Source organism: Pezoporus flaviventris, unplaced genomic scaffold (genome assembly GCF_033815535.1).
Source record: "Pezoporus flaviventris isolate CSIRO_AGI_PZ_B2104156 unplaced genomic scaffold, CSIRO_AGI_Pfla_v1 ptg000036l, whole genome shotgun sequence".
Classification (NCBI taxonomy): domain Eukaryota; kingdom Metazoa; phylum Chordata; class Aves; order Psittaciformes; family Psittacidae; genus Pezoporus; species Pezoporus flaviventris.
Genome location: NW_026892584.1, coordinates 59,947 through 204,125, shown reverse-complemented (window position 1 = coordinate 204,125; position 144,179 = coordinate 59,947). Strand labels below are relative to the sequence as shown.

The window sequence follows — 144,179 nt, the reverse complement described above, 5'->3', positions numbered from 1 at the left end:
AACATTGTCTGTCGGAGGGTATGCTTCATTTAGAAAAGACAGAAGTTAAAGTGATTGATAGGTGATTTTCTGTGCTAATGAATCTTTAAAGTGATACAAAAGAATAGAAAGGCTAAACCAAGGGGTTTGGAACTAAAATGCTTCAGTTGTTGGTTGAACAGTAACCTAAAGGAAAAGTATCAGCACGCTAAGTTTTGTTAGTAAGTAAAGAACTTTGTTACGTGGCTTGACAGAGCACTGTGAGAGTTGTGTTGTGGTGAAAAGGTTTAACGTTCCACATAAAAATGGGTGAAAAACTGAGAAACAGGTGGTAGGGCCCAGTTTTAGTTGCATGAGAATGATGAGGTTTTTTAATCAATTTGTTGCAGAAGAAATAACAGGTGATACTTGCTATGGTAAGCAGTGAGTACATATAAGAAGCTGTTCACAGAGAAAGGCCTTTGCTTGGGTCATCCTTTGATTAATTTCAAATCGAATAGAAATATATCTCAGATTGGTTTTGAAGAAATGTCTTAAAGAAATCAAAAATAATAGCTATTCAGTGGAGTCACTTGGACTGTAGAACTAAGGATCTGGAATTCCTTTCTACTTCTGTTTTAAAAAAATGTTTGAAATTTGCACCTGAAGCAAGAGGGAATAAACTTGTACAGAAGGTTTTGAAGCCCATTTTTTTGTGACATTAAGGTGGGTAACCTTCTAAAAGATTATGAAGAGTGAAAATCTTGCTAGAAGGTAGGAAAGAAGCCAGTGAACAGAGGAAGAGATCTCTCATGGGTAAGAAAACCGTCTACTAATTATGACAAGACAAGTGCCAAAGTCAAGATGTCTTAGACTTGGGAAAGAAATTGAATGTCAATCAATTATAAGTAGTTCATTATCTATATTTTTAAAGAAAAGAAGGTGGTGAGAGAACACGGGACTTGCAATTCATGTAAATGAAATGTAGACTGAGGATAACCTTGTTTTGGCCAAACCAGTTGGAATGGGGGGGGGGGGTGTCGTAAAAAGCAAGACACTTCCTAATGAGGATAGATAGTATGAAAATACAATCTTAGTAAAGCCAAAATAAAATGAAAACTTGGAAAGCATAACCTCAAATTTGGGAGGAAGAAAGAAGGAGAGAAAAAACCCCAATAACTGAATAACTCTTAAAAAAAAAAAAGTATGTGAGGCTATGGTTCCTGTAGTTCCTTTTACTTTTTAAAAGATTAGTAAATTGTATATGGTGCCAAAACCCAGGAGAATAAAAGTTGTATGCATGGAATTGAGGATGGTCCTAGGTAACTGTCTGTTGTGCTAGCTTTAATAGTATTCAGAACTTTAGAGAAGAAGTCAAAAGAAGATATTTAGAATAAATAAACAAAAAGTTCTAGAGACTGATTTAAACTTCATTTACCAAAGATCAATTATACCACATCTCTTTTTGATAAATTAAATTCCCCATGTAAATGATTATTTTGTTTAATCCTGACTTCAGTAAACCGTTCTGTATGGGTCATGTGGGAAAAAACACATGGATGGGGTACAGGGAAATAAGAGAAAATATGTAAAGAAGCTGAAGAATTCAACAAAAATCTGGTGTAAAAGTTGAAAACTTTGATTTGAAGTAGATTAAACAGACGGTTTTTTAAAGGCCACCTTTGAATAATTGTCATACAATAACACTGGAACGAAAAGCAGGTACAGCATAATGAAATCACTGCAAAGCCCAAATCATGAAGTCATTGTTATTAAGAAATGCACTTCATAAAGGAAGCATTTGGTGACTGAGGATAATTGAAATGGGAAGGCATTTAATAGTACAAAGGATGATGCGGTGCTTTTAAAACCTAGTCATAAGGATTTTTTTTTCTGCAAGATCTGAGCTAATCAGTTGGAAATGACAACAAAAGAAGACTAGATTAGCAAATTACAGCATGAGGGTGAGCTACCACTGTCATGTGGGTTTGTTGAAAAAAGCAATAGTTTGATGCCCCTGGAGAAGTATTCCCAAAAGGGACAGCAAACTGCTACAGTCATATATGTGACAGTGCTACATGTCATTTAAATTATTGCATGCTGTTCTTGCCCTTGTTTCAATAACATAGTTCTAATTGAAAGAGGTCTAGGAAAAGGCCACAAGGGTTATCAATGGAATGGAGAATCTCTCTGCTGAGAGAAGACCCAAATAGCTTGGTTTGTTTAGCCTAGCAAAGTAGAGCTGCAAAAAGATTGCTTGCTTGCTCTTTACAAGTTAAAAAAGCAAATACCAGCTAAAACAGCTGTTTAAGAAGAGGGAAAATACTGGCACAAGAACAAATTGTACATCACCTGGTCTTAGATGCATATATTTGGGCTGGAAATGAGGAGATCTCTAAGGATTGGAGAGGGGAGATGCCAGAAATGCTGTCTGACAGTAGAAATAGGAGAGAGATGCCAAGGTACTGTTAAGATGAAGTATGACTAATTTATAAACCCGATTGTATGATAATGTGGCTTATGATAGCAGGCAATTAATTTTGATTTAGAAGGTTCCCTCCTGCCCTGTGTCTGGGATTCATTAAATGGTCTTCCCACCTGCCTCAGAGTGCATGTTGACTGCGATAGCATGCCACTGAGGTAACACCAGTGATTTCATTTTCAACCATGTCATAAAATAGGGGGCCATACCAGTTGAGTTTGTTAAAGATCCTGTGACTGTTTCTTGAGTTCTTTCATACTGCATATGACTGTGTTAGCTTGGTGGTTTTATGCATACCTTCTGGCTCTTGCAGTTTTGCTGTGTCACTATGGGTCAGAATATTTTGCCAATTCTAGCCTTCCTTCTAGAGCACTGAAAGGCAATGCAGAAACCAGACTTCCTCAGCCAAGGAGCAGTTTTGAATTCCCTGACTCTATTCAGGTTCTGGGGTTGCATCCTACAGCTCCACTTCTGGCACTGCAGGAATGGATGTGGGAGTCAGAGAGCGATGACTACAGTGCTCTTGAGCTTCATCGGTCAACCTAAAGTGGGCATCCCTTTTGGCAACCACAGATGGGCAGTTCTGTGGCTCCATCTGAGACATGCTCAGACTCAAGCCTTGTGCCAGGATCAAAAAGCTGTTGTGTTGCCAATTTCTCTTCACAGTTTTCTTCTGGTAAGCCTTCCATTTTTCTGCAATCATTGGGTGGTAGGACCCTGGATAAGCATTAATTCACTTTGTTGTTGTACATTAGTAAGCAGTGGCTGCATCCCTTTCCTGAAATATATATGCCTTAATGAATGAAATTACATTTACACATAAACTGAAAAAAGTATGAGTGAATATATCTTACACAAGTGACAACTTTTTCATTGCATTTAGTAAATTAACAATCTGTATACTGTTGGTAGGGTATTAACACAGATGCTTCAGCCTCAAATACAAAATACCCATGCAGAAATGAGTTATGAAGGTTTGGGTATTTGGTTTTTTTTTAGGAGGTCAAATATTAATCATGAGAACTGGATCTATGCTGTATGGTAGGGTAAGAGATCCTGCCTGCAAAACCCCATGCAGCTGGATTGTGTACCAGCATATCTTTGTAAGAAATTTCTCAAATAAGGAACCTATCCACCAGAAAGTCTTTTAATGTTTCTTTCTCTAAAATTGTCATGAAGCTTTGTCTCTAGATAAGAGAATTGTAATGAAATAAAGGAAACATTGTTTAGTTGTCAAAACAAATTTGAAGTGTGACGTGTGGGAAGAAAGAAACCACAGAAAATTGGATACTGGCTCCTTGAAATTTATGTATGTAATGTGATGACTGTGGATTGTCTAAAGGAATCTAGCACTTCATTGTTGGTAGAATCAACTATTTTATTGACCTTTCTGTTACATTTTAAAGAGGATTAATATTATTTACACATAAACAAATACTGCAGAGAAACTCAAGAAGTTTTTATTTGTAATCAACTTGATATTCCCTGGTTCTGCTTTGTTCAAGTATTTTTACCATGTTTGCTCAAACCTAGTAAGTGAAATAGTAGATTTGAACTGCATGTTGTGGAGCTCCCATGAAACGAAACACTTCTTGCATCATAAACAAAATATCTGGTTTACTTACATGTTTAAAATTCTCTTTTACACAAATAAGAACTAGTCACAAGCCCTGCCTGTGAAACAAATATCAAATGTTTTGCTGTAAGAAAGACTAATACTATTTATCCTAATTACTGCCTAATAAACACCAAAAGGCTCAGTATGCAATGTTCAAGTGTAAAGGAACATACAGAAATATATACTCCCACATAGACAGATTTTTATATGAGAAGAGTCAAATGGTGATTGAGCACATTTTAAAATATAAATACAAATTTAAGACATTGTGCTTACCTTCTTTAAGCATTTTCATCATCAAGATCACATCAACTTCACAAGAAATTAATCATGTTCATATGAACGTCACAAGCAACATATGGAATCCTGACATCAGCTTTGACAGCTATAGCACAGGTAGCTACCTCAGTCTTTGGGGTTTGATATGCATTTATAGTGCATACTAGAGTATGTGATAATGATAGTGCAAATGAGTTCTGTAAGTTCTCTCTGAGAACTTGTTCTCTCAATAATATTGTTCAATTCTGTGTAAACCGTCAGTAGATTTTTAAGTTTCCTTTGAATTATCTGAGGTCTTTATAAAATGGTCCAGGAATATGCATATATGTTTATGTTGACAAGGTTAAGAATCTGAAGTGAGGTGGTGAGGATCTATGTTATCACAGCACAGTGACAAAGATGGCACTGTAAAGCCTAAGACAATATTAGCTGATGCTTGAGGTTTTGCCATTTTGTGCTCAAAAATTACTCTTGAAAACTAGGAATAGTACAATTTTCCTTCTCCAAAAGGGTTCAGAGGGGAAATTTACTTATAGCCACTGATCAATACTGGGGGGGAAGAGCTGACTAGTTGGTGATAAGCAATGTGTCACTGGTTAGAAACTGCTGGAAGCTGGTGGCACCTGAAGTAGTCATTCTTTGACAGCTGTTTGGTAGCTGTGTAAACCAAGTTCATGCTTCATTCAACTTGTAGCTGACATATACCTCGAATTTCAGAAACTAGTGTGGTTGTCACCAACTGCAGCGCCTTCTTCAGTAATTTTGCACTGAAATTCAAGAATGAATGAATTAGAGATTTAGAAGTTTCTTTGCTACTAAAGTTGTAGCTGCAGCTCTTTACAAGTGAAATTATCCGTATGGATTTATACAGATGCATGGAATTTGATCCTTAGCTCTATTACACTTATGGCAGAGTCTCTCATTTTATGCTTCTTTCTGCAATTTTCTTTCTAGCGTTTTCTTAACATGGGCTTTCTGGCCAAAAGGAGATAGATGCTCCCTGAGACTCCGTGTAGTTGCAGGAGCAGCACCCAAGTGAGCTATGGGTCAGGCTGACAGAAGGTCCAAAGGAGAAACGTCTTTCTTTCCCTCATGAGGGAAAATAATCTGCTGCCTCCTTAGTAATTACAGGACCCATGACACACACACCTTCTTCCCATACTTTTAGGTGCCTGAAATGTTGAGGAAAAGCTTCAACTCATTTCTTTCAACCATCCCTGTGCCTTATCTGTGTGAGAAAATGTGAAACTGTGGCTGTAATCCCCTCTCTCCAGATGTGCATTCATAGGAAATGAAATGATGCTATGCAAGTGCATGGCCTCCACAGGGGAAATGCAGGAAACCAACTAGACAGACAACCCAAGGCACTCAGAAATAACAGAGAACTTGTACTAATCCTGTACGAAATGCTTCAGCAGCAGCAATATTTATGTTTAAACAGCAGTTTACTAAGTCAGTTTAGGAAATCAAAACTGTATTATTTTTTGTTAATACATGATATTTTGAGACAATGCAAATGAATTCAGAACAGAACATGTTGTCAGTGAATGAGGCTTGTGCAAGTTGGAGTTAGCCTATGGGGGTACTTCCCCACATGGCCTGTCATACTGCCCAGCTCTCTCTTCCCTGTGCCTGGATGCAAGAATTGATTGCAGCCCAGGCTGTGGCAGGCAGAGGCCCTGCTTCTTCTCCTAAAAGCTAAAGTAGTTCCACATATTTTAATGTCGTCAATCCTGATTTACTGTGGTACAGCTGAGCTTGTAATCTGGCTCTAAAACAATAAATTGATATAACTTGATGCACACTTGAGGAGAAAGAGGTCTTATGTAGAATCAGGAAAATGCTTTTGTTAAAGAAGGACTGTAAGATTTTTACTTTCTTGTTTCATATTTTTAATCTCTGGTAAAAAAATTTATTTTTTTTTTTCTCAGCTCTGTCACATCAGATTAAAATAAAGAGGTTGTATAGTAAATAATCTTTTGGGCTTTGTGGAACTAAATATAAACAGTGTGTTGTTTGTCTCGGTGAAATGCCTGCCTTTTTACATGTCAGGGCACTTCTGATACTCTTGTGTTGGCATCCTTACACTGTGGTAGGGGGAAGTCATTTATTTATTCCCTTTTGGCATCCATAGGATTTAGAGATGAGACATTGCCCTCTGGATACATAATCCAGTTCCGATGGTTTAGGTTTTTTCCAGTAAAACATCAATAATTTGATATGTTTCTATTGTCTACAGCGGTTTTGTCTTAATGAAAGACATTTTCATGTGGGCAGTGTTTCAGAGCAAAATTTCTCTTATGTAGCTTGTCATTATGTGCATAACACGTAAGTCAATCTTATCTATTAAATTAATGAGAATGTGGGGAGAAGGAAATATTTTTGATCAGTGGTAACCAAACTCTGCGAAAGGGGAGGAAGAAAGATGGGCAAAAAGCTTCAAAATACAGCACCGCATTGTTTGCAAAAAGCCTGCTGTTCCTTTATGTCTAACTGATCCGTGCCAGAAGCCCTCTTGAATTTCTACAAGAATAGAGCTTCAGATCATCTGCATTCAGTGCCAGAGTCATGGCCCTGGAACCGATAATTGCCTCTGACAGGATTTAATTACCTTCTCCAGGACCTTTTCTCTGTTTGATTGGAGACCACCCCCTGCCTCCGATCAAATCAGACAGTAATAACACGCCGCGGCGCCGGAGCCAATCCCGAGCGCGGCCGGCGCGGTGACCTTGCCGAGCTGGAGCCCATTGGCGGTGTCGGCCGTGGCGGCGGTGGCAGCAGCCGTCAGCGCCCGGCCACCGGGAGATAAGAGAGCAGCGCTCACGCTAATGGAGCCTGTCAGCGCGCCGGGCCCCGGCCTGGCAGTTGGGCAGGCACAAGGGCCCTGGTGCCCAGGCCCACGGTGGGGGTTGGTTCAGCTGGCCTCAGCGTGAACAAGTCATCTTCAGGAGAGAGTCTTCCTTCCGAAACGAGTCAGGGGTGAATTTCTTGTGGTGACACTGACCAGTGTTTTGTTATGTAGATGGAGAGCGTCGCTACTTGGTATGCATCACACAGACCCTGTTTTTAATATTAGCTTGACACGTGCAGTCACTATATTATTTATTGCAGTTCTAACATGAAGTCTAAATGTACCCTTGGCTTTAAGAAAGAAAACTGTATTTCCAACATAAATGATTCTATGATTCTATTCCCTTCGCAGTCAATTTTGGAGAACTAATGCAGAATTTAGGGTGCGATGGGTTTTAGCAAATATTTTCTCATTCTCAGAAATTAAGCAAAATCTTTTGCCCACACCTCATTTAGCAGCTGGATGTCTTGACAGCGTTACGGCTTTAACTGGCCTGATTTCAGCCATAAGGTGTGTGTAGCAGCCAAGAGGCAGCAGATACCCTTTTGGTTTTGTTCAAAGTTTTATTGATCTCGGTGCAGGTAAAGGGCTTGTCCCTGCTCCAGTGAATCCAATGGCTGAGTTGCAGGTGGAGCAGGGGCAGGTCCAGGCTTATTTCATGCTGGATAATAGCTTTATCTGTTTTCACCTTGAAGGGAGATGTAAATGCCATGGAGTGAAATGGAAGGAGGGGGTGATTTGATGTCATGGTAACTTCTCCAACTATCTGTACAGCTGTACATAGAAATCCAGTGCTGCAGGAGGCAATGCGTCTCATAGCACCTCAGATAGCAGAGGGCAGATGCAGATGTGAGTCTTTTCCTTGCAGTTCCACTGAGAAATGAAGCAGCTACCCTGGTGAATGCCTTGCATCACGGTATTTCCCCTTCCAATTTGAAAGGCCTGTCAGTACAAACAGGGAAAAGGATCACAACCAGTGCTGCAGGAGCGGCACTGCTCAGAGAAACAAAAGCACAGAAGGGGGGAGGAGGGATGGCCTTATGGGGGTGAGGAGTTTGGTCAGTTCTGATTATATAATCTAGCCCTTGGTGCAAATGCCTTGTGTTCATTTTGCCACTTGCCCTGTTTTTTCCTTTTCCTAAGTTGCCACATAACAGAGGATCCAAGATGTTTTCATATGCTCTATAACAGGAGTTATAGTGACATAGGACTCTCTTATTTCAAGGCTGGGAAGCTTCCTTGAGGAAGCATTGTTTGGTGAAAGCAAGTTGTGTTCCTACAAAGCAGCAGATAACCATGTGTGACTCTGGCTTAACCAAAGACCAATTAACTTGAGAGTTATTTCTGTGGATGGTCTAACAACACATCTCTCCCGAGATAAAGAGATGTTAGAAAGGAGAAGGTGGATGTGTGAATTTTCTCTTTTTCTTTCAAACCCTGCTAGCATATAGCAAAGCATGCAGACTGCTTATATGGGCTGCGACACTGCACAGATGCTCTTTGCTGCAGTGCAAAAGCTCTTCCCTTTTCTCAAAGAAAGATCAAATAGACAGCAAAACATTCTGAGAGCAGGTCCCTTCAGAAACATGGAGGGAAAAATCCACTAACCCTGATTTGCTAAAGGTTTTAATTTCTGGAATGGACAAAACCACTGATTTTTTTTCTTATGTCAAGTAGTAACAGGATAAAATGGGGGGGGGGGGGGGGGAGGGCAGATGGAATCTAGGGAAATTGCGTTTTATTTATTTATTTTTTTCATTTGCCCAGACAGATTCCACTGTGAACATGTAATGGTGTTCACTGAGGCACTGTGTTATTTTAAGGTAAATCTGCTGACTTCAGAATGCATAATCAGTTTCATGATTGCAATAAATTATATCACAGGCATCTCTGGTGGGGAAAATGGAAGGAAATGCACAGAACAAGAATGCTAGAACAGTTTGTTCATTAGGATACTTGCCTAGAACCTGTTTCTTTATTGCTTGTTTAAGCAGGTAGTTTAAAAAGGGTCTAGGTCAATTAAAAGCTCATTTTGAAAGCATTGTGGGCACTCAGCATCTAAGTGTCTCTGAAAGATATTTTTGAAAATGTTCCTGCAGTTCAGTTCCATATCTGTAAATTTGTAAACGCAGCACTTCTTGCAAAGGTGACGTGTGAATAAATAGATTTGAAAGAAATTGGAACAAAATAGAAGCTGTCTGAGGACCTAGGATAGACAGGCTACACAGCCTGTGGTACTGAGAGCATTTACTCCCTAGCAGTCATAGCTGAAGCAGCTCGGGCATCTATCCCCTCCCCTGGTGGGTTCTTCCCAGCTCTTGTGTCTCCTGCCACACTGTTTGCACAGCGGCACAGTGAACTTGATCAAGGAATAGATCCAGCTGGTAAAAGATAAAATATATGCTGACTACATGGCAACACAAATGTCTGTGCCAGCCAAAACACTGGTTGGCACATGGGGTGGAATACAGGCCAGGAGGAAGGAGAATGTGAGCTACTTAAGCAACCTACTGCTGAATGCAAAATCAGTCTGTTCTTATTTGCCAAGTACCTTAAATGTTAACCTAGAACAGAAAAGGTTTTCTTCTCACGTGCAAAAAGGACTGACCATGGTCTGACTGAGAAAACTTGGAAATTTTTGACACTGATTTCTATCCAAGCAAAACTGGCTCTCTGATTTATTTATTAAAAAAAAAAAGATGTAAAATAAAGATAATTTTGTTAACAATGGCAGTAGCCCATGAAAGAGATTACTTAGGAGTCATATTGACAAGTGTTACATTTTGATTTTTCTGAAGAATTTAATAGAAAACATACAACTGGAATGCTGCCTTTAAAAAAAAAACAAACCAAACAAGCTATAATTTTCTTTTTTTTCCACTTTTCTTCGAAGCTTGTATTGTATGTCTGCTACAGTATTACTTTTTTAATTACCGCTGCCTAATTGTGAGATGAATCATTGTTGCATTACCCTTTTGCATTTGAGATGCAAACACTCATACTTCAGGTTCGTCTTTCCAGGCTTCACTGGTGGTACACTAAAGATGAATTTCATCTATTCCATGTGACACAGGTTGTTTAACAGGAAAATGTTTTTATTAGAAGAGCTGGGTTAAGGGTCCATCTGGAACCAACAGAATTCTCTAATGGCCTAACCTTCTATTTCTAGAGGGGTAGAGGAGAAAAAGCAGGGAGGAAATGCAGGCTAACAGTGTAGCTCTGTAATGTGAATTTAAGAACTCTCCCCTCTGCTCCCTCCAGACTCTTGTTCCTGCTCTCTTGCTGTAATTTGCCACGTTCTCAGCTTTGTATATACAGCTACTTCTATAGCTTGGTCTAAATTAGACTGTTCAAATAACTGCTGTTAAGAGTCATCATGCAAAAAGGATGGAGGGAGTATTTAAATAGGACAAACAAGGGAAGAGTAAATTGTGCTATTTCAGAGAAATGAGAGTGAGTCTATGAGGGGAAGACCTGGACCTCCTCAAGACATTATCACTTGAGCTAGTCATCACTAAAGCCTGTATGTCACATAATTACAGACTCAGTCATATGACTCCAATGATCAGCAGCCCTCTTTAGATTACCAGAGTATTGCTGTGTACCTCCTAGGACTGCATGCGAAGGCTTTAGCAATAGATGACATACTATAAAAATGGAAGGCTACATATTGCAGCCTGATTCAAAGTCTAGTGACAATCCCAGATGTCTTTTCACTGTTTCAAGTGGCTTTGGACAGAACCTGTGTGTAGCACTTGCACATCAGATGGGAGGAATTTGTCCCATTTTGTGCTACTCAACATGCTGAGCTAGAAAAAAAAAGAGATTTGCAGTACCATGTCTTTAAGGGACTTTTCCGTATCAAAAAGACATTGAGACAGCACTTGTCCTGATATTGTGTTGTTTATAGACCTAGAACTTACTGAGCTCCCCATTTTGTAAACCTATTCTCGTATTCAGGCACAATGTTAAGCAATTTCTTTCCCAAATGCAGAAAACAGCAAATGATTGCTATTTGTCCAGGACAAAAAGGGCTACAGTACATACATTAATCTATGTCATGGGATTCTGAACTTTTTTGATTGCACTGCTGGTTTAGTTTCAAAGTAGAGTGTAAGAATCATTATGGATATATCACTGTATTTATCTCTGCTGTTTCAGCAACATAAAAAAAGGTCTCTGCTCCAGCCACCTTAAAATTTTGTTAGGAAGCAATACAGAAGAAAGTTCTCCAAAAAGAAAATGCTTTTCCTATTTGAAGTTGACCACTGAAAGTATTTTATTTCTAAGTCATGTTGTAGTATTAAGTCATATCAGGGTCAAAGTGGTAGCAAAATGTCAAAAAAGAATATTGTGTTGTTAATAGAAATAAAGAGCTGTGGAGTCTGAAGTGGTGAATTTTGTGTAGCTTGTGTTTCTTAGCACCACATCCCTGGCAGAAACTTCATAGGGTAGAGCATAGCTAGAGGAAATTAATGTAAAAAGTGTTGATTGTAAAATATCGGTGAATGTATTTGTGGATGTGTCCGGGGAGGAGATAACTGTGCAGTTTACTCCTAAACCAACTGCTTAGAGTGCACTGCAGTTATTTGAAAAACCTTACAACAAAGGTAAAATCCTGAGTGCAAAGAGCCTAAAAATGCATCTATATTGAGAAACTGTAGCCAATTGATTATTCAGCTGGCAAAATGGAAATTTCAAGTTGCATAGACAGCTAATTGTGGCCTGCCTCTGGAATGACAGGTCTATAATTTTTAGTTTTGTGCACATTCAAAGCCAGTCACCTTGACACTTAACAGTCCATTATCTGCCGGCCACCGACCATATGATGATATTCAAAGAGTGACAGGTCTTTTCCATTACCAAATGATAAAATGCACTGTGCTTTATTTGTACAAAGCTGTCTTCAGACAGAACAAACCAAGTGCTTATCTGATCCTTGCATGCAACAATGACATTGGGACACCTTTTACTCCACAGGGCTAACCTTTTTTCTTGTCATCATTGGTTTTTTGGGATAAAAATGAGAGAAATGAGTGAAATTGGTATCCCCAGTATTGTTTTCTAGAAGAACAGGTAAGCTGGCATACGTATCTTATCATTTCTTTCAGTGTTAAGTAAGATAGATGGCAGGAAGCATTGGGACCCAGGTCATGAAACTACATGAGTCATAATCTAGGGAGCAATGTTTATTTTTTTTATAAAAAGATTGTTGTGTTTTCAGCATGAATGCAAAACAAGGTCAAGAAACAGGTCCCAGGATACTTGCTATCAAATAGTAGGAAAGAAAAGACTGCCACAAGTCAGGCTAAGACCTAGCATTTAGTTCAGACTTAAACAAGGGGCTGGATTCAGCCAGGGACTCTGCTGCACGTTCCCTGGCTGCAGTAAGTGGGTCTGTGGCTCTGTCCCTGACCTGCATCAAGAATGTAAAACTGGTGACCACCTCTCTTTATAGGAAAAGCATAGCTTGAAGAACAGCCGGTGCTTGGAGCTGGTTCTTTAGGTTAGGACATTCCCTGTCTGGGTGTCTCTTTGGCGGGGGGGGGGGGGTGTGCATAATCCAGAGTGGGCAGAGAAGCAGTGCTTCTGTAGCAAGAGTTTAAGCCACAGCAGGCAGGAGTCTTTTCTTTGTACCTTGCTGCGCAGGGAAAGCCATTACCTTCCAACACTACAAACAGTCTGAGTGCAGGAACTTACGGTTTTCAGGAACCTAATGGGAAATGGGCCCACATGAAAGTCATAAGCCCTGGTTTGGCCTCAGCACTATTTTCTATGCCAAACTGTTCTCAAATAATTTAATTTATTTATTTCTAAATGTCAGGTTTTCATTGGAACTCTGAATGCACCTTTAGAATAGCTATTTTTAAACTGTTTCTGAAATTTTAACAGGAGTCAGTATTGTTTTTCTTTGCCGGCAGGGCCTGTTTCTTCTGCCAGTGACACAAAGACACCAATTCATTGTGTGCTGTGAGTAACCGTGCAGAACTTGGCAAGAGATAAGTTTTATCAACAGTTCCTTTTGAAATGATCTTAAACTGATAAAATCCTGTGAATTACAGATTTACAAAGCAATTTTCTGGAGCATTTAGAGTTAGCAATAGTAACCTTTGCCTCTGGAAAAGATGTTTTGCGGGTTTTCCAAATGATACACAGCTGCCATTTCTGTATTGAATATTATTTGTTTAGCTCCTTGCTTATTAAGGAGTGATGATAAATCTACCATACTTTTGTGATTTTTTTTTCCTATTAAAAATGCACTTCATATTCAGAGGTTCAGTCTCCTGATGTCTGATATGTACAGTATATATAGTTACAGCTCTACAGAAAAGGCTAATGAAGAGAGCATACCCTGAAGAGAACAGTTGTGAGACTTCATTTGTTCCCTACATGCTGCAATAATACTAATACACCTTTTACTCTACAGAATGGCTTATACTTGGGGAATTGTGTTTCATCCAATTTTCTTGCAAATAATGAACAAGTTCCCCCAGGTTTATTGGCACTATCTTGTGCACACTTTTTTGGTGTAAATTATTTATTCTACTAATTTAACAGCAAACAATCCTGGATAGTGAGCTTAGTGAGGCAATTTCATACATATTGGTTGTAGGTTAATTATTTAGGGATTGAGATATCTCTGGTAATGCCAAATAAGTACAGACCTAATCAGAGAAAGCAATTGAATGTGTCGAGGTTTTCCAAATCTCAGAACATGCAACCATTATTTGATGGTCATTAAGTTTGGTGGTATATTGCAAACGAGCCCAAATGTTCTCTGAGGTAACCCACAAGTTAACCCTTACAGTTCCTGTCTTTTCCCAGGCAATCAACACTTTGGTCACCATGAGCCAGATAACCAGAATGTTCAGATGCACCTATTCCGTTGTTCTGGAAATAGAGATGGTTAAGCTTAATATTTTGGAGGCTGTTCAAATAGGAAAGCTAAAGAAGCAACAAATAAATCATATTTAGGTCTAAAATAAACATCTCCTGCTGCTTGGTTTTGTTTTTTTTTTTATTTAAAAGTTGTTGTACAGCCACACAAAGGAGATAGCTTAACTGTCAGAATCGTCACAGCTTTATTTTCACAGAGAGGTTTTGATGCTAATCATTTGAAAAACATGAAACAACTCAGGTCCTATGTAGCATTGCTATCTAGGTTCCATTTAATGGATATTGTGTATTTTTAAAAACTCAATGAGGAGAATATTGTACTTAATTGGCATGAGTTTTTTTTTCAGGTGATGTAAAATAAGCTGGTCAATAAACTGGGGAAAAGCGTAAACTCTGAGTAGAGCATGGGAAGATGATGAATGAAAAGCAGTGCAATGAGAAATGTGTGAGCAGTGCTTGGTGTGGATAAAATGTTGATGTTAAGGCATGGTTTTTACCATTCTGTTACTTTTATTTCTACATCAGAATTACTGACTCAATGTAGTCCTTCAGAAGGGTGAGAAACTCTTTGTCTTATGTCTATATTCTAGCATCTCTTCAGTAGCAGCTGGGGGGCAGGGGGGGGTGGGGTGTTATATGTATTAAGATCCCCAGTAGAGTAATCTGCTCTGTAGGCTGGTTGGTTTTATTTTCTCTGTATTTTGGTTTGTTTGGTTGGGGGGGGGGGTTGAGGTTTGTTTTTTTTTTGGGGGGGGGTGTTAGTGGGGAGGGTTGTTTGTGGCTTTTTGTTTGTTGGGGTTTGGTTTGGATATTTTAAATACACATGTGGATTACCTTTTAATGTTAAACTTAAAGCAAGTTCCTAACATATGCCTTGAAGTTGGAGCAGATGGTGGGGAAGATTTGAGACAATCCCTTTTTTCCTAAGGCAGTTCATTCATTCATTCCACAGTTTTAGGTCAGCCTTCATGGAAGTGCTTGCTCTCTTCCAGATGAGCCCTAGGAATCTGTTCTGCTGGAGAAGTGAGTAGTTCTTGCAAAGCTTTAGGATTCACAGGTTTTTCAGTGTAGACAGGAGACAATATAATGGTGAAGGCATGATAGTTTGTATTGTCAAAGGGATGTACTGAAGCATTCTGCACTAATTGGATTTTCTTTAGCTTGAAATTCTTTGTTCCACATGTGTTGCACTGATAAGAGAAATTAATAACTGCAGCCAGATCTTTAACAAGCAGGATAGGATGTAGTCACTTAGTAGCAGATTGAAGGAAGCCCCGTTCATTGCCACATAAGGGCATGCTGCTAGCAAAGATCTCAAAAGTTACAACATTTCACATTCAAGCTGATCTGAGATGTGCCCTAACAATATGGTGTTTTCCTCTATTTTGCTATGTAAAAATAAATACAGTCCTTCAAGGAGGATGAAAAGCTCCGATGCATCAGCTGTTGTCTGGTAGGAAGACACACTCATCAGCTAAATTTTCCAGTTGCTGTAGGATTTTTGCATTGCTATGGAGAGAGCTAATAAAACTCATGTTTGTGGAAGAAGTGGACCCTGGATAGTGCTTTAATGATGGAGCGTTTCAGGGAAGCAAAGAGGAGACCTGCAGCTACAGTCTAATGGACAGCTTCTGAAAAGGAGCCCAAAAAGATGGGTGTTAAGGTCTGTCCAAGGTTCTATGTAGCTGTGGGGTGGAATAAAGAGATACTTCCAGCCATGAGCTTAGAGATCATTCAGGAACTTGTATTTTATGGAACCGTGGAAACTAAAAATTAAACACATGAAAGGAAGACTGTAGTATTTGGCAGAGTGTCTGAGGCATCTTGGCAAAAGTATGAAATAAAACATATACAGCTGTGTTAAGAAAAATATTTAACTCTATTCTAAATGCTGTGAGTCATTAGGCTGTGTTAAAAGGCAAAAAGCAGCACAGTATGGCTTTCCAGCAAAAACAAAGAAGGAAAGCTGCATCTCACCTTACGGTAAAATGTTTTAATTACAGGTGTATGCTGCACCTCTACTTAGGTGCGGTCCCTGTGCTCTTAAATCCACCAGCTCAGAACTGTGCAATTACATGTGGAAATGGAAACACGGGTAATCAAAGGCTTCAGAGTTACACAGAGTGATTATAAGATCACTCTTACAGGGTCACGTGGAGGCTTTGGAGCGACTGGACAAGCGTGCTAGCTCTTGTTATTTTAGAATCTTATTTTGTTAAAATAATGTGCCAATGACAAGCAAGAAAAATGTCTTTTTCATAATTCAAGAATTCTATGACCTTGTAGGCTGAAAGAAAAGAAGGGATGTCTTCATATTTGGTTTCTGTGGACTATTCATGCAGAATTGAGGGACAGTGCATCTGATTTTGTGATACTAGTCTGGCCAGTGAGAACAATAAATGAACAGCACAACTTCATAAGTCAAATGATTTTCTGACTGGGGTAAAACCACTTGTTCATACAGTGTGAGGAAGAAAAATGAAGAGCTATGATGGCTCAGTCTTTTAAAGCCTCCTAGTTTGGGGAAAACTTTGAAATATTTATTTTACTAACGTAGATGGGAGCAGTTTAGCTAGTCCAGTGTTTAAAGTTATGCCTGTATCGTACATTTTAGAGTTCTGTAAAGAGCAACCTGAAAAAGAGGTAAATGACTAAGCCAAGTACTGGAAACAATCTGTTTTCTAATAGTATGGAATCTGACAAGCCCTAATTTATCCCCTTTAAGAAAACACTGTGCTTGAATCCCTTGTTTTTTCTTTCCTGCTTATACATTTTAAATCACCAGATAGGATGCAATGACATTAATGGGTTATTAAGGTGTAATTTTGTTGGTTGTAATGCTGCTCTGGGTGAGTGTTCAGTAAGAAACCCCTGGATCCCATTCTGCCAACTTCTTGCTTCTGCTTTGCTGATCTGAGAACCACTTGCTGTAATACGACATGAGATTCAGCACTGTATTTCTACTGATAAACTTCAAGTTTCCCCTGCTCTTAGTGGCATTAACTTGAATTTTGCAGAGAGGATATGGCAGACAGGCACATCAGTAAGGATTTTTAATCCTTCCCATAACAAAACTCAATGAAAACCTTCAGAAACTCCACATACCATGTCTGCTGGGCTTTGTGCAGTAGTCGCTTTTTTATTTCTGCTGAGAAGCAGTTCTTAAACCAAGTGCAAACAGTGGGAATGACTGTAGAAAAGGTGTGATGCTTTCCATTGTATCACTTGAGCTGTTTCCCAGTTTACTTCTTGGTATTTCTAGTGCCATGGAGACAAAGCACACAGCCTATTTACATGAAAAGGAGGAAACAGGGCTGATTTGGATCCAGCCAAATGTATCAGGGAAACTGGAAATAAGAGCACCTGACAGATTCGGGGGTTTCTGGGTGGGATGTAGCCTTTAAAAGTCTCGAGAGAATAACACGTCTTTCAGTGACATGTCTTTCAATGAGTCCTCTCGTTTTCACATTGTTCTTTAGTATGAAATGTTAAGCGGAGATTCCACCTGCCTGTTTCAGAAGTAGGTCACCATTTGATAACTGCATTAAAATTGGCCTTTCCTAAATCCTCTATCTCACTGTAATCCTTCCTGTCCCTCTCAGTTTTCCTATGTTCTAATGATGCATTATGGAGAAAATGTTGGATCTTTTTTCAGATTATTTCCAAACTGTCACCCACAATGGAGCTGTTTTGGTTTTGTCTTGGATCATGGTTCTTCCCCCAAAGCTTCTGAAGATAGACAGATACAATGCCATCTGGGAAAGATGAAAGATATTTTTTTAATGCTTATGCACAATTCTGTGTCTTTATTATTCTGGGGGGTGAACAAAAGAAAAAAAAACTGTTTTGGGGTTCTGAAAGTGTCTTAAAGAATATATTCAGAATATTTAAATATATTTGGTAATTTAATTCTCAAGCCTAACATCCAGTTCATGTTCAATGTGGCCTATCACTTCTGGTGTGACATTGCTGAAAACCTGATTAAAGGCAGCTCTCCTATGCATACTTTACCTCTGTGACCTATGAGTAGCTTGAAACCATTTGAACTCTGTCTAAATTGGATCCCCCTGGTTGTAAGTGTTACTGCATGTCAGTTCTATGTCAGTTGGATGGAAATCTTGCTGCAGAGGATGAAAGTTCACAGCTCAGTATTAATCTGCTGGGCAAACTACATCTAATGCCTTCAGTTTTCTTGAAATACAGCTTCTGATGACCTCTGACAGGTAAAATACAATATAGGATTTTCTAGTATTCGTTTTTAGTGTGGATATTTAAAGTATAGCAAGTATCACCCTTCTGTACCATATAAACGCTATGAGACACAAATTAAGAATAGTGACAGACGGGTTATTGGACATGGAGTTAATAACACATGTCTAGGTCCACTACTGCACAATTGTCTTGTTTTCAAAACAGAATATTCAAATCCTGGCTTCAGTAAGGGAGACTGTGCACTGATGAACTGCTGACTGGGATTCCCTTCGTATCTGTTGGATGAGACTCCTTCAAACAGGTATGTGAAGAGGAGTTTAAAAAAGTGAATTCCTGCAGAGCTTCTGGAGTGGGCAGCATAAATCACAGGGTGCTGGTGGAGTCTGCCCTTAGCTCACAAATAAGAACTTCAGCACCTGCTGCTGTTTGAAAGAGAATCTGTGCAGAGTTGTGCAGCTCAGATGCCACCTTTATCAACATCCTCTTTTACAAAGTGACATCTTTTCTCTGTGTGTTAAACTGCAAGTAAATTGCATTTGGGTTTCCTTTGAAGAGACCTATTTGTATATAAAATTCCAAGCTAAAAAAAAAAAAGGCTGATAGGTGCAGGTTTGTAAGTCTGCAACGTCAATTCCCTTCTGCTTAACAGGAAAACACATATCTCTTTCAATAGGAGCAAGATTGACTTTGAAATATATAGTAAATGTCTGAAAGGAAAATGATCCTCTGTTCCTTGCAAATCCCACATTGTCTCTGGAAATAGTGGGATTTGGTAGAAGGAAAGAAATCTGAGATTGAAAAAAAGAAATTAAAAATAAAAGAAATCTGAGAAATCTGGTGATGGGGTGATGCTGATGCTGGGAGGGATGCTTTTTAGGCACTAGCCATTAATCAAATTCCTCTTTCTTGAAACCCTGCTCCCATCCTGCTGAGAACTGGAAAAGTGTGCTTGTGCTCAGCCTGGATGGAGCCTTTGGCTCCTTGATGAGCCTGTGCTTCAGCCCTGTATTTAAAAGAGAAACTTTATAGAGGGTGTACCTAGTAGATAGTATCTTCTGAGCCCTTCCAACTCCTCTTGCTCTGTAATGACAGACTGTAGTTATAAAACATTGTAATTTGATAAGTCAGATAAAATATCTCATCTGGTGACTCTCATCCTGCCGTTCCTATTAGGGAAGTACAAAACAATAGTAATAAATCAGTATTGGTACGGCCAGAGTTATTTTGACAGTGGCTATTGAATCAGTTCTTGGACAGTTTAGGAGCATTATTTTCCTGTTGTTTCCGTTTTTAAACCCAGACTTTTAAAATCCTGAGAATCTCTTTTTCCTGTGAGTCACCCAAATAAAATAACGTTTTTGATTACATGTGCAGAGCTCAGAGTCCAAAACCATGGAGTTCTCTTCCATCAGAGGCTCTAACACCTGCTCTCAAGAGATAGATAACAAAAGTCAGTGGAGCTCCTTGTGAGTGCAGTATTTGGGTCACACTGATCTCTGGGAAACCACAGCTCATTCAGCTGCAATGCCAAAGAATTCTTCTGTCATACACATGCTGTATATACATGTGTACATGTACGAATAGCACATATTATATTATTATTATTAAATTATACACATCCTAATATAAATGTAGAATAACAGCACAGGGTCTCTTACAGCGATGCAACAAGAGCAAAGTATTGGGGGGAAAAGAAAGGGAAATTAAGCAGCTTGCAGACTATGGCAATTGTGTGGCTTGTAAGCTTTAATCATTGATTTTTGCTTTGTTAATTTGGCAGTATTGAACATAGGTAACTGTAGCATTCTGATTCACAAATATGTGGAAAAGAATAGACTGATGAAAATCCATCAGGAGATAAGTGAACGTTTCAAAGTAACATGAGTGTGCATAGTCAGATTCTGAACTGAAAAAATTAAAGCTGGACTGACAGCAGTGATTTCTTCCTTTACTGTTCATTGGCTCACACTAGTCATTTTAAGAGAGACTCACAGATATGAAGAAGTAACTCAGCTTTTGTAGAACTCCCATGTGTGGTAAATTTTGGTTTTAAGCTTACAGAGTGCTTTATCATAGGCTAAACTTGAAAGAATAGAAAGAAACAACAGTGGATGAAATACTACGGTTTCTTTTTTTTTTTTTTTTCATATGAAATATATGAAATAGCTGGCTAAAAAACATATATATTTAAAAAAAAAAAAAAAAGCTTGTATATCAACAGCTAATGTCTCATCTTAAATACAAGGGTCTGATCTCAAGGCAGGGCAGAACACCTGCTCTTTTCAATTTCATTAATTTAGCTAGAAGTGAAGCCAAGGATTTCAGTGGGATGATGGTGATTCTGTAACTTCTGCTTTCTGACCCAACAGAAAATACAGCCTTTAGTCTGAAGCTTGGGCAGAAGCTTAAATATACATTTGTTGAGTTTTATTCTAGATTGCGACCTTCTTAAGGTTAACAGCCTGTTCTAAATGGGAAGGAGTCATTGTCAGACTATTAGTTTATCTTGCATCTAGGTAGAGACATCACCTAATCTGGGGAAGCTTTGTGAACGGGTTTGTTTTATAAGCTATAGAGTTTTGTCGGCTTGGTCCCATCCTGGATAAACCAGAGAGTTTGTGGAAAGTTGGGATCTGAACCCCTAATTTTTCCTTTGTCCTTGGCATTGTCATTTTCATATTTTTAATTTTTTTCCCTTTCCACTTCTGCTTTCTAGAGGTGAAACATCTCAGTGGATGGGTCACCGCGAAAATGAGGGTGCTGCAAACAGGCACTGTGACTGCTTCTCCCAGCTACTGTCAAAGGCTGTGCTGCATGAAGATGGGAACACACAGCAGGAATCCACCCTAGGCAGACAGAAATGTACCCTAGTTAAATTTTAACTGAGATTTATAAACGGATGTTATAAACTGGTTTTCCTTTAGAAGGCATTTTTTTACAGTAAGACCACAGTTTTGAATTCACAGTAATAACATCACAAAAGACAGAACTGTGCTCAACATGTCTAGGGGAGGAGGGGGGGAACTCTGACAGAAGGCTCCTCACATACATAGTTTGGGTTAACAGTAACTGACAGAGAAAATGACTTTTTAACACATAGGTTTTGAGATCATCTCCTGGGAAAAGATGGTATCAAAACCCATGGAAATCACGCCTAGATTAGTTTAGAAACTTGAATGTATTACCAGAAAATCCTTTCAAGATTCCACTTAGTTTCTATTAAGCCCTTTATATGTATATTCCCTAGTGGAAAGAAGTCGTCTAGATATTTAGTAGCACAACTTTTTAATTAGACTTACTGATAATTAAACTGGATAAATCCATGTGCAGAAACTTCTCATTACCATCCGTTTAAAGAATGATATAGGACCTTTGAGAGATGTTTGTTCATAGATATTTTCCCTATCATGCTTTCTGCTATGTATATGTCATGGTGAGGCTGTGGGTACAGTTTAGTTAAATTTCCAAATCAGACTACATGTTAGAGAAACCATCGTTTGGTATCCACCGCTTCATTTTGATGATTGCCTTTTGTACAGGAAAATGTTGATGTGACTGCAATAAATGTTCTGACAGAAATACTTTCATTTACAAGAGCACACTTTCTGTCATTTCTGGGTCTTTTGCTCTGTTGTTTGTTTGGGTTTTTTTATTTTTTTTAACTTCCCAGTTCTTGTTCAGCTCCACAAGCCCACTGCTAAGCGGCAGGAGGAGTAACTTATAGCTTGCAGTTCATCATCTGCATTCCCTTTGCATTAGGTGTAACACTGGCATGAAAATCAGAGACCCTGCTCCAATTTTCCAGCTGTCTCTGCCTCCCTGTGATCTTTCTGTACAAATTTTTTGGCAAGTCTTTGAATATGCAAGTTTATATCCCTTTCTTGAGAATACAAGCACACGTTGCTATCTCAAAACATGGTACAACTGAATAGAATCATTGTTCTTTTCAGTAATTTGAGTGTGTTTACTGATGTAGGCAAACCCTCAAAACACACAGTGTCTTCTGCCTTTGTCCTCTTGCTTTCAGATTTCTGTGTAGGTTTGTTTCATTTTCATTCAAAATGTAAGAATAAAGCAATATCACGATCTTTTCACTGCCATCTTCAGGTTGTATTTATAGAGTACTTTTACAGCTTCAGGAATTGTTAACTTTTAGGCAATAAATGTCATTTTACTTTGGAGGTTACATTTATTTTCCTTAGCAATATTATTGCCTTACAACTGTAATATGTTTTCTATGTTGGTCTTTCTCTATTGCCCCAAGGGACTTGAGCTATAACTAGGATTTGCATGGGCCACAGTGCTCTTCTTATTCTGCACATGGTTACGCGTAGACAGGCAAGAGTGCCAGGGCCAAACGTGTGGTATTCTATTGGAAGAGCTTGTGCCAAGATTTTGGCTCGAACAGTTTGGAGGAAACATGATGTCACTGTCTCCGTCAAGTGAATTTGAACAGGGAAGTCGTACTGTATTTTGTGCATGTGTTTCAAAACTAACAATTAAAAGGATATCTTGTGTGCTTCCTTAATCTGTGTATTTACTCTCTGGTTTCACAGTCCTCGCCCTGCATTTCTCATGCCCTAGTGGTATTTCTGTTTCATTATTTTTCAAGCAGAGTTTGATGACACTGATTTAGCAGTTTCTCACAGTTCACTGCTTCAGTTTTCATCAAATTATACTTCTAGTTATACTAGACACTTTCATCATCAATTTCCATATGCCCCAAAGACATGCAGGGACCAGTTTGCCAACACTGAACACAAATGCTAGGCAATAACTAGAATACATGATTTTCTTTCCTAGGGTGTCTGAGACAAAGAGTATAGAATCTCTCAGTTCTTCGCAAGTGTTATCAGCCTGAATACATTAAAAATCTAGACGGTAACTGCTATGGAATATTGATTCTAAAACATCCAGTCAAGGAATAAAAATTATCATTAACCAGAGATTAAACCATAACACCGTATCTAGTTCTTTCCAGAAGCCTGTCTTTTATCAGACAGCACTGAATGCGAATGCAAGCTTCGCTCTTTCATCACAGAATGGGAGGATTCATAAGCATCCCAAACTGTATTTTCTGTTCAGCAGAGTCTGATAACTATGACAGTTAGCACGTAATAAAGATTTTGGCTTCAGACTCTAGGTTTAACTGTTCCTTCAGATCAGCAGTGTTACTGGGGACATTCAAAGTGACTACACTCGTGAGAATGACTGTGAAAATCTTTTCCTTCCTTTATGGAGTCTTATTCTTAACTTCATGTCAGATTGGAAAGAACTCCATGTTGGAATGCCTGACCCCTTTAAAAGCTTTCCATTTTGTTCATCCTACAATTCCCAACAATTTTCTATAAAGGGACCACACTCCTGACCCAAAGGTAATTTGTAGTCCATAAACTGGAACTAGATGTGCATGTGCTCGGAGACCATGTCAGAAGTGTGAGGTTAGTTGAGCAAGACATGAAGTGAAGCTTTATTTGTTTAGATGTAAAGAGGTTAACTCTGAGTAACTGTTGATAAACAGTCATCCTCATCAGATGAATATGCCATTAAATCTGTAGTTTTAAAATAAAACAATCTTCAAGATAACATAGGAGTAATATTCTCTGTACTACACCACCATGCAAACTGCTTTACTTGTACTGTGAGCTAAGATCTATTTCAGTTTTACAATTTGCTTTCCTTACAGATTTTTTTTCCGTGCAATAGGGATCTTCTCTTAGGAACAGAGAATATTTTTCTCTGTCTGCAGGAATTTCAGTTCATGGAGTCTGCCATTTGCAGAAAGAATGCACTCAATGTGATATAAACCCACTTCACTGAAAAGTCTCTCTAAAGTTGGAAGGACATGGGTAGAGCGTAGACAGGAACCTGTCTGATATCACTGTGACTGCTCAAAACTCACAGGGACACAGTTCATCTTACACCCCAGGAACAGAACTGTGGTGTGGACAGTGTCTGCCACAGGGTGAGATAATCTAAGTGATGAAGAGGGAAGGGAGCTGTTGAATAAGTTAAAGGTCAAGAGAGGTTTGTAATACTCTTTACTGTTTCAGTAAATGCCTGTTTCCTGACAGAACTTCAAGCTTTGGACTTATTTGGTGCAATGAGCTTCCAGTGCCTGAACTGCAGCTGAATTAAACTGAAGTTTTTCTCATGCACTGGCTTTGACTTGATGCAGCGTAAGCCACTTAAGTGATACAACGATCACTTGAGGGAAAAAAGGCATCCACCTTCTCCTACACAGGTAAATTGATATGCCATAAATAGGATGTTTGAGCTCCTCACACTACTCCCACGGATGTGTATTCCCTGCCAGGGCTCACTGACCAGAAGGTGACCACCAAAAACCTTTTGTTGTAGTGTGCCCTGGCCTTCAGTATGCAGGAGGTCCTGCAGTAATGCCTTTGCAATAAATGCTGTGCACCAAACAGTACTTACATCTTTATGTACATACAAAACTGAAGTCACTGCGTGCTCTGTTTTGAAGAAATAACATAGCCCTTACATCCTTCTCAATTTTGAAAAAAGAATGTTTGATGGAATGTTCAAACCAAAACTAAATAATAGGAATGATTTCTTCTCTAGGTATCTTGACTAGCAGTTACACTGGGAAGTTTTAGAAGGACAAATGATTCACCTACAGCTTTTTTGCATCACTTTTCTATTCTTACAGAGGGCAAGTAGGAAAGTTCCAATCAAATATTTAATTTAGTTTAATAGGGGAAAGGCAGCAGACAACCATTATCCCGTGACCATGTTCTGGTCCGTCGAATATAAAAAGAGTGCCCAGAGGGCAACTAGTGATATTGCTTTCAGTAGTCCTATCTGATGCTCCATCAGCATTATAATGAGGTGTTCCTCTCTGTCTGCAGATTCTGACAGAAGGCTCATGTTCCTTTTGAGAACTGTCATTTTTCTCCAAAAGCTGGGGCACTTCCATGGAGAGGCCATGGATTCTACCTGAAGATGGAGTGTTTGCTGGAGTGTTGAACAAGTTAGTGTATGGGCCCAGGTTTGAGAGAGGAGAAGTCAGATGAAAATTCCTAATGGTAGAGATTACAAAAATCAAAAGCCAAGAGGCAGTATTTTATCATTTTAATTCAGTTTTTAGGATTTAATTAGCTGCTAGTTCTGGTTGTAATTTTCTTAAGGGAAAGAAGCTCCAAGAGCTAAAAAGTCAGTGTGTATTTTCAAAATTGGAATCCTGTTTTTTTTTCAGTTTGTTCTTTACAGCTAATACTATGTTTTCCTGTGGTTTCCCTGTTGTTGGCCAGCATGCACACTACATGCTCTATGACTTATGGGCTACAAATGGGGGAAGAGAGCAATGGAGAACCTTTAATCTACCCAACTATATTCTGCAAATTTGGAATGTAGTATCTGCTCAGTGGGGCATGAAGCCTAAACCAGTTTTCTCCTGTTGTCTTCTGCTCCACAGTTACTGAAGAATTTCTGCTTGGATGAGGGGAATAAGCCCATTAAGACACAGTTTCTGGCAGAATCACAGTGGTCTATATTGAAATATGGCGGGTCCAGTGACTTTCAGTGTGACGTGCTACTGCCTGCTAGATCAAACTCTACTTTCTTAAAATGTTAACAAATCAAAATAGGTATTGCCTAGTACTGTACCAGCATGCCCCAGTCTCTGCAGGCTGAAATGCTGCATCCAGACTAAAAGATAGAGTGAAACACTGGCCTTGCTTTCTCTGAAATTGCAGCATGCCCTGTGCTGGTCCTGGTCCCATGCTGCAGGCTATGGCACTCGCTGCTATGCCACCATAAGCATTCAAGAGACCGCTGCAGAGCAGACTGGGGAAGTGATATGCCTTCAAACCCTTTTTTTGCCTTTTTGGAAGGAGACTGTTTTCAAAAACCTAATTTGTTCTTCTTGTGGTTTGTATCCCTGAAGTATGGGAGCAGAAGTAAGTGGCAGAGGAGTGGGGCTGGTGTGGCAACACCCTTGAAGTAGCATTGTTGATCATCTTACGCAGTGAGACGTGGCCTTGTAATCGGGTCTTCCCTCCTTTGGTCAGGCAATAGAATATGCTTGATCTTATTCTGAGAGTACTCTCAACAAGCAACATGCAGCAAATTGTGGAGCACAGTCATGCACTGCATGACATGGTACATCCTGACCAGACAGGATCTGCATCAGGGCAGTACTATGACCACAGACCAATGTCATGATACACACTTTGAAAGGGGTTTAGAGAATATTTTTTTTTAAATTCCTTGTTGTGTAAAAGGTCACTCAAGACCCCCCTTATTATTTAAGGAATAAGTTCTCAGAGTAGAATTTAAATAATACTTTCTTGTATTGCTTAGGGAGACTTTTCCAAAAGTAAAGAGCAAAGTGAGATAGGTGTCCATGATCCATTCAGGACTCCCTTGAATGTGTCTCAGAAGCTGTTAGCTCTGCCTTGTGCTAGGAAGTGTATTAGAGACGGTATAACAGATCATGAAGAATCTGTATGCTTTCCATGACACTGTAGTGCTTTATAATATTTAATGTGCATCTGCTGTGTCTGTATCTTTGATGATACTTACTTTGGATTTGTAAAAGTGAAAAAAAAAACCACAAAATCGAGCACAAACTCTGAACGTGACTCAGGTTTCACGTATAACCTATGTTTTTAACAGTAAGAATAGGAAGCATTAAAGTAAACAAAAGCTGCTTGTTCACTGCTTTGAATTTCACCCAACTAGAAAAATCAGTCCTGTGACACTCGCCATAAACAGCTTGTTTTAGTTTTCAAATTTATTCCTGAGATCCTCGTCAAGTGTGTATTAATAAATACACGTACCAGCCAAAATGAAGACCTTTTCTCTTCCTGTACTTAGACTTGCACTTTGATGCTGCTCTCGTGAATTAGAGAAGAAGGGCAACAAAATGCAACTCTCTTCCAGAGGAAAGTCTCTAATCAATTTAAGGAAAATATTTTTCCTTCTTTTAGCAACTCCAGGGCTAGCACATTTTTAAAGTGGGTACGTCGTTGGAAAGCATACTGTTGTGGGGGAAAGGGAAAACAAGCAGTTTGTAAAATGCAAGAGTTTTGTTCTCTGCTCTTGACAGAAAATGCTTCAGAGTTTGTTGAGTAATATATTAAAACCAGTGCTCCCAAATGCTGTATTACAGCTTGGTGTTGCTGCTGGACATTTAGTATTGTGACAAAGATGTGATCTGAGAATCAGGTCCCACTCTGGGTTCATACAGGCAAACACCAAGTACCCCAGGCCATGTACCCCACTTTATATAAGGACTAGTGAATTAGGTAAATGCTTATTTCAGTACCAGGGCACTGAGACACTGGGGTAGTGTCTGATTCATGTCTCACCACACAAGGTATTGGACAGAAGGTCTTTGAGCTTTCTAATTCCCAGTCCAGTCACCCACCCAGGCTTTTACCCCGTTCCCCCCTCTGTGCTAGCAGCTCATTTTTGTAGTGCTGGGGGTTCTAGATGTGTCAGGACAAGAGTACAGGAGGCGTCCTTCCTGACCACACCAGGCTGCTTTTCCCCAGTGCTCACTGGGTCAGTTTCCCCAGTGGAGTTCCCTGTTCTCACACAAGGGATGAATGCCGGGTTGCTTGTTTTACAGCAGCGTCGGAGTAAGTCAGCTAAACCTATTTGTGAAACTACGGCCTCAGACTTCATTCCAGGCAAAGATTTCCCTGGAAATATTGCTTTGATTTGGTGCGAGGATGACTCATCTGTGGGCCTTTTTGTCTGAAACAGGAATTTTCCTTTGGTGGTTCACAGTCCTTGCTTCTATTGAAACGGAAAATGGCAACAGTAAGAAAAAAAAATAAACAACCAAAAACCGGTCAGGAAAGGTCTAATAGCAAATTTGGAAAAAAATAGGCCATTTAATCTTTTTTTTCAGGTTGATTTTTCTTGGTTTGTCATGCTTCTAAATAGGACAATCCATCCTAGTGGGTTTCTCCCTGGCAATACTGGGGACCCTTATTGTTTTCAACAACAAAGAAAAACCTGTCTAGTTGCCATGCATAGTCTAAGGTTGGCCTGAGTCAAAATTGCTTATTTAAAATACCTAGGACACTACTTACTCTTAGGGGCCTGTTAGGAGCTTTTATTTTCCGTCAGCCTGATTACTATGAATTATTTAGATTTTTTTCCCTTTTTTTTTCCCTCCCCATTGTGTGACTGTGGAAGTCCCCCCTTCAGTTTGCTGTCTTGAAAGTAAAGAACAAACACCCTCATCTTTACTTCGCTACTGTTGTGGCTGTTGACACAATTGCTGTGGATTGTGAAACAAAAACGACAAAAAGAAGTATACACCAGCAACCTCACCGATTCTTCCTTTCCATATATAAAGCCCTAATTGCCCTAAGACAAGTCTCAGCCTCAAAGGCTAACCTCGATAGTAGCGTTTCTTCATGTTTTTTTTCTGGTTGCTGAGGGGAGTTTATCTACGGAAGGAGCAGAGCACCCAACGGTGAAAGGTGCGGGAGACGAGAAAACCTGTTTGGAGGGTTTATTTTTCTAAATAGTTGTTTTTTATTTAGTGTATTGTGTATTTTGGGAAAGGAAGAGCTGAGCAGCGCTGCGCTGCGCGGAGCCGGCCGTGGGTACCGGGTGCGAGCCCGGAGATGGAGGGAGGAAGACAAGAAAGGAGAAGAGGTCTCGGCCCGGCCCTCCCCGCGGCCTCAGGGCTGTGGCAGCCGGTTCCCCCCCTGACCCGGGTTGGCTCCCGCCGGCCTCTCCACTGAGGCTGTGCCGCACTTGGGAAATGCAGCAGCGATTCCTCCCTCCCTGCCCGGGGGTGAAGTGCGAAGCGGCGGGAGGAGCTGTGTGGTGCGTGTGTCTGCGTGTGTGTGTGTGTGTCTGTGTGTGTGTGTGTGTGTGTGTGTGTGTGTGTGTGTGCGTGCGAGCAGCGCTCCGTGGCCGCCGCGTTTCCTGGTGCCTGCTCCCTGACCCCAGTGGCAGCCCCGCTCACTGCACCGCGCCCGCCTTCACCGCCTCCCCGCACCCAGACCCGGCCCCGGCCCCGCACCCAGGCCGCCGACGGGCACCTCCGCGGGGTCGGGCGCAGGCTCTGCCCCGGCAGCCCCATGGAGCGGCCCCGCCGCCCGCGCTGAAGGCATCCCCGACCCGCCCGCCGGCGGAGGGAAGGTGAGCGGCCGAGGGTCGGTGTGGGTGAGCCGGGGGGGATCGGCGGGGGCAGCGGCGCACAAAGCGGCGGGTTAGAGGTGCCGTGTCATGGGCGAGAGCGGGGAAGGGGAGAGGCGGGCAGCAGCTCCGGCGGCGGGGCCAGCCTTCTGCAAACAATAATAAGGATAAAACCGGCCGCCCGTTCTCTGTGACCGCCCCGAGCCCGCTGGGTCGGGTCGGGTCGGGTCGGGTCGGTGCGGCGGTGCTTCTCCGCAGCCGAGGCGGCGATGTCGCCGGCACTGAGCCTTGCCCCGCGCTGCCCTCCGCCCCCCGGCCGTGCCCCGCTGCCCTCCGCCGCTGTCTCCTCGCTCCTGGAGCGGGGGGGGGGTTGCGGCGCTGGAAGCGTGCCGGGGGCGGGCGGCGGTGTGCGGCGGTGGCCGGGGGTCGGGGCCGGCAGGGTAGGCCGGGCAGCTTTGTGCTGGCTGGGGCCGGCGGGCGGGCGCTGCGCCGAACAGCCGGCGGCGGACCGGGGTCCCGGCCGGGGGGGTGGGGGGGGTGGGGGGTGAGGACGACACGCTTCCAAAGTACGGAGGTGCCGTTCCGCGGCGGAGTTCCCCCCCCATCTCCTTTTCGCCGGCGGGAGCACCCGCTTTGAAACCGTGATCCCTGAGGCCTCAAGACTTGGAGACCTTCCGGGGGTTGGGGCGAGGTGCAGGGCACGGCGCGGCTGCCACCGCCGGAATAAACCCGTGTCCCGGTTCCCCGCCGCGGAGTTTATTGCTTCCCTCCCCCGAGCATCACCCCCCGGCTCCCCCCCTCCCCCGCCATACAATATCGGTTGTGTAGCCATGGGGGGCTGCGGTATGAACTTTGTTCGCCGCGGCACGTACGGCACAAACCCGCCGCTCTGCCCCCGAGGGCGGGGGAAGCCCGGGCTCGTTCGGGGGCTGCGGCACACGCCGGGACGGGGCCGCGGCGGAGCCATTGGCCACCCAGCGCCATCAGTCACCGGGGGGGGCGAGCCCGGCGCCCGGCGGGGCCGCGGACGGAGCATAGGTACTGGGGGGATCAAGGTTTGCCCGCAAACTGCAGCGCGGCAGGGATGGAGGACAGTGGGGTGACAAGCTGTGAGACACCGGGGTGCGGGATGCGGGGGGGTTGCGGCGGGGTAGGGTGATGCGACGGGGCTGGGAGTGGGGATGTGTGTCCGGAATTAATCCTTCCCGCCAGCCTGCAGCTCCACATCCCCTTCCACAGCCCGAAGGCCAGTGTTAAATTCAGGGGAAGACGGCGATATATTATTGGGTGGGGGGAAAGAGGGGAGAAACGCTTTTTTCGCGGTTCCGTGTGCCCGTGCACACGCGTGTGTAGTAGCGCTGGTGTGCGTAGCGCTCTGTGGAATGCGATGCCACGTTGTACAATTACTTCTCGGGGCCCGTTTTGGTGTGTTTTTTTTTCGTGGCAGTGGTGCGCTGTTTTAAAGTGGGCTGCGCCCAAGTTGGTACCAGCCCTTTGGTGGAGAACACGGGTTGTACCTGTGGAACGGAGCAGATGTGGACAGATGTGCCCTGCCTGTCTCACCGGCCGTGCGCATCCACGCTGGGAAAGGTTCGCTGCTCCCAGGATAACAGCAGCATGCTACAGAAATAATCTTCATTTAGCTTATTAATATAATGGCTTAAAATTGCCACATAAGGCGCAGAAGATACGAAGATTCTTGTGTCTGTCTTGACAGATATGAAAAATAATGCAACTTTTATTGTTTTGTGCTCATCTCCTGTACGTAATCTTCAAAGTGTGGTTGCAGTTGGAGAAAGAACGGTAGAGATTCAAACTGTCTTTTACTTCTTTATTCTTTTTTGAACCTTGGGCCTAAATTAAATTTGGTTTTAAAATTTTGAAGGGTTCAGTTCCTTCTTGATATCTTTCTACTAAGAAGTTCACAATAAAGCGGGTAATAATGAGGTACTTCTGGTAGGTGAGCTGAAGTACTGGGCACTAAACGGGAAATTAGAGTATTGGCACAGAAGCCAGGTTAATTTAACTTTTTTTATTCCCCCCGCCCCACATTTGTTGTTTAATTTCACTTTAAAAGGATGCTTTGTTGGGCTTTGTCTTAATTTAAGTATAGGGATTTTAAGATTAAAGATTGGAACAATGAGAAGTAATAGCAATATAATCTTACCGAAAGTCAACTTTAAAGTCCTCAATACAGCTATTCAAGTAGCCTGTTATCGTTTGTTTTATGCCAGTTGTAATTTCTTTCTGAAACGTGGATTGTTATAAACCTTATAAAATATGCTTGTTATCTTTATGTATAATTCACTCTCATGAACAAATTGGATTTTTCTTCCATGAGTGAACTATAATATCGAATTTAATGTTCTGACCTTTCTTATGCTAGATTAGTGAAAATAACGTGGTTTAGCTTTTCTAAAAGCCCAGGCGTATTTTTGTTGTTTGTTTAATGGGTGATTTTGTATTGTGGCTTTTAATTGCAAAAGAGAAAAGGCTATAACGTTAGAAATGTAATTTTCACACTACTTTTTAATATATGCAAACGCTGAAGTTCTTGCTGTGTAAAAGAAAAACTTGGGGCTTTTTCCCTGAGAGGTTCCATGGCTAGCATTCTGGTTAATGACAGTAATTTCTCTAACAGGAAGATGTTTTCATTTGTATTTACTTTTCAGTGCAGGGTGATTATGCTGCTCTGTGTTGCACACTCTTGCTAGTTTCTGTCTCAGAAGAATTACAATCCTTGGAACCGGACTGCAGTTCGAAGCAGGTGTTGGGTTTTATGTTATGCAAAATAACACTAAAATATAATTGTAAGGGAAATTAAGGAAACAGCTGCAAACTTGGTATGAGAGCCACTGTGTTACAATTCGTGAGCAGTTGCACGCATTTTACATCAGACAGCAAAGATTTGGTTTAGTAAAGCTCACCTTGCTTAATTTTACTCCTGAAACTATTTGTGCTTAGTCTTTTGAGATGGGGTTATCATAGCACAAAGACCAGACCACAGCCTTAATTATGGACATGTGCTGTCTCACAAGTGACTCAGTTTTTAAATGGCTTCATCTTATTTTTTTTTTTCTCCCCCAATGCTAAAGAAGATAAAGGATAGAACCCAATTACTGGAATGAAGGTTGCAGAGTGTCTTAACCCAACTAACATATGGAAGCCTTCGTAGGCCTGAGGTTGTAAAATAGTAAAATAAATGGCCTATAGCAGGCCATCTGCCATTTGCAGGGCATTTTTATTGTGCTTCGTGCCAAACTGGAAATTAGTCTTTGCATTAAAAATATATTTTGAATACAAATCAAAGATTCTGAATGTTTAATGTTACACATGGCAAACACATTTCTATCTGGGAGCTAAGAGAAGTCCAGGAAAATCACGCTGGAAAAATACTGCTTAGTTTGATGCTCAGGGCTCAAGTCATTCTCTTCTCTGTCCTGTCTTCCCTGCAAGCAATGATTTACTTATGTAAATTACACACCAGACAGGAAAAATCCACTGTTGCGTGTGGCAACTGAAGGGGGTGTGTGTGTGTGTGTGTGTGATCAACTCATGTAAAGTGCCATGATTTCATGCAAGTCCTTGCAGCTGGGATAGCATGCCCCAGCTGAGGATCTGCCTCCTAAACTGGGCTTTTAAAGAGTCGCTAACCTTGAAAGTATTCTTCAAACATCAGCTGATCAGTTCCACAAAGTCCCTCTGAAAGGAAGGTGGCTGAGGTATCCTGAGTTTGACTGAAGAAATGAAAGCTTGGATTCTGTGAAAGGAACTCAACTGAGATCAGCTTTGGGAATTTTCTGGCTGCTGGCCTCACGCTTGTATTATAGAACACTTCCAGTCTTAATGCGAAGCGTGTTTAAGAGCACTTTGAAGAAGTGAAAGAGGGCTGTATAGAGAGGGAAGAGCATGTTTTTTTCTTCTTCTGCAGAAATATTTATGTGTAAAATTGCACTTAAATCTGTCAGATAAATCATTACTGCTTGGTGATGAATCCAAATCAGTTTCATTGCCAGTGCACCATAGATATTTTCTTAACATTGTCTAGATGCTAGCCTTTCGCTGGCCACAGAAATACTTTGATTCAGAGGTGTTTGGGTGTACCTGTTGCCACTGTAAAATCTTAGGCTTTGCATCAGCTTTTTTAAGTCTTTCGGATGTAACTTACTTTGTAAAGCTGAAACAGGGCCTCGAAAACAAAGCGTGCATTTGTGGAAAGCCATTTGTCCTTAGGGAAACTGGGTCCACTTGTTAATGCCCATAGTTGAAATTAGCACAAGATGTTTAGAATAAAGAGTAGTAGATGTGGAGAGCTTTCAGCATAGATTCTCTCTCCCCCTGCTCCTCTCCTCTCCTACTTCTTTTCCCCCAAGATAAAGCCTTACTTTAAGCATTCATCTTTTGGGTGCATTTAATGATGATGGAGTTAAATGATGTAATTGGAAAAAATGAATAGTAATGCTTAGGGAGCTGGGTGATGGGTACATCAGAAATACAGAAAAAGTTCTTTGAAACTAAATTGGGAAAGGATAAAGTGATATGTCTGTGTACATTTACATCTCCTTGGAGTTCATATAGCAGTGTGTGCCATCTTTCTCTCCTGGCAGAGGTCTGTGGAGTTGATGAGCTGCTGGGAGTTGGGATCTGCCTGGAACACGATGCCCTACCCCGCCCCTGGCCTTGGGAAGTTGTGAGCTGCTCATGTCCATAAGGAGAAAGGATGGCTCATGGAATTCCTTCACAAGGGAAAGTTACCATAACGGTGGATGAATACAGCTCCAACCCAACGCAGGCGTTCACACACTACAACATCAACCAGAGCAGGTTCCAGCCGCCGCATGTGCATATGTGAGTATTTGTTGGTGGCATTGCCTTGGTGTGTGTCTGTGTGTGTGTCTGGGTCGAACACACTGCTGAAGGAGCAGGCTGAGAACTGGGAAAACTGGTTATTATTACATTGGCCAATAGGCGAAATGGTTATCATATTTCTCCTGTGGTGTGATTGAGGAGCACCACTCCATCATCTCCTGGAGATAACTTACCTAACTGTGACTAGTACGGCACATTCCCTGAAACTTGTACCTGATGTCACTTCAACTTGCCTGAGGGACCCATTGCTTGAAAATTTAAACTCCCTTCTCCCAGCCCTTACACTCAGCTGCGAAATAGGCCTAATTGGGACTAATTGTCGTCGTTCCCCCATTACTGAATCCTTTTTCCTCCTGGTTGCCAGTGGAATGTGTGCCCCATGCTGCATTCCACCCAATGCACCTCGCAGCACAAAACAGTCTTTCCTCCCAAGAAATACAAATAACCTCCTTAAAACAAGGTCCCTGGCCCCAGCTTAAACAACAACAGCATGGGAACTGGGGGGCTGAGGGCTTCTTAGCTCACCTTGTTTTTCCTGGGCATTGTGGGATCACTCTGCTGCACAGTCCGTAGGCACAATGGTTTGTGTTAAGGGCTAAGTACCAGTTTTAACTCTGAATTTCCTTCCCATTGTTCAGTCAGAGTTGATCTTTATCGGCTACTTCTGTGAATGTTCTTTTTCTTTTAGCGTTAATAGAGTGAAAAGCACATGGAACTAAAACAAAGACATCTCTTGACCTCCTCCATGCCATTGTTAGTCAGAATTGTGAAGGATGTCATTCTATTGAATTTGATGAGGATTTTGCACAATAAGGGGAGGAAAGTAGTATGGTACTTCGTTGCATTCTTGTTATGTAGAAGCCTTGGAAGAGTCACAATGTGGGAGTTCAGCACCTTCTAATAGGATTTCATGTGGTTGCAATCTCCCTAAAGGCAACTTTGTGAGGGATGCTGGAGAGGGCTGCCATGCATGTGGCTTTTCAAGGTGGAAAAAGTTTTCAAATTGTGTTTGATTTATTAGTAAAATGATGGTGTAACCCTTCTAGAAACATTTCGGTTTCTTGATTCACTTTTCAGAATTTCTGTTTCTTGATTTACTTTTCAGACCTTTTGTCAGCTAATCTCTGTTGCAGGTTTTGCACTCCAGACTGACAATAAGTACAAATGTTTTGTAGAGAATGAATTCAGAACAAACAAAAGAAATGGAGAAAGCAGCTTTAAAGAACCCCTTGTTATTGACATTGATTTGAGTGGGAGCTGATTTTAGGACCAGCCAAGTGTGATGCTCAACATTGTAAAAATAGCTCATGCTTGTTTTCAAAAACTCACAAACATTCAGCTACTTCTGTAGCAATTTGTGTACCTCTTACATGCAACTGACTTGACATGTCTTAAAAGGTATTTTACGTGTTTGGAGAAGCTGTGTAATTCTGGTAAGTACTGAAACTATGAAGTACAGTACAGCGACAGTATTTTAAGGAATTTTTAACTGAAATATTGCAGCTTTCTTAGAATCAGCCATTTGGTTTCACAGAATGATACGGTATACTAAAAAGAAGATAAAAATTTAGAAAAATGGTGAAGGGGTTAGTCTCAGATTTGCAATGGAAGCAAAGAAGAAGGCGGCTGAATGGAGATACAGGGATGCTGGGGAGGGACTCTTTCATTAGGGACTGTAGTGATGGGACAAGGGGTAAGGGGTTAAAACTTAAACAGGGAAGTTTAGATTGGATATGAGGAAGAAGTTCTTTACTGTAAGGGTGGTGAGGCACTGGAATGGGTTGCCCAGGGAAGTTGTGGATGCTCCATCCCTGGCTGTGTTCAAGGCCAGGTTGGACAGAGCCTTGGGTGTCATGGTTTAGTGTGAGGTGTCCCTGCCCATGGCAGGGGTGTTGGAACTAGATGATCTTAAGGTCCTTTCCAGCCCTAACTATTCTATGATTCTATGGTGTGGTAGCTTCAGAAAGGGCCTTATTTGTCTTCTCAATACTTTGTTAGAGAAGCATTTGCATGTTTCTGAAAGAGGGTGCCATCAAGCCAGAAACCTCAACAGAAAATAAGTAAAAGCAGTATTAACACAAAAACCATCATCTTTTTACGCTGTTGTATCTTTACTACTACCACATTGCTGCAGCTCCTAGGATTGCTTAATTTGATTTGCTTTACAGTCAGCTATTCTTTTTTGTTATCTTAAAGTAAGGCATTTATTTATTTAGTTTGTTTGTGGACGTTTCATTCTTTTTTTAGTAAAAAACTTACTTTATATAGGATGATGGGAAACAAATAAAGCAACATGGGAACTGAGTGTGGTAACATGTATGTAACTAGCAGGGCAATATGTTGTTACTGGGTCCTGCTGCATACCGTAAATCAGTAGCTGGGTGCAGCTCAAGGACAATGTTCTTTCCTGAAGGAAATAATTTTTTCAAAAGTAATTTCCTTATGGATATGCATCTTCGTGTGCAAGGGTGAGAATGGGATTCTTGGCGTATACTGAGCCATTTCTGGTTCTAGCACAGCAGTTTTGTTAGTTCCTTAAGCTCTGGTATAGTATGATTTTTATATCAGTTTGCCCAATCTTGTATTTTATTTCTCTACTAATTAATGTTTGAGCAGGTGTTCTAAAGGCAGATTTTACTGTACAATTTCTGTAGGTAAAGGGATATCGTGTTAAATATTTTGTTATCTTGAAGCAGTGCTCCCACCCACAGGTTTCACTTACTTCCTGAAGATGTTACTGAATGTTTGTATTCGAATGCTTTGTACAAGTCATGTTTACGTTCAGTTTTAATTAACTGCTTCACCTCAGTTCCCTGCTTTAAAGGGCAGCTGCAAAATAATAACAATTATAATATGCCTGCCTTTGCTTCTTGATGATCGTTATTCTTATGCCATTATTCTTGTGCTTTCCTGTTTCTTGTCAGGATTTGTGACTTCAAGAGGCAAATGCTTCTTGCCCCTTCAGTGTAGTGCTGCCAAATATTATGTTTACTCATTTACTTATTTATTAAAAGAAGGGAAAGGAAAATATTTTTAGCCTGTTCAGACCCTTGAGATGTTCTTTATGGGGTCAGTGGTGCCACCAATGCCAGTGAGCAGCAGTAGGATGCAGCTTCAGTGTCCTACCACGGTGGGTCTTTAAACCACTTTAATTAACATGAATTACTAAAGCTCTGTTTTGTGGAACCTTCTCACCCATTTTTGTCCTCAGATCAATGGAAAAGAGCTGAGATGAAAATGTGACAAATCCAAGTGGAAAATTACTTACTTAGGTTTTAACCAGAGGGAAAAATCTTCCTGTTTCGGTACAAAACCCCATTTACTTTTGGGGGCGGTGGGGACAGGAGGGATAGAGTGAAATGAACTTTGTGTATCTGTCATGGAATATACCTATTTGGACATGCCCAGCTGGTGAGGATGAGGGAGTTTTGTGGACGTGAAATAGCTGTAGCCTGTGCTGCTGCAGGCTGAGCCTTGGAGGGGGGGTCATTAGCTTTCCTCTGGTCTCACCAGAATGGCTTGGTGGTTTGTTCTTAGGATACTTGGAGTACATGTTCAAATGCTGGTATGGTTTAAATTCAGTAGCAGGGGAGTAAGAAAGATATAGAGGTTTCTGTGCCAGGCAAAAGGCTTCTAAATGATTTTATTCATACATGGAGATACACTGAGCAATCTATAACTATATAATTTTACTGCCTTTTCTGTTCTGGATAATTCCCCATGTGAATATTCTTATTTTAAAACAAAGAGTATAAACAGAGTTTTATATTAGTAGAAATACCTGTGTATTGTTGAATAAAGTATTTAAATATACGTGTGTGTAAATGTGTATAATACTGACGGTAATATAAAAATACAGCTTTATAATCACAGAAGAGAAAACCTTCAACTGTGACGAAGCCTTAAATTGATAAAACCCAGAGATCTTGTTAGACTACTAACCTTGTGAAACAGGATCTTGCATATCTTTTTTGGGGGAGAGAAACCATCCTGTGTTTAATGGGCTTTATAAACGCCCACTGAGATTAGCAGGAAGTCATGCATTTGATTTGTAATACTCTCAACTTTTGTTTCATGTAAGGTGTGTTTGATATTTAGGAGGAGGGGGAAAGAACTAGCATTCATAGATTATGGGCTTGCTTGACATTTCCCTCACTGGTCTGTCAGTGGCATGGGTGGCTGCTGAAGCTCAGCAGTCTACAACCTGGTGTAAAACCTAGTTACTCACTTTGCAAAAATAAAATAAAATCTAAGCATAAGCTGTAAACATAAATTTTACATGTAAAATGAGAGTAAAAACTTCTTCATGAGGGTACACTTACATTTAAAGCCTTTTGAGATGCTGGAGTGGAGAGTGCTGAAAGTGTTCATACGGTGGGGATATAATGGTTAGGAATCAGAGTTTTGTAATTAAACCTCAAATTTAGTCCCCTTGTGTTGTTCTTATGTAGTGTAGTCACACTATGCTAAACTCGCTTGAAAAATTCAAGTTTCTGACCTCTCTTTGTCATGGTGAAAAAGAATAATACCAACCCACCTTTAAAAACATGTTCTGATGTCCCTGGGAGGTTGATGCTGTGAAAATGGAAAGTGTATTATTATTATTATTATTATTATTATTACTATTACTATTATTATTACTATTATTATTTATCTATTGCTATTGACAACAACAACGACATAGGATGGGTTTAAAACAACTTTTTGTTGCTATTAACCTATTAGTTACTATATTTCCACATTGTCTTAAGATAGAAGTCATGTCTGGTTTAACTTGGTGATAAAACCCTGTATCTCTAGTATTCCTGGTAAGAGGCTGCCAGAAATTTTCATTACATGATTTCATTCTTTTTATAAGAGCAAGTAATAAACAAAGGGCAATGGCTTTAAATTGAAAGAGCAGAGATTTAGGTTACATACTGGGAAGAAATTCTTACCTGTGAAGGTGGTGAGGCGCTGGCACAGGTTGCCCAGAGAAGCTGTGGATGCCCCATCCTTGGCAGTGTTCAAGGCCAGGTCAAATGGGACTTAGAGCAACCTGGTCTAGTGGAAGGTGTCCCTGCCCATAGCAGTGGGTCGGAGCTGAATGAGCTTTAAGGTAGGTCCCTTCCATCCCAAACCATTCTGTGATGCCATATTAATACTGTTGCTTTGTAGTTCATTTAGTGGTCAGTCATACTGAGTGACAGCTGACTTAGGGTTTCACATCTTGGTACAATATACAGTGTGTTCTTACCTTATGGGACATGTGTGATGGGATCTGACGAAGGAATGCTTTTTGCAGCCCTGGTCCCTACTACAGTACCTTGTGCCGGAGCAAGATTGCTCACCAAGTTAGTTCTTTGCTGTGAAGTAGTTAGACCAGAAAGATGAATAAACTTTACAATCAAGTTGTTGTATTGTCACTGGAAGCTTGCAATTTCTTCATTTAAAATGCCAGAGCACTAGGGATATTGCTGTGGAAGCAGAAGATTCTTGCTTTTGTTTAGTGCTTGAAGGGTGAGAGTGCAGTCCATCCTGTGAAACAACTTCTAGAGCATACATTTCCAAGCAGGGAGTTAATACTCTACAAAATTTAATACTTTACAAAATTTGCAGGCCCCAAAATTTTCAGGCCCTCTCTCACATCACTGAATTTTTGTCTCCTGGTTTTCTCGCTGTGGCAGAATGAGGCTGGTCTTCCCTCCTAGTGGTGATACCTGTGACCTATGGCTATTCCAAGGCCAAGGAAAGTGCTGCACCTTCCTACCACACATCTTGTTACTTTATTTTACAAATCCTTGTTTGAATATATTGTTGGACAAATAGGCAAAAGGAAAACCCCATAAACTGTGGATTTAGATGTCTGTTGTATGTTAAATTACTATATTCAGCTTACTTACGTTTGAATCAGGACTATTTCAGAAGTGATTGAATGTTGGTGGTGATACTCGGTGTTGCACAGTGACTTTGAGTCGACGTTTCAGAGGTGGTTTATTACCAAGTTGGTTGCCTGGCATGGGTATCTATGGAAAAATTCAGAAATGGAAAGGCAGTGTGTTTCCTTCACAGAAGAACACTCAAAGAGTTTTGGGTCTGAATTCTGTAAAATGTCATGGCATAACTTGAGAAAATAAATATGCTTATGCATAACAAATGCAGTGTGGCAGGGAGATTACTTTCAAACATGCATCTCTTAACAGTGAGATGTAACTTGTAAAGCTACTTCTTTGAAGATAAAGTTATTTCAGAAGGTGCAAAGAGCTTGTTTGTTGGGATTTGAGAATTCAGGTCTTGCCCATTTGCTTTCAGTTTTGATGTAGGCCACTAGGATTGCAATTTTTAGGTGTTATATTGTAGAGGGCAAATTTTGTGATACTGTATGTGGTTTTAATTATGAGAAAACTGTAGCCAAAACATAGGATTAGAGAATTGTTAAATTTGGAAAAGACATCTGAGATTGAGTGCAATTGTTAACTCAGCACTGCCAGGTCCACCACAACATAAGCAAATACATGAACTGCAAAAAGTAATATAAAAAAATCAGTTCTGCAGACTAAGATGACATAAACCGAAACTGCTAATGTGTGTGTTTAAAAACACTGAAGTCAAACCAGTTCTAGTCTGTAGTAAATGTGACTCTTTGTCATTTAACAATTTTCATTTTGATGCCTTTTTCAAATAAAAAGACAGCCTATGATAATTTGGTACCCAGTAACATGCACAGTGGCTGGTAGCATGTCCAGAGCAGTACCAAGTGGTTGGAGCAGTAAACTGAAAGTCCGGATTCCAAGCAATAACCTTTAGTTACCTGGAGTTGAGTCATTTTATTTATCTCCTGAAGAGTTGACCATAAAGTTTGATCTTAACCTCCATAAACTTGGAGATTCTCCCAGCATACCAGCTGTATGTGTCCTGCAGGATCTGCTGCGGGAAAGGCTGGCTGAGACAAAGTGCTAGTGGATGAGCATTGCTGTTGCATGCAGCTGCTGCTGAGCCTTCTTGGGGGGGGGGGGGGGTGCAGAGAGGATGACTGGAGAGCAAGTTAACACGTAATCCCCAAATACAGTCGTCGTCTTTGTCACTCTGATGGATCAAGCCCATGTTATTACTTGTAGATCTCAATGCTGCCAAGAGTTCACCTGCGTACTCCCCACTGTTTTATAATGGGCACATCTTCTGGATTTAAATCATGATGTTGAGGGGAGATACAAATAAGAAAATCCCAACTCCCCTGTTTTTACCAAATGATTATTTAAATGATTGTGCTGTGTGCAAGATTTGTTTTTGTGACATTAAAGATTCCCAGACCCTCTCTTCCTTGCATGCTGCTTGACATTAGGGCTGCAGAGATTCCACTGGATGTTGACAAGGGAAAAACAGTACTGGATGCTTCCTTGCAGCAGAGTCCTCTCTTACTGTACTGGGCATTAACTTATATCCAGCACATAAGACTCAAAAGCACACAGCCATTAAGTGTAGCACTCCCTTCCCAGGAGGGCAGCAGATGGAGAGGGAATGGGGGAGGGAAGGAGAAAGGAGTATGATAGAGGGACTTCATCTGATGTATTTGTAAGCCAGGAAACTGGCTATTTACCACGTTTACAATTTCTCTGGTATAAGGAATTGAGTGTAGTGACTGGGAGCATCAGGGTCAGCACATTACTCCTGGATGTTTAGCTATTGTATCAGTTTATGGGAAGGAAAAGGTGCTACTCCAGTATATCTTTCCCTATGCTCCTTCTATAAAGAGAACACGAAGAAAAAAGTCATTACTTTTTAATTACTCCAGGCTTCTTTGTTTCTTAAAGCACATTCACTTTTAGCCAGCAGTGAGAATTACCAAAGGGTTATTTTCTTTCCTGTGAATGGTAAAATGGTAGTTTCGGGGAAAATAATTGTTCAGAATGAAAATTTAATGGGGCCCAGCATATTTAATAAAAAGGAGCCATGTCCTGTACTTGTTAAATGCAGTGATTAGTGACACTCTTATTGCTTCCAGTGGGACAGGACCAGTCACTCAGAGATGCCAGCTGAAGTGGTTCCCTTAATTTTAGGCTATGATTCTTTCAGGGACATCTTTTCTCTGGCTGTTAACAAGGTACATATAACGATTATGATAATTAACATATATTAAGAGGGAAAATTCATCTTTATGGTTTATTGATTTTGTAAATTTCAAGTCAGCCAGGCATTCACTTTTCCTCCTGGTAGAAAGGAGTGAATAAATGAAAACTAAATAAATATATAATTATACATTTAAAAAAATTAAATCAAAGCCTCAGGTGTAATCTTTGAAATGTCTTGAAATTTTTTAAATAAATTGTTTTCATTTTGATTGTCTTTCTCTTGACATTAGTTTGATTTTCCATCACTTTTGTTTGTTAAACAGGGATGTTTGCAGATCTGCAAGGAAGGCATGTTTACAAGAGACAGATTTTTTCTGCTAACGTTATTCTGTAGCTTTAAAGTTTCCACTTAGGAGACCCTCTTTGGGTTACTGAGGGAGAGTTATAACTCATTGCAACTTCTTGGGTATTTTGAGGGTATTTTGACTGTTTGCAAAATTTCTTAAGGCAGTTTTTCTGGTAGAAATGTCAGTATAATGAGGCTGCACAGATCAAATACTGTAATACAAGTTTCAGACACTCTCTGAGAATTAAAATGGTTATGATGATAATCCTCTACAGTTGGTATATGGGTTTCTTTACCTCTTTTTTGTATTTCATTTTGACCTTTGGTGGTCTGCTTGGCTACTTTGCATGGCTGCTTTGCGTGAGTGCTGCTGTGTTAATGGAGGATCACACATACTGTTTCTCTCAAACCTGGTACATCCTCTCAGCAACAAAATGAAGACCTTTGACTCCTTTGACTCTTGAAGTTTTTTATCATTTGTTGTTAGTTATCCATTACCATAAATACTATGCCTTCAAGAAAACAGGCTGTTTTTCTGTTTTTTAAATGTATCTGAGTAGAGCCTTTATTTTCTCAGAGGAAGAGGAGAAGGGAAATCTTCGGTATTGGTTTCAAGGAATTTAAATGGTCTGTGTTTAGTAGGATTTTGTTTTCAGGCTCATTCATCTTAGGTATCATTAATATATAGAGCACATTTTCCTGAAAAGAATCCTTGCATTCAGTCTATATCCTCCAGAGGAATATTAATGTAAGTTGAAAATTAACTTTGGATCATGTGGCTTCCTTGATAGTCTGTTCATACCATCATTTAATACTGTGATATGCAAGAGTGACTGTTTTCAGTCAGTATTTCTCTTAGAAAGTTTTAAAGGCATCATTCTACAGAAAGACCTTTTATGAATCATTTTATTCAGTGCAGAATTAAAAGGTATAATCTGAAGCACATAGCCCAGAAGTTGGTGGAGTTTTTTTTTTAATCAATTAGTTAAAGTAAATTAAATAAGGGTCTAAAGATTTGGTACAAGAAGTAGCAGTTTTTTGGATATCTGTTTATAAAGAGGCAGTGCAATTTCATTAGGGTCCAGACACTTGTCCAATAAAATGCAAGAGGAATGGACTAGAGGTGACTAATACAGAGTAAATGGAAGATGAGAAGTGGATAAATAATCTCAAATAACCGGAGAGAAGATGTTGGCCTAAAGTACAGTTCTTAGCACACCTTGCACGTGCAGCTGTATTTCATTTGTTAGAATTTTACTGTCTGCATATGTGTTTAAAGGCAATCTTGCTCTAACATGAAACGTAGCAGTAATATATAGCCCATTACTGCTGCAGCCATAGTATCAGAGTCTGTCTTTCAGGTTTGTATGTGTTTTATTATTTTCCTAACAAAAGCTATTTTAGATTTTGAGCTTCCAGACTTAATGCCTTGTAGTTGTTCACAAGGGAATCTGGCAGTGCTGACCAAGAGGTTGTACATTCACAAACTGAGGCAAGGTCATTTGAACCTTTTAGTGCTGTGCCCAGAACCTGGCAGCCTTAAAGGCACGCTTTTTTTTTTAATATATATTCTTTACAATTTTTCCTCTGTTGGTCTTGGTGTGCTTGTGAGCAGTGTCAATGCACTGGGAACACATTCTTTTTCTCCACATATGCACACAGAGCTATTGTAGTTACTGTTAGAGCTTCCCTCATAAGTTCCTTACAAATGACTATCATCTCTTACCTGTAGGGACTTCATGTGGAACCGGGAGGGCAGATTAGTCTCTGCCTCCATTCAAACTAGAGTTTCTTACCAGTTGCCGTGGAGGGCTTTGTTACATGAATGTCTTTATAGGAAATAAAGCACAGTCCTTTGTGTTGGTTTTTTTTTTAGGGCACCAAACAGCTGTCAGGGGGTAGAATTTCCATTTGTTTAGGGTCAGATTAGACAACGAGCTCTAAATGAAAAAATCAGGTATCCTGCTATCTATCCCCTGAGTCATCTAATCTTAAACAATATACTGTGCATTCATAGGGCATCACCAGTGCTGACAAGTATGTTCAAAGAGTTCATGGATTTAGTTTTCCTCTCTAGTTTCCTACCAGAAAAAGGCAAAAAGCTAAGAATTAAAATGTTTCCCTGATGGTATAACTTAAGTGTATTATATATCAGCTCCGTGGGTGGCTGCTGGAGTTGCTACCCCCCAGTGTTCTGATTTTAGTACCCTCCTAAAGGCTGTTACCCCGCAGAAGGAACAGTTGGATGGAGCATGAAAAAGTTTCCTGAACAGCCTTAATTTGTGCTTGAGTGTATTACTGTAAATGAAAGTCAGCTTTATTTTACTTGAATACTTTGACTGGAAACAGTGATAATCAAGAACCATGGTATAAGAGTGGCTGTATCTGGGAGAAGTATGGAAGATAGAGTAAAACCTAGGCTGTCCTTATTTAATTTGTTGACAAGCATGGGTCAATACGCTAGCTTTGAGAGGGCAGTGACGCTTGTTAGCAGCATTGCTCCAAGTACTCTCATAGAAAAGTTACATTAGGCAGCATTTAAACAAATGTTTTTAGATGTTTATCTAACTTTTGCAGTAATTTTTGGTGCAATACTGTAGAAGGGCTGTGTTACTATATATATAGTTATATATAACTGTGTTCTTTGAGCATGGAGCGTGAACATTACATGTTTTCACCCACTGCCAATTTTTGGTGGTCGCACCATAGTATCTCCTAGTTGTAGGAGGTGGCATGGCTATTGGCATTAGTTGCAACGTGAGATTTTAGTGATAATGGTTCAGTGGTTCTTGCAGATCTTGTAACCGAAAGCATTTAAGAACAGGTGGGGGTAGTATTAAAGCAGTGACTACATAGGGCATAGTGAAAAATGTTTTCTGTTTGCCCGATGCTGCTGCTTGTGTTCTTGAAATAAAGCGTTCAGAAGCATTGCACAGCTACACTTCAGTTTGCTCTGAGGAGCCTTATGACTCTGTTTTGGACATGTCTTCTGCAGTGCGTGATTACAACTGCCAGTGACCCGGCAGCTTAATGAAGTTAGGAGTTCATCTGTACAAAGGAAAAAGAACCCTTATTCATTAACCCCCATGTATCTTTGGGCAATCAGTAAAGATGGTAGGGTAGTTACAAAAAAGACTTGAAGGTAAATTGAGACGTTTTAGTAGGTATTTTCCCCACTGTGAGAATCTGATTTTGCGACGGCATGGGGGGACACCAGTCCACATGTGCAATTTCAGTAGGTCTGGATCCTGCATTATAAATATGCACCGGATGCAGGGGAGAAAACCAGCACAGTCTGTCAGGATGCTGTTAGGGCCAGGCAGAATCTCATTAGGGACAACTTCAAAGATCAGTTCCTCATGTCCATAAAAACAAGTGTAAATTATCTTCTGTGAGCCTGCTGTTAGCAGTTGCACTGATGCATTATGCATGATTCTAGATTGCACATGGTATGAACAAACTGCGCTATGTTTCATTAGTGTGCTTCATTTTTATGTTAAGCCTGACGACTTCTCTGTTTATTGGTGTTGTTTTGGTTAATGTGATACTTGACTTAAAATTTTCAGTTATATTAGCTATTAGTAGTTACACATTACCTGAAAAGGACTGCTAAGGTTCTACAATGCTTAATGTTTTTACAAAGGAATAGCATATAGACAATTCCCTGTATTGACAGCTTTACTTGCTTATTCTTCTGCTTCCTGCACTTAGTAAGTAGGTGGCTGCTCCTGACTCTCTTGGAGTGGATCTTAAAGGAGTTTTCTGTGATGTTGATCTGCAGCACTTGATCTGAATGTTGGTGAAAATAATAAAGAGGGTAGAGCTTCAGTAATTGTGCTTTTACTGAGATACATACCCCATCATATACATTTGAAAGGCTGGTTTGTAATTGCTTCTGGGAAAATGGTTTGAAGTACAACCTCTGTGCATGGCAGTTTTGCCACAAGTTTCAGTGGAATCAAAAATTTTTTAAGTCTTCATTATCCTTGCAGAAACAGTAAGATGCAGTGGAATGTTTTCCTAAGCTAACTACGTTGCTAAAAGGGGCAATTTATGTGTAATTTTTTTTTCTCCATTGTGGTATTTCTGGCTTATTTATATGGCTTAATACATGATGAAACCAAACTAGGACAGCATTCATTTGCACACCCAGTCAAGGCTCACCACTGTCTTCAGATGCTATATTAAACTCCTCAACAGGTCAGCAATCTGATTTGCTCTGTGGTTTCATGAAGACCTGCAACCTGAGGCTCCTTTAAGCTGCTCAAACTGACATCCCTTGTAACATCCACTGTGGTCTGGGAGCTGGTTCAAGCCACTGCTTGTTAAATTCATGATGACAGTGAGTGTGTGAAGCCATGGTTTTGTGATTGCTTTTTTGGGGGGGATGGTGGTACTACCAGCTTGAATAGCCCTCACTCCTTTGCCCTGCTGCTCTGTTCTCTCAGGTGTCTGTGTTGGATGTGTAACATAACTGGGGTGAGAGGATGAGATTACTCTAGGGTAACATAATCCCCTGGAGTGAGAGGGTGAGAAAGTCAGGGGAGCCCAGTTGAGTTCCCCCGTCCTGCTCACCATCTGTCTCTGCAGGCAGTTGTACTGGCACAACAGGAGCCTGCAGAAGCAGGAACCAGCCATAGCAAGGTGGAATTGGTGGCTTCAGAGGCTGGCACTGCTGCTGAAAGGCAAGGTTATCTGTCTGCATACCTGCACGGATGAGTAGGAGCCTTGTGTTCAGTGGATGGCTGACTTTGTAGTTTGTTTGCAGAAGTACTTCATGTGGCATAGCTGTGAAACTGTTGGCTTATGTGTCTTGTGGTACTGGATGGCTTAAAGTTCACTGTGTAGAACAAGGTGCACGGCACATCTGGTTGGTGCCAGGATTCCAAAGAAGGACCCCGTTTTGAGCGGTAGGATAGCACCTCTAACCTTCCCTGGTACAGCTGTGTCTGGAGACCTGCAGCAAGTCAGCATCATCCCTCTTAAAATTGTGTGGATGGGATGAGTAAAGAATGAATGGTCTTCATCACGTGGAGTCCTGGACAGGATGTTCTCTCCTTGAAAATCTTTAATCCTCATTTAGAGCTTCTACCTGAGGCTCCCCTGGAAGAAGGGGCAGTTAGTCTGAGCAGAGGCCAAATCTATTTTGGTGAGGTTTGATGATATAGTTCTAATGCTAATCGTGTTAACAGATCCACTTAATGAGGACATAGACTATGCTTACACTCTTCACAGAAAGCAGCTAGATGGAGGAAAAGCTATGGAAGCAAAAGTCTTGCTCCTTCCTGGGTTTAGTCTTTTTATTTTGTTTCATATAGATCAGATCTTTAACTGTTATAAAAAAACGGCAGAAATAGTTTTCTCTAACTGACATCACCTTCTAGTGCAGAACTGTCTGAATTTTAATGAAATTAAAAAACTCTTAGTTCTTTACTCTGGAAAACTCCAGCCACTTCAGCTGCGTTTTAAAGTCTAATGAGCAAAAAAAAGCCTCCTTTAGTTTAGTTGACTGAGGGGTTTTTTTTTCTTTCTTATTTTTTTTCCTGTGATTAAAAGAAAGAATAAAAAAACAAAACCCACCACATGGTGTATATTTGTTTCTATGTGTGTGTATGTATGCTGAAGGCCAGGTTGGAAAGGGCTTAGAGCAAACTGGCCTAGTGAAAGGTATCCCTGCGCATGGCAGTGTTCTGGAAATAGGTGGCCTTTAAGGTCGCTTCCAAACCAAACCATTCTATGATTCCGTGTACATGTGCATGTAGTTGATGCTTACCTGTTGCCAAGAGAATGTTCACATATAGTAATAGCTTTGCCATTCTCTGGAAGCTTGCTTTCTTTTGGCATTCTCTTGACTTGGATTTTAAAGCCTGAAACCCCCCCATTATAGTTTGTTATCTTGCTAAGGAGTGGTAAGTTTCATTAGAAGTTCAAGATTGCTCTGGGAGGAAGTCTTCATTTAACATCATTGTTTAGGTCTGGCTCTTTGTCTGACCATAGCAGACAGTGTTTGAAATGGCGATAAGATAAGAAGTGGCAGTGATAGCCATGCTGCAGGGTTACTGGAAGGGCATGAAACAGTGTCTGGCCATTGGACTTCAGTGGTCTGATTCTTAGTTGTAATGAGTGATTGAAATGTTCTTCTCATGGAGTTGGCAGTTAATGTGGCATGCACTTCAGTGTGTCCCTCAGGAAAAAAAAAATGAAATGGTTGCAGAAAAATAAATAAAGAAAAAAGCAAAGTCTGTGAAACAGCAGACCATAACTCTGTTTTTCATATGCAGCATGGTCAGTTCAAAATAATATACCTAAGACCATGTAAAGAAGGTTTTGTTCAAGAAAAATGTAAGAAGATGGAGTAAGAAAAACCTCAAACCAGCAACACCCGTGTGGATGGTTAGGACTGAGGTGTTGGGAAATCAAGGTGTGAAGAAGGTTGTGAAATACAGTCCCTTGGCACATTAAAGAAACTCCAGTCAGGGCTCTTGTTATCTCAGTATGTTCAAGTTAATTGATTTGCTGGTGGTTTTTTTTTGTTTGTTTTTTTTGTGTTGTTTTTTTTTTTTTTTTATTCTTTCATTTTGTTTGTTTGCTTTTAATTTGTCTGTGTAGGAAGTCGGTTTCATGTCCAAGCCTCATTGTCTATAACAAAAGGATTCACCTAGAAGCTAAACATATGATGCAAGATCGAACTGTCTGGATGTGGAGAAAGCTCTCATTAGACCAAGGAGGTTCTTATTTTTGTCTTGGTAGGAAGGAAAAAAACCCACTTAACATTTAGGAAAATTGCTGTTGATTCATCATGCAGCTTCTGCTGAAAGGAGCAGCTCACTGCCTCTGCTGCCATGCTCCAGTGCTCTTGTTGCTTCACTTTGGGCTCATACTCACCTTCCCATCCAAGTCAGCAGTAGTGCCATGAGAAGTGACAAGGTGGGCACAGGAGAACAGCTAGGTCTAGGTCTTCATGGCTGTCCTGTGAGTAATCCCTTCTATGCTGTGATGTCTGAAATCTTGACTTGTTGGCTCAAGGCAGTTGTTAGTGCAGCTGCACTGTGAATAGGATTAGGAAGAGGTTTGACTGAATACACGCCTGTCTCTACATTAGGTTCTGGGTTAGTGGAAGAGGAAGAAGGCCTTTTTTCCCTTTTTTCTGTCAAGTACCCAGTGACAAACCTTTTTACACTGACTTTTAAGGAAGAATAAGTCTGTGCTTGTGTATTTTACTTAGTCTTGCAAATAGTGGCCATTACCAGATCGTTGAATGGCTTGGATAGTAAAGGCAATTGGCCCCTACTACAGGCTGTTCTCTGCCATGAGTCAGAGGTTGGTGGGGCACTCTTGAAATAAAGAAATCAGAGGCTGGGAACCATCAGGGAAAATCCAGGAGACAACAGGTCTGCACAGTTAACACTTTCCTCTGTTTTGCTTATTGGTGTGAAAAATTCCAGCGTAGTTTATGCAGTCAACAGCACTTCCCTGCACTTACTTCAAAACATAAAATCATAGAATTGCAGAACAGTTTGGGTGCAAAGGACCTTAAAGCAGTTCCAGACCCTTGCCATGGACAGGGACACTTTCCACTAGACCAGGCTGCTCCAAGCCCTGTCCAGCCTGGCCTTGAACACTGCCAGGGATGGGGCAGCCACAGCTTCTCTGGGCAACCTGTGGGAGGGCCATACCACACTCACAGGGAAGAGCTACTGCCTAAGATCTCATCTCAATCTCTCCTCTGTCAGGTTAAAGCCATTCCCCCTTTTCCTGTTCCAACAGGCCCTTGCCAAAAGCCAGATTTCCTATCTGCCCCTTTAGGCACTGGAAGCAGCTCTAAGGTGTCCCTGGAGCCTTCTCTTCTCCAGGCTGAACAAGCCCAGTGCTCTCAGCCTGTCTCTGTTGCAGAGGTGCTCCTTTTAATGTGCAGCTCAGGACACGGTTTCTGTGGTGCAGGTGCACGCTGCTGTGTCCTGGTGAACCTCTCGTCTGATAAAGTGGTTGCACACTGTATTCTTAGTGTGCAGCCCTAACACCTAGTTAAACTGGTGGCAGGAAATGCTTAATGTCCCAGGGCTGAATTCCCTTTGTGCCATACTGCAGTTGTCCTTTTGCATACAAGCATGTTCACATCGCTCTTGGACTGGAATTGCATTTTTGCCATCAGGCTGGGAGCTGAAAAGTGAGTAGCACATGCCATGAGTCGGAGACCTTGTTAAATTCCCGAGAGGTTAGATTCCCTTCGGGTAGTTGGCTTGTCCGAGTCCAGCGCAGCTAGGCATAGCCCTGCTTATTGATGTCTTGGGGCTGATGGTATGGACACTTGGCAGGTCACCTCAGCCTGAGAAATAGTTCAGTGGCAAGTCTGTAATTCAGACTATTCTCTGGGCATGGGTTTTTAGCAAAGGTCAAGAGCAGAGTGACTTACTGGATCATGGAGGTGTCCCTGCCCGTGGTGGGGGGTTTTGGAACCAGGTGATCTTTAAAGGTCCCTTCCAACCCAAACCATTCTATGATTCTGTGTTTCGTGTGCGGGAGGGAGAGCAGTGTGTAAGGAAGGTGCCACAGTGAATGTCATCAATCAACATGGTCGTGAATGTCAGCCACATTAATTAGCTGTTCTACAGAAAATATGCACCTGTGCTTGTTGAACTAAGTTGTACTTGCTGCTATCCTGGTGACACGCTGTAAAGGGCATTCAGGTATCAGATCATAGCAACAGCAAGGTATTTCTTCAGTGAGAAATAGTCTTTGGGGAGATTGTGATGTTTCAGAGAAGAAAATGTCATTTGTGTGGGTGAGACAAGCATAGCTCTTTGGAACTGTGTGATACTCTCTTAATCAGTTAAAGATAATTATTTAAAATAAAAAATCTAACATGTTACTTGGCAAGGAGAAAAATAGATGTGATCCTTGTTGCTATAGGTAATACCAGTGGAAAAAAGCAAGTGGTGGAGGTGGTTTCTTAATGCACAAGTAGCTGCTGCTGGAAATCCTCTGCACGTTAAGGTTTGGTTTCTACAGCAGCGCTGCAGACAAAGCCAGTCTTGAGGAAAAGCTTGGAGCAGACAGTTTTCCAGAAGCAGATTGACCAGAGCCTCTTAATTCCAGAAAGGACACGGTTTTGCTTTTCAGGGGTATGGTTTGTCTCAAGTGCTCACAGTCTGCAGAAGATGAAGGAGCTCAAGATTTTATAGGCCAAAGTAAACCAGTAGAGTAAAACTAGATGAAATAATCAATTCCAGAAGGGGTTTCTGGAACAGACTGAAGTCTCTTGCCGGTTTTGCCCTTAAGGGCAGTATTCATTATGAAACAGTTTGTTTGTTCTTGATTGCCAAAAAGTTTGGAGGGAGGAAAAAGGAGAAAGGTTGCAAGAAATTAGTCACTTCAGTCAAAGAACTAACAGTCTTAACTGCTAATTTTGTTTAATACAGATGCCCATTAAAGTATTGATGTGAACAAAATAGTGCAGCAAACAATAACGAACAAAACAGTTATGCAACTTACTGAATTAGCTTGTTTCCTTGCTCAGAAAATACCCTAATAGTTATAAGCCTGTCAAAGATGCTGGGAAGTTCTAGTTAATATCTTACAGAATGATTAGTAATGATTTCGGGTTTTTTCTTGAAAACTCATATAAACATATATGTTTTAAAAATTTGCAATTCCCCGCAGCCTTGCAGAACTGTTGTGGAATTCTCTTATTGTCTATCCCTGGAAGGTATCTTTTCCTGCTCCATAACGACAGGGAAAGAACTGGCATTTTGTTTGCAACCTGAGGAAAATTACTGTGGATGGGTAGGTGGGTTCAATTTTACACATATACTTAGGCAAAGCAAAAATGGTTTTGATTGTTTAAAAATAAAAGAAGCCACCCAAATTAGTATAGCTGATGGTGAGTGCACCCTGATAATTCCATATGTTTATGTATTTTGGTTTTGCCAGTTTGCCCTTTTTACTGTGAATTTATAAGTAGCTGAAGCTTTCCTTAAGTTTTTATTATTTGAGTACATATTAAACCCATTTAAGTTTCTTTTCCTTTTAAGCACCGAGTATGAAGATGAAAACCAAGACTGAAGTATATTATCCATACAGGGAAACTGATTCGAGATAGTTCTGACAGAAAAGGCTGTTTGCAGCTGGTACTCTCAAATTCCTCTTGGTGTAGACACACATATTGTCTAAGAAAAGTGCTTTAAGCTAAATCAGAAAACAGGACTATGCCTAATAAATAGGCTCCCTGGAGAGTCATACAGAAAAAGCTATGGTACTTCTAGTTCACACAGCCTGTCTTATTTCAGAGAAACCTCCTTGTATTCTCAAGCTTCAAGAGACCAGCAGATAAATAAAAAAAAATGAAAAAGATGCATTTGCATTTAAAAAAAAAAAAAAAGCATGGGGTTGGTGTTTTGTTCAGTGGGTTTTTATTTTTACTTTATTGGGATTTTGATTTCCTTTAGGCTTATTAAGACAAGTTTGGTGGAATTAATCTCTGTGAATGAGACCTTCAGTTTATGCCTTCCCAGCAGCTACCACAGTAGGATGAATTTCACCCACCTTGGTTGTTCCCATCTAAATGTGAAATGATGGTTTCTATTTGTTATGCTGCAGCTAGGATGTTTCATAATTTCTACACGTCTAACGCATTGGTTGAAGTAATGGAATTCCGCTTTTTGTTTGGAAGTGTAATCAGTGGGATTGCATTTGCATCACTTATAACTGAACCACATAAGTGAAATCGCATGGCCCATATCTCATTTTGTATTGTAAAATGTTATGTGGCGCAGCTTGTTTCCCTCCTTCCTGGAGCTTTTTGTGGTGATATTCTTTTCTCTAAATTTCAAACTATGAAGCATTTGCTTTTTGTATTTGGCATAGAAATTACTTTCGGCAGTGCAGTTTTACATCTGCCACGTGAACCAAAATGTTGATAGTATGCAGTGTATGGATGGGAAAGCAGCTGGTTTTCAAAGCTTTCAGGGTCTTGCTTTCTGTTACATATTAACTGATTACTAAGTAGGTTTGTACAATTGGCAACAACCTCTGAGTCACACATGGTAATACCTTACTACTGTGCACATAGAGAAGCTGCATATTGAGGGGTTTCAGCTTCTTTGGCTTTGGAATTGAGTTGTGGATAATACTGAAATCCAAATGATTCTGTTTTTCTTCCCTCTCTTCTCCTGCCTTTGTTACTGGCATTGAAGCAAAAGTAAATGCATTTTTAAATTGAGTTTTCCAAAAGTATCCCTCAGGTAGATTTCAGTCTTGACTCTAATTCATTTTTGGATTTATTTGATTTTGGGGTATCCATCTTTGGAAATAAATGGTTTAATCCAGAATAATTGCTAACTGCAGAAGTCAGTAACAATTCTGATAAATATGAATTCCCCACATATTCCCACTGAGGACTCTTAAGTCATTAATTTTTATGATCAAAATGTAAGCAAACCAAAAATGTTCTTAGATAACCTATAACATTGTGGTTGCCCACAAACCCTCTGCCTATTTAACTGCATTATTGATAAAACCTCCTGATCATATATGCAGCAGTGCTTCTCATAATACTGTCTTAACGTGATGTCTGTCAAATAAATGCCATGGATAAGTTATAGTTATGGTGCAACAAAAATACTCAGTGCTGGGTTTTATCCATAAGATTTTTTACTTATTTTCTAGAAGAAGGTGCTGAGTTCAGCAGCCTCTATCACATAAGTAACTCATTGCCTAGGAGAAAGTGTATGAGAACACTAAATAATGAGTGAGATTTGTAAAAGAACATAAAGGGGGAAAGAAAATGAGTCAGAATGAACTGTGCATTTCTAAGGGGTATCTCCAGCTGAAGCTACGTTTGTGCAGTGTTTCTGCTAGTGCAGACATGAGATTTTATTTCTCCACACACACAGACCATAGCTTTATCTTTTAAGCTTTTTCTCCCTCTAACTAATGTTTGTATCTTGAAATACTGTGGAATGTGTACTATTTGACCTGCAGTTTCCATGTCTTAATTTGTTTAATACCGGAGAGAGAGAAAAAAGAGGGAGAAAGATATCTGGTGTAATCTTTTTAGCTGGGAATGTATTTGGCACAATCTTTTACAAATAAAAGAACCTGCATTTAGTATCTACAGTGCAGCACGCTACAGCCCTCTCCAATCAAGTAACCAAGGATTTGCAGCATTTTGTTGATTGAATTCAGTTCAGCTGGGTTTCATGTCAGACGTGTATGTCAGAGAAATGATACTAGTTGTAATGAAGGCAATTGCACTAGAAAGATAATGAGTAGAAAGATAAATGTGAAAAATTCTATCCATTAGAATTTACATTTCTCTGCCTCTAATGAAGTTACTGCGAAGGACTGAGAGTATATAGAAGAGCAGAACTTGATTCTGGTATTTCACAGAAAATGATACAAAGTAAATTCATATTTTTTCTGTAGACCCTGAGACTAATTGAGATCTCTCACCAATCTAAATCTAGAATTCAGGCTGAGTTTAAGATGACTGGTATCAAAATTTGTCGTCATGGAGTTACTAGGAGTATGGCAATATGAGGCCAACTGTGTGACTATATGACGTGAAAGCTGACATGATTTCAGGGAACTGTTTTAACGTAGTACTGAGCTTTTTAATAACCTGGATGCTGAGTAAGAGCCTGTATTTTGGTGTTGGTAGAAGCTAGTTAATAATCTCCTCTGTTTCTATTAAAAACAAGGACTTAACTATTGAAGGAAAGCTAAATTGCTGTCTGTATTTTATCATCTTCCCTGCAGAAAGCTTCTTAAACCTTAAGAGGAGCTAGAGCTGAAAGCTCTGACAAGGGCTGAGATAATTCATATACATGAGGCTGAGCAGCAAAAGGCCTTTTAAGATAGCAGGGCTATTATGAAGGGTTTTATTTAGTAGAAAAATAGTGTTAGATGCCTGCATTGTGATGGGAAGCATTTTATTACTAATATCTCTAAAAAGTTTGATGGAGCTTGGAGAGAATGCAGGAGAGAATGTACTTTCTAACAGAGACAGATTTTTGTCCTAGTTCAGATCCATGAATTATTTTTGTAGGTAACATAGTCTGCCAAATTATTTCTTAAAAATAATATCTCCTGCTGCATGAATACTAGGAAATTTCTTTGACTTACATGTTCTGCTCTGTTTGTTCACCAATATCCTACTAACATCAGTAACAATTTCATAGGATTCTGATGGCACTCTATGCCCTTAGTAACTTAAAAATGGGAACTGGTGGTGTTTGCTCAGCATGAATTGTCTTTCCTTTGAACAGAATTTTGGACCCAGTTCCATCACCCATGTGGAAGTCAAATCATAAGGCAGCACAGCAGAGAGAGTCATATTTATTAGCACTCTCGTTCAGGAGAGAAGTAGCACTTTGCTTGCATGGAGATGGAATTGCATCTCATCCCTGGAGAGAGTGATACCTCCAGGTACGTAAAATGATTGAGAAGGCTAAGTGCAGAGGTTCTTGCTTGCACTGTATACTTGGATTAAAGACCACCACTTGTATTTCCCGAGCTGAAAGTCAATGAAATTTCAAGTAGAAATAAGACTAAATATATACTGGGGGTAGGGGAAATCAGAAGCAACCTCAAGTGGTTTTGTGCAAACACTAGGCTTAATCCTGTGGGTGTCTAAACACTATTTGTCTCTGAAACATAAAGATAAGATTTTAGATTTGGTAGCAAATTCTGAAATGGTAATCAGTTTTCCTCAAAACTCTTTCAAGTCCAGTTGTTTTATTACATAAGAGTTATTGCCTATTTGCTGAATTTATCATCTCCGAGAAAACAGTATTGAGTTATATTTATGAATTCTGTACGGTTTAGGAAACTCCAGGTTTCTTTCTTAACAAAATGGGCATCGAAAATGGAGTATACGCTGCAATACATGCTTATATAATTGTTTTTTGACAGAACTGTGTAACTCATCTGTTTTCTGCATTTGTCCCTGAGACCAAAATTGTCCTAATTGCTGAGAAAGATGGTATTTTTGATCTGTCAGGTTAGACTAAAAATAAATTGAATCTGTCCTGGAGGTCTGCTTTTATTTTTTTGGGGATGGAGTTTTTTTGCATTACAGTTTGAAAAATTGTTATACTGTTGAAGCAAGAGCTCTAAAGCCTTCACTGTAGTTTTCACCCTAGAAATAAGTCCCCCTCATTTTTCTGACTTGTGCAATTGAAATGATTGGAGGGAGACCACAAATTAATGTAGCATCGTTCTTACTGAGATAGAAAAGTGTGTATTTTTCAGATCTCATTGTCCTTAAATTAAAATTTGATCTAAAAGCACTTCTCTTTGGGTTTGGTACACCAAATTATACTTTCTGAGTATATAACATATATATGTTATATATATGTTTATATATATGTTATATATATGTTTATATATATATAACATATATATGTTATATATATGTTATATAATATAATATGTTTTAATATACATTTTATATGCTGAGTCAGTGTTTGTAGATCTTACAGTAGGGAAATGGAAATCTGTTTCTGGTGTAGAGAGAGCTTACTGACCTACTTTCCTAGTAGGTGCATTCTTATCAGCAAATGAGTTCTTTGGGGCAAGGGGAAGGCATAATTTATAGCAGTTCCCAACAACCACAACACAAGAATGTGGGAAAAGTGTTTCTTAATGACTTTTAATTGAAACCATACCAGCATAAAACCTGCAATTTACTGTTTTATTTAAAGGAAACATTTACCTGGGCCTTAGGGTGATGCTTTTACTGGCGTTGATACTGTTTCAGTTCTGTTTTGCTTCTCTAATTTTTCAAAAGCCACTTACAAATTTTAGAAGGTATTTCATTGACTAAAAAGAAATTTCATCTGCAACGGTATGATTAATAGGATTTTCAAAAGCACTCAAGCAATTCCCATTAATTTCGAGGGTGGTTAGGTACTTCAGAAGAAAGACCAGCTGACTACTTGCCCCCAAAGAACACCATAGAAAAACTGGATTTTAGCTCTTTCTGTTTTTATAACTGACCAGCATCTGGGATTAACAGAGTTTGGACTCCTTATTGGTTGAGGTATATATTGGGCTGAGAAGATGTATTATTATAAATTCCTTATAAAGGAGGGTTTTCTTAAGTTTGTCCAAATGGTGACAGTGGATAATATAGGTCTTTTCTGTTTAATCTCATAAATCTCACTGGAAGTAAACCAGCTCCAAAACCTGTAATAAAAAGATCCATCATTTCCCTGCAACTATAATTGTTGGAAATGCTAGGAGTGAGCTGCTGAGTGGTGCATTGAATCCTCCTGTGGGTTTGTAAATGTAATTTATTTTTTTTTCTTTCCACATTGCACCGAGGCACAATTAATGCCATTTCTGAAACAAATCTCAGACCTCTGGTTTACGGTTTCCAGAACTCTCTCTAAGCTTTTGATGGGTGACACATGTACATGGAGGTTTCCAGAAGAGGCGTGGCTTTCTTAGATATATGTGCTTGTACAAATAAGATCTACCAGTGAGAGTGTTGAGAGGTATTTGAATCCCTTTCTTTTTAGTCAGAGCAGACGCCAGATGTTTTCTTGGTGTTTGACCATACTGGAAGATAAGAGTCAAGTTAACAAAAGCACTAATATCTATGATTTGAACAATTAATGGTTGACAGTGGCCAGCTAAATCACTGCTATATTTTGGCATTCATTGTGTTTACTGAGAGGTAATGAGTATTTGGCTTTGTGTCATTCAGCATGTGTTGTATCACTAAATCAGCTCTGTGACTGTGCATGTATATATTTTCTGTCTGGGTATCTCTATCATGGGCTGAATTTATGCTGTAAGAATTTGCGTACTGTCCACCTTTCACTGGGTGGTACAATGTGATCGGATAATATGCCTGTCCCATTCACCACAGTTTTTGTAGTTTCCCTTTTAAAATCAGGAGGTCAGGTATAAATATAGAGAATTTAATCTGTTTGCCAAACCACTTTATAAAAGTCACTACAGCTTCAGAAATACTTGTGAAAGGCCTGTTTTGTTTGGAATTTTAAAATCCAAGTTACGGATTGACAGTAACTCTTGACTGAATGCAGTGAATTTTCAGGACCAGGGATCTTTATGCAGTGTGCCTGGATGGATGCCTCCTGTGGGACAGCCAGGAGTGACAGATGCTTGCTGAGCTTTCTGGTTCCCAGCATTAGCTGTGGATGGGCAACCAGTGAGTTCTCTAATGCAAGGTGGCTGTGGGAAAGGAGCTCCTGGAAGCGGAGGCAGAGGTGCAGGGTGGCCCTGGTGAGGTGACTTGCAGACGTTTTCTTATGTGGTGTGTTGGCTTCTGTATCACCTCTGATGGTTAGGCTGAAGCAACCAGTGCTGCCTCTGTGGTGTGCTGTTACTAGTCACTCTGATGGGTTTCCTGCCAGAACTTTATCTCCAGTTTGTTTGCTCCCCTGTTGGCTGAGGAAAGCTGCGGTAACCTGTGGTGGCTGTTGTCACCCAGGGTACAAGGGTCTTAAGCGCAAAAATTGAAGTGGTTATTGTCAGCTGGATGTGGTATTCTCCATCTCGTTTTCCAGGCATGTACGTTTTACTGCTTTTAATCAGTTCCTGTGACTGTGCCCTCATTATACAGAGTCTCATTGAAGGTTGGGGTCGAAAGCTGTGCCTGGGAAACCAGCGTCTGCCCTGGTAGTCATGGTAGGATGACTCGAGGAAATGAATCATAGAATAGTTTGGGTTGGAAAGGATCTTCAAAGCTCATCCAGTCCAGCACCCCTGCAATGAGCAGGGACGTCTTCAACTAGATCAGATTACTCAGAACCACATCCAGCCTGGCCTTGAATGTGTCCAGGGATGCTGCATCCACCAACGTCTCTGGGCAACCTGTGCCAGTGTTTTACCACCCTCACTGTAAAGAATTTTTTCGTCACCTCCAGCCTGAATCTCCCCTCTTTCAGTTTAAAACCATCACCCCTCATCCTATTGCAACAGGCTCTGCTAAAAAGTCTCTCCCCATCTTTCTGGTAGGACCCTTTTACGTATCGGAAGGCCACACTAAGGTCTCCCCAGAGTCACCATGCCAACAGTCTAATAGCCTCCCTTAGCACAATTTGACTTTTTCTGGATTTTTGTCATCTAAGAGCTTTGGTCTTGACCTGTTGGCTCTGGTGTATGCCCAGCGGCGGCCCTCTCACTGGTGTTTTCATTGTGGTGGGCAAGGGGCTGCCCTTTTCCTGCCTGCCTGGCTATGGGGTGTTGAAGATGGGCAGCGTGTGTGTGTGGGGAGTGTAAGAGTGCTTCAGTAAAGGAAAAAGTAAAATACCTGGATCTTCCAAGATGCCTTACAAATTTGGGGAACCACATCCAGAGCAGCAGCCTTCCAGTATCTGAAGGGTGCCTACAAGTTTTCTGGAGAGGAACTCTTCATTAGGGACTGTAGTGGTAGGACAATAGGGAATGGGTTTAAACTTAAACAGGGGAGATTTTGGTTGGATATAAGGAGGAAGTTCTTCCCTGTGAGGGTGGTGAGGCCCTAGCACAGGTTGCCCAGAGAAGCTGTGGCTGCCCCATCCCTGGCAGTGTTCAAGGCCAGGTTGGACAGGTCTAGTGGAAGGTGTCCCTGCCCATGGCAGGAGGTTGGAACTGAATGAGCTTTAAGGTCCCTTCCAACCCAAACCAGTCTGGGATTCTGTGCAACTGCAGAGCAACCTAGGCATGGAAGGCTTGCTTGCTTGTAGCTTTGGGAGAGTGAAGCAGCTCAAGAGATTTTGTCTAAGTTCTAATGAAGAACACGGCACTGTGTCTGCTCCACACTTGATGCTGGAGTTTTCGTTTTTTAATCTGATAGTGTGTAAAGCCTTTAGTAATGTGTTCATGTTCATATCGGCTTGATCAGCTTACGCTAAATGACACTCCAGATCATGTGAAGACTCATGTTAATGTTGTGAACTGAAGATTTTAAATTAAGATACCAAAGTTTTTGTTTAAAAATGTAGACACAATTACAGTTTGATTTTGATATAGTCCTTCTGGTATGTGGCATTAAAAATGGGTTCTAAAATCATGAACTTGGCCTGGTAGTTCTCAGATCTTTCTACAAATAAGAACAATTAGACATCTTTTATTTTCATTCCGTTTCTTAACTGTCTGGAGGGCATACAGATGCATTTCATGCTTTTACTTCAGCTGACAGACTTACTGACATATTTTAGCGAAAATAATTTAGGCACAGGTCTCGCGTCGTCATCCAATTCCAGGGCTTCAGGACTTGGGACTGACTGTAACAAAGATCACAATATAACAAAGCTGTGAGATGTGGCTACTGGGAGTACATTGCAAGGAGTTTTCACAGAAATTCTCCTGAACTTCCCATGCCAGAGGGAGCATGCGTTGACAGAGGTATGAATTCAAAGAGAGAAAAGCTGAAGATGTAGAAAATATATTGCTTTTGTTTTCCAGTTTCAACAAAATTCTTTTGTTGCCCTAGCTGAGGAGGATGAACTAGCAGCACTTAGAAACAGGCTTTTAAGAGTGGTTTTGCAGCAAATGTTTGTATTTTAATCCTAAACTAAATATACCAATCTAACTGGCTGTTTGAAAAAGTATTTGGTTTACAAATTTTGAAAATAGGTGTAGCAGGAAGAGTAAAAGATTTTGCAAGAGGAAGCTGAACTGTAACCTGACTATTCATAGCAAGTGTGAGTAGGAGGGTTTTTTAAAGCTAATATGATACGGTTTTAATACAGAAAAGCTAGATAGATTGGGTTTTAATATGGAATAGTTACTAGATAGCATGTTGCCAAATGACTCCCAAACCAGTAGAGGAAGGGCAAAACACACACAGATTTTTAGGTGGTACACAGGCCTGAAGTCTGTGCTTTAAGTGAGTCTGTAATGAATACTGATTCAGATGTCATAAAAATCCAAACCCACAAGTTCAGTCATAGGTACAATCCAATGGAGAAATGAAAAAGAGATGAAAAGTCAGCATATGATGTGGCACAGCCAAGGGAGGATTGTGGGCCTCTGTGTCATGGGAATATTCGTGCATCTGGTGAGCCTGGGAAAGATTAAAATCACAGAATCGTAGAATCCCTTCTGACCCAATCCATTTGAATTGGAAAGGACCTTAAAGCTCATCCAGTTCCAACCCCCTGTTATGGGCAGGGAGACACGTTCCACTAGGCCAGGTTACTTCAAGCCCCATCCAGCCTGGCCTTGAACACTGAGAGGGATGGGGCATGGCAAGTAACTAAATGTTAGATATTCAAGTCTAGGCTGGTCAGCATCTGCTACTTCTAGTCTGTGGCTGTGTAATTTTCTGAGGATTCCTGTTGTATCTGCTGCAAAACAGACAAAAATACAGCATTATGAGCTGTGCTGGTTTTGGCTGGGATACAGTTGATTTTAAATTACGTGGTTTTCTGCATCAACTGGTGACTTGTTCATCTGTAGCAAAGCCAACAGAACCAGCTTACAAGTAGTGGGCTGTAAGCAGCAGTGCTGGTTTGAGTTGTAGGGTTTGGGGTAGGGAGGAGGGTTTTTCAGCATCTGTAAATGTTTTGTCTGGCATAGGGCTGCATTCATCTAAGTGATTTATTCAGCGTAAGGAACTGGAAATTCTTCCTGCCTTAATGTTTAAGATTTTTATTCCATCTTCACAGATGAATTGGTTTCTTGGGAATTGTTGTGTAAGAGGGGATTTGGGGTTTGCATATCTCAAAACCCAAGAGAGCAGGGAAGTGAAAAGGCTGGGGGTTCAGGTCTCTTAGCACAGGCATTCCCGAGGACCGGCTAACCAAGCCAGAGCTCTGTATTTTCAGCATTCAGACTCACCCATGCAGAATTATCCTTTGAAACCAAAACTTTCTAATCCTTTCAGGAAAATGCTGTTTGTGTCTTACCTAATTTTTCTGTTGCATAGTGTGACATCCTTCTGTGTTGTTCATTGTTGCTTATTTTACTTCATCTCTGCTTTTAAAGCATAAAGCCATGACAAAATTTGCTGTCTGATGGATGAGGACAGTGTACAGCTCCAAAGGCATGTGTTCCCTGGAAGCAGTATTCCCTGGGAGCAGCTGTAAACTGTAAATGTGAGGTTTGTGCCTGAGGGACTCTCCCTCTTTATGAGAACAACTGGTGGTAAGGGCAGTTTAGTAAAGCCAAGTAATTAATTACCTGATAAACAAAGCCCTTATGGAAGTGTATGATGATTATATAGTCCCTTCTGATACCTAAACCCTTACCATAAACGCGTTAAATGTGGCAGATCTTCTTTGCTGCCATGATCTTATAAAGCAGTCATTGATCAACTGCCTTATGGATTTTCATTCTGGGCCTTATATAACCTTCTGAAAAAATGCCCAAGTGCCTGGTTTTCTAAGGTGCAAGAGATCTTAGGATAAGTAACTACCTATTAGAAGCTGTCTGTACAGGAAGTTAGGTGCCCAAAATCATTACTAACTTAAGGCAAAAAAAAAAAATCTTCATTCATTTTGATACGTGGCTGTTTTCTCAGGTTGTTTTTCATTTCCTGATTTTCTGTGTTAATCCCAATGTATGAACATTTAAATTATTCAGGAGTAACATTTATTGCATCTTTTCATGAGCATGCTTTCCCAAATGCAGTCATCAAGTAATCTGTAAAGTGTTTTGGTCTGATGGCTTAAGAAGACTGAAAAATGAAGTATTTGTGGTGATGGAGAGTGTCAGAATTAGCTGGATGCACTGTGTTTGAGCAAATGGGAAAGAGTATGTTGGATTTCTTGGGTATGTGCTCTGATTCAGCAGACTGGTGGAGGGCAAGGCTGAAATAATTATTTTACCTCCTTTGTCACCAAAGCCTGACAAAAACTGGGGGGGGGGGAAAAGCTGTGCTTGCTGCAGTTCAGAGTCCAGTCCTCTCGTGATGTAGTGAAACAGAAAATCTTGCATTACTGTTTGCCATACTGTAGCTGTGGATAAAAAGAAAACTTGAGCCTTTAGGACCGGCAATAACACCACTTTTATTAAGTTTCTATTGAAGGACTATTTTCAGTAAGATAAATTGATGGGCTGAGCACAATAGCATTCAGTATCTCACTTTCAAATACATAGTGTGCAAGTGCTACTGAATAAGAGAAGAAATTGAGCTAAGAGGTAGGAAAAAGGTTACTTGGCAACATCATAGTGTTTGTAAAGAGGAGAAAGAAGGGTCAGGAACTTAATGAATTTTGATGATAGAATTTTCTGTAAGGCAGTCATTGGATGAATAGAAAACTCCTAAACCAGATTTTGGTGTTACACTGTAGTAGGGATTGCCTAAAGCAAAACAGGGTTTGTCTGGAAACAAACTGCAGAGACTAGCAAAAGCATAGCTGCTGCGTACAAACAAACTTGAGCTCCCCAGAGGCAAGCAGTGCTGAGGCAGAGACGAGCTGAACAAGGCATGTGAGGAGAGCTGGTGTTCATTTTTTGTATTGTCTGGAGTAAAGGTACTTGGAAGTGTGGAAGTGATTGGGAGAGACCCACGTTTACTCTGTTTCGGCTTACCGTCAGTGTCTGGGAGGAAGACACCAAATAGAAAAGCACTGTGGCCTATAATTACAGTTCTGTTCAGCTTGCCAGCATGATTTCAATGGTTGAATGAATTTTCCTCTGTAATAATAACTTAGTAATTTCTGACCCTTGCAGAAAAGAATCCATTGATTGTCAGAGTTGTAGTGGCAACCAGTTGTATGGCTCAACTAATTGTACCTGGTGCTTTGGGTAGAATAGGAGGTGCAATGCCAAAACAAAGTACCTACCAAACTCCCCCTTCTCATCCACTCCAGCCTGCAGTAAAATGATCTTGTAGAGTCTTAATTTTGTAAATTAATTCATTGGATCATGGCAACCAAATGTGGTACATTTATGGTAAATACACTTTGATTTGAAATACTAATTATGGTACCTAGAAGAATGCAGTCTAACAAATAACTTCCCCCCCCCCCCCCCATGCTAAAATTTTAGCTGTTAGTAATCATTCTACCAAATACAAAAGGCTCAGTAAAATCTTATTCAGTGCATTCATGTGGGGTTTTTTTTTTTTCCACTGGAGACCAGTACATATCCATATGGAGTTTGACTTTTTGAACCACTAAAACACTGCTGAGTATATATGCTGAATTGCTCCTTGGAGAATGTTTTGGTTTTTCTCACCTAAGGGGGGGAGATTAAGTTAAAGACACTGTTGGAAGTTTTCACACGGTTCGGTGTGTAGTAAACACTAAATACTAATTTACTTTACTAAAAATAGTAAATACTGTTCAAGTAAATAATGGAATACTTCAACATCTCATTACAAATACACGGATTTAACAAAAACATTTGCATTGATGTGTGCTAGTTACTCAGTGTGGAGAGTAAAACTAATAAAACGTATTTCATCTTTTCACTTTCAAGCACCAATTTTTTAGTATCTGTTATGCCAGTTTGTCCCAATAACTCTTAGAAGAGCATTATTTTAGGTGTTTTAAAGCACTTAGAGATTGGTTTCACTGCTGTCATGATTTGAGACTATTATTGATGGACTATTATTTTGACCCTAAATACCTCAAAATTTCTAGCTGAAGCTAAGCTCTAACCATGATTAAAGTGGCACATCAACGGAATGGGTTGAAGTTTTGTGAAGCTGGGATGAGGTTTTCTGTGGCAATCTAGATGCTGTGCTATTCAGATGACAGTAACTCTGCAGAGAAATAATTGCTATTCTAAAGTAGGCAGTGTGTTGGCTTGTGTATTTTAAGTTATTCTGTTAAAAATTGCAATGTCTAACCACAAAGTATGCATAAAGCTCTTCTCTTTTATTGTTCCCTATACTCCTTATATTTAAAAAAAACACAGAACCAGAACACCTTAAAAGAAAACTTCTGTGATGGGTCATGTATAGTTGATAAGATCAAATTAACTGCTGTAGCTTGGAAATTACCAGTAGAAATAAATTTTTAACATCACTTGGTTTAGGAAAAAAAACAACAAATGTTTAATCTGTGACTGCTTAATCTCTACCACATCAGTTCCTGACTTTACAGATTTTGGAAATACGAGCTCAGAATTTTGTACGAGTGTAAGAAGTTATTGTTAGACTCAGTTCTGCAATTTCTGTCTTCATCAAAGCACTCCTGAATATACCTGATTTTGTGTAAATCAGTATTCCTGCTGGAATCGGCAGGAGTGCCTGTGCTGTTGGACAAAATCAGGTGATAAGCTGATCACCTCAAATGAGAGGTGATCATTGTGAGAGGTGATCACATTGCTGGCTCACCTGTGAGACCTGTTATTTCATGGCCCATGCTTGTCCATAAGGCAAGTGATGGAAAAAATATAGCTGAATTAGAAGTCTCTTGAACCTGTTTTTATTCCAGTGCTTAAGTTAACTTTAGTATCAGAAACTGGCCACATCTTGTGTTTTTTTTTAATCTCCCTGTTTTACCAGGTGAGTATTTAAGGAGCACTGTGGTCCTTCTGGATTTTTGGCAGTGTTGCATTACAGTCATTTCCTTCAGCATGGTGTGTGTAAATGGATGTGTGTCTGTGTGCATGCACACTTACGTAGAGATGAAATAATAGATGCTAGGGTTTTAACCTTGTAACTGTTACGAGATCTTTATGTGTCTGCTTTAGGGTCGACCCTATCCCATATGACACTCCAAAACCAGCGGGCCACACGCGATTTGTCTGCGTCTCAGACACACACTCCAGAACAGATGGCATCCAGATGCCTTATGGGGACATCCTTCTCCACACGGGCGATTTCACCGAGCTGGGACTGCCCTCAGAGGTTAAGAAGTTTAATGACTGGTTAGGTAAGGAATTACTGCCTTTTGGTGACCCCAATTAACCTCTCCTGTCCAAGTGTCAGTCACTGCCTCCTAATTGAATTAGAGCGCTTCAAAATCCCCCCACCCACCTTTGCTCCACTTGTCCTCCTGTGATGTGCTGTTTCTAGGCTCAGTATGATTCTGTTAATTAAGACAAATTTAGAGACTTTACTGTATTTCTGCATTATCTTGAGGGAAAAGATTGTCATTCAACAGCCAGGATTGTGTAGCCTTATGTTGCTGAGGGGGTGGTGGCATTGTAGATGAATGCATACAGTGTCCCATGAGTTGATGCTGTGGGGTTTTATAGCCACAGCCGAAACTATTGCTCACTGTGGTTTGGGTTTACTGTAATTTAGAGGAGTGCTGAAAGCTGCAATGGATTTGGAAAGGATGAAAGTCCTTCTTCCCACAATATAAGATGGCAAAATCAATAATACTGTTTGGAAGAAGATAATTTTTTGGGCAAAATCAGTAATACTGTTTGGAAGAAGATAATTTTTTGGGGTGGTATACACATGGTTGCCCCTTTGAGTTAGAATACTGGCATGGGATCTTTGAATGCAGGTACTCAATGCCTCTTTGGTAGAATGCCTTTCATATTATGCTGTATTTGATAGCAGTGCCTTGATACTATGTTACTGCAGTTGAGGCCAATTAAGTTGCAACAGCCAAACAACAAAATAAAGGAGGGGAACTTGTGCAAGGATGCTCCTGTTACAAATGCTGCTGCTAGGCTGGCTGTGTACTGCCATGTCACTACTTGCACTAGAAATACCCAGAGGTGAAGGTGACTTGATCAGATGATCTTAAAGAAATTTTAGAATTAATTTACAGCATTATAGAAAAACTTCTGAAAGCATAGCTTTGTCATCAGACTCCTCCATCAGCACAGTTTGTCTTGCCTACTCTGTGACGGCCACATCTCTACATTCCTTTAATAGCATCATTTTATTCCACTGGAGTTCGTTGACTGATCCTTCAACAAATAAGAGCATTTGGATTTACAAAAGGAATTTTTAAATAGAAGAGCTTCCATATTCTCTGTCTTTTCACCCTTCTTTGCGTTTTCTCCGTACTATTTCTTTTATTATCCTGACCTCCTCTTAGTTCCACAGCCCAATCGTTTTTCCTTCTTTTTATTGCTATTGGGACTGGGGCTTCCAGATACTGCCACCTTAGTGTAATTTAGTTCTATCATTCTTATTTCTGGAAGGCAGAACTAGATGTTACAAGCCCAAAACTATTCTTTCTCTAGGAATGTAATAGCAGGACTGGGAAGTAAGAAGTGGTAGGAGAAGCAGGTGAGTACGTACATGAGCCGAGGGAAGAGTAGGAATCATCTTCCTCAACTTTTGTCTTTTTACATGCACAGTGTCCACTTGCATTTTTGTATGTGTGACAATAGCAGTTATTAGGTTTCTGGCATAAGGTGAGGCAGCAAATTGATTCTCCTGTGAAACTGTGTCGCGTTGGTCAATACTTGCTCCAGTGCTGTCCTCTGCCATCTGGAATCAAACTGCTATGAAGGCAGGCATGTACATTTGCCTTTCAGGAGTTTATTTCAGGCTCATATCTGCAAAATGGGAGTAATCGTGTTTTTCTGTTTACTACGTATATTGTGAAGATTGATACCTTCAAGGTTGTGAGGTCATGACATGTAATAGTTAAAAAGATACATGCCAGTGGCAGGCAGAAACAGGCAGGATTCATTTTTCTTCTGCTCTGTAATGGGAGGCGTGATTTTTCATCATATTTGGTAGGAACCTTATTCCAAAGCAGTGCACTGAGAACTCCCATAAAATGTAACATTGTCATTATAGAAAGAGGTTTTCGTATCTGCTATTTGCATGGTTTTCTCCACTGGCAGTCTTGTTGGAAAGCGGTAATGAAGACAAGGCATTTGTATAATTTATACCATGAGGGAAAGAAGTCAGATTAAAGTTAGGCTTCATTCTGCAGCTTATTTTACCTACTCCGTGGCAAAAAAACAGGGCCTCATGTCCATTAGGATTATAGAATAGGATAACTAAGACACAAAACCTGCCCATCATTTTCTTGGCAGGAAAGTCAAAGGAAAAGTTAAAAGATGATTACTCTGCACCCCTGCCTTGCTTGTACTTCACTGGGTGTTACAAATGCCAGAGTTACACAGGACTGAGAGCACTTGTCAACCCTGAAACAATGCGTCATGGGTCTTGCATCCTTTTGCAACTCTCTGGGTGTCTCACCTGAGCAAGATGTTGAGCATCTTGTCCACCTGTTTCATTAGTATTCATCCTTCTTCCTTGTCTCCACCACTGAATCACGGAACATGCTTTCCATGCCCTCTTTCACACTTTTAGCTCTTAGCTCTTCCTGCAACTTCTACTGGTTCTTTTGCCTTTTCCCTCTGGCTGATAAATTTTCATTATTGGTTTTGCATGAAAGTCATCTGGGCTTCTACACTGAATAACTTCTGTGGTCACTTAGTGATTACACACACTAGCTGAGGTAATTTATTCACTTTGTTTTGGTGTGAACATGTCCCTTGGGTCTTGTAACTGCTGTGATCACTTGACCTTAGTGACTGTTAAATGCTTTAAACACAGTTATTCTAAAATTATAATTGTTTTCATTAAAAATCTCTTACAGTAACTTAACTGACCTAGCAGTAAACACAGCATTACGGGCTGAGGAAGACTTAAGATGTTATTCTGTGCCCAATATATTTCTTCTTGAATGTTTCAAAATACTATTATTATGACTGTTCTTATTTTCCCCATCCATTCTCATTCAGTCATACATGTGAAATGAAATACAGGAATATCTAATTATAGCTCTGTCTTCATAGTGCGATATTTCCCTGTGATGGGAAGTGATTGAATAACTCATAAGAACTGAAGATAAAGCAAGATAAATTCAGGCAGATAGACCTTTAATGAGTGACAATATGTTTATTGTGCTCAATTAGCATGGGACTGATTGTGCATATCCTTACTTGTGTGAATAATTTGCATCTGGTTTAGTCATTTTTCTCAGATAGCCGGTTTTGTTCTTTTTTCCTCTAGCGGTTATCTCTTACTGTGTTCATTTTTTTCCCCTTCTCATGCAAAATTTCTAATATAAGGCATATTGCTGCATGAGAAAGGCAGAATTCTGCAGTGGAAGATGCAAATAAATCCAGTAGGTGAAATTGCTGCCGGTTTATGTCTGTAGAACTGAGAGTAGAATTTGGCTTTTTTTTTTTTTCCCCTGAGTTTGCCTGGTGTGGGATTTAGCACTTTGTCTGTTTCAGGTTTTCCCTTTCATGTCTTGCTTTTGTTTGGAATGAATGTTTCTTTTCATTTCTATGGGATAGTGACTTGAGGAGCTTTGTGAAAGATTTAGTGAGTTTGTACTGGAACAAATACTTCTTTACCTGTAAGATGTGTTTGCCTTTAGTATAAGCATTGTTGATAGAGCTAAAGTAAAAATTGACCATCTTTCTTTTTTTTTTTAATTTTCTTTTTCCTATGGTGGTTCATCCATCCTGCTAAAGTGAGAAGAGTGATTATACTGTTTTAATGTGGGTGATTTCTTGTTACACTCTGCATATATGGATGTGGGCCTCAGCAACATTTTGTCAGTTGTTTTAAAGTTCATTTTTATGTGAATGTTTAGTTATTGAAAATAGCAGCTCCAGCTTGGAAATGCTGGCTGTTACATGGAATAGATTGACAAAATGGGAAGAGCACTGGAAATGTGGTGGTGCTTTCGGAGGTGTGGACAGACACTTGGTTCCAGTCTATGCTTAGATTTTTGCATTAGTGCTGTAGAAACTTGAAATGCTATCCAAAACTGTAGCCAGACAACTGCCAAAATAGTGTTTGATCTTAAAGATAGTATAATTTAATCTGGAAAAAAATGAGCTGTAACAAAAATGTGTAATATTAAGATCAAGCCCTTGTCTTATCACCGTTTAAAAATTCAGGGTCACATTCCTTTTGTATCCTTTCTCAGTCTCTCTGGTCTGGCTCAGTTATTCCCTCAATTTATCTATGCTTTATCTCCCCTCCATGCATATTTCATTTAGGGTTTTGTATGAGTGTATTCCTCTTGCTGATGTACACTGAAAAACGTTTGATTGTGACGAAATATTTACTCTTGGGGACTTTCGCTCTGTAAAAGTGTATTTCTGATGTGAATTATTTTAGCATCTGACGTGACAATTTCTTATGAAATAAACCAGTAAGCTCTAAATTTCTCCATATTCAGAGGGATATTAGCTCAAAGTATTCTGAACTAATTTAGAACCAGAAAAAAGCTTATGAATAATTTAAAGTAAAATCATGGCTTTTAATGTAAAATCATGGCTTTTAATTTTAAAATCTTCCTATTTTTATAAATGGATTTATTTCTGATTTGTGTTTTTTACCATCTGGAGCATATTTTGAACCCTGTATTGCTCTACTTGTTATAGCCAGAATGAATAATTGACTAAACATAAAATACCATTTGATGAACAAAAAACCTCTTAGCACTTGAAAAAAAAAATTGCATTCATTGCAAGTGAAAGAAAATGCTGAGGTAGCTTTAATCCTTTAAGTATGTATGAGTTTTGCACAGCTGTTCTGGGAGAGAGGGAAGCAACTCCCTGGAAAATCTATTAGTCTAATTTTGAAACCAGCTATGTCTTCTGTGAGTGGCTCTGGAGAGGAGCTTCTTTAGGCTTCAGACACTGGAATGGGATACACGTATTTTAATAAGTTTGCTGGCTGGTGAAGACAGTTGACCCTTCTGTTGGCGTTTGGCATTCTGCTGTCCCTCTGATCCCATTGGGAGTTCTGTGTGATTTGCAGCATCCGGACAACGCTGACTGCCTATCTCAGAGATGCTCTCAACTGGAGAATTATGGAGACTTGGAGGTGCCCTTGCAAGCCTGTACAGACAGTTTTATTGTGTCTACTTGCTTATTAATTCTAGATGCTGAAAATTATAAGTTTGGAATGCAATTTCATTTAAAAAAAAAACCAAACAGATTTATGAGATGAAATCTAGAACCTTCAAGTTTTTGTCATGTGGTGGGTGTTTTTTACTTAATTAGGTCTCTGGCTTCTATATATCACTCTGTCTTTACGGTAGTTTTTAAAAGTTTCTTCCAAGTTTACTTAGGTTTGATTGCAGTATCACGGCTTTGGTTTTGTTCTAACTTGAGCTGTGTTTAACATCACATTTAATGGTTAAATTCGAATTTGTACTTAGTTTAAATTCCCCTGTGGCTCAACTAAATTATCATTAGTGCTTGGCTTTTATTTGCATAAACTGGTTTTAGATATATTAATAATTTTGTTTTTTTTTCTTTTCAGAGGAATACAGAAATAATTTGAATGATACTTTTTATTGTATTTAAGAAATAGTGGGGAAATGCAGCCGTGTGGATTTTTGGTCATCAGCTGATTAATGTTTTCCTGATGTAGCAATCTACAGTGAAATGTGAAAGCAAAAGTGGTAAAATGTGCAAAATTACACCTTTTGTGCTCTGGTGGTAGTAGCTGCTCTTTCATATTTGTCCTCTGCTCTGAGACAGATACTAGACGCTTTGTGGAAAACAAAACCCTAGAAGTATAACTTACAAGGTAAAATAGAAGAGGTTGTATTGAAGTGAGACAAGATAGTGAATTTCCCACTGACTAAAGTGGAATTTGTGCGTGAGGAATATTGTAAGTTTATTCACATCTGACCAGTTGTTTTGTTTTGCTTTTGTTATGCCTGGCAACTTTCTATAAAGGCATTTCACTAGAAACTGTTTTACTGTTAGTGGCATACAGAGAAAATTTGATTTTTTTTAACCTGCAGTCACTAACTTACTAGAGATAGTGTAAAAACCTCTATACTAAAAGTTGTGTACTACCTGCCATTGTGAGTCAGTCAGACCAAATATTAAGGTGTTACTTGACAGCTATTAGAAAACTTGGCTAGGTGAAATGTACTTTCAAAGAGAATAATGTTTTCATTGAGTGCCTCTGTGTATGTTTGAACTTAGCATATTCATTTGGTAATTTCAATGAAAGAAGCTGGTGGGAAGTACTGCACAATTCTTGGATGGACTTTCAATCACAATAATTGCTCAGTTATTTCTTGGATCTGTTTCCCTGGACTGCTGTTGTCTTAACGGGGGGGGGGGGGGGGGGGAGGGGGGGGGAAGGGAAGGGTTCATGTTTCAAATAACAAGCCATAACCAAAACAAATTTATAAAATAACTGAAATAATTCTTCCTTTCAGTTCCCCTTTTCCCATAAAACCACTTTAGAGCAGGACAGAGATCTATGGTTGTTGTACTGACCAGGCATGAACCAAGCAGTGCCACCCAAAGAGGAAGTTTTATAGGCACTGTCATCAGGTTCTTCCTCCAGCATTGCTACTGCAGCCACATATCATAATATGCGAATGATTTCAAAGGAAAGCAGACAAAGTATGTATTCTTTGTACGCCATCAATTTATTCTGTCACTTACAAATTTAATGTTGCATGAAAAATATGAAGTGCAGAAATACCTCTGTCCTAAATGTTCCCATCATGCACACCATTATTAACAATATCTAATTAAAATAAGAAGTCTTTCTGTTTATAGAGCATCACATTGCTGCTTAGACAGAACAAGGGGGTCGGGGTGGAGGAGTTGCTTTGAGCAGAGAAAGGTTGGGGCTGGGGGAAGAAAGCACTGCAGATTTTAGTGTAATGTGTAGTGTTGAAAGAAATTTTATTTCATTGTAAAGATTAGCAGGCTGTGTAATTTAATTTAAAGCTGGTTGGCAGTGTCCTGTCTGTTGCAAAGCCTTTTTTTATTTGTTTTAATCGCCACTGTTTTTTTTTATGTTGTATGTGACTACAGAACCTAACAGACAGCAGGAATGATGTTTGGGTTTTGTGCTTCCCACCCCCTTTCCTCTTTTCAGTCCTGCATGTTAGGAAATGTGTGAGATTACCTTAAACAGAGCTACAAAACAGTGTATCAGTGAAATGCCAGCCTGCATTTTTTTGGCTTGTATAAAATGATTTTTTTGTGGCCAGACAGCCACCGAGAGTAGAATCTGCTAAAAATGCTAGACTGGGGAGACTTGAATCAAGCTTAAAACTGAAATGTTAGCATTTATTCACACTGTTGTGGACATTACTGTGCTGTAGAAAAGCAATATGCAGCAGTTTATGTTAATGCAAGACTGACAGACCTTTATCTTACAGTAATTGCCTATACTAGGGGGTTAATAAATGTTCCACGAATTATTGAGTTGTTTTTTTTTTTGTTAAAGAAAAGTAGATTGCTGCTTCTTGCTGGCTGTAACCAGCCTGTGTGGCTTGTTAATTGACCCTCTTGTTGCACTGAGCTGAACCTGAGTGTTTCAGCTTGGACAAATTCTGCGTGAATTTTCTGCATTGAGAACGATGTGTCTTGGCACAAAAGGGCTGCAAAAGAAAGACCTGTGCACCTCCACCTCTCCTATCCATCCTGTTGTAAATGTTATAAGAGCTTGAAATCTTTATAGACTATATTTAGGGGCATATATTGATTTCAGAGGCTGGGTGTTATATTCATGGGCATACTGGTACCACTGGTTGGGTGGGAAAAGGAAAAGATAACCCCTTCTCCCAGAGCTACAGGAATTTGTGTTTTCTTTGTCCTGCTTTGTGTCCTGCATGATAGTGTGAATAATGATGCTTGCTCCATGCAATGGTTACAAGACCCACAGGCAGCATCTTCTCATGGTCAGCCCCAGTGCAGGGCCGGGAGGGCCTGCTCCATGTCCTGTGGTGCCGTGCAGGTCTTAGCATGTGTGGGCTGGTTCATGGTGACCCTTCCACAGCACTGGAGACTGAGCTTCTCAGGATTTGAGATTGCCTTGAGGCTCAGGTCCCTTCAGCACCTCACTTCACTGTGCTCTTCTGGTCTCTTGTCTCATCCTGCACGTTGGCTATGAGATGAGGGTTACCAAACCTTCACTTATTATTGATGGTACGTTTAGTAGAGGAACACAGCAGCACAACAGGGGACAGCAGTGTAAGGAGAGAAGCAAGAAGATGCAAAGCCAAAGCATAAATAACGTCAATCCAGAGGAGAGATGGAGGCTCTCACAAGGATGAGCACAAAGATGCAAAGTAGTGGAGATTCACCTGGTTTTCCCAGAGCTTTATCTCTTCCCAAGTTAATAAAATTAAGAAATGAACGCTCAGGAACACTCTGTACTTTGAATTTCCTGTAACTGTTGATAAGTGAACCTTTAAGACCTCAGAATTATATACATCTTTTCTAATGAGTCAGAAGCTTCACTATTACAGACTGCGCTGGGTATCAGAGTGCAGTAACTCCTTTTCTCCTGAATGTTGCCATTGATTTTTTTTTCTTTGTGTAACCAGCAAATGCAGAGAGTTTTAGTTTAAAACAAAGCTGCAGATGATAAAATTACCCATACTTCTTGAATTTTACCTGAGCTGCTCTCCCTCAGATGTTACTTCTAAAGCTTTCCGCTCCCTAAGCAGCATTTGACACTTGCCTTCACTACTGAGAAATGAGCAGAAAGCTGCAAGGCAGCCATGAAGTTTCCTGTATTTTTGTGCAGGAGATGTCTTCTAAGCATTGTGGGGAAGGAGGTTGTTGCTTTTGCTCTCCTCTGTCGCTGCTGTGAGATCTGGTGGTTGCTGGGAATAAAATGATGTAGCTGTAGCCATACTTGTGGTCCTGTGAGTAGAGGTCCCAGACTAATGTCCTCTCATAAAACCCCATGCAGAGTAATTCTCAGACTAGCACAGTAGGGAAAGCCATGCACCATTTGCAGTCTCATGGCTATAAATTATAATACCAAGCCATTAGCTGGAGCATGAAAGGTGGGGAGGGATTGCCTAAATAAAAATGGCCAAGGGGATGTCCTGCTGCGGCAGTTACTGTGGCCCTGGAAGGAGGGGAGAGATGGATCTGATCATGGATCTTGTGCTGGGCAGCTCTGGGTACCCGTGTTAAAATGGGTTTTGGCATTTGAGTGAGTTACTAGGGAGTGTTCTAGTGGAAGCAATATAGCCATTCCGAAACAAATGCTTCCGGGAAGCCAGCTGGAAAAACACTGATGCTTGCCTTCGAGGTGAAAGGGCAAAACCTTAGCTGAAAGGAGCAGAAATAAGAAATAAATTGTTACGTTTGTGTAAGTGACTGAGATAGCTGTTCTTTTAGTGCTTTATCTTAATCACCAGCTCTGATTAACTATAGTTGTTGCTTTATTCAGCAAATCGTGAGGTCTGCAGAGCATGTCTTTTTGCAGCAGGCTTTTAATTCCTCTTTTTTTTTTTTTTTAAGTCTAGAAATAATGGCTAAAACGGGCAAGTCAGGAGAGACCCCATTCTGCAGAAAGCACGGTAGATGCAAAGCACTGCAAATGCTGCATGCCCCAACAGCTAATGCTAGCTTTTAATTACAGAGAGGTATTTATTCATGTACCGCAATCTTTGGTGTGCTTCTGAACACAAAACTAAAGTACAGATGCTGTATCATGCAGATTTTGCAGCACCTTGTGAAAACTTTACTGTAAATTCAAATGCACAGGTAGATGGACTTTAAGTCTCACATATCCATTTAACTTGATTTAAAAACATTTTACTACCTTAGTAGGTTAGGTGCTTACTATTAAGGAGATATGCCTTATTAAGGTGCCTTATTAAGGAGACGAGACAGCTGCGCAAAGGGCCTATGTACTTGTACAGGGATGGAAAAGATGGGAGTTTCACCTGAATACTGTCACAAATAAATCACACGCACTCTATGTTGCAGACTGGAATTTACGTTACATACACTATTCTTCATTCATCTCTTTTGTCCTTTCTTCTTTGGAAGGACAATTAGGATGTATTTTGTATTGAAAGCTGAAGCAGGTGCGGTGCCTTGGATGTTTAGGAAACTTCAGTCTGAACTGTCTATCTTGAGGTCTTGGGATGCTGTAACATAAATAATATAGTAATTGGAATTCTGCAAAGCCAGGAGGAGAGAGGAGGTGTCAAGAAATAGTAGCAGGGGTGAGATTTGGAACTCCATAGTTATCGCTCTAGACTTTATCAGGCTTAAGGTTTCCTTCTCTTGCTCTTTTATTTTAGTGTTCGGGGTTACTATATGTGCTTAAACTGACAAGGAAGGTATTTGAGGCTATGTGACATTCTGCTCAAGCAATTCTAGGTGGCTAGGAAGAAAAAAAAACCAACAACCCTTCATAACAGGAATTCAGTTCCTTGTAACAACATGATACAGCTGGGGTGATTTGGTTGTCTCTTGGTAGCTAAGAGATGTCTCTGAGGACTGGGTTATTAAAAGGAATTTCCTTACAGGGCTCAGGAGATTCCTGGTATCCAAGCTCATCTTGAAAGACCATAATGGAATGTTTAGGTTTATTTAGAATAAAAAATTAAAACATGGGATTCAGAAAAAATGCTGGAGGTTCATAAGGACCTGCCTGAATATTTTTAATTGATTATAATTTCTCTTTGCATTTGCTGTTTATTTTCTCTTTGGTTTTTATCCTCTGTAAAACTTGCAGGAAAGGACTATGGACTGAAATACTGCACATAGTGCCGTCATATGGATATTGAGCTGAGTTTAGTTCAGGTTTTAGATTTCTCCTCTTCTGTCTAGGAAAAGGAAGAAATGATTCCCAACAAACATCAACATTGCCATCCAAAATGACAAGTGGAAAAATTAAAAATGCCTTTGAAAATCAAACTTGTTTCATATATTCCTATAGACACAAAACATGATCGCAAGGTAAAATTTCCAAAGCAGCTAATTGCTTCAGCACACTGGAGAATGTTACATTCTCAGTTATTAAAAAGCTGTTGTCCTGCTTTAGACAGCAGTCCATGCTTTCAAAACCTGTGGGATATTTAAAAAATATTTTGCCTCATTTCTTCTTTTTCCTTCCAATTTATTTTTCTTGTGATTATTTTTGCTGTCCCCTTATTGTTTTTTCTCTTACGACTATGTGAATTAGTTTACCAACAGTGTACTCAAACATAATGGTTTTGAAAGGAAGGATTTCAGTTCCATGTATAAAAATGGAGAAGTTGCATAAAATATACAGTATGACAGAAATAAATTATGTATTTGAGATTTTTCTTCTCATAAAAAGTGCTCTGACCACCTTCCTGGGAGGCATTTGGAGGGATTTTTTTGGAAGTACTGACTAGTCTTTACCAGGCGACAAGGTGGAGAGGGAGGTGTGTGCCTACTGCTTTGTGCATTGTAAGCCTCAAGACTTTCATGTAAAAATTAGGAAACAAATAATGGGAACTGGTTCAGAGTGGAAAAAGACAGGAGAATGTTTTTGGTGACTATATGTGCTTCCTGATTGTTTTAAATATTTGTTTTGAATTAAGATAGGTCCTTAGCATTTACTGGCTTTTTGCAATGTGAAAATACATGTACATAAAAATACCAAGACATTGTCTGTGATAATTATGATTGGCTTAATTACTTTCTGTATAATTGTTTCTCAAGATGACCTCCTTTTTGATGGCTTTTATTCATTTGTTTTAGAAAAAAAAAAAAAGACTTAATTGGAATTGTAAGTAGCAGAGACAAAGGGTATGTTATGGGAAATAGGTCCAGATCTGTTTGTGTCAGACAGCGACTGTTGGGTTTTATGTTCTTAAGATTCATGGAGAAAAATCATTTAAATTGATACAATAAGTGTGTTCACAAGGTAATATCAGCAGCCTATATATTATTTCAAAATCTGGTGAGTTTCTTTCTAGAGGATTAGGTTATATAGTGTAGGGGGGCTCCAAAAAGAAAATAGAATTGTGTATTGATGCCTTTAGAAATACTATTTGAGAGCAATAAAATGTTCCCTGAAATTCCCTCCTGAGTGGAGGAAATGGAGTTTGTTTGCAGTAATTGCATTTTCTAGCATTTGCTTTCGCACTTTCCAATATGAGTTAAGCCAATTGGAACCTGTGATTTCGTTTTGCTTATTGGCAAAAGTACCATGTAAATTGATCTGTGATGCATTTATAGAGAATGCTTTGAAAATTTTGAACTAGAGATGGCTTTTCTTATTAGATTTAGATAGTATTAGGGTTCATTTCTGTATTTTAGCTTAATGTAATAGTAACCAAAAATGTTCCTTTTCAATTTAGTCTTAATCAGGTTCAAGGAGAACATTTATAGTTAGCCCCACTAGCAGAGTTTATGTTCCCTATCCAAGCCAGCTGAAACTGTACCAGGCTGAAATTGGTCTAAAACTTGTCAGCCCTGGTACATTAAGATCTTGATCACAAGACAAAATGTAAAATTATGTTGGACAAAATATATTTCTATGTATATGGCAGTACACGAGCCTTATACACCTTAAACTGTAGGGGTTTAGACGCAGATCTCGTTATTAAGTGTAAATATGGCTAATCCTGTTTAGAGGAACACCCTTCAGCTCTGCCAGATAAAAGATATTTCTGCCTGAAAACCTTATCTGTTTTCTTAAGTGAACACTATTTCACTTAACAGATCTCTTTGGAAGTGTGCACTTGGCATCAATGCAGTTGTGGTGATCCTTCAGATACTGCTTTGGCTGTGGGAAAGGGAAGAGTAGCAGGAACAGTTATTTCTGCAAGAAGCATTTTTAAGAATGAAGGGGGAAAATCAGTCTATTGCAGTGTTCAGAGAGGGTGCTGTGTTCAGAATGTGCTAAATTTAAAGGGAAACTTCATAGCTGTCATCTTTTTTGATGATTTTTTTCTTTTTTTTAGGTGATTTGTTTTTTCTTTTAGGTGTTTGGGTGTTTGTTTTTTCTCTTAAAAGCCTCATTTCTTAGGTTACAGAATTACAAGCCTGACAAGAAAAGCCTTTCCAGGGACTAGCAAGCAGTCTGTGCTGCTTCTGTTTCATATTTCATCATTTTAAAGTCAGTTTGGGAGACTTTTTACACCTAAAGTTGGCAGTGTTGTGGGCTGCAAAATCTGTAGGCTTTTTTTGGTTTTGAGGTTAGACTAAACAAAAAACTTTTGATTCTGTTTGTTTCAAAACAAATAACTGTCATGTATTAACTGATAAAACTTCGGTGAAGCTTTCCCTTTTTCAAGAAAAACATTTCAGTAATAGTAGCCCCGTGAAATTCAAAACAAATTTGAGATCAAAATCCAGCTCACGACAGAATAATGCTAAGGAAGCTGTGGAACACTGAGGTGAAGCAGAAGATTGTTAGTTATGTTGTGCTGCATTTTTTCTTTTAACAGAGAGGAGAAGGGTATTAATCACAAACAGTTACATTAGAATAATGTTGTGGTTGAGACATAAATACGCAAAAGCAAGGAATTGTCACCAGTGTCAGAGCATCATTAAACCAGGCCCACAGAGCATTAGGTTGTGCAGGGTGTACAGCCCTGCTTCAGGGTTCATGCTGCATTTGGCTATGTTACAGCCCAGTGTTGTGCAAAATTCCCAGTATTTACCTATGGGAGTGAGAATGAGTGGAAGCATTTGGTTTTGAGTATGCTGGTTCTGCAGTGGCTCAGAGAGGACCATATTTGCTGCAGGAGGTTGGCACCGCGTAGCCAAGTTAGAGGCACTGATGCAAGATTCACTCAGTACTCCCTTGCTTTCATGGGTTTATGACTCAACCGTGGCATTATTGTAACGTAGTTTTTTGTGTTTAATGTTTCTTAGACTTGGTTTTCCATTGCCAGCATGGAAGAAATCCTAATGCATGAGTTTCAGAGGAGAAGGTAGCAGTCTGAACCTGCTGTGTGGCTCGATCCGCAAGTGTGAGTATTAACGCTAGAGCTGTCAGGCCTTGTGGAAATTAATGAAGCCTGACGGTTACAGAGTGAAAGGTCAGAGGCAGAGCTTGCACTTACCTCACATTTCTGTTTTGTTGTGTCTAACAGCGTTTTCAACAAAGGGGAGCTTTAATGTACAAGCTTTAGATTTATCACAGGAATTCAAGGGTCTCAGCCTCTGCTTCTCCCTGTGCTGTGGCCTGATGTTTTCTTTGCATAAAGGCAAACCAGTTAAACTTCCATTCATCTGCTCCTCTTGCTGTATTGCCTGTGTGTGTTTTGCCTTTATTTTTTCTTCTCCAAAATTGTCTTTTGGAGAGAAAAAAAAATTACGAAGAGGCATCTGAACTGATAGTTTAAAAAGCTGGTGGAATACTTTCCATTAAGAAAATCTTGAGAGATCTTGTACTTCAGTTCTTCATATTTCTTTAGAAGCATGTTCTGGGTTTTGTGCATGTTCTGTCTTTTATTTGCCTGCTTTTTTGGTTTTAACTGTTTTGTTCTGTAGATTTCTACAGAAGCTGAGGTAAAATGCATAGAAATTCATGGGTTATATTTCAGCCAGTATGTTGGTTGTCATCAATTTTAGCTATTCCAGTGAGGACTTTTTGTGAAGGCTGTTTGATTACAATAGTCAAAATATTTTCACAGTCAGTGGGTCAGTCTCATTGTGGAAAAGATGTTTGTTTTTCCTACCCAGTTTTGGATCTCAGTACCTGCAGCTGATTGTTGGTGAGAGAAGTCTCACCAAAAGCTTGAGTCTATAGAGCTGTACTTCTTACAGTATAACTGACTTGCTGCTGACAAAGGAGAAATCAGAGTCTTTGAGACACTCTTTCTTTTAAAAAGCTGGAAGGGGCCTATGTTTGTTGCAGTTGTGCTTGTAAATGCTGGGAAGAGAGAGTAACCATGCCCATGAGATGAAGTGGGCTTTCCATGACAAACCTGCATGAAGAGTTACAGAGCTGCTGAGCATTCTCTGGTTGTGCTGGTTGCCCTTGCCTGCTGCCCAGGACTGGAAGGAATGACACAAGGTCTGCTCCTTCAGTGTTCATCTCTGGATGTGTATGTGGTTGGTTATATGTGAATGCTCCACGACCAGTTTTGCACTTCTGAAGCATATATGATACACCATAAATATGAGGTGATTCACTTGCATAGGCATCTCTCCCTCTTTCTGAAGGGATTAAGATTTGTACTTCAAGGTTTCTCAACCTTTTTCTCAACATATGGCCAAAGGGTCTGTGAGGCTCTGAAATGGGCATGGAAATGCTTTAGATTTCATGGAAGTGTTGTGGGGTTTGAATAGTTGATGCATGCTTATGAATAGTCACAGCTTCACATCAAAAGTACTTGCATAGCATTTGTGTGTAAATACAGGTTTCTACCACGACATAGACAGCTATATCCCATTATTTCTTTTATTTCCTTGTGGGTTTTTTAGGTGACAGTATTTAAAAAATAATGTGATTTTCTATTTTTACAGGGACTCGGCAGTTAACATTCATTGCAAGCCAGGCTCCTTTTCATGTCTGGCAGCTCTACAGAACTTGGGCTGTGTGACTAAATTGTGCTCATGAAGTACATATGTAGCATGCTATTAAAATGGGAGTGGTTGTTCAACAGATGAAGGATTTCTAGGAATTTTAAGAATCCCATTGGAACACCTACATATGTAGGTTAAAAAAAAACAAACAACAACCCTTGCACCCCACCATCTTCTAGAATATTTTCTTGATCAATGCCTGCATCTTGCTTCTACTGTTGAGGACAGGTGTTGTAAAACATCTTAACCAAAATACAAATATATATTGAAGATACACACCTGCACACCCCCATGTATTCACATACATAAATATTTAGGATTTCAAATGAGTCCAGTGTAAGTAACTCCACAGACTTGGTGTCCTAATCATTTTTAGTAGCTTTAATTTTAGCCTCTTGATCTCACCTGTTAAACATTTAACTATTTTGAATTTGAGCTCGGTTATAACCCTGGGAGTTCGTAATTGGGGTTGTGAAGTACCTGTGCTACCAAACAGTCCAAACTCTTTTCCTGCAGTTCTATCTGTTCTCTAGATTCACAGTAGAAATTAGAATTAATAATATTACTGGTGTATGATGGAAAATTTAAAAGTTAGGAAATCAGACTAAGAAAGACCAAATGTAGCTCACAAAAGTTTAGTGAAAGAAAGTGAGGAAATGTCTTTCAGCCTGGGTACTGTGCAACTGCATCTCTTTGTACAGATAGCAGAGGTGTATGTGCAGAGATTAATCTGGTCAAAATGAAACTAAAATACCATGGAGTAAGAGATTTCTGTGTGTGACTGTTCATGCTTCCATATTAAACACAGAGGGTCAGCAGATTATAGACAAAGGGCAGGGCTGCCAAAAGAAAACACTCAAAAATATTTCATAAATTGTATCAGAGACAGTAAATGTTGTGCACTGCCACAGGGCCTTTCAGGAAAGGAAAACCTAAATGCGATGAATAAATAGCTCATGTGATTGCAGGTAATTTATTACTGTGATTAGTGCTATATAACCCTTCCTCAGGGAAGGGGAAAGGAATGGATTTGACTTCCTCTTGCTGCTCCCTTTGCTTGGGCCTGCCTTTTGCTGCATTTGTGTTTTGATGAGCGGTGTTGCTCGTTGCCAGCAAAGTGTGGTTATGGAGTCAGGGAGCTAGGTAGGGACCTGGGTCAGACCTTGGTGCCCATCCAGTGAAGCATGTCTCATCTCGTTGCTGGATGGGGGAACTGGGGCTGTAGCCATTGCATCTGCAGCCATCTCTGGTTACTCTCCACCTCACAGGCAATGGGTGTGCTGAGCTAGAGCTTGCATGTAGGTGTTGATGAGCTTTGGTCCCTGTGGGGTTTTTCCTGGGCATGTTTTGCCTTATTCCTCAGTGTTGATGAATGCTGAAGTTTCATTGGTAGGGCCATGTCCCCTCTTCTCTCACAGGTCTCCCCATCCTGGCTCTCAAGAGGTGACCAAGTGGAACCTGTAATTGCAGTAAATACTATTTGGTTTTCCCTATGGATTTCAGGTGCTTAGTTAAGATGTGTAATATCATATGTATATACGTTCTAATAATCGCTAATGCCACCATTGTTTTATCTGTTCATGTCCTGTGTCTCTTCAAGGCGAGCTCTCTTTTTCAAGGTGTCAAGATTAAAAAAAAACATTGACTTCAAGCAAAAATGTTCCAGACTTAATTTATGAAAATAAATGGGAGAAAGTGTAAAACTTGGACGTTTATCCAGTGAGATGAGACGTTTTCTCTGCTAAGACTGGCAAATGCTGACAGCTTGGCAGAAACCTGAATTTAACTTTTCCATCCTACTTCTCGGAGAATTTTATCACATCTAGCTTGTTTTGGGGGATTGATAGTTATGACAAGTATATCAAATTTCATGCTGGTGGTATCTTTTATGGTTCCTGAGAGAGAAGAAAATAGCAATTTTACCTTGTGCCCAGGAGTCACAGAGAGAAGGGATTGTAGGTACCTGCCGCATCGAGTTTTTAAATAAAAATGAATTTCAGAACAGCCTGTAGCAGAGCGGAAGGGAAAGGAAGAGAGAAAGGAGTGAAGCATAAACTGCAGAGGAGCATTTGTTGCATCTCCCCCACCTATTATTCTAATGCAGCGCTGCAGAGTTATGAATATGTATGATCTCTATTTTGTTCATATGTGATGTGCCTGTGAAGATTTCTGCTTGGAAGTTTGTTGTTTGGTTTTTTTTTTGTTTGTTTGGGTTTTTGTTTTGTTTTGTTTTTTTTCCCAGAGAATTTGTAGGTTTTTGTTTTTTCTATCTGGAATTACCTAATATTGCAGAGATGGTTTTTGTATGCATAACTTGTTTTAATTCCTGTTTCATTGCTGTAAATACTGAAAACCAGAGGGTTTTGACTGGTTCCCTGTAAGTCTTATTTAGGGGTGAGTTAATCTTATCGTAAATACTTGCATCTTTGCTTTGAAACTTACTTTAAAAAAAAACAACAAAAAAGCAGCACAAACCCAAGCAGTTTTGAAAGTTGAAAGACAAGATTTAAATTAGCAAAGCCACATCTATTTAGGAGAACTGTGTTCATGAGAAATATGTAGCATCTGTGTTCCTCAGGGCACCTGTTGGAAGTACCAGAACTAGAAGGGTGTTCCACAGACATTTCCACATATATTTTGCTGCCTTTATGAAAAAGAAAAAAACCGAACCAAGCAAAAAAACAAAACCATCCTTTTCTAAATGATAATTAAGATTAAATACCAAAATAAATGATTTACTGTAAGACTAGGAAATCAGGCTGTTGGTGAAGGCAGTAGAAATTAGCTTTGAAGCAAACTTAGGTGTCATTTTTTTGGCAAGTCACAGTGGGCCAGGTTTTGTAAAAGAACCAAACTTATGAAGACACCACAGTATGTGACCATGTTTTTAAGGGAGTTCAGCACCCAGTATGTTTATTTGGAAGATTTGGCACTGACTGTTGGTAATGAGTGCTTGAAAATCTGTCTCTGAATTCCAAAAATCTGGCTCCATGAGCTTGATCCGTGCCTTTTTCCTTCCAAAGAACAGGAATAGTTGCTCCGAATTGGGGTGGTCAAGCCTGCGTTCCTATTCTCTGACCATCATGGTAGATTAATTAGCAACATTTCCTTTTTCTCACCTTACGTCTCACTTAGACATCTGGGTTTCATGGTTTCTTCTACATGTGTGCTTCTTACAGAAATGAGATACTACTGTAAACTGCATTGCAAGGGAATTGAAGCTTTGGAAAACAGGCTAGGTTTGGAATAAATGCCATCTGAACACGTATCAAAATAAAGGCAAAATTTAAAAAACAGCAGCACCAGTTGCCTAATCTTAGGCTAACCTAAATCGGCATGTCCTCAGCTGAAAGAAAGGGAGCAGTGGTGGTTTGTGCCACCTTTGGAGCTGGTGTGGTGCCTACCAGCTTGATTTGTTTAGCAGTACATGCTTTTTATTATGGCATTGCTTTGTGTGATATTACTTTACATTTATCACAGTTTCATTCAACTGAAGAGGAGCAGCATTAATAACTTCTGCTCAGCATGGAGATGCACATAGACCTGGGATATTTCATTCTGTCACTGCTAGCTGTCTACTTATTGTGCCAGCAATGCTGAAGTGGGAGGAAAATGTGCTAATTAAGTCCTCTTTTTTGTTATTTCAGGAAACCTACCATATGAATATAAAATAGTGATTGCTGGGAATCATGAACTGACATTTGATAAGGAATTCATGGCAGACCTTGTTAAACAAGATTACTACCGCTTTCCCTCTGTGTCCAAATTGAAACCAGAGGACTTTGACAATGTTCAGTCACTCCTGACAAATAGTATTTACTTACAAGATTCCGAAGTAACAGTTAAAGGATTCCGAATATACGGTGCCCCGTGGTAAGTCTCAGTTTAAACTTTCTTTGCTGTTTATTACTTGACCCACAGCAGGAATCATTCCTGTTGAAAATGCATGAAGCTGCTTTGTTGCATTGCCCTGCAGATCAGTGTCAAACTTAAGCTGTAAACTACCCTAAAACAATTCCCCCCCCCCTTTTTTTTTTGGTGTATAAATAGGCTCTATTTAGCCATGTGTGTGAAATAAGGTGAAAGGAATTGCAATTATTTCTATTCTGCCTGCTGAATATCCTTAAAAAATTGTGGACTCAGTATCCACACTGTGCTTGTGGATTAACTGCATCTTAGTATATATTAGGGAAGCTGCATTATGTTTATTGCGCACTGTTTAGGTATTTATGTCTGCTGTGCTAATAGATCAGTATGGCAGCATTTAACACCCACACAGCACAAGGTACAAGGCAGCAGGTGAGTTAAGCATTATGTCTGATCAGTTCTAGGCGTTGTTTTCTTTTGCTTGTAAGGTTGTGATAAGGAAAATTCAACCCAGTTTTGATCTCATTCCACCCCTGTGCCAAGCATGCGCTGACCAGTTTTGTACTAAGGAGACTCTTCCTTATTTTTTCTACGTGTTTTTCAGTTGTGGTGCCTGATATCTCTGTGTGGAGTTTTGGGTAACACTTTTTTTAAATTCTCACACTAAAACCAGCTACAGTCCTTTCAGACTCTACCAGAAACCTGAACTTCATTGGTGGTGATAATCATTACGCTACTCAGCATTCTCAATTGTCAGCTGAAGTACTTAGGTGCTAGTTTATGCACGTCTATAAGAAGGGTTTGTTGTAAGCTTATAACTTACATTTTTGACATCAGGCTTGCTTTAAAGGTGAAAGTAGGAAAGGAAGTGAGAATGGCAGGGGTTTAACCAAAGAATGGAGGAAACCTATAAAGATACTAGAAATTTTCCCCTACATCTCATCTTTATTGACTGTTTTCTTGGCCTGCAGGCCTTGGTGATGCATACACCACACACACTGATGCTTCTGACAGTGCTTTTTTGGGTATTTTGTACATTAGTACTGGCTAGAAAACTGTGATCTAGCTTTCTGTCTCACATGTGTGACTTAAGCTACTAATTCTTTAAATTTAAGTCGTAGCCTTCAGCTAGTAGTTTAAATCAGCCTGACATTGCTTAGTTAAAAAGATCCCCCCAAAACCTCAAACCAACTTCTAAAACCTGCAGTATCAGCTAACTGGGAAAGATTATCTTAATTCAGATTAGGAATCATCTCTTAAAAGACATTTAAAATGATTTTTTTTTTTAGTAATAGCCTATAGGCAGTCTATTATTCCTTTGTCTCTGCTGCATTTGGAGGTTTCATTTTGCAGCTATATGTGTGGATTTAGAATGTTTGTTCTGAAATATTATGGGGTGCCATGTCAAGGGACTGAGTTGTTTTAACCATATCAAGTGGATGGCATGTGTGTTCTGACCTAGTCATAGGAGACAAATCTTAATTTTGTCTCTATAATCCATTAATAACTGGATTTTTCCAAGTAGCAATCAAGGGGAAATGAAGCTTGATTGCTAGAAAGGCATGCTGAGCTCCAACCAGGTACAGGCTTCTCCCTCCTCAAGGATGTTTTGTTTATGTTTACCTGTGAAACTGTTACCAAAGCATGTCTTGAGCAACTGTTGATACAGATTTGAGGCTATCATTTTGCATATAGCTTCTTAGATCAGCTAGTCTGTGTTTGGAGCATAGAGATGCAGTCTCTTGTCTCTCTTTCTCCCCCAAGCAATGTAATTTCCTGTAAAATATGAAAATTCAGACAGTTTCTGCATTTTAGTTTGTCTTTGAGGGAGAAAGAAGAAGTCGCATCAGATACTAGAAAAATCTGTTTCAAATCTGTTCTGTGTCTGGAAACTGAGACAGAATGATCAGAGAAGCCTGTTAGCACTTCTTAGATTTTTTTTTTTCTCCTTCCCCTCCCATCACGTCTCACTCTACTACTATAAATCTTCAGATTACCCCAGAGGAAGAGAAGTTGGGGGGGGTGGGGTGGGGGGTGTATGTATTGATGGCCTCCTTACCCCAGTTAGTTCTGTCACAGAAGTAGAACCCTGGTCATTAACCCAGAAGATGCACCAACTCTAAAAATGAGATAACGCGGCATATTCAATTTATGTGCATTTTTGCAAGTATTTCCAGGGGGAAAAAATCTCATTTGCTGATAAAGCTACTGGTTTTAATTTAAAAAGAGGGATCAAACCAAGAATAACAGCTGTGATTCTGGAGGTTTCAGCCTGTCAGGGGTTTCTAAGAAGTAATTGCCAGAATAGTGGGAAAACTGGCTGTAAGTCATCTATTTAGAAAATGTAAATTTCCAACTCAGTGTAACTACAGAAAAGAAATACCAGTCAATATTCATTACGTGTTATTACTCATGGTACATATGAAAGCTTTCTAAAGACCTAAGAGAATTCAAGTAGTGTCTCCTAACTTACAATTTGGTAGAATTCGTATGTGGAAAATAACTTACAATACATGGCAGCATTCATGTGTATTTGCAATTGGAGTGTGTGGTGGTGCATATCAACAGCCTCTGAGGAGCAGAAAATTTGAATTTAGCCTGATGGTTCTGAGAGTATTAAATGGCATTAGCTGGAGGGAAGTTGAAAACGAGAGTATCAGCCCCTTAACCAGAAAGGAGCAAAGGTGGGACATGAATCACATTGAGAGCTCAGCTCATTTTCAGAGCTGGAGAATGTAACTTGACATTTTTACACGTTAAATATGAGATTTTTGATGTACCTCTAAGGAGCAAAATGCCTGAAGGTTTTCCATTTGGTCTCTAGATAACAATCCACAAAAACATTTCCCTCTTTCCTTCTGACTTTGTCCTCCGAATCTGGCTTGTTTGGTGGGGAAATTATTGATAGTTTATGCAGTTAAATCTCTTTTAGATTCCAATGGAAACATTTTCTACTTTGGAAATTTGAGATTGAGGCTACTTACTGAACAGGACAAAAAATACAGACAGTAATGGATATATGAATTTTTAAATCTCAGTACTCCCTTTGTGAAGTATACATAAGCATAACTCACACTGATGTGTCTGTAAAAGAGTAAGGAGAGACAGTCTGTTTTTACTGCAGCTTCGGTTGCTGAATATGTATAAGTTTTATTTAAATTCAAATGTTATTTTAAAATACGTGTGTTATTTTAAATTATATTTGGAATTGGTGATCCATGCTAAGGACTGAATTTACTCAAGTATGCTACAGCCGTTTGAATACAAATATTCTAGCAATGCCTGTTTTCTAATGAAGCCTTAAAACTGTTCAAACCACCAGAGAACTGCAGTTAAATGGAGCCAGAATTCGTTTAAACCACGTTTTGACAGAAATAATTGTTCAGGGAGAATAATTTTTTCCTGTTTTGTTTTGTTCTGCTGTTCAGCTCTACAGTTAACTATTTTTTGATGGTTTGAAAGACAGAAATAGTTAAAATGAAAAAGTATTCTGATAAACTTTATTTTGTTTTTGTAGAAATTAATGGTGGTTAATTTCATGAATATTGAGGCACTAGGCTTATTTATGGAATTTAAATCCTGTTCTCCATAAAAATGCCACAGAAAGACGCAAGCCATAAGCAAAAAATAATCCAATAAAGCAATCATTTACATTATTTTTAGGTATTAATAAATGGGCAAATTTCGCCCATAGCAAGCAGAATGAAAAGTAAAACTGAAGATCCAAGCTTTCAGCATATATATTTGTTTTGATGACTATAGAGAGAAGAATCTTTTTGAGGGAAGAAAATGTTTAATATAAAAGCTAATTCAGTATAAATCAATACATTTTAATGGTGAATGGAATCAACATTATGGAAATAACTGAAAAGCGCAAATGTAAAAGATTAAAATTAACTATTTAAATAATGACTGAAATCTGTGATTTGCATCATTGTGATGAAAATCAATTCATCCTGAATAAGGCCAGGAATAAAACTCTTCCCTTCGGACAGGAACAGCAGCATTGTTGAGCAATATCCTGCACGTTTGTCAAGTTGTAGCTTGTTCAGGCTCAAGAACAGAAGCACAAAGCTGGCCTCCCAGTTGCTTTTAATGAATACTAGCTGGTTTTTCCTATGTCCAGGAATTTGATCTGTAGGGTGATACAGAGGTCAAGAACAAAGGGCTCACTGTTTCTCACCTCTGCAAAGCCAAGGCTTTCATTTGCTGTTTTTAGTAACTCCAGAGGAAGTGCCCCAACTCTTTTTCAGAAGCAAAATTTTAATTGGCATAGATAATACAGCCTTAAGAAAGTAAGGACAGGTTCAGCCATCTCCTTTAAGGACACTGTTTGGTGCAGTTTTTGTTATTCGCTTTTTGGCCCCATGTAAATTCTGGGGGTTTGCATCACTTTGAAATTATTTCTAACACTCTTTCCTTCTCTGCTTCATTTGCAATGATATTTTAATACAAGTAGCTCCAAGTTAGTAGCTCTCCCTTGAACCAATCGCTGTTTTCAGACTTTGTGTTTATCCTGTCAGAAAAGTGTCAGATCTTGATATTTTTGCTTTTCAATTATAAATTTTGTAATGCATCATGGATTTTGCTGACAGTCTTCAAGTTCTTGAAATAGCAAGCAAATTAACAACAGATATTGAGTGTGAGGACTGGAAAACCAATTGGCAACTCACACGATGGGATTCAGATATACTGATGGGTTGGAATGGGTCTAATTTCTTTTATTTTCATAGTCTTAGTTGGCAATTAACTTGTGCCTGAGAAAGGGAGGAATAGAAATTGGACTACTCAGCAATAAAGTTCTTCATTGCTATTTAGTAGTGAGGAAGCCAGGGGGAGGCTGGACAAGATAGTTGGTGTTGTACCAGTTTTTCAGCAGTTCTGGCATTTATGCAGTTGACGTCGGCAACTGAGAAAGGAATTGGCAAAGGCTGAAGTCTTCTGTCTGTGTGTTAAACAAGCACACCACCACTGTAGCATGATTGTGTTTAAAGGTGTAGGCTTCTGTTTCATTTTTCTTGGCACTATTCCTTGAGGTCTCTCGTTTTAGGATCGAAGAATGTATTCCCCCTGGTCTAGAATTGCAGTGGTTTATTTACGTTTTTGCCTTGTTGGGAATGTCACTGATTTCTTTTTCAGTCTCCTTGATATCAGATTCAATTCTAAGTTTAAAAAAAAAAAAATCCTGTTAACTTTTAAAAGCTTTCTTTTTCTCTCCTTTTTTTTTTTTTTATACTATCAGTAGTGGAATGCTGTAATTTTAAATGTAATATCTCATACATAATTTTTAATACTATGATGCTAACCAGTTCTAGCTAATTCTTTGGAAAGCTCTGCATCCAGGCACTGAGGCAGATCATGAAGCCTCTTAACCTTCAGAGTATTCATTACTAGTGTAACACACAGATTGTGTTTGTCTGTTTGTGGGTGGAAGTCTAGCCAATTAAAACAGACATAAAACAGTGGCTCTCCTAACTCTTTTAAATCTCTCCTAGTGTGGAAACAGGGATTTGAATTCCTTCAGAGCAGTACCAAATAGATGATAGTAGGAATCTGCTTGGCGTCTTAATTCTGCTCCATTTTCCTAGAATTCAGCAAAAACTCCAGTAGGCAGAATAATCATGAGCTGTGCTGTTAAGGGGCTAACTATTTATGGTGGTCGCTTGTTGAAGTGTGATTTGCTCAGCAGCAAGGTCATTTTGATACACAAGTTGTGCATTAATAAACCCGCCAGTTGTGCTTGTGTTGGTAGTTGTGTTTTGCTTTTGTGTTTTTCACTTGCTAGCTGTCCAGAAACAAGAAGTTTGATTTCCTTGTGCAGATCACTGGAATAACAGAGTGCTTAGAATTAGGAAGAGTGGGGATTAGCTAGAATACTACAAAACTCCTGGAATTTTTAGCTCTGCTGCTGCAGACTTCATCTTGGGATAAGGTCTGAACCCCCTGGAAAAATGGGAGCTGAGGAAAGAGGAGGGATGGTGAGAGTTAACGCAAATGTGGAGATACGCTGTTCCTCGCAGGATTTGGCTCAGCGCTGTGTGTTGATGCTTGCTTGATTAAATCCTTCTGTGCAGCTTCCACAGTTCAGGACTCCTACTTTTCCATTTTCTTCTATCTGTATGTGTACCATACCTCTTTGTGGTCATCTAGTGCAGAAGGGAAGAAAGCACAAAACTGAAAATACCATACTGTTAAGATTAGCTGAAAATTACTTCATTTGAGGACAGCCACCTTCACAATAGGGGAATGGAGCAGTAAGAGAGGGGCTTGAGCTTTGACAAGCTGATACCAGAAGAGATTTTGTATTGATGCTCTTCAAGCCCCATTACTTTCTTTCCTGTGTTGCCTATATATCCTAAGCAAGAATTAGGGAGCATCTGGGTGCTCCCTTAGGACCCCAGCAAGGAATTAAGTGGGAGACCAAGACATTGCTGTAGGGGTAGATGGACTACGTGTATCACTAGAAGAACAAGGCCCATCCAGCCCAATGTGTATGAATGTGTGTATGTTTTAGTGGGATATCTAGATCTAAACAACACATCAGTGCATTTGCTGGGGAGTCATCAGCTGTGCTGCTGGTTTAAAAGCACTGGATGTGTGGATAATGTCTTAAGTCAGGAGTTGTGACCCTGAATGAGAAGAAACTATGTGGGCTGATACCTTCACAGTGCACTTACCAACCGCCCACTTCAACAAGGTACCTAAATGTCATGTTTGAGACATGGTAGTTTCAATGACTCAGTGATATTCGTAATAAGCTTTAATTAAATACATAATTACCAGCTACATCCCATTAAGTTGTAGTTAGAAAAATAGGGATACTTTAAAGTTTCTTTACAAGAATTGGTGGAACAAATGAGAGATTCAGGGGGAAGCTGGGAGAAGGTAGGTCTCATTCTGTGTAGTGTCAGGTGCATAGAATAGGTGTAGTCTGTAGGTGGCTTGCTTCATAATGCATCTATTCAGGACAAACAGGACAGAAATTGGAAGAATTTACGTTGCTTCAGGTAGAGCTGATGATAAAGCTCATATGATGTGGTGGTGATAGAGATAGAAGTGGAAGAGAAATTATGGTTGAAAAACTATTTATTTTTAATACAAAAAGTCGGTTAGCAAGTGGCTAGATTTTGTTAGCTCCCTGTGAAGGATACAATTTCTCATTACTGTCTTCAAGATGATTTGGGTCATATTTATCTAATACTTATTGATCAGAGTGCTAACTTTACCCTGACGTGTGTAAAATACTTAAAGTAATTCACAGAGGCTACGAAATAAAGCAGAAATTGCACAAGCACTTCAAATAAGAGAACACTGATCGTGAATCTCAGCATAGACATAAAGGTCAGGAGTGACAGCTACATTCATCAGGTTTTCATGAGAATGCGTTCAGTAGAATAGATATGGCACCTTATTTCAGAAGTGGTCAATGCTTACAGATTCAGTTGGAAAATCAATGACACCTCTGGGTGTTTATAACCACCTCTAAAATGTTTAGGTACTAATCTATGTTATGGTTTGTGTGCATCTGAAGTATAAGTTGCTGACATAGAATGCTGGCTCTACTAGTTAAATATCAAAATTTTAATATGGCTGGCAGCTATGTGTGTATTTGTGCACGCAGAGAGACGGCTTAAGCAGTGGTTTACAAGCAGAAAGATACCAACAACTTATCATTGTGCCTTTGTAGATGTGGCTGAGTTGCATAAACCTTTGAGTTAAGTACAGAAGGCCTCACAAACTGCAATGCCTTGCTACCTCCTCAGTTAATTTTGCACAGACGTGGTCATCATTCTGTAGCCTGCATGTGCAGTGTACCTGAGAGTAGATAATGGGAGTTATTACCTAGTAACTGTTCTGTGTTTCTCCTCATTGGTGTTTTAGATAAACACTAAACACAGTATCCTTAAATATATGTGCTTAGCTGTTTGCCTTACCTACTGACGTGCATGGCATGGTTGGAAACCCTGTGCCTATGGCCACTTTGACAAAATAAATTATGCTTCCTAGAAAATGAGCTCATGATGATTTGAAATAATCTAATAAACATGTTGTTGTGTTTATTTTACAAGTAATTTAGTAAGTACTGGAGTTTTGTACCCACAGATGTGCCAACCTGTCTGTCCTCTGCTTCTGGAGATCTCTTGCCTTCCGTTTTTATGCTTCAGCAGCATTTGCTGGATGGGTAGGACTGACGAAGTTGTGTGGCCTGGTTCTTCAAACAACCAGTTTATTTGTGTACAAATGTGAATTGTTGTGCGTTATGACAAAAGCTGATGTTTGCAGCTGCTGACTGCATTGCTTTTTTGATTGAGGTTAATGGGTTTGTACCCTGGAAATAGGCTTAGGGATTGTGTATTGCCTCAATCTTTATATAAGAAAGTTTTATGTAAGAAGAAAGGGTCTCCCCTTCCTGGCACAGATTTTAACGTATCTAGTTTCCAAAACTGGGAATGGAATAAAAAGAAACTGTTAGAAAGGTGTTCTCTTTAACACTTCTCTTGGTGTTCCATCTGGGCTGCTTGGGACATTTCCATGCCCTGCATTGCAGGAAAATGGGAGAAGAAAAGCAAACTGAGTGCTAGTCTGAAAGCGGTAGTTCTAAAGTGTTCCTGTTTTTAATATGGGATGCCCCAATACACTTTCACCTCCAGGGTTATGAGTACCTGAACTTGTTTTTCAGTTCTTAGTAAGTTTCTCTCCCTCTTCTCTTTGTGAATACAAATCAGGTTTGTTATTTGTTGAGAAACCTAGGAAGTACCATTTTAAGGAAGAATGTCATCCATTGCCTAATCTGAAGATCCTTGTTCATATATTCCTAGATTTATAAAGTTCAAGAATGACATTGCTTATGATCTTGTGTGTATGGCAGTGGAAGAGAAACAGCTTTTGGGGAAGCTTAGAAAATGTGAAAATAAGTCAAGTAGAAATCATTCTGAAAATACTGTTTACTCTCTCTGTAGCTGAAGAGATAACAAAATTGACCCTTCCGGAAGTTAGAAGAACTTTTTTAGTTCATTCAGGATTTTGCATAGCAGATAGCATGTGTTTTAAGGGAGCACTGGCTACAAGTGGTACCTGCAGTTGTTCTTGAACTCTGAAGCAGGCACAGATTAAGCATTCCATGTTGCCATTATCTTCACTACATTTTGTTGTAACCACTTGTCGTGGTTTAAACCCAGTCAGGCAACTCGTTCACTCACTCTCCCCCTTCTTTCTGTCCCCCTACTCCCAGAGGGACAGAGAGGAGAATCGAAAAGAATGCAACTCCCATGGGTTGAGATAAGAACAGTTTAGTAACTAAGGTATAACAGAAATCACTACTGCTACCACCAATAATAATAATGATAAAGGAAATAACAAGGGAAGAGAATACAACACTTCACCAGCCAAACGATAACTTGCCCCCCCAGCCCGACCAAGCACTGACCCATACCTCCTCCAACCCTGCAGTTCCCAACCCTTCTGGCTAGCTCTCCATTACCTCCTGGGCATGATGTGCTGTGGTATGGAATACCTCTTTGGCTAGCTTGGGTCAGGTGTCCTGTCTCAGCTTCCTCCCGGCTTCCCCTCCTACCTAGCAGAGCATGAGGCTCACAAAGTCCTTGGCCAGACCAAAACATCTGTGTTATCAGCTCTGTTCCTGAGCCGAAAGTCAAAACACTGCACTGCACCAGTGAGCCTCATGCTCTGCCGGGGAGGAGGGTAAGCCGGGAGGAAGCAGAGACAGGACACATGACCCAAACTGACCAAAGAGGTATTCCATACCACAGCACGTCATGCCCATGAGGTAACGGAAAGCTAGCCGGAAGAGCTGGGGACTGCAGAATTGGAGGAGGTATCAGTCAGTGCTTGATCAGGCTGGGGGGACAAGTTATCGTTCAGCTGGTGGTGAGGTATTCTCTGCCCTTGTTGTTTCCTTTATCATTGTTATTATTGGTGGTAGCAGTAGTGATTTCTGTTATACCTTAGTTACTAAACTGTTCTTATCTCAACCCGTGGGATTTGAATTCTTTTCAATTCTCCTTTCCGTCCCTCCAGGAGTAGGGGGATAGAAAGAAGGGGGGGAGTGAGTGAACGAGCTGTCTGACTGGGTTTAAACCATGACACAGTGGCAAGAATGTTTTGAGTTACAGTCATTCATTGTATGTCAGTACTGTTTTTGTTGATCCATGTATATATAGCTGAAAAGTCTGTTTCCTGCAAATTTTGCAATTCTTTAATATCAGCAGAAATTTAAGTTGTATACTTAAAGTGTGAAAGTGTGCTTTGTTTGAGAGAAGGATTTTGGGTTTGTTTCGTAAATCTTGGAGGTAAAATACAAATAAAATATTCAGAGCCGCAAAGGCTGATTTTCCATCTGGAAGTGTGAGCTGCTTTAGCGCAGAGCAGTGAGGCCTCGCTGTAAGGATGTGCCTGTAGCTGATAATTACTAGCAGTCAAACTACCTAGAGTGTACACCTTCTCTTATTTATATTCCAGTCCTGTAACCTTCCCTATTCTCTTGTGTCTTTGTTCTATTAATCTACAAAACAGGGCTCGACTTGTGATTAGTCCTTGGAGGTTGTTTCTATTAATCAGGCTGCAAAACAGGTCTACTTGGATGTTCTGTTGCAAGTGCTTAATGTGCTTTCCTCATCAGTCCATGGCACAGAGCTTGCTAGGGTTGTCTTAAATGGCAATGAAATCAGTGATGTGTCTGCTGCACTTTCGTTGTGTTTACGTCTTGATTGTGTTGCTGTAAGATAGGGAAAGTAGAAAGGAAAATAATTGCAGTCCGATAGAAAATGGCTTAAGTTAGTGACATTTGTGGCTGAACATTGATAGAGAGCAAACTAGAGCTGCAGGATGGATCCTGTCACAGCAGAACCACTTGCTAGGTGTGTCTTGGATGAGAAGAACCTGCCCTACCTTTAAATGCAAGCATTAAAACTTGAGATTTGATCACAGGGGGCTGTTTTAAACTATTTTATATAGAGTTCTAAAGGTGAATCTATCCCCATAATTTTTAAAGGGTCAGTTAAGATAGAGTATATTTTTCTGCAGTAGATAGAAAGCCAGGCAGATTTCTGCTGATGTATGTGTAAAAAAAATAATCTAAGAGTTGGTGGAATATAGACAAAAAAACTCAAACTGTAACACTTCTATTATTAGAACTTACCATAAAATTTGAACAATAAACAGCATATGTAGTGAGAATCTAATGTAGCTTCACTGTAGAAGATATTACTTACTATAAAAGCGTAATGATTTATGCTTCTAATTAAATACGGAATTTCCTCCCTGTAGGAGGAAAGTATCTATTTAAAATGTATCAGAAGACACACACACCAGATCCCTAGTTATTTTTTCTATACAGTTCCTTTGGTTTTATTTCTTTTTTTTTAAGTTTTTGTTATGTTATGTATTTCTTTGCCAGCTCACTAAAGCCTGTCACTGAGCTGAAGAACTTAGGCTTCTGTCTGGGAAAAAACCCTGGTCCTGAGGCAGCAGGGTTGGTCTCAGCTGCTGTGCTTGCCTCTCACTGTATTCATGCCTTGTTTTTTCTGTATTCCCACAGCACACGCTTGAGTTTCTTCAGTGCACAAGCTTAAATTCCCAGCCTTGGCAAAACTGGCCTAGTCTTGACTTCTAGTGAAGTCCTCACCTGAGTTCTTGTTGGCTATGCTGAGAACTGATCCCTTTCTGCCATCGTTTAGCCGCTTATATGGAAGGCTTTGTGCTTAAGAGCGCTTCCTAAACTCATTGTGCCTTCACTTTGTTGTGTGGCTTGAGGAGAAGATGGGATGCTGAGTTACTACCTATTTCCTGCAGCAAACCTGAGCCGTTCCAGAGGGCTAACCATGTGAAGGTGCAGTATAGTAAAGCCATTTTTCAGAGGTTTGCAGACTAGTAATAACAGCCACTTAAATTAGTAGTAGTTTTGCACTGTCCAGCGTGATTTTCTTTCCAATTCTAGCCATCTCCAGATAGTGCTGTTTCAAAGCCACCACGCTAAAGTTTTACATATAATCTTCATGTTAGGAATTCAGAAGAATTAGGCCCTCAGGTGGTTTTCTCTAGTCCTCTTTTGGTAATTTTATTTTCACGAGCTAGTTCTACTGTTTTTTTTTTTCTTCTTCTTTTGTATTGTTTCATCCTTCCTTATCATTTCCCCAGTTATCAGAGAAATCACTCGTCCTGCATTGATTCATTTCAGCCAGAGTCTGGAAGGCACAGAGAATCAAATTAACTAATATTTTATTTTTGCATGTGATTAATGCTAATGCTGCCAAAGAAGAAAATACTTTACTGTGATTTAATTTTCAATCTCCAGTTGATTCCTGGTGATTTAATTTTGCAGAAGGTTGTCTCTCTGCTTATTGTCTCTTATGGACACATTGAAGTTAGAGACTAAAAAGACCTATTAAGTCATTCTGCTATTGTAGGATTGTCTCCTGTGTTGTATTTTTGTCTGTTTTACCCAGTTTTAATGAATGAATGAATTTTAGTTAATTCCTTTCAAGATGGTTCGTTGGTGTAGTAGGTATTAGTAATGGTAACTAATTTTCCTATGTTCAATTTTTTAAAAATCCAAATTGCACCATGTTTGATGAGATGGGCCTGAAGGTTTCTCGTACCTTTTGTGACATTTTTTTTCTTTTACTTTTCAGGCCCTGTGTCAATTACAGTATATATTCGGTGTTTGTAATCCCCTCAGATTTTTTTTTGCTATTTCTTATTTCCGGTGAGGTTTTTCTATGTTCCTGGGTATTGAGGTTTGGCTGGTTGGTTACCTAGTTTGGGTTTTGTTTAGTTTGGTTTGGGTTTGGTTGTTTTATTTTTTCTAGAGGCTGAAACCAAACCGCACTATCTATCCTGCATGGATGTCACTAACATCCTGTATGTTGAGTGGATATTGGCTAGTTGAAATACCGATGTATTTTGGTAACCATGTATTTCATGGCTTCTCCAGAAAGTCTAGTCATGTGTCGTGCTGTGTTTTGATGTCTTGCAGTACATCCATGTGTGGAGCTTATATCGTTTCCTTCTTTTTCCCATTCATGTTGCAAGCTCATACATAATTTGCGGTCAGCTGCTTCCCCTGGGTCTTTTGTATTAGCCTAATGGGCTTTGGATTTCTTCCTCTCACTGATTATTTACGTGTTTTAATTCTCCTCAGATATATTATATGCCTGTATTTTTTCAGAAGGAATGCTGTTTTATTCTCTCAGTGTTTCTAACCTCCTTTTGCATAATTTCTTTCCCCACTGTCGTGTTTATAACACCTCTCACTATATTGAAATCTGTGAATTTAATTAAACTACTGTTTACCCGTTCTTCCAGATCATTAATAAAGATGTTAAACAAAACTGATCCTAATACCAATCCCTGTGGCAATCCACTAGCACCTCCCTTGTGCTGCTGCACTCTGTTTATAGCCCTTTAACCACTATTCATCTATGCAATATTCCTCACAGGCAAGCCAATTTTAAGTTTTTGGAAAGAGATTGTGTCACATTTTGCTGAAGTCTGGTCTGATACAGTCTACTATATTATTTTAATCTACTGACATGACTGAGTTTAATATATTTACAAAAATTAAATGTGATGAAATAGAGCTGTGATTTTTGAGCACTTTGAAATCTTAGCAGCTGGGTAGCTGTAATTCTCCTTTCTTAGAGCAATTACACCTCCTCCACCCCCACCCCAATTACACTGTAATTTTATTCTGTGCTGAATTTAGACTTACTAGGAGATAATTCTCAGTATCATTCCTTAATTCAGGGTGTGCAGGTCAGCACCATGTTTCTTACTGTTCTCCAGGATCTGGTTTTAAAAACAAAATCACTCCAAATAGAATTCCTTTCTTAATATGTCAAGCTTTGAATTGTGTGTTGCTTGTTTATCAGCAGTCATCATGGGCAGAGCTTTGTTATTTTGTAATTTTATATTTGTATATAAGTGTGTTTATTTGAAATGTCATTCACCTGTTTGCAAAAGCAACAGTAAACTTTTGCCTCAATTTTAAATGCACACTTTCACCCTTGTGAAATTTGTAAGATTTATGCATCTGCTTAAATTCAGCCTGGGTTTAAGTGCTTTCTTGCTGTGTAGCTTGGGGGTATGCATCATTTGGTTAGTAGCCTGCTGAATTTATATTTCATTCAAATTCAAAGATACTTTAAATTGCAAGGGGAAAGAAACTATGTGCATCTGTATGAACTGGAATAACAAGCTGTGTGTCAGCAGTTGAATAAAGACAATCTTGGGAAATTTCAGTTTCTTTTAGGTGCATTTGGCTTGATTTTACAAGCTCTATGCAAAAATCAATTTTTACATTGTAAAACATAATGTGGAGAGTTTATTTCTCATAGCTTGGTTGGAATGGCATGCTGTTCAAATCACAACTGAATCATTATAACAGTGGGAAGAAAAGTATTAAAATATGGGTCACAGTCCTGATTTACACCTGTGCTGATCCAGGACTATAGTACCATAAAACCAAAGGACGTGTTACTGTCTTTTGGTTGGTTAGGGCTGGGGAGTGCTGAGGTCTGAATGAAGAAATCGCTTGTGTGTGGTGCTCATGTGTCGTTGGCTGCTCTGAGCTGGGATTTCTTGCTTTTACCTGATGAAGAGGGCAACTTCCCTAGTGACATTAAGCACTGAGATGCTGTATTAAATGACTTTAAACACAGTGATTTGGATGTCACCTTGCAAGCATTTAAATCCCACTAAAACTGGGGAAGAGCAAGGCAGCTGAGAGATAGCTTAGTCTCAGTTCCACAACACAGGGTCTGAGCTCTGCAGTGTTGCCTGTTCACACAGACTTCCTCCAAGTCAGCTGGCTTTATGATTCATTCCCTGGAGCATAAAACAGGGAGCGTGTGCTGCCTGCAGGAGGGTCTGGGTTACTCCTGCACTTGTACTCCAGATTTTGAACTGACCAAATTGATAGTGGGTAGATGCTTTGTATTTTCTTGCTGCCATACTTTGGTTTGGGGGTTGGATCGAGTTTTGTTCTAGTGCTAGGTACACTAAAGTGGGATTTACTGCCTTGTTGAGTGACGACTCAGAACAGAATTAGTAAGATCTGCTAGTAATAAATAGTGAGAGATGAAGCGACAAGCTTGGTATGCATCTTTGTGCTTGTGTAAACATAAGGATGTCCCTTTTGAACTAGGGTGCTCTCTCTATAAAGCAAGTAATGGAAAGTTTCAAACAGTGTTACTAAGTTGGTGGTGTATTCTTAGTGTGCCGAGCTCTCGAGAACTCCATTAAGTTGCTGCACCCTCTCATTACAAAGCTATGTGATTTGAGCTTACGCATGTACGTAAAGGGCAGTTGCACGTAAGTGACTGCTGTGTAATAATCTTAATTCAGCTGTATTTCGGAAAGAGAAGTGTGCAAGAGGGAGATACAGTACATGCATTGGTTTCTTCAGGAGGTGAACTTTCTGCTCATGGGTTCTTGGTGTAGAGGAGAATGAGTGCTCTAGAAAGGTGTCTAGTTCATGACAGCTGGTTGCATACGTATGTCAGAAGTGCCTTCAAAATTAAGAGACAGTTACTATGCAAGTAAAAGTATATGTATCTTTAAGAAGATCTGTTCCTTCTGCTTCCTGAATGTTACAATGCTGGAATGTATCACAGTTGAATTATAGGACTTTTTAATTATAGTATTTGATCTGCATTAATTGCTGCAGACTGTAGAACTGAGCTTTTAAAGTCTGCAGACCTGCAGACTGCTAGGCAGCTGCTGCATATGCTGACTGTGCTTCCAGTTAGAGAGCCACCTGGATGCCAGAAGGATGGAGCATATGGGTGAGGGAACAGGGAAGGGGAGTTCCGGCTCTGACACTGTCTCAATATACAGGGAGCAGGAAGTAACTGGTTTCTTTGCCTTAATTCCTCCACCTGTAAAATGAGGCTGGTGATATGCTTTCTTCATTGCTTGCCATGTGGACAGTAGTTTCAGCCTGTGAAGCACTGTGGAAGTGTCAAGTATTACTGTGAATTTATTTTTAGCAAGATGATCCAGCACAAGGTAGTGAGCAGATGCAGACTTACTTCCCTGAGTGATTTCAGAGGAGCCAGCGGGACTGTTTGCCTGCTTGGAAGTTTGTGTGCTTAAGTACTTTGCTGGATCACTGCACTGGAAAGCTAAGTAGGTGTCTTATTTTCTGCAGGATAAGAAGGGGCGTATTTGAGATACTGTTGAAGTGAAATAGATAGCTGTGTTACTTGAAGTGGGAGCTGACAATGTGTGATTTCAGGACACTTGAATCCCTCTTCTCCAAAAAGAGGAAGGTTAATAAAAACTGCACTGAGTTTACTTCCTGAAATTCTTCCTGAAATTCCCATCTGGGATAGTAAATGCATCACTCATTAATAATTACTTTATTGAGAAGGATTAAAAGAATGCAGTCAGGCTTCAGTCTGTACTGCAGTCAATGGAGTTATGGAAAACCATCTGAAATGATTTGCTGCAAGTACCATGTTCTCTTGCTGCTATCCAAACCCAGCAATGAGCTGGCTAATGTGCCTTTACTCTTGAAACCACTCCATAGACTAAGTCTGTACCCAAATGCCAGTTGAGAACAAGTTCTCCTAAGGAAGTGATGAGCTGTCAAAGACCCGGGCAATCCCAGCCCTCCTCTCCCCACCCCAAACTCCAAGTTCAGCCCCTTTGTTTTCCGCAGAGCTGTTAGGATGCTGTTTTATTTTTCCAGCAGACCCACCTTGGTGCTGAGTATCTGTGGGGAAAATATTTGGACTTCAGAGGACTTCAGACCCTCGTTTGAGGTTGGGGTGGGCAATACATAAGCACCTGTAGGAAGAAATGCACCTTTGTACCTCTTAAAATAATACTAATATTCATTCTTACCTGTTATTAACCACCTCCTGTGCTTTATTTAAAAAGACTACAAGTAGAAGATACAATCTTCAATCAAAGGCCCTCCCCAGGTATTTGAGAAAAGAGTCTTGCAGTCCAGGCGGTGAAAACCAACACTACTTCTTGCCTTCTATCAAAAGCGGTGTTGAAATGTAGGTCCTGTTATTGTGTATTTATTTAGGCATCAATCACAATCAAGCCTCCTGCTAGTTCATCTGTAAGGGCATTGTAATCCTATTTTTATCAGTTCCTTCCTGTACAACAGACAGTTAAAATAGCAGGAGTAGGGGTCAGAAATATCTTAATGGGTTCAGTTCCCAGAGATATCGGCGACCAGAGGAAGACTTTTGCCCAAATTTCTTCCTGAGCTGATAAGGTAGATAAACAGGGGCAAGGTGCAGGGCAAGGGCATGCTGTGGGAAGGAGAGCATTGGATGGCAACATAAAGGAGATGCAGAAAGATGAGGTAGACAGTATTACTTATGGAAAAACCTCAGGAGCAGATGGAAACTAAACGTTGCCCATTTGCCAGCTTACCCATTTTTAAAAGAAAGTGGTTTGTTTTTTTCCAGGTTGGGTTGGTTCATGTCTTAAGTGATTTTTATAATTAGCTTTACTCTTGGTTTTGATATTATACTGCTTAAAAAGCTACAGAAGCTACAAGTAATTACTTATTTGAAGGAAGTTGATTGTGACTGGCAATGTTCTTGTTATCTTTGGAAGTTACGCTACTGTCTCCTATTTAATAACAGCACAGCTTAGTATGCATCAGAGTAATTACATTTTAATTTTACATTTTTATACTTTATATTTCTGTATATACATTTAATTTTTTTCTGGTTATAAAGTAATAAATTGTGCTTTTTATGCTTTTTTTGTCATTACTTCATTTGGATGCAAATTGTTAGAATTAATTTCTGAATGAACACAGAGTACTGTTTAAGATTTGTTCTCTACCATAGAACTTCCAAATACATAAAGAAAAAATGAGTGTGTTAAGCAAATTTTTTCATATGAGACAAAGCATTACCTTTGTCTCAGTTTTTCAACTGATCAGTTATTAGTGGTCAAGCCAGTCTTTCAAGATTGCAGAGATAATAGACCTAGTCTTTCAAACTTAGCTTTTATTCATAAATTGCGGGTGGTATATTTGATTTTCTGATTCTCAGCTTATTTCTTTTTTACTTATTTTAATCAAACATTAAAATGAACTACTTGTGTGGGCTAAAATTGAAAATACGTTATCTTCTCCAGAAGCAGAAATTAATCCTATAAAAATCTTTTTCAGCAGATTGTGATTCTCAGAGCTTATCTGGGTACTTCTGCCAGTTCAGTGGCTTGAACTTTAATTTTAGGAGCAATTAAACATTGCTTATTTTTTAGGATAGTAATAATTTTCATTTATTATTGAAAGTGTAGATTTTGGTGGGTAGTTACAGATTGAGGGTAAATGTTAAAATTAATGGGGTGTCCAAAACAGTAATAATTTTCTTGATATAAACTAGAATTTATTATGTAAAAACATGAAAATCTGTTAATTAAATGAGAAATACAAGTTTGTCTCCCCACCACCATTTGTGATTTGAATTTCAGTAATTTCTGCTGTAAGTCTATGCTAACCTTCCTGAAGAGAACACAGAAGCCACATGTTAAGCTACTTTTCTACTGGTAGTCTTTTCCTCCTCCTCTGTTGTGCTAGGGGTTGCAGTTGCTTCTGACACTTAGTTTTACGTTTAGTTACACAATATGAGAAGGTTATGCCAACAATGTCCTGCAGATTTTTGAATGGCATTCCACCATGTTTTTATTTTAATAATTTTTGTTGTTAATTATTCTAAATGAGTATTCCAAAATATCCTTTCCCATGGAAACTTAGTATAAAATATAAAATAAATTGCACAAGAAGGCAACCAATCAGTAAAGCCAAAACTATTTTTGGAGACTGAATGCCTTTTGCAAGCAATAAAAGAGTGAAGCTGTCAGCATTCTTCCATCGTGAATAGTGAAAACTATTATGTACAAACAGGTAATAAGCCATCCACTCACTTCAAACTAAAACTGTATATCTAGTAAACTAATTAGTAGGCTAAACTTCAGTATTTCCCTACTTCTGGAGTTGTGTAATGCTTTCTGCTGCATACCTGATGTGCACAGTTGCAGTAATCTAGGTCTTTCTTTTTTTGCTGTTCTTAACTGTCCTTTCAGGAATAATTAATCATTTTTTTGCGGTGTGATATGTAAGTTAATTTAAAAGTTGGTCTTGAGTGTGTTTATTTGCTCTTCAGATGACTGTGAGATAGATATTGGTGTGAGCAAAAGACGTTATTCTACTTGGAATAAATACTGGGGGTGGAGGGGGTTGTGACTTCCATAGCACAACTTTTCACACTTCTGATTATAATTATATCGACATTCCTCTCACCCTAGTCTGATGGTTATAGAGTCATAGAATAGTTTGGGTTGGAAGGGACCTTCAAAGCTCATCCAGTCCAACCCCCCAGCAATGAGCAGGGACATCTTCAACTAGATCAAGTTGCCCAAAACCACATCCAGCCTGGCCTTGAATGTCTCCAGGGATGGTGCATCCACCAACCTCTCTGGGCAACCTGAGCCAGTGTTTTACCACCCTCGTTGTAAAGAATTCTTTCCTCACCTCCAGCCTGAATCTCCCCTCTTTCAGTTTAAAACCATCACCCCATATCCTCTCAGAACAGGCCCTGCTAAAAAGTCTCTCCCCATCTTTCTTACAGACCACTTTGAAGTACTGAAAGGCCACAATAAGGTCTCCCCAGAGGCTTCTGTATTTGCTAGGTCTAAAAAACATGGTGCTTTGTAAGCAAGGTGTGATCCCGAGCTCACTTCATCTGTCCATTAACTTCAATGAGCATTTGGTCTGGTCCTTCTGATTCCCTCTTCAAGGATTTCCAATGTTTAGTATCATTATTAATGAAATATGTTTTGCAATATCCGTGCAGGAAATGTCTTGCCAATAGTCACCTGGAATTAAATCTTGTTATAGTTAAATCAATGTGCAAGTGTCTTGTTTCAGTGGGAGATGAATTTTCCTGACTGTCAAATCTGGCATGTAAACACAGGAGACTGTTTTTCACCGCGGTACAGACAGGGACTCACTCTGTTTTGATATATTTTGCAGTCAAGCAGAAGTTACTGTATAAACCTTGCATTGTATGCTTAATATTCTCCAGCTAAAAGACGATGTTGTGCTTGTAGAGGCTTTGGTAAACATATGTTTAAAAGTTAAATGGTAGATTATGAAACATTAAAATGGCAAATCCTATTTACCTATGTGCATACATAGCTCTTGTGAGACCGCAGACTGACCTGGGTGCCTTTAGGCAAGGAAATTTATTGCAGTTGCTGGGCAATATTGATACAGTGAAGAGAAGTGTGTCTGGATTTTAACAGCACTGGAGTAACAGGTTGCAGTGATTTTCAATGTGTTGGTGCTGAAGGAGGCTTTTTGGCTATGAAGTGCTATCTGATTTTGGTACCATGTTATAAAACATGGCACTTACTATAAGTAAATGTATACTGTGGTCATTTTAATGATCTATCAGATAATTATCTCTGATAGTTACCCTCTGTGAACTGTTTTTTCATAATTTAATATCTTGAAATATGCTAAAAAAGTATCTGTTTCCATGAATAGACTGAGCAAAAGGCCCTGATAATTAAGTAATTTTCTATTTGGGAAGAATAGAATTACCATCTAAAATATTTATAGGAAATGTCTCAGTGTCCATATAATGTATCAAGTCCAGTTTGAAATCACCATTTCCTATAGCTTGAGTTCAACAGAAGTTAAAATGTCTTTGCATAATACAAGTAGAAGTTAAAAGTGTTATTAGTCTCTGTTTTATCATGGAGTTCTATTGTCAAGGATAAAATTCCCAAGGGTACCGAACAGAGAGGGGACAGAATGAGGGGGGGAAAGGAGAGCAAAAAAAAAAGACACCCAATTTCCAAAGAAGGAAAGAACAAAGAAAATCTCTGATAAGTACAGTTCGGGATAGGAATGTAGAGAAGTTGAGAGAAAAACTAAGTCTTGATGCTAAGCTAGCAAAATTGGCATAGTTCAACTGAGAATCTGCTTTCAAAATCCATGTGGACAACAGTCTTCCATAATAGTGGCTTCAGCATCTGCAGAAAGGCTGCATCAGGTTCTTTGGAAAACTCACTAGCTGCATTTTTAGTCCTTAGCTAAAGCTTTCTGACTGTGATCCTCTGAGTTTGATCCAAAGTGTATTGAAGCCAGTAGGACTTTTTCCACTGATCTCAGTAGGCTTTAAATTACATGCTTGATCCTGGAGTTCTCAGACAACAGATCAGAAAAATTTAAATAATGCACTTGGAATTCTGCCTGATTAAGGACTGCAAATTTGCATTATGAAACACAGCATACAAGCTCAACTGCATCTCCATCTTGATGCCAACTTTGTCATTTAAATAGCTTAGAAAAATACACTGAAGTCTCCAGGCCTGTAAGAATTTGAAAATGGTTTTTGCTTTATGTTTGTCTGCAAAGAGTCCTTCGTTGCACCTATAGTCTGAAAAGTTATGTGGGTGCTGTTTTCCACAGCATAGAAGTTTTCCAGTATTTCAGTGTATTATTTTAAGAACTTCCTTACGTTAAGCAGGTATCATGTCATTATGCAGATAAAAGGTATGGGATGAAAGCCAGCTCCACCTGATATCAGTAGCCTTGGCTCCTCAGTTCTGGATTTAATTTTGGAAGTTAATTCAGGAGGTATAAGCCTTCCCAATGAAAAGCATAGTCAAAATAGTTTCATACTAGAGGACTAAATAAATAGAGGACCCTTATAATTCCAGCAGCTTCTCAGATGTACTGTTACTTGCTGGAGATGTAAACATAATTTATTTGAAACAGTAAATTAAATTCTTTGAAAGCTATTGAAAGTTTCTCGAAATAATCTTGATTCTAAAAAGAAATGGTTTTCAGTTTTTGTTTGTGTTTGTAATGCAGTCCAATATTTTCACGCTTTAGAAAGGCAGATGGAAAAGATAAAGGAAAGCATCTAATCCACACACCACCTTTATAATAACCCTACTTATAATGTGGGCTGAACATGAAGAGCTTTTTAAGTTAAATTGTGTGGACTTGAAAGCATCAATGCTGAATATTTTATGTGAAGCTTGTCAAGGGCCCTTACTAAAATAGCTTAAAAGCAGTATCACAGTTGCTGCCTTCATATAAGCATTGCACACTTTCAAAGAAGAAACATGCTGAAGGGTTTTCAGTATTGCCAGAAGTTGGTATATATATTTTTTAGGTGTCAGATTTTATGTACTGTATATATACATGCTTGCTCATGTGAACAAACACTTTTCTCACCACGTTTTTGGAGAAGCTTTATTTTATATAATGCATGATGTTCCTTAAGGTAAAGTATATTTGTTGTTGTTTTTTGGCTTTGGAGGTTTGGTGGGGTTGGTTGTTGTTTCTTTTTTTATTTAAAAGATGAGAGTTGAAGCTAAGCAAGAGTTCTTCAGCTCCTTTTCTTTGTTAAAGGGGGTAGAAAGCAGCCCCTGCAGTGCATCCCAGCTGCTTTAAACATCAGTCTGAGACAAGTTGTACCCCTTGCAAGGACATGTGTCTCCCCACTGCCTATAAAGGAGCCCAGCAAATGAGCTTGTACAAAAATTTGAGTTTTGAACAGCTAAATTAAGCTGACAAGGATTCTAGTACTAATAGACTTGCATTCATTGTACCTGATAATAACAGGTCATATTTGTTCCTGATGCATTGCAAGAAATAAAGCTACAACATGGGTAAACTTACTTCCCTATGGATAGTGTGACAGTGATTTAAGCACTGAGAAGTGTTCATCACTGTGGAGAACTCGCTTCTGATGACAGCCAGCAATAGCTTGTATTTTGAATACTTTGTTAATTCATCTATCTGAAGACAAGTTGAAGTTAAGCAATTAGATACTGAAACAAAGTCAAATACTGCTCTCCCTTTTAAAAAAAATCATATTTACAGGTAGAAGTTGAGCTGCTGTAACATTTGCTGAACCAAGTTTGATACAGACTTGTGTGTTTTGATACGCAACTCTGTCAAAGTACCTTAACATGCCAAATCATATTAATTTCCTATGTACTTATTTACTTGATTATAAATGTGTAGGATGTGATGCAGCGTATCTTGTTCGTATGTATGTGTGTGTGTGTGAGAGAGAGAGAAAATACATATGGAATATACTACACATATGTATGTTTGTGTGTGCATGAACAGAATTACTGGCCTTGCCTGTAGGGGATGGTGAGGCTGTTCCTCTAGTTTTTTGTTTGGTTTTGAAAGACTATTTAATTCGTGTCTCCTGAATGAGGAGGACTTTCTGAGGAAGTGAGATACTGGTCTCCTGGGGGCAGGTAATCTCCTGCATCCCTGAAAGAGGAAGGTTTCAGATGTACCCCCCTACTGAGCGCTGAAAATATATCCCAAATATGTTGTATATCTCAGTCATGGAAGATTCTGATCATTTGGGGTGTCAATTCTGTACTGTTGGAGAAAGTAGTTGTATTGATTAACATCTTCATGGGAAACTAGCCAAAATGTGGTGCAGAACCCTATTTTTACCCTATCTCTACTACTCAAAAGTTAGTTTCTAATGCTAGTAAGAGAGGCTATGGTGACCTCTGGCTTTTTTTACACAGAAGGTATTGTGATAGTCAGAATGATTTCTTAGGAGGATAAAGTCAGGTGAAGGCTGAGTATTAGCTTGTGTCAGGGAATGAATGGCAGCAGACCTTATAAAGAGAGTAAAATGTGAAGTTTTAAAGTAGATGTTACTAACAGAAATGCACCTTTTCATTTCTTCTGCGCTCTCAGAAGCAAAGCAATAGGAAAGAGAAGAGCAATGAGAGATAACTTACTGAAAAATAAACTGGGTGAAATTTTGAACATTGACTTCAATGAGGCCAGCATTTCACCCACAGTGGTATAGGAGCTGGATGTTTCTAGATGGAGGTTGCTGCATACAAATCCTCACTACTCAGTCTTCAGCATTGCTCGGAAAAAGTCACTGATCTGAGTGGTGAGTCTTGCTGTCTCAATGAGGTGAACTGTAGTGTTACTCAGAGTGAGCAGTTACTCAAAGGGAAGAGTGTAAGCAATATTTAGGGGTTAATTGGTAATATAAACCCATCTATTTTTCTTCTAGTAGTTACTAGCTCTGTGACATGAGCAAGCCTATATAATGAAGTTGCCTTTTAAAGACAGATTATTATTTCATTACAGCAAGAAGAAGGGAATTATAAAAGAAAAATCCAAGTTCAGAGGTTGATCTTGAACTTCTCCTTAGAACAATTTGTTGCAGTGCATAGAAATACATCTGTTAGGGTAGTGATAAATGGTACTGTGGTCTTTTCACGCTCTAACTGGAAGGAAGTCATTGCAGATACTGAAATCCTGGTGAACAAGAGGCATCATCTCTTAAGCAAAAGTTTTCTGAAGGATGTTGCCTTTATTTTATCAATACTGTCCAAACCTCCATCTGTTAATCTACACAAAATATGTATTATTGCCACATGGCTCCATCTTCTGTATTGCATGTTTTTCTTACTGCTGTCAGTCTCCCACTGTGGTGGGAAACTCAAAATTATTTGCAAGATCTCACCCTTAGTGGTGGTGTTTTAATAATTTGTGTATGCATATACATACATACATACATACGTATATATGCACATAAGTTTTCTTAACCTGTGCTCTGTATTTCAGCCTGCACCAAGTCACATTGCAGAGTTTGCCCCTGTTATCATTAATACCTGGGAGTGTACCAGCAGCCAGGGGCAAAAGTAAATTTTTGCATTTGCCAGGCATGGTTCCTTGGAGAAACCAGATCCATTGCTTTCTTGTGCCCTTGCTCATCTGTCGTCGTGGCAATACATAGTGACATTTCAAACTGCTAGCATGGAAATAAGATTAAAAGTGTTTGGGACAACTGAGAAATTTCATTTAGACAGAATGTCAGGCCCTAGTCTCTGGTGAATATACTGTAGGTTTACCATGTCCAGCTTTGTGATACCATTTGATCTGAAATTAAATCAGAGGCTGGCCATGAACAACAGGAAAGCAGTTGCGCCTGCTCAGTTTTAGTTTGTCATACAGTTTAGTACTCCTGCTCTCTGTTTCTTGCAAGAGTAATTTACAGTGGCTAAGTGTTTATGAAGATGTTTCGAAAGCATGATTCAGACAGAAATGTCTTTTAATTCTTTGCATTAACTTGAAGTTTGAAAAGTTTAAGTCCTTAAAAATGTTGCTCTGGCCCTCATTGTTCTTGTGGATCAAGTTCATGCTGCCTAACAGTTACTTTGCTTTGCACAGTAACCTAACTATTTCAGGACAAACAGGCACCAGTGTGGTTCCTGAATGGGGTTAGTTACATGTATTCATAAGCCATTCCATTCATTTCTCTGACATGGAAAAAAGGGTAGGGCTGCTTTCATCCTGCTGCCAAGCCTTTTATCTCAAAAGAATTAAATTTCAGGAAACCTTTCTGCCTAGGTCAGAATTTCAAAGGGAGTCCTGTAATATTTAAAAAGTTTAGCATCTTGATTCTCATAATTTTAAGGGGAATGGTTTCTTTGCCCACCAAGACTAAACAAAGCAAAGCAGCCCCCCAAAACAAAACAGAAACCAGTGAAAAAAACCTGAAGCAGACCACAGGTTTGGAGATGTGGGGATTAGTAAAAATGTGTTTAGTGTTACTTCACTTCCTACTATTCAGGACAGCCCATTGTTAATACTTATGTAGTGTTTATACACACTGTGGTTATGGCTATAGTCAGGGCTATTGCTGAAGAATGTTACACAGACATTTGTCACAGTATGTCAGTAAACCCATTGTAAAAATGTCCCAGTAGTTAAATGAGGCTTAGATTTAATGATGCTGTAAGAAAGGACCATGTTTTTTAATCGTATGGTAAATAAGGTTCCGATAGCGATGTCATTGGGATTAACGTGCAGATTTTCTTCTGTTTCAAAGTGAAAGCGGTGTCTCTATGAGGTTAACCAAGCAATTTAAAGAATACACTTCGGCAAAGCCTTTGAAGAAATAGTTGCTTGCTCATACTCTGATTACACAGTGATAGTAAATGAAGGTGTGACATTATAAAAAATTCAAACGTCCCCCTCCTTAATAAACTAATAGTACAATTTAGGTAATAAAATCCTAACACTAATAAAATATTATGTTAATGGCTAAGTAATCCATCAATGGCAGAAAACCCCTCTTCGGTACTTTATGAAAGATACTTAACATTGTTACAAATTTTTGTGCTACTTCACATGCTAATGGTGGACTGACTTTAATACATGTTTTCATCACTGCTGCCACTGAGAAATGTGGAAATGCGGCTCATAACCATTAGGATTTAACCCACCAACATTTTTCTTTTAGCTGTGAAAACAGCCATCTAAAGCTCCAAAAAGTAGTCATTTGGACCACATTTTAACTTTCTGATTTCAATCTGATGTATTTCCAGTGAGGTATAATGGGAGAGCCTTATGTTTAAATTAGAATATATGAAACTGTAGGGGAAAATAAATGCAATTTTAACTACTCAAAAGGACACTGGCAATAGCAGAAGATTAGGAAGGGAAGAGTGTCTCAATTTTAACTACTCAAAAGGACACTGGCAATAGCAGAAGATTAGGAAGGGAAGAGTGTCTTAATTATTCCTCGTGTTTCTTTTATGGTATGGGTGCATTGTTATCTTTAAAGCTGTAGTTTGATGGTAAAGCTTTAAGTGAGTTTTGCCATCAGAGTAGCAGTTCCTGCCCTGAATAGCCACTCTTGGTAATATTGCTGGCTTTAAGAGGAAGATCCAGACAATGGAATATTCTCAAGGAATTAAAAAAAAAAAAAAAAAAAGGATCATTCAGGATGGGGATATTTGGATCTATGGCAGCAGTCATAAACACAGCAGCTTTCCTCTTCCACCAAGAAAAATTCCGATTTAGGAGGGGGCTTGCATGCCCCATCAGTGTCTGAGGTTCCCTTTTGGCAACATTTCCTTTCAGCTGCTACATTATTTGCTTAAACCTTTCCAGGGACACTGCTAGGGGCATGATTCTGAGTGCTTCATCCTGCAAGAGTAGAGTCCTGCAGCTCTCTATTTAGAAGGCTATTTAATGTTAGCTCTCTATTCATTCGGAAATAATGGTGTTGAGGGAAAAAAAAATAATTAAAATGGCGTCAGAAAGTAGTTAATTATAAAGTCTACCATGGCCTGAAGTATAAAATACATTGCAGACTGAGAAATCACGTAGGGGTGCATTACTAAAATAATTAATTTAAAATTTTACATATATCACCCACACAGCAAATGCCGTGGCTGCTGCTAAAATGAGTCCAGTGCCCTTCAAAAACTGTGAGCATCTCATTTCTTCCACTCACTCCCTTTTAGATATGCTTGTTTTATTTTTTACTATGGGTATGCACTTTGTGTTAACATCAATTTTATGGAAGGGCTTTGGGTAAGAAATGAAATCTTCACTGCATTTATTTTAGCATTATCATGGTGTTTTGTGGGGCTGGGGTTTAAGTCACTGAGGGCCCAGTCTAATACAGGTAAGAGGTGCCCAGACCTAACTGCTACCTGTGCCATCCTTCCTTCATCTGGTGTGGCTTTTGTGTTGGTTTGCATCAGTTAGTGCCAGCTGGTAAACTAGGCTTAGACCATTTACAGTCCTGCCACTTCTCTCATAGGGTAACAGAGATGTAGGGTCACACCAATGTGCTGGCCTTATACCACCATGGGATCCCATCAAGGCACTCCTTCAATTTCAGCAGTGTTGTACCAGATTCAGAGCTTTTTTGTGTTTAATCCCACCGTGTTTGCCTATATATATCAAATAGGAGTAAAGTACTGCAAAGCCTCACTTTTAAGTGTGGAGAAAATAGCTGGAGCGTTTGGGTTTTTGCAGTTGGGGGATGGTTTGTTTTTGGTTTGGTTTTGGGTTTTTTTTCTTTCTTGACTATTGAAGAAACAAGAAGGGTCCTGTGCAGGTTCCAGTTTTGTGATCACATCCAAACCATACTTCTTCTCCGGGAGCTATCGATACACTGAGATTCCTGTGTCTTGTCATTCTAATTTCTAGTTAGCGCAGGTTCTTGACATGCGGCGCTTTATCGAACATAGGCTGCTTGGCACCTATTACCACTGATCTCAGCATTGCTAATAAACAGCAACATCAAGGCCATATTTTCTGGTTCCTGTCAGACCACTGCTTTCCTGGGTGAAATAAAAGTCCTATTAACATGCTGCTCCTCATTGGCTCTGACAGTTTGATTAATTAGGCCCCCTCTTCAGATGACCTCTGTACTGACACGACAAGGAGGTGAATATAAAATAAATAGTTTGCCCACATAATGGCATACTGCAAGTTTCAGATTTTCATCAGATCAGACTGAAGTCCAGAGCCTGTGTTAAAACCTACAGTGTGGAGCAATATACGGCTGTGGCTTATCAACCACAGGCTTTACAACATAGTTAAAGAATTAAAACCAAACCACCATTCTGATACATTGACTTCTTCTGGAAGAATTAATCTTTTCTTTATTCTCTTGACCATACAATACAAATCTAATTCATTTACATTATCAAATAAAATGACCTTTTGTTTTCAAAGGATTTTTTATTGCCAGAAAATACAGTATGTTAACTCTGTGGTTATTCAGCCTCCCATAAAATACTAATGTAAAGCTATTATTCTGGTGCCACTCTATTTAAATGTCAGTCTGCCTTTCTATTATAAATGCCCAGTTCAGGGCTTTGTAACTCATCAGTAAAAAATCTTCTTCAGGTGAGAACTTGTAATACAAGCTCACAACTTTCCTTTGAATGTGTAATTTTTTAAAATATGCATGTGTATGATCCCAAGGCATGAATATGCAATTATGAACCTATAGCATGGCATTTGTAGTGCCAGAAACGTCAGATCATTCTGTCGTTTTACCCACTGGATGGTGCCTCTGACTGGAGCTGGTGCTTTTTGGTTCCAGGAGTAGTTTGGTCAGTTACGGTCTTACTAGGAGGCAGCTCGGGTTTATCATAAAACCTGGAGTTTTGACTGGTGGTCAGTGAGAAAGAAATGCTTCTTTTTTTCCTGCTGCTTGCTTGCACTTAATTATGTGCCATTAACACTCTCTTGAGAGGAATTAGGTTTTGGAGAGATGGGGGGGGGAGGGGATGTCAAAATCCACTCTCCATCAAGGTGAGAACAGGAAAGGGCATAAGTAGTGTTTTGTTGATCAGTTGGAATCACTGGAGCTGAGGTAAAAATTCTGCTATGCTGGTTTGTAACTAAAGTTTTCAGATTAGGGTTTGTTTTTTTTTTTTCACCAGAAGAGTCAAATTAACTTTCATTCAGTTTGTGGCAATCTGCGTCTCCCACAGACCTCTTTGAAAGAGCAACATGAAGGTGGGTGAGCCTAAAATTAAATGTTGTGTAAATTGACCCGCATGTAATCTGAGCTCATCGCTTAATGATCTTGAAAGCGAGTGATCCGTGCTTAAACAGATCCTTTTCAATTATAATAATGCTCCTTTTACCTCTGTGTTGCCAAATGCTTTTGATTCTCTTATGACCCCAATATGTTTTTTCTTCTCTCAGTCTCTTCTGTCATTTTTTCCCCTTTGTGTTCATCTGTTGATCAAGTATCTGCATTACTTTAATTGATTTGCTAAATTGGCTCATACATAAGACAGCTCCTCCAGGTAATAATCTGAAAATGTTATGCTTATCTTACTGGGGTCATGCTTGAGCACTACAGCAGTTGAGAGTTTTCATTGGCTTTGATGTGGATTGCACCATTTCTTCAATTTACCTGTTGGACTCCTTGCTACAGTATAATGCATATATATACATGTGCATGTTGTATGCGTGTAATATCAGGTTTAGGGTTTTTATAGATGTGAATTTTGCTTGCATACAAGGTTTCCTGAGCTTGCATACTGAGGTTTCCTGAGCTGGGAAAGAGGTGTGACATGCATTTGATGATCCATAATCACTCCTTCCCCCAGATGACTTGTTCTTTTTAGTTTCTTTGTTGGCAGAATTTGACAAATAACTAGCAACATTTTTTGATGGAGATTGAACAGGACTTAGTAACCTTCCCTTCCTGCAGACTCCAAAGCAGGATCACGGTTTTCAGTGAAGGTAACATTTTGAGTAGGTCAGATGTTACATTTCTGCACAAAGCAGAGACTGTAATAAATGAAGAAAATTGAATAAATCTGCATGTCACTTTAAAGAAATGACATTTTGTAAAACTTTTAATTCAATTGTAAACCAGTATTATTTCTTAAAGTCCAGATATGATATTTTATACTGTACCTTAACTCCAAATAAGTATGTATTGTAACACTGGAAGCTCTCTGATTGCTTTGGCTCTTTCTTCTGGTTAGCGAGAGTAAGCAACTTTATATCCAGCTTCAAGAATAAGCTGAAACTGAAGGTAGCACAGGCTTCAAACAAGAAATACTGGGAGTATCCTGTGGCCTGTTTATAGCTAACTGCTTCCATTCTTTCCTGTAAATTTTCAAAAGATTATGTTACAAGTTCCTACAATTAAATATTGTGGGCTGTGTGTGCGTGGAAGACGAATACATGTAAGCCTTGCATAGTTTTTCCTTCCAGGCATTCTGGCAAGTTTCAGTTTCTTCTTGAAGAATGCCAAGCAGCATTTTGAGCAAAACATAAATAAAAATAGTGAGGCTGTTTATAGGTAAACAGCAGTGGCAATAAGCAGTGTCCGCTTTTAAATCATTGCAGTAGGTAAGAATAATCGACTAATTGTTGCAAGTGAAAATCATGGAGGGCACGTTCAGTGTCTGCCCTCTGGTTCACTTTAAGCAAGTTGTTTAGGCATATATTCTAACAAATTTATTCTTGGTGTAGTCAACCTAGTTCTACACAGTACTTCTATAAACAGTGCTCTATGTAGGCTGTTCTAAGATTAATTAATTATTACCTGTAAAGTACTTGAAAAGACATTTTGAAATTGTGATTTAGGTTTGTGCTTTATTTCTCATAAACAGCAAACTGGCTTGTTACTCTGCAAATTAGATCAGGACCAGCGAGGGCAACCCAGACATCCAGAACATAAGTGCACAAATACTGAAATCTTGTCTTCAAGAGCAGTACAGGGTGCAGATGTAAAGTTATGTAAAGGTGCTGAAACACTACATAAAAATACATCTGGAATTCCTCTGGTTTGTAGCTTCAGCATCTGTTAATGAATAAGCATCATGTTTCTCTGACCAGCTTAGGCTTTTGGAGGAACTACAGAGACTCCCTGGAGATGCTAAAGAACTCTGTTTAAAGTAGCATTCAAAAAGATGGAGTTTCTAGAGGCTGTTCCTTAGGAGCAGGAACCAAATTCACCAACAGAGTAGGCAGGCATAACTTCTGCTAAGTGCTTTATTTGTTATACTGAATTTTACAGGTTATTTTCCAAATGCTGTTTTTATACGTATATGAAATATTCAACAAAAGCTACTGGATGTAATTACACCAGTACAGAATTTGCTTCTTTACATGTAAAACACACACACCTCTCCAGTGGAATGAAAATACATACAAATCAGTATGTGCTGGGGGAGAGGCCTTCACGCCCCTTTTGCTTTTGCTCTACTTTAATTTGTGTTGTCGTTGCAGAAACAGGTTACTAGTCAAATCCTCTTACAGATCTACCTGGGGTGGAAGCCTTGTCAATTTACATTTCCTCTTGAGAGGCATGTAGGAAATCAGTTTAAGATGTAACACAACTAGGCTGTTATGATCATGTTTACTAGAAGAAGCCAAGCATTCAAGCGTCATTTGGCATGCACAGATGTTGAGCAAAACTGAATCAAGATTCCAACCAGTCTTTTTTTTTTTTTAATCTTTTTTATCCTTTTGTTTCCTTTTCCCCCCCAGCCTGTCCCTCAGAATGGACATTCTGTTCATGTTGTGGTGAGCTTCCGAACCAGAGAGCTCTTCCTCTAGGTAGATACTCTGTGATTCTCTGTGCTTCTACAAAGGCCACAAATCTCTACCATAACAAATTGAGGCATTCATTCTCTTTTCAGTACTGCAGCATCCTTTGACACTTCAAGGGTGAATATACCCTACACAGGGATGCAATGTGGGAATGAAGGGGAGAATGTGCCCCCTCTGGAATGAGAAGTGGCTCTGCAAATCAGTCCAGCATGGTACTTTGCAGGCCTGAGTTGCTGTCACAGTGCTCCCATCACCATGCAGGGAAACTCATGTAGTGTATGGACCCTGCTGAAGCTGGTGCTAACTTAGACCAGGTCTGTCCTTCAAACCATCCTTAACTATACACAGCACAGAAATATATAAGGGCTGATACTTGGTTCTAGTAGTAGGCTTTTATAATTCTCTCCTTTTATAAAAGTAGAATGAAATTAGCCCTTGAGTCAAATTTGAATTATTTTCATATTTTTTGGATATTAAAATATCTCCCAGATCTCATTAAGTAAAGCCCTAAATAAAATAATTGCAATACAGTTAGGGATTGGAAAACCTCAGAAGGTTTGGAGGAAATTTCCTCTTTGACGAGCAGTTCAGATACTCAGGCAAAGGTTGCCATAGTCATAAACTTGGGAACTTCGACTCCCTTCCTCTCCTTCCCAACATCCAGTAGCTTGATGGTACTGTTCTCTCCTCTGCTTTGCTGAGTATTCTTTACCCCTGTTCTCAGGGAGCCCTATGCTCTGCATCCTGCTGTCCTCCGTGTCTTGTTATCCTCCATGATGTTACCAGCATTTTATAATCTTCTGCCTGTCTGCTCCGCTGCACGCATGTTTTTTTATCCCTGATGTATTTTTAGGTGTTTCTTCACTCAACTTCTTCTGTTTTCTTAAAAAAAAAACAAAACAAAACAAAATGTCCTCCACAGAGAAGATTGGTGGTCTTAAAGACTGTCTTTGGTGTTTCTGGTGTTATTGTTAGCACAAAACATGTGAACTGAATGGGCATTCCTCTGCCAAAACACATCACTAAGCCTTCAAGGCACAGGATAGAAGATGCCAGTGGTCTGTACAGGCCATCAGAGAAACCAAGTACTGAAACGTATTCTGTCAGGGTAGTAGGCTTTAGACCAGAGCTCAGTAACTTGTCAATAACAGCTGGGGCAGCGTGGAGGCAGCAAAGCAGAGATGTGCAGAGGCTGAGAGAACTTCAAGATGGAGCAGGCAGGTCTTACCACATACCATTTTCTAGCCATATGGTTGGCTAAAGCTCTGCTTACCTCTGTATCTCTCCCTGGTTTAGGTGACCATCTGGTCCAGATCAGCACATCCATGGTACGTGCTGAATGGCAGCTTTTTCTTTTGTAGCTCTCACGGATCCAAACATGGATGTCTATCTTACGGGAGCTTAAATAAAACCTCCACTGATGAGTTTGTACAGTCTGAGGTAGAAATTGAGAACAGCTTGGTGCAAGGAGCATACCAGCTCGCAGGTGACTCGTGGTGGTGAGGTGGTTGCTGCAGCTTTTCATTGTGGAGGACTGCTTCATAGTGAAAACCCACAGTGTGGGCTCTGCCTCCAAACACCATGGATGGGAGGGAATTGTGTTTCTCAACAAAGTTTTTTCATTTAGACAACCAGCAAGTGTTTAGAGGTCGTAGTATGTAAGTTGAAAGAGAGGGAGAAAACCTGGGGGAAGGGGAGAAACAACCCAAAAAACCCCCAACACTCCCCCCACCCCCCAAAAAAAAGAAAGCAAAACAAAAACAAGAAAACACCAAAACCAAATCTAGCAGCTGCTGAGTCTTCAGGTTTTGTTAACATTGTAAAAGTAGCAGAAATATGTTTTAGAGACTTGCTGACTTCTTTGCAGGTCAGTAATAAGGAGATACATGCAGTAACACTGCTAAAATAATGACAGTACTGGTAACCCACTTTTGTGAGAGCTTCAGCTGTTTAAAGATGCAGGGTAAGCAAAATCCCAAGGAACCAGACCCTGATGCTTCTTTTGGCTGTGTATTATTGTCCTCACTTTCTGAATGGGACACTGAGGCACAGCAGGTAAATGCTAGTGGGAATGAAAGACAGCTCAAGCCACCAGACTCTCTGCCTTTTACTGATACCACAACATGATATATAATGATTAGTTAGGAAATCACTTAGCCTTTAAAATGTCCTGATTGCTACATTATGAAACAGCATTTGAATATTTACTATAAGAAAGAGCTTAAAAGAAAAACCAAACAAAAAAGCTTTTTTGTAGCACTGAAGCCAAGTTTCAGAGACTTTATAGAAGCTCTTACCTTCTAAAATGTTCTTCCCTAGTACGTGGTACACTTGCCCTATTCAGCCTTTTGTTTCCAGGCTTACACACGCTCTCCCCCTTCCCCTGGCCTCATGCCGCAGCCCCTTGTTGTGTATTCCCAAGAGGCACACTCTGACCATTGACTGCACAGTGACAGGCACGTGTGTGCTGCTATGCCCGGGCAAACACCGGTGCCGGCCAGAGAGAGGAGGATTGAAAGGCTTTGCTTTTCTGGGCGCAAAGGTCACTTCTTTGTTTTCCCCCCTCCCTTTGTGGTTTGTTCTCTGCTAGTCCCGCTGCAGCTTTCCTCTGGGACTGGAGCAGATACTTTGGGGATATGTTTGTGAGCTCATCCTGTAAATGAGCAAGTCTAGGAGTCCCCCATTTTTTGTTCTGCTAATGGAACTCTCCTTCCTGAGCCAGGTCTATGTGTTCAGTTTGAATGCTGAGGAAAATAAAGAGCATTTCATTATTGTTATTAGTTGTGTAGAAGTGCTTCCTGCTGCGATGCCTCTGGGACACTCCCTCCCTCGGAAGGAAACAGACAGGTTTTTGCTTCCTGCCCACTTTACTCATTGGATTAAGGATAAAATTAAAGCTTTCCTACAAGACTGGATAGCCTTAAAAACGAATGAATTCATGGGATTAGAAACCCATGAGATAATTTATTTCTTCTAATCCTGTTTAGAAGTGTAAATGGATTTACTGGTGCAGGTAAAAGGAAAACCTGAACCTAAGAGGTCTCATTGTACATTTACCTTTTGAGTTGCTGAACTCTGAGGATCAGGTAATTAAATTCATGAGCCAGAGCAGAGATGAAAGTAGGTAGTAGGAGGTGTCATCCTTTAAAAATATTAAGGTTCAGAAGGAGTTGTAATTTCTGTATTACCTGGATGAACTTTGCCAGGCCTTTGCATCTCCTGTTTGCCCACGTGTTGGTGTTGCTTCTGATGTGTACACAGCAAGGAGTGGTAGTGATTTTGTGTCATAGAATAATGCGCTTTTTTTTCCCCTTAATGTAATAGTAAAATAGTAAGCCCATACAGAGTTACCTGGGAGAAGGGAAATCCGATCACCTGCTGAAGAAGCATCTGTTGCTGCTAAAAAGCAGATGGATTTGTGTGTTCTCCCAAAGCATCTGCAAAAGGAGAGTGAGTTTTGTTGTGAAGCTGGAGATCCCCTCCTTCTTGGTATTCTGTCAGGTGATGTCTACGTCTCTTGCAGCACAAGGTGTGAAGGTAACACACAGTTTATAGCATAAACATTCTTTTAATTGTAGAAAATGTGCCTTCCAAAACACCAGGTGGAGGGGGATCTGTGGGAATTCCTGCCTAGAAATGAAGAACAGAAGAGACTTAAGAATGGGCCAGGTGTCTGCCTTTCATAAGGATATTCCGTGTATGACATCTGGTGCCAGCATAACTGCTATCCCTAAGTGATAAGGAAGCTTTGCAGTCAAGGGAGGGCTGAACTGTCAGGTGAGCTAGGGATCAAGTGTTATTGTGAGGGTTTGATAGCACATGAGGGATGTTGTGACGTCGTGCCAAACATCAGGTATGAGGATGTGTTCTGATCCATCAAACATACAATGACAAAATCATATGTAATGTTGCATTACTAATCCCTGTGATTTTTACATCTACATCTCCTTTGTGACATTACTTATCAGCTGATAGCTTTTTTTTTCTTACCAGCTACTTAAAAATGAAGTGTTCATGTAAAAATGAATCGTTTTAGGAGTTAAGTCTTCCTGAGAGCTTCATAGGGAAGAATAGGTCAGATCATAAATATGGTTGCTAATGACTAATAGCCTTTACCAATTATTTGCACCTGATTGCAGCTTACCATGTGTGGGTGTAGCCAAAGTTCATTATAGATATTTCTTCCTAGGTAGGAATTAGTTTCTCTTAGTAAGTAATCAGCATGAGAATATGTTGCGGAAGGCTTAGAACTGTACGCGCAATTCTTCCCCCCCTAAATCATTTAGAAGTTGAGAGTGACTCTTAACTCCTACTTACACAAAAAAGGGGCACTAAGAGGAGTGAAATACACCTGATACCCCTTGATAGGATGCTACCTGCCTGTCCACGTTTGTAGTTGGTGAACAGCTATTCTGTTGTGCACTCATGGGATTCACAGTACATCAGCTCCGTTTCGTCTGCACTGCAGTATGGCATGGTGCAAACATCAGATGACCTTCTTTGTTATGTCACCTAAGTCTGAATCCATGCTATAAAGGTGTTCTTCATCTTGGTAATGTTCTGAACATGTCCTCTCTCCTTTTGGTTTTCTGGCTTGTGAAATGCAGAGTCATGTGTTAAGTGTCTGAAACCTAATCTGTAATCCAGGTGTTCTTCCAGTCATGCCTGTTCTTCTCCTTAGTTTATTGATTTTGTATGAAAATGTTTAGTATATTAAAGAAGTACTTGATCATCTTTTTCTGTGCACATGCTGCATAATGGAGAAGGTTTCTTGAAAGTTTTCTTACAAATGGATTCCCATGCGGTGCCTGTTAGTCACAGCTAATTACAGAGGCTGGTGAATGAAGAATATTGGAGCTCAGATTCCCCTCCTCCTCCTCTGCTAGTGTTTCAGGAGAAATAAACTAAAAAAACCTGCAGACAAAACCAGGTTTTTCTGTGGTTGTAGTCTCCAAAGAGCTCCAGCAAGATCACAGGTGTGGTTTCACGTTTCAGGTTTTAACTGTGGTGTAGTGACTACAGTATTATCTGCAGGAGAAATGCAAGTAGGGAAAGAATCATTGACAGTGACAAGTTCAACCTATGTGCTGTGTGTTTGTTTTTTTAAGCAGCTAAAAGTTTAGCCAAACCATATTTTAACTTCAAACTGCAGCACTGAAGGTTATCATAATCTCAATATGGTAAAACCTAGGAACATTACAGGAAAAGACATTCAGATGCATGTTCAGAAAGGTCAATCATAGAAAAGCAGAAACACTTGTGATTTAGTTAAAGATAAGACACATGTTTCAGTTTCAATTAAGTTGCATGCAAAGGTCCTGTGAGGTACACTGGCCTTATTTACAGCATAGGAGCTTTTATAGGTGAAGTTTCATTGCTATCCACATGAGGAACTCATAGCACACATGAAATGTTTAACTGACATCTAAATTTCCCATCTTTTCTTAGCATTTATCCAGCATCCAGGGAGTCTGCTAGCTTAAACAAGTTCCTATGTGGGTGTAGTTATTAGTTCAGTAGGACTATATGGGATATGTCTATTAGTTGTGACCTTCCTGCTCATATCAGCAGGACCTGCTGTTTTCCCATCCTGCTGATTGTCAGGGATTCAGACTGTGCATATAACTGGGTATAATCTTCATTGGTCAAACTGTTGTCTCTGGAAAACAAAATAATTACAAAAAAAAAATTAGAGATGTAATCTCAGCAGGAATTTTCCATTTAAATGCATATTTGATGCTGGGAAAAAAAATGCATTAAGAGGGTACTGGAGGCAGATTATGTGTAATGAAATGATGTAAGACTCTCTTCTTAACAGGTATGCTTTTTTTTTAAGGTTGGTTTCTGGTTGGGTTTTCCCTGCAAATTTTGTTGCCGGCAGATGAGTAGGGCTAGGACAGGAGTGTTCTGCCTAGAAACGTAAGTTTAAATCTGTTGCCTGAGCTCTAGGAAAACATAGTCACGGATAAAAACTCTTTAAATTAGTACAATACTAATAGGCTATAGAAAGTTGTTAGTCATGTATAGAAATATTACACTATCTCTTCAGAACTGTTGTTCTGTGTAGCTACCTGATAAGGAAAGGCTTTATTATAACTCAGCTGCATCAAAATTATTCAATTTGGCTGTTACACCTTGAAAAGGTACTCGTAGCAGGTTTGTTTATCGTCACTGCATGGTTAGGTTGATGGATATTAGGTGATAGCTAAATCATATGGTCTAGCGGAAGGTGTCCCTGCCCATGGCAGGGGGTTTGCAACTAGAGCATTAAGGTCCCTTCCAACCCAAACCAGTCTGTGATTCTGTGGTATGTCTCAGAACAATGCTGTGCTATAGTGGAGGAGACTGATGATCTCAGTTTTCCTTAAGAAATACTAAATTAATTTTAAATGATGAGATCTCTTAAAAAGGTTGTTGTGAGGCTAAACATGGTGTGGTTGAAGACCTTTAGGAAGCACAGGAGTGCAAAGCCAATTTATGTGACAGTGTTCTAACATAAAAAGTGCTAAAAGGAGCAAGTTTTAGTTTAGTGGAACACCGCAGTACAAATGAGGCTTGTACCCACTGCATCATACAGGCTTCCTGTGGAAATGCTGCCCAACCCTGTGAAGTGAGAAACTGAGTCTTGTCTCCAAAAACTGAGGTTTTTTTGCCTTTTTTTTTTGGTAGGTAATGTAAGGAAAGAATTCTTACGTATGAACATCCCCAAACTTTGAAGAAAGGCTTTAGATTTTTTAGACTGTCATTTTAACTATTTTTCCCTTTCTACCTAGTGAGTAAACACCCCCAGGGCTGAATACTCCTGACATATAAAAAGAATGTAGAATATTAATCTAAATTCAAACATACAGATTAGTGTACATATGTATTTAAGCCAGTTTGTATTAAAGGCATCCCCTTTGAAAAGGCTGTCTGCAAGTAATCTCAGAATTGTTTTAATGCAGAAAAATGGGAGAAGGCAAGAATTTTTGATTTTATACTGATGCAGTTCATCTTATTTTCCCCCAAAGGACACCATGGTTTAATGGATGGGGCTTTAACCTACCCAGAGGTCAGTCTTTGCTAGACAAGTGGAACCTTATTCCTGAGGGAATTGATCTACTAATGACACATGGACCTCCCCTTGGTAAGTGAAACAAAGGCTGTGTGTGATTTCTTTGCATAGGATTTTTACTTTCAAAATAAGCAAAATTAATAATGCTGTAAGCTGTACTACAATCACTCCTGCCTCAAAACTCTGAATTAAAAAGCCTTTCTGGTGTGGAAGAGTAAAGTGTTGATAAGGTTTAGCAGATCTGTTGAGTTTCCAGCTGTTTTCTTAATAAAAACTAATTTTTTTGTTACCCTCAAGCTAGGGAAGATCAAAAATCTGACTCCATGTCCGTTAGTTTGACATTTTATTTAATAATAATATCTTGCCAATATTATCATGCTGGCTGAGACCTTGACCCCGTCCTTTTACGCACTGTACTAATGCCTAATTTGTGTCTGTAGGTAAAGTACAGTGGCCAACTTTTTCAAATTGAAGTTCATAATCTCCACCCAAACCAAAATTTAAGTACATTTGTTCAGTTAAAGCACTCATTAGTGTCTGCAGCATCACAGCATTTCTGTATGCATTTCAATTCAGAGCAGATAGATGAGCAACCCATTTAAAATAGCACCCATGAAACTTTACTAACATTTCTTATCCTGATAAGCCGTATTTATAAAAGGCAGAAGCTCAGTTGTTGCAAAACCAACTGAAATATTTATTATTTCTATTTAAGTATAAATATTAAGGGAGGTAGAGCTGTAACTGGACTTCCTGCTCATTCCATAACTCAGTCAACTTGATGCCACAACACATTTTTACTACCTGTTTTAAAATTGGCACAGGGTGTAATTACTCTAAAGTCAGTAGAATGGTGCTGTAGTTGGATGTGGCTCCTGATTTCCCTTTTACTCCTCCTCATTCATCTTGCCCTGTTGATCCTTACCAGTGCTAGCCTAGGCAGCAGACTTACGTAATAACTGATGTCAAGTTTTGTGCATTTTTCTTTATTACCGGTAGGACTAAGCGACAGCATAGCCACTTATTAGCTTGTTGGAAGCTATTTTGCTACATTGCTCCTTGTTGGTGCCTGGGGCTCATAAGTAACCTGACAACTTGCAGACTGGGTTCCTCTGGAAGTTGTGGGAGAGTGTATTTTAAATCGTTGGTGTGTCAGAGGTATGGGGATGTAGATCTTCCTGGGGTGTTTCATTTCTGGAGTAACCATGTAGCTGGCTTGAAAAGCTGACTGCTGTAAGGGGAAAGGGAAGAAAAATCTCTAGCAGTGCCGGGAATAAATGTTCCAGGGTTTCAAGGTGAAAGATGAGTTTAAACCCATAGTTTTAAAAAAAATTTCACATCCAGAAAAATATTAATGCAGATGGAGAGAGGAAATCTTAAGGAAGACAAAGTGACAGTGAAGCATTTCTTAAAAGCCATTGTGTGCTTTAATGGAGAGGTTATGACTACAGATAATGTAATAAACCTTCTGTGAATTACTACTTCCTGAAAGACTACATGAAACCTCACCTGAATAGATAAAATTAATAGTATTGATTGCATTTGCCATCAGGTTTTCGAGACTGGGTTCCAAAGGAGCTGCAGAGAGTGGGTTGTGTGGAGCTGCTGAACACGGTGCAGAGGCGAGTGAGGCCCAAACTCCATGTCTTTGGTGGGATTCATGAAGGTAAGGAGCAGCTCTACTCCCCTCTTCCTTCTCAGGCTGAGTTCAAAGCAGCATATTTTGATGGTGTACTGCAAAGGATGGAACTTTGAGTGACATGATTTAGTGTGAGGCATCCCTGCCCATGGCAAGTGGGCTGGAACTAGGTGATCTTAAGGTTCTTTCCAACCCTGTTCTATGGTTCTGTGGTTCTATGATAATGGCATACTGGGCTAAAGTAGAGAGGGAATAGAGGGACATGATAGCAACCACAGCACTTTGTAAATGTATGCCAGAATTAAAGCAGACTGTTTCAGGAACTTGTGCTGCATTTAGCCACCTACATCTTTTACTGTGCAAAGGTTGTTCTCTGCAGGTTACTTGAAAGCAATTCAAATTTTGACAAACTTGGTTGGGGAAACAGATGAAATTCCCCACACTTGCAAGCCAAGATGAAAATTATCTCCATTATTCCAAGTACAGGAGCCAAGAAAGATGCTGGGTTAAAAAAAAGAAAATTGAAATAACTTAGTGTCTCAGCTCACCTCCTATGTTTAAAGAAAAGCAAAAAGGAGGTCATCTTGAGTCAGACATCAGGAGGGGACATTGCCAGAACTCACTTTGCATACATTTCTAAAAGCATCCTATAATACATCCGACAGTCTCATTTTAGAAGAGGTATTTCCCCACTGTCAGTAGCAGATCAGGCAGAGTTTTGAAACGAGCTGTTTGTGGCATTGGAAGAGACTAAGATATTAAATACATTTAGGAGATACTTAAATAATACAATTTTGTAGCTTTCATATGGCTGAGACAAATACTAGGAATTCTGCCTGGAAGCGCATGCAAGACTTTGTGACCCTAGAATTCAAAATTACACATTAAGTGCTTTATATTGTCCCCCTTGGAGGTGTCTCCATTGACTCTAACTAGGTTCTCCATAGGCTTAAAGATTGGGAGGACTTAAAAATAAAAAAGGACAGTTTCTCAACTAATGGTGTTGGTTTTTCTGAAGCCCATGTGACTTGATACAATGAATTTCATAACTGGTTAATGTAAATAAAGAGTTTGTAATGACCTTAAGTATAGTGGCGAGTAGCAGTCTTTTAATGCACCCAGAAAAAGACCAGATACTTTGTATAAATATTATTCCTTGCATATAAGAATAAATGAATACATCAAGACTTGCAGCTAAAACATGCAAATTGTCTACAGCCTTCATAGGCAAATTGGACAATGAAACTTGTAATAGTGTTAAGTAAGGGGAGAGTAAGGTATTTTAATGTACAAGATCATTGTCATGAGGAAGCACCGAGGAACCAGGTAGCACTGTAATTTAAATTTCATAGTAAAGGTGGCATTACATATTAAAAGTGAGCATTCATATAAATTCTTACGAGAATACTAACAAAAAAGTTAAAATTCCACTTGGTGCTTACACAGAAGACATAAGAATGGCTTGTTTCAGTACAGAAAGACAAAGGCAAGTGATAAAAGCATTATCTTACAGTGCAGTTAATTCTCCTCCAACTCCAGCTGAGATGAACATGCGCCACATTCCATTAGATCAACAAGAGACTATCCACACATTTTGGTGATGCAGGCTTTTTTCTTGGTTGATAAGCAGGAACAACCATGAGCGAGATTTTTCCCACCATGAGATGATCTAAATCAAAATTGCCTGTCTAAATAAATAAAGTAATATAGGCAGATAGTGCAGAAATTCTGAAGTGATTATTCTTTCTGATAGACACTGTGGGTAGCTGCATTTATCTTAGCTTTCAGGCAGCAGTGATCTGTACTGTATCATTATGGTTTAAAAGAAGAACATTTTCCCCCATGGGTTTGTAATGGGAAGTTCTCTTCCTACATAAAGCTGTTTTTATTATTTACATTTATTTATATTTTTAAGTACATTTGGTGCCAAATCTTCCTAGATTTTTTCCTGTCTTTGTTGGCTTTTTGTGGATGTCAGTTGAAAATAATGGCAAAGCTTTGCTCACCTTTTACACTGGTGGAATGGGAGTCCCTATCTCCTTATCCATGAGAGAATCTCTGTAAGGATTGCTTCGGCCATCTCAGTATCTTTGTACTTCTGTTAATTCGTTTTCTCACATCACATTTGCTGAATTAAGGCTCAGGTGTAACTCAGTTTATGGTTCACTATAGTTTTCTCTACTTGCCCAAAATTACTAGGCTGCACAACCCTCTGTTACACCCTATTCCTGTGCAGCAAGTGGGAGACAAGATAGAGGCCAGCAGAGAACCAGCATTGCTGCTGGTTCGTTAGACACATGCAACAAGGGCATTGCTGGCCAGATATTCAGAAGGTTGAGAGCAGTCTTTACCTTCCTAAAACTGATGCCATGGTGTTACTGAGGAGTCGAGTCCTTGGCATGCTGAAAAACCTGTGATTAATATTTACTTCTTGCTTTTTTTTTTTGTTTGGGAATGAATTACCAAGATCCCTTCCTAATAAAAAGCAGTCATCTGTTTAACCTTCACCTCAATTTTCTGCTCAAACTAGGGGTCGTCCATTGACCTCTTGTGCTCTGTTGTATTTATAGCAGCAGATTCCTTAGTCATGAATTTCAGTGGTAGATAACACATATATATACATGTGGGTGTGTATAAAGAACCATATATATGCGTAGTATATGTATAGTAAATATGTATGTGTGTATATTTTTTACCTGCTAATGAATTTCTGAGATTTCACAAGCCAACATGATCACCAGCTTGGCAGTCCTGCGATGAGGAGCTGCATGATAAGCACTAGCATGGGGTTCATTGCACAGGGAGGGGTTTTTGTAGGCAAAACCAGAGTTCCTCCTAAAGCTTTTGCTCCTGATGGGTCTTTTTCTTACACATGCATTACAGGCATACAGACTCCAGCTTGCTAATTAAGTAATTAGAAAAAGTACATGTGTGGTTTTGTCTTTGTTTCTGATCCAGTTGCAGCAGAGGATTTTCCACTGGGGAAAGAAGTTTGAACGTAAACCAAAAACATCAGCTCTTATTTCAAATACAGTACATTGTGGCTCTTATTTTTTTTCAATCAAGCCTTTGTGGCAGCTTTCATTTTGAAGGGATTAATTTAATTTTATTCCAGAGCATTGATCCCACAACAAGCTCTCAGTGCAGCTGCCCACGGGCAGTATCACTTGTTTATATTGCAGTAAGTGTGACACGTTCTTCCTACAGGTTATGGCATTATGACAGACGGTTACACAACGTACATCAATGCTTCAACGTGTACAGTCAGCTTTCAACCAACCAACCCCCCAATTATATTTGACCTTCCAACCCCTCAAGGATCATGAAGCACTACTGCACATGTGGAACTGGGAAGGTCTATAAACTGCCATTTTCTAATTATAAAACTTACATTCTGTTACATGCTTACTTCAAAATTGGGGGAGGAGAATTTGGGGGAATGGTGGGTTTTTTGTTTTGGGGAGGGTTTGGGGGTTTTGGTTTTATCTCTGTTTTTTGTAAATTGCTGGTGCAAAAAAACCCAAGAAAAGTTAGAGGTTGTGCTTTTTGGAAATGCAGCATTCATTTTGAATTTATGAGGCATTGTGAATTTGTAAAATCAATTTTGTTGTTTTTTTTCACTAAATTTGCCATTGTAAATTGTTATAGTGTTCTCAAAAGGACAGCCAAGCTTTCTTTTAAGAAGTGAGAGACCTTATTTTACTATTATATTATAAGCTAAAAGATAGGCAGCATTTAAAAACACCCAAATTTGCACAACTTATGTTATTGTCGGGGTTTTTTTAAGTGTCTTCTTTTTTTCCCTAGGTCTAAATGTTAGTTTTTCATCTCCACTTGTATCAATTTTTTTAGTGGCACAAACAGTATTTTGGGGTCCATTTGCCTCTTGATACGTTTACATGTACTGAAACATGTTTCTGTTAACAGTAGAATGCAGCAAGGGGTAAATAGACTTCTCAGTTGTTTGTTTCTACCTGCTTTATACATTAAAGACTGACAGATAGCCACAGCCTGTATGTGATAGCTATCTTTTATTGTTTATTTTTAAATTATTTTAGCTTTAAAAGACTGGGGGTGAAAGCTGCAAAGAGCAGGTATTTCATGCAGTAAAAAAAAAAATAATGTAAATGCGGACTCCTTTTAAATATGAATTTATATATATATGTATTTTTTGTGCATTATAACTAAGCTAGGATTTAATATTGCCGGTACAGCATCTACAAAATTATGCTGTACAGCACATCTAAATTATGAAGGATGTGACACATTTTCCAAGTGCTCAAGGCCTTCAAGAGCCCAAGTTAAATCTTTGTTGTAGTTCAGGCATGTATAGAGTCAAATGGATACAATCAAGCCTAACTAAAATAAGGCTTAGTTGTCCTTTATATTTAAATATTCTTCTTGTCTTTTTATTTCCTTTTTCTTATTTTGCACTGTGTGTAAATGCAATCTCGCTAGCACAAAATATTGTTGCAGATAGGTATTTCTGTTCTACCACTGTAAATGCTATTGAGCTTTGTTCTGTTTTATGTTACCTTGTTAATGGAATTTAGAAAAGCAGTTGTTTCTTTAAATTTATTGTGACATTATATCTAGCGGCCTTTATATGCAAATAAAATTGCAAGATTTTTAAATATGTGGGTTAAGGGAATTCTGCATTTTTCTGTGGCATTAACAGCGGGGGGGCAGTAATAAGGGTAAGTAAGAACTTTTCTATTTCTCAGTAAATTTTTATTGCTTACCATTCATAGGATGTCAGTTGGGTCGATAAAGCATTCAGACTTTCCCTTCTGTTTCTCTGCCATCCATCTTTCCATTCCTTTTAGACAGAAGAGATTTTTGTCTTCAGATGTTGTAATTCAGTGCAACCAAGTTTGTGCAGTTAAGCCTTGTAGGATGCTATTCCAGATGACATGAGGAAAAATTGATTAGGCAGTAACCTTTGTACTTCCTCACTTGATCATTAGCACCAAGCTGCAGGTGCCTTGTGGTCATCCGCTGTGGATTAAGAAATGAATAGTCATAGATTAAATCTATCACTTTTTATCTGGATCTGTTGTCAGTTTTGTGGCTACAGCAGGATCCACCACCAGTGATTGAATGGCAGAGGAGCAGTCTATGCCAGCAGAATGACAAACACAACAGGACCTGCTGTTATTGATGCTGTTGGTATGTACTTAACAGTACTGCATCTTGTTCTCAAGTAAAAGGTATGGCTGTGAAAGTCCAGATTCAAACATGAGAAGATAAGGTGCTGTTTTGATCTGTAGTAACCTGAAACAAGACTTGGAGAGCCACAGAGTGTTCCCATTTATCTTAGCAGGTTATTAACTTTTGACATTATTATGACACAAAGGTTGTAAAGAAATTCTAGGCTTTGGCATCAGAGTGCTGCATAGAGGACTGCTGCTTGTGTATTTTGATGCAGTGTGCATTAAACTTAACTATGGAGTTAAGCTGAAATTTTCAGATGGATAAGCCTCCTATACCAAAAGTCTTTTCTGGGAAAGAAGCTCCTGTACCTCTTAAATATAGTTCTTGATTTGTAGGTGGACTTGTCATATGGAGTAGTCACTGCTTTGCTCGCAGTGCTGGTTATTTTATCAGTTGAGCTGAAGGGAAAAAAAGTCACCAAATACTAGGCCTTCATTTTAGATGTAGGTGCAGGATCTGTCTTTTTGAATTTTTCAGCCTACAGTGGGAAGACTAGGGAATTGGTTTTGGCAACAACTGTTTACTGGCAAAGAACATGGGTACATTTAAGATGTCTGTCCTTCCACAGATAAAGCATTTTCTTAGAGCACGTAGAAATCATGTATATAGCTCATCTTAGATCATTATCTTCCACTTATCTGTTGTTTGTTGTCACTGCATAAGCAGGAATTATCCATTGCTTTGTAATGGCAGGACAAGCAGAGAACAGCCACTGCATCTGGATTGCTCTTCAGCCTTCTGAAGGACCTGGTGTTTCTTCATTAGCTAGGGCAGGTACAGTCTATGGCACCAGCCTGTTAGTCTCTACTTCAGGTGTCTGCCTGTAGTGAGAACTGGGTTGCTCCTAAAGCAAAAATTTTAAGCCAGCAGCTTTGTTGCAGGATCTGAGCAGCCTGAAGCCTTCTGGCAGCAGACAGCCAAATGAGTAAAGGCTATCCTGAGTTCAGCCAGGAGTCTGCCTTGGGTAAGACTGGTAGTGAGAAAATAACCACAAGCAATGCTTTGAAGAAGCAGAAGTTTGTACCAGACTCTGCAGTAAGCCATAAACTGGTACACATAGCTGTAGGTGTGCTAGCAGGTTGTTCTGCACTGGGATATGAGGCCTTGGAACAGTGGGCTAAGTCTCTCTACTTCCAGTTAGATGAGCATCAAGGATAGTCACTGTTTTGTCAGCAGTTGATGCTGGTGCTGAATACAGCTCTCAATTTAGAGAAATACCTAATCTTCACCAGTGCTTTCTAAGCATGTGTTTTCTCCTGTGTTTTGTTCTGTCTGGCTCTGTCAGCTTCGCCTTGCATACCACTGTTTGTTCAGCACTGATCTTATTCTTCTCCATGGCAGGATCTTTTTAATTTTATTCCTTCAGTTTTCCTTCATCCTTTCAGAAATTGATCTGGCTTTTCCTCTTCTGAGAAAGCCATCGTTTTGGCTAGCACCAATTACAAAAAGGCCAAGAAAACATTGGCAGTTTGGCGTTTTTTCTTTCGGAACTCTTTAGAGATTTTGAAATGTATACATGTCTGCCTGTGCTGTCACAGGCAGGTAATTTGCCTTCGCTGGATGTCAGCCATATCTGACAATCAGAATAAATGGGACACAGTATAATTAGAAGAAGTTTGATTTCACAAGGAGGCAAAAGTGGATGAATCTGCTGATTTCCAAGGATCTTTTACTACTAAAAGTAGCTCAGTATCTGTATGCAGAATAAACCTTGGATAATAAGTCTTTCTCCGGGGTCTGATCCAAGCCCATTGAACTCACTGGGAGTCATTCTATTGACTCCATCTGGCTTTGGATCAGACACCTGGCATCTGTCTGGATTGTGTTTCTGTCTATTACTCATCCTTCAAACTGGAGGAGATGGTCCCTGGTTAACATGCAAGAACCTCTTGGCAGGAAGAGGGACCTACCTATTGTAAATGCTGAATCTTTCCAAGTGATTGATTAACAGCAGCATAGTCGATTAACCTTTCTTCTTCTGAGAGCAGCTTTCATCTAGTCATCTCGATAAGGCTGAAAGCAGTCAAGGCCTTTATCAGGGAGGGCTGCAGAACAGGATATTCCCCAGAGGTGATTGGTTCCCAATTCTCTCTGCATAGTGAATTTAGTGAATTCAGCAGACCTGGAGGTCAAGCATTTATTAGGCTAAGAGACTGTCAAATCAATCTGGTCTACTCCAGGCAAGTTCTACCAGGAGAATGGGTTTTGCCAAGACTCTGTCTAAGAAATAGATTGATGGCTAACTCCTGGTTGAGGCTGCCTTTCTCTTTTCCATTTTCCGCAAATCAGACTTCTTCCCCTCACTGACACCAATATTTTCTCCCTAGACAAATTTTATTAAGGAAACTCCTGGAAACCATCTGTAATTTAAGTCACAGGGAGACTTCCAAACTCTGTGGCGCTTCCACTCTGTGTTAAATTGACCCAAGAGCTTTCTTTGAGACCTTGCTTTTGACCATACCTGATTGAATTACATTTCTGGAATTTTCACCCCTTTTCTCTCACCCCTCCACTCCCCACCTTTTTTTTCTTCTTTTTTTTTTTAAACTTGATATTTCCTAGCAGTTACAGGCAGGCAGGGATCCTGATTTTCCCTGCCCAACATGATAACTTCTTACTGGAAAGAGAAGTTGTAAAAGATAATGGAACAAAGCCTGCAGCACAAAGCAGTGTATTTTGCTTTTGCTCTATTTTGAGATGTAGATCCTAAATTCCTTGCAGATTCCTCATTTGCAGTAACCAGTGTTTTATGCACCATCATCATTACTAGTTTACATTCACATGCTACTCAGGTAAAATCATGTTATGATCAGGCTTGGACAGCTGCATCAGCTGTCAGTGCATATAGGACACCCTGTGCACTTCTTCAGGAAGACCCAGCCATGAGAGCGCTTTCTCACCTGCACAAAGGAAGGGACTCTAATAAATGAGTGCAACCTGGGTGCAGCCTAAGTGCAGTGTGGAGGATTATAAAGTCAGGTTTTAACATTTTTATTTTCAGGTCCTGTCAGCCTAATCAAGAGTAAATGCAAGAGAAATGTGTGTTTAGTGCATCAGATCAGTTTTCAGTCATCCATATTGATTCATTTTTTTCCCCATCTAGTTACTGTTTTCCATACCTCCATCTCCGGCTTGAGTCACCCAGTTTTGTAACGATTCAGTTAGGATGTGGCTATAAGGATGCATCTCATTTTGTTTTAGCTCTTAAGATTTTCTAAGGAAGTTTTCCTCAGGCTGGATTTGCTTTATGTTGATTATAGAGAATAATCAGAGGAGTCCTTCTTTTCTTTTTGGCAGTGTTTCTCTGTAATTCTTATGACACAGTTTAGTCACTTACTTTGTACCTGGAGTTTACATTGATGGACAAAAGTGACAAAAACATGTACCTCAGTTTAGGATAACTGAATGAGTGGCCTGCATTCATCTTTTCCTCAAAAAGTGGGTAGTATTTATCAAGTATATGGCTCAGTGGTATAAGATGACTTGTCAGCTTTATGAACTGAGGAGTCAGGACTGCAAAAGTCCTAGGAGTTTAGATAAACTACAAATATTCAAAAGCAGACTTGAAAGTATAGATTTACAGGTACGAAATAAAAGACTTAAAGCCTACCTCAGATCCCATTAAAATGTATTTTTATACAACTGTTAGTACTAGTGTGGCTCAGGCATATCTGTCTGTTGCGAAGGGCTTTCAACAATGGTCTGTAAGAAAAGGAAGAGGATGACAAAAGTTTTTTCACCCTGGGTACAAGCTTTTTCAACATTCACTGTCATGTGAGTAGTTGAGCAAAGTATTTTTTCTCTTCTGGCTGCTGAGAGTCACTGCAGATGGAGGAGTGCAACTTTACTTTTTTGTTAATTGTCAGTACAGGTAGTTTTGCCCAAAATTATTGTGGGGCTGTTTGGTTTGAGAACTCATTGTGCACGTAACAGGGCATCTGCCATGTAAGGCTGAGTCTGAAGAGGTGGGATGCTGAAAAGGTAGGAGAAAAAGGATCTCTTTGGTTAACAGATTGAAAAGTGACTGACATGCCCAGGATCACACAGGACATCTCACAATCCTAAGAACTGAATCTGCATCTCCTGGGCAGTATTCAAGCTCTTTAATTAGTTTTCATTTTTGTACACTTTCCTTTGCAAATAGATGGAGGAACCAGTTCCTTTGTTACTCCAAGAACAAAGCTGCTGCTAGGAAATTCATGCCAAGATCCTGGAATACAGGCTAGTTTGTGACAGGGGAGACTTCCAGGTGGACAGAAAGCAAAAATCAAAGCCAATTCCTTTATTTTTAATCAAGCAAGAATAGAGGTAAGCAGGTAAAACCAAGCTGTTGATGAAAGAACAAGCAATCTCTTATTAGACCCACAGCAAAAGCTTTGTCAATCATCTTAAAGCATTAAAGTGCATCTTTTTTTCTTCAGCAGGCATCATCAGTGATGTATTAGGTCTCTGAAGATGATCACTGTCATAGATTCTTTAAAAGGTCTGAAACGGGTACAAAATCTTTATGTTACTGTAAGATACAGACTACAGCTCTGTCAGTACCACCACATTGTTATTGGTTTTGTGTTACAAGGTATCTAGAGAGTTCTGGAGGCAACATATATGAGCATCGTATTGACACTACAAGGCATCTGGCTCAAGCCCAACTCAATGTGAGAGTGGCAGTTCCTAAAAGGAGCTAAATTGTATTGACTGAGGTCTCCTAATCAACAGAACAAGTTCTTGTACAAAGTGCTATTGAATTTACTGTAGACTTGAAACTACAAAACATAGGCTTGTTATTCATAATCAATTATACTAGATATAAAACTTTGAAATTCAATAGCTGTATCAGCTTAAAATGCAACTCAAGTGGGTTTTTTTTATCTTTGATTTGGGTTTCTATTATCAAACTGAGACCAGATTTTTCAGATACCTTTATGTTGCCAGGGGCATTTGAAAAATCCTATTGGACACTGCATCGCTTTGGTGGCATTGAAATCACCTTATGGTAGCTAGAGGTATGTAAAAAAAAAATAAATCCAGTTTCTTGACATGTCCTATGCAAAAAATTTTACCTGTTACTCCAGGATTGCTTTGGAACTACTTAGTAGAGTAAGGCTTAATCACTTAGGTTTAAGAACAGTGGATATTTGCAGGTAGAATAAACAATCAGCTATGCAAATGCCTACTGAGAAAATCTGCTGCTCTCCCTTGCATGACGGTTGCACCTGAGGCAAGGATAACACCTTCTTGACTTGGTGTTAACGTCTGGCATGGGAAGAGAGTCTCTTTACTGTGAAACTTAAGTCAAGCAAGGATCAGGGAGAGCACCTTATGCTGGTTTTACTGTTGGAGCAGCCACGAGACAAAAATGAAGCTAATGGCTACAGTCACAACAGTGACCTGTGGCCAAAATAAGAGCTGCATCCTTATTTCCTGATCTCACAGCATGCTGCTGTTTGATTCTTCACAGCTTTGTATTTGGCAAGACTTTTCAATAAGAATGCACCATCTTTGTAATATTAATTTGTCGAAACAAAATAATTTAAAAAACCCACAAAGCATTTCACATTAAAGCTGTGATTTAAACTAATGATAACCAATAGACAGAAAGGGCATTCTAAAGACATACTGGATTTTCAGGCTTAAGTATGTGGGCTGTAACTGCTGCAAATGATGGACATAACAAGTATTTGGTGACTTGTTTGCTGACATCTTCCTTCTTCTGGTAAAGCTTATAAGGGTGTGTGCCAGAGTGCCCAGGACAGGAACAATTTTAAGACCATTCCACCTCAGACTTTCTTTTTGTTAGGGTTGGGGGCAGGGGGTGTTGGTTGTGAAGTAGCTCACAAGTCACTGTTCCGTGGGTAGGAAATGCACTATGTTGAAATCTTAAGCCTAGTTCAGTTATTTTCAGAGAAGCCAGTCAGACTGCTGTACGCTATGCAGTGAATTTATTTCTTAAACTGTGATTTGCTAGATTTAACTTCCTGCTGTAAAGACATGCTTGAACAATGGGGGCAGGTAAGCAGCTTGGTTGCACTGATGATTTAGAGTTTGCTGGCTTTTATATGGAACAAGAGGAAAGCTGGTGTGGTGTCAGTAGTCATTACCTTCTGTGTGTGATGTGCTTTCCCGTCACTGTGGCGCTTCAGAGGCTGCTTTGTAACTACACTACTATGAAAACAGACTTTTCCAAGGAACAAATTATCTATCTGGAACGTAGTAGTTGTGGCTGTGGCTTTTACTAGGATCATTTACAGGCCTGAATATTTGTATCAATGCCAGTTAAACTGTAGGAGCATTATTTGTCATAGAAAGATTGGCCGTACATCAGTTTCTGTTTCAGGACAATTTGAAGAGGACTTATATTGCAATGAATCAGCCTTACCTGATTACAGAATTGCAGGAAGTAGTTTCAGCATTTCTGTGGATCTGATTTTAGGAAGTTGGTGCTATTGCTCTTGTGGGTGAGGGATGCAGGACTGGGTGCTAAGAAATGACAAGACCTGATGGGTTATAAGAGCACCTCTGTCTGATGCAACAATCTTAAAGCCCAAGAATATGGCAAAGGAAGAAATGCTACTGGAAATGTGTATAGAAGGAGATAATGCTAAATTTACTCCCTCTTTCAAATATACATTCAGACAAGAACATCTTCTCTGAAGTGAGTTTAACCAGCAGCAATTATAGCACTGATTTTAGAAATTTATATGAAACACAGTGCATGTACCTATGAACCATCTGAATCATCCTGCTCATTAATTTGTGTATCTAGTTACTGAAATAACTGTCTATACTTTTCTGGCCTCTAAAATTGGTGTGTAGCCATGCTATTTCCTATTTGTTAATATACAGATAAGCTGACACTGTGATGATAATTTGATACATTAGTAGTAGAGTATCATTTGTAGATGACCTACCGTCTAGGTCAACTGGTTCTTTTTCCTTTGAGACAAGATAGTAGCTCTTCATAGCAAATGAAGCCTCTAATCTTCAACCATTGTCCATTTACACGAGTAAATAGGTTAAACTGTTCATAAAATGACAGAATCATACCAAAGAGTAATACAGAGTATTGCAGTAGCAAAACTGAAAAGCAGTCTGTTATATTCTGCTTGGGATACGTTATGTTCCACTTAAACTTGAGAAGAAACTTCTTCTCAGTGAGGGTGACGGAACACTGGAACAGGCTGCCCAGGGAGGTTGTGGAGTCTCCTTCCCTGGAGACATTCAAAACCCGCCTGGACACATTCCTGTGTAACATTATCTAGGTGTTCCTGCTCCAGCAGGGGGATTGGACTAGATGATCTTTCGAGGTCCCTTCCAATCTCTAGCATACTGTGTACTGTGTGTGTGATAGTATCTGCCAACATACTGAAGAGTGAGTATAGTATTGGATAATGATCAAGTTAATGGGTATGGGGAGATATAGTTATTCAGGAGAGAGTCTTGCCCTCATTCCTCCTGCCAGGGGACATGGAGCACTCTTGTGTTGGCCCTCCAGAGCTCAGTGTAGCCATTCACCAGCCTGTGAACAAGGACACTGCACCAATGACCAAATGGCCATAAGGAAATAAAATGTGCCAAATAACACTACGTTTGTGTCTCTGCATAAAAGAGCAGTGAGTGCCATTACATGATCCTTATTTTCCTGCCTCCTTCTGTGTGGTCTGGATGGTACAGTGTCCATTCAGTCTTAGAACACAGTTCCTCCTGCTGCAGTAGCTCTGAGGCTTGCTCTGGTTGGCAATTCGGGTGAGTGCTGGGGAGCACCACGGGTTCCTCTTGCTGGAACCCACTGTCCCACAGACTTCCCTCCAGCACTGACATGGCCAGGAGAGAGAACAAGTAGAAGGCAGCAGCAGTGTGTTTTACAGTATGTTTGCACACATAGCTGCATGGTACTCCTCTAGGATATCAATAGATGTAAACAAGTATCCGTATCACACTATCAAGCAGGAATGATTAACTGAGTTAGGCAATTTCCCAAGACCATTATTGTCCCCTACACTCTAGAAAGCTGTTATGATCCTATAATAATCACTGGATGTTATCTTTCCATTTGGGTAGTTTGTGCAATATAATTCAGCTAGGACTTACAGCTCATCCGTACTGTAATAGGTCCCCATATGCTTCACATCTGGTCCTACCAAAAAAAAAGCCATATTACACATACGATGGCAACTATTTTAGGAGATGATCTCCAGAGACTGGTAAGTGTAACTAGCAGTCTTGACAGTTTAGCAGTTTCATTAATCAGCATTAAAACCTCATTTTACTATTAAAGGCATAATTACTACTCATTCAAATGATGGCTAAAATAAGCAATTTCACAAGTTTTCTTACTTAAAGAGCTGATACAGCCTTTTTTTCCCCTTAAGATGTAGGCACTTAAAAAATAGACAATGGCAAGTTCACCACATTGTCTCATCAAAAGTCATTGGGCCTAACGAACCCCATGCTGATAGAGCAGAAGTGTATTTAATCAGAAAACAAGAGAAGGATATAGACATCTTCATATTTATGTTTCTCAGAATTCAGATCTCTGGTTTGTCACAGCAAAGCGCTGCATTAGGATTGCCTGAAATATCTGAATACCTGCTTTCAGGTAAATATTTCCATTTACAGTTGGCATCTAACTATAGCTTTTATCTGAGAGGGGGAAGGAAAAGAAGAAGAACCCAGTTTGCAGACAATAGCATGCAGAGAAAGTGTGTCTTGTCCTGCTTCACACACCATATCCTTGAACCCCCTGGTATTTAAAGCTTGAAACATTTAATTTTCCATAAATTTTCTATAGAAGATTGAAACTTCATACAAATCCTTTACTTGAATATACTTGAAGCTTCCAGAGAAGCCTGGATTGCACACTGACTGCCATATGCAATTCCTTTCATGTGTCTGTTGTTCTTCTCCAATGTCCTACCAGCCTTTTCATAACATACCATCTTCTAAAACATTTACAGGAGGAGAGGGTATTAAAGGTGGACAGGTACATTAGAACCTTAACAATTCATGCTGTGAGACAGCTGCCTGCAAGAAGTCAGCCTGGCAAACTGAGAAAAATATCCTTAAAAAGAGCCAGAGAATAATAATTTGGGTCTCTTCTCCATTACCCATCAAACCAGTATTCATCCTTTGGTCCATACAGCATGGCTGACAGCTTTTGCCTTCACCACCTCCAGGTCTTCACCCTTTGAGAGGACTCCATTGTATGCCACCACTGGATGGGCCAGAAAAAGCAAACTTTATCCTCTCTAGGTAAAACACTTACTTCTTCCCTGCTGAAAGAAGACCTACTTTCCATCAAAATCAGTGAGCATTTGGGATTTCTGAACCCCAGATTCAGTGTAGCAGTAAGATGTATGGGCTGTCTTAAAACCTTGGCAGGATAAGGGCTAATTTCCAGGTGGTTTGTTATAATGGGAAATCCTTTAATAGTGCTCTGGAATTGTGGAAATGCCTCTGCTCTGCATATGTCCTGTGGGTACCTCTTCAAGAACAAATAACTCCTTCAGCACTTGCTGAAATTTCCCCTTTTCCTGGTGATGACCAGAAAGTTGTTTCATTTTTCCAACACAAGGACGACTAAATAAGTTTTTGATGGGCAGCTTTTGGGTACTCCACATTGCAAGGTGTGCTGTACCCATTTTAAATGAAATATGTTATAGCTACAAGGCGAGGAAAGACATTTGTCCCAGGCACTGCAATTAAATTGGGATTACTCCATAGCCCACCTTTAAATAAACTAGATATTGGGGTAAATGAGCAGGGATGCTGCTCCCTTTAAAGGCCACCCGCTGTGTTTCCTGCCTGGTTCCCTGCCAGGGTAGAAACTGGAGCGGGAGGCATTGGAAATCACTTGAAAACTGGCGTTTTTCAAACTGCCAAGAAGTGTGATGCTAATCAAGGCAAACACGGGAGATGAACTGGATTCCTTATTGGAGCAGGTCTCCCGGGTTGAAATGTATTTTAAGCTTGTGCTTATTTTTCGGGAGTTTCTTGCTGTTGTCAAACCTATGCTAAAGCAGCCATTGTCTGCGAGGGTCACCCGGAGTTCAGTATCACTGAAAAACTTAAGGGCAGGGCTGTGAATGGCCTGAACGGCCCCACAGAGCAGCTTGCACAGGCTCTGTCACTTAAAGGAACAGCAGCTTCCTTCTGCCTCCCTCGTGTCTTCTTTTTGTTAGTTTTTTAAATGAGAAGCAGGTTTGAAGCCTTAATCACATCAAGCAGTGCTGCTGCTGCCCTCCTGCTCCCAGCAGCCATCTCCCTCCCTACATGCAAACCCCAGTCTGGACTAGGGCCACAGCTCCATACTTGTTTTGCCAGGCCCCTCAGGAGGACTGAACAAGCCATCATTAGGTTTCAGAGCAACCTGCTGAGACAAGATCTCTTGACATACGATCTAAAATGGATGAACCAAGACATAGGCAAAGTTGCAGCAAATGAAACCCAGAACAAGCATAGCCATCTAAGGGAACCCCTCAAAAGTGCTTTCTCTCTCTTGATCCGCTCCTTTTCTGTCCAGCCAAAGAAGTGGGTATGGAGTTGTGCTGCTCCATCTCATGCATTACTGCTGTCCCAGTGAAGGTCTGCTGCCTCCATGCAGCTTCATTTTAATTTTCACATTTTCCAAGTGTTACACAAACTCCTTTCTTAAGTAACGTTTTTTTTTACATTTTAGACGAGTTAATGGACTAATTTTTCCACTCAGTCCATTGGCTGGGGAATTACCAAGTAATACAAGGCAGCTGTTCCTGCATTTGAAAGCTCTTATACTAAGTTAGAACTTACCCAGAGAAAGAAGCTTGCATTAGGGTGGAGGAGTGTGACAAAAGCAGCAGGGGTCCTGGGCTGGCTGCTCAGAGGAAAGATGAGGATTTTATGAAGCTGCATCAGAGCACTATAACCATCCTCTTCACCACAGGAGGAAGACTCAGCACCCCAGGTAAGCACTATATTCCTTGTGTGAAAGCCATATGTATTGGTTTTCTCCCTGCTATAAAAAAAGGAGGATGCATGTAGGGCCAGAGCTGTCCCAAAACACACTGTATTTTGACAGTTATGCTCCAGAGAAAAGCAGAACGGATGTAGATGTTGGTTTAAGATTTAAAACAAAGAAATCAGAAAACTGCCTTCTTTATTCATTTGTTGCAGCAGACCATCAGCTGCTGTGAATTTGTACACTTTGCTGAGGGCTGAAGAGCTAAACTGCTTCATTTATAGTAGCTGCAGTTGGAGGGCTACTTTACGTGTGTGTTCTTATCTGTGTATATACATACAACATCACTATGCTTTCACTTTTGTATGTGCATGTGTGTCTATACACACCAAAAATGAAAGCCTGTTGATGCTTTGTGCATTGACAAGCATCCACAGGTAAAGGCAGATACTTTTATGGGATACTATGCGTACACACAGATTTTGAGGATTGTTCTAATTACACCCAACCAGGAGGGTTTTTAATAACAGGGCCAACGAAGTTGTAAGAGAGATATACTTTCAACTTGTCGTTCATGAAAAATACCTGCTTGCTGGTGAACCTGTTCATTAACTCAAAGATACGTGATTGTAGGCAATCCTCAGGACAGACCTCTTAGAAAATGCTGAAATGATGCAGTTTTTGTCAGGATTTGATTTTATGTGGTACTGGAGAACTGCAGAAGAGCAGGTAGAAGCCTGATCCTGCACCAAATAGAGTCGAAGAGTTTGATGCTAATCTCAAAAACTGGAGGAGAGCTCTGGTACTGTTAAGCACTAGTTAGGCACAGGCTTGTTTGGTAACAGAGAACAGAAACAAAATCAGAGTTCTGATACCAGCTTGTGGTGGAAAGGTAATACATTTTGCTCTCTGATCATCATTCTCATATTTAATAACAAGAAGCATGTGTACTAGGAAAGCAGAGCAGGATTGAAATGGTTCCCTGATGGAGAGACAGAGGCCTTCAGGAAAGGGTCAGTCTTTATTGCCTGTGAGGGTACTGTCAGCATAAATAATTATCATGAACTTCAACTTCAAGCAATCAAACTTCATCGTATTGAAGGAGCCCCATTAAATGCTCAGATTGTTCTTAATTTGATCTAGTGCAGTCAATTCCTTAGGGAAAGAGAGACTGCAAAAAATCAATACAGCATCACAAAGGAAGCTGAGGTGTCTTGGTTGTGTCTGCCAGAGGAAGTGGAACAGCCTGAAGGAGACAAGCTTGTCTCGGTCCTGCTGAGACACAAGGGCCATAAAGCTTGTGAACCTGTCAGGAGCTCTCGAATTGCTTGGACCAGATGATGAGTTCTGAAGACAACTCAGCTGAGTTAAATCTGACTCGAAGCAGCATTTCTTCTAGAGCTCTGCTGTGGTGGTACCAAGTTCCTCTTTTAGGTTTCCTTCTTTCCCAGTTCTTATTCAGCCTGTTTTCATGGCTTGCTGTAAGGATGCTTCTCAATGCTCGCTGTGTGCAGCTGCCATGCTGCTGAGGCAGTGCTGCTGCCTTGCCTCAGTTTAACTTCCTCTGTCTTCAGAGACAGGCAGGGAGTGATGCAGGCTTCAGTGCACTTTCTGTACCCTCTGTTTATAGTTCTGCAAGTCAAAACACACTGCTGGTATCAATTTATATTTTTAATCATTTTGACTCATCACTTCTTCAGAGGAGGTAGTGATATACTGGACACGACAAGGGAAAGATCCTGGGTTTCTAGGCAAAATGAAGAATCAA

At 39.7% G+C, this 144,179-nt stretch overlaps 1 protein-coding gene and 1 long non-coding RNA gene across 4 annotated transcripts in view; both read left to right on the top strand.

Annotated features, from left to right (window-relative positions):
• The first annotated feature begins 29,175 nt into the window (after nucleotides 1-29,175).
• On the top strand, nucleotides 29,176-130,898 carry MPPED2 (metallophosphoesterase domain containing 2). 3 transcript variants are annotated; one of them, XM_061462774.1, is made up of 7 exons: nucleotides 29,176-29,430; nucleotides 34,035-34,275; nucleotides 66,292-66,473; nucleotides 85,446-85,671; nucleotides 124,582-124,697; nucleotides 126,178-126,291; nucleotides 129,472-130,898. In XM_061462774.1, exons 2-7 carry the CDS (start codon nucleotides 34,148-34,150, stop codon nucleotides 129,588-129,590), a joined length of 885 nt encoding a protein of 294 aa, XP_061318758.1. In that variant the 5' UTR covers nucleotides 29,176-29,430; nucleotides 34,035-34,147; the 3' UTR covers nucleotides 129,591-130,898. The 3 variants fall into 3 exon arrangements, with proteins under 3 accessions (XP_061318758.1, XP_061318759.1, XP_061318760.1); XM_061462775.1 differs by lacking the exon at nucleotides 29,176-29,430 and adding an exon at nucleotides 30,335-30,465; XM_061462776.1 differs by lacking the exon at nucleotides 29,176-29,430 and adding an exon at nucleotides 33,117-33,149.
• A 10,829-nt stretch (nucleotides 130,899-141,727) lies between these two features.
• The window catches only part of LOC133274037 (uncharacterized), a 5,245-nt gene continuing 2,793 nt past the window's right edge, over nucleotides 141,728-144,179 (top strand). The window contains exons 1-2 of the long non-coding RNA XR_009745003.1: nucleotides 141,728-142,005; nucleotides 142,154-142,417. This is a non-coding gene — a long non-coding RNA (uncharacterized LOC133274037). The remainder of the gene's footprint in view (nucleotides 142,006-142,153; nucleotides 142,418-144,179) is intronic.

Coding starts and splice junctions, on each gene's coding strand:
- MPPED2 (XM_061462774.1), top strand. CDS start 34,148: ATGGCTCATGGAATTCCTTCACAAGGGAAAGTTACCATAACGGTGGAT. Junction 34,276..66,291: donor CAGCCGCCGCATGTGCATAT/GTGAGTATTTGT, acceptor TGTCTGCTTTAG/GGTCGACCCTATCCCATATG. Junction 126,292..129,471: donor CTTTGGTGGGATTCATGAAG/GTAAGGAGCAGC, acceptor TTCTTCCTACAG/GTTATGGCATTATGACAGAC.